This window comes from Dipodomys merriami, unplaced genomic scaffold, assembly GCF_024711535.1.
Source record: "Dipodomys merriami isolate MVZ:Mamm:240054 unplaced genomic scaffold, mDipMer1.0.p SCAF_44, whole genome shotgun sequence".
In the NCBI taxonomy this organism is placed as follows: Eukaryota; Metazoa; Chordata; class Mammalia; order Rodentia; family Heteromyidae; genus Dipodomys; species Dipodomys merriami.
In genome coordinates this window covers 3892939-4012028 of record NW_027206002.1, presented here as the reverse complement: position 1 = coordinate 4012028, position 119090 = coordinate 3892939, and the positions used below count along the sequence as shown (strand labels likewise).

General features: G+C 46.4%; 5 protein-coding genes and 2 long non-coding RNA genes across 17 annotated transcripts in view; 3 read left to right on the top strand and 4 right to left on the bottom strand.

The window, feature by feature from the left end:
• Positions 1 to 5000: 5000 nt before the first annotated feature.
• LOC138807949 (uncharacterized) lies at positions 5001 to 12512 on the bottom strand. Of its 3 annotated transcripts, none has more exons than XR_011366352.1 (3): positions 12370 to 12512; positions 9777 to 9947; positions 5001 to 5709 (listed from the first exon to the last, which is right to left on the bottom strand). It is a non-coding gene; the product is annotated as an uncharacterized lncRNA (long non-coding RNA). The 3 variants fall into 3 exon arrangements; XR_011366351.1 differs by lacking the exon at positions 12370 to 12512 and adding an exon at positions 10609 to 10790; XR_011366353.1 differs by lacking the exon at positions 12370 to 12512 and adding an exon at positions 10249 to 10343.
• Mgat4b (alpha-1,3-mannosyl-glycoprotein 4-beta-N-acetylglucosaminyltransferase B) lies at positions 6658 to 16710 on the top strand. Of its 2 annotated transcripts, none has more exons than XM_069993831.1 (15): positions 6658 to 6915; positions 11816 to 12001; positions 12088 to 12228; positions 12320 to 12453; positions 12872 to 12918; positions 13263 to 13376; positions 13504 to 13579; positions 13675 to 13789; positions 14012 to 14142; positions 14318 to 14422; positions 14529 to 14722; positions 15679 to 15757; positions 15839 to 15926; positions 16016 to 16128; positions 16217 to 16710. In XM_069993831.1, the coding sequence occupies exons 1-15, from the start codon at positions 6819 to 6821 to the stop codon at positions 16238 to 16240; spliced, it is 1644 nt and encodes a 547-aa protein (XP_069849932.1). In that variant the 5' UTR covers positions 6658 to 6818; the 3' UTR covers positions 16241 to 16710. The 2 variants fall into 2 exon arrangements, with proteins under 2 accessions (XP_069849932.1, XP_069849931.1); XM_069993830.1 differs by having other exon boundaries at positions 6664 to 6915; positions 14315 to 14422.
• Positions 16711 to 18675: 1965 nt separating this feature from the next.
• Positions 18676 to 20762, bottom strand: Ltc4s (leukotriene C4 synthase). The gene is made up of 5 exons (XM_069994015.1): positions 20589 to 20762; positions 19465 to 19564; positions 19285 to 19355; positions 19109 to 19190; positions 18676 to 18930 (listed from the first exon to the last, which is right to left on the bottom strand). The coding sequence occupies exons 1-5, from the start codon at positions 20644 to 20646 to the stop codon at positions 18789 to 18791; spliced, it is 453 nt and encodes a 150-aa protein (XP_069850116.1). The 5' UTR covers positions 20647 to 20762; the 3' UTR covers positions 18676 to 18788.
• Positions 20763 to 32472: 11710 nt separating this feature from the next.
• On the bottom strand, positions 32473 to 70347 carry Maml1 (mastermind like transcriptional coactivator 1). Its single transcript, XM_069993827.1, has 5 exons — positions 69732 to 70347; positions 41937 to 43352; positions 39474 to 39716; positions 37882 to 37978; positions 32473 to 35733 (listed from the first exon to the last, which is right to left on the bottom strand). The coding sequence occupies exons 1-5, from the start codon at positions 70050 to 70052 to the stop codon at positions 34754 to 34756; spliced, it is 3057 nt and encodes a 1018-aa protein (XP_069849928.1). The 5' UTR covers positions 70053 to 70347; the 3' UTR covers positions 32473 to 34753.
• Positions 70348 to 71378: 1031 nt separating this feature from the next.
• Positions 71379 to 72719, top strand: LOC138807947 (uncharacterized). Its single transcript, XR_011366350.1, has 2 exons — positions 71379 to 71545; positions 71856 to 72719. It is a non-coding gene; the product is annotated as an uncharacterized lncRNA (long non-coding RNA).
• On the bottom strand, positions 72426 to 106400 carry Canx (calnexin). 2 transcript variants are annotated; one of them, XM_069993828.1, is made up of 15 exons: positions 106220 to 106400; positions 90357 to 90533; positions 88808 to 88881; positions 88232 to 88290; positions 87446 to 87587; positions 86718 to 86799; positions 85748 to 85940; positions 84248 to 84437; positions 81598 to 81711; positions 81104 to 81260; positions 78312 to 78527; positions 77384 to 77503; positions 76251 to 76377; positions 75987 to 76066; positions 72426 to 73809 (listed from the first exon to the last, which is right to left on the bottom strand). In XM_069993828.1, exons 2-15 carry the CDS (start codon positions 90528 to 90530, stop codon positions 73756 to 73758), a joined length of 1782 nt encoding a protein of 593 aa, XP_069849929.1. In that variant the 5' UTR covers positions 90531 to 90533; positions 106220 to 106400; the 3' UTR covers positions 72426 to 73755. The 2 variants fall into 2 exon arrangements, with proteins under 2 accessions (XP_069849929.1, XP_069849930.1); XM_069993829.1 differs by lacking the exon at positions 106220 to 106400 and adding an exon at positions 104747 to 104765.
• Positions 106401 to 118796: 12396 nt separating this feature from the next.
• Cby3 (chibby family member 3) overlaps positions 118797 to 119090 on the top strand; it is a 2807-nt gene continuing 2513 nt past the window's right edge. For 5 of the 7 annotated variants that reach the window (XR_011366348.1, XR_011366349.1, XM_069993824.1 and 2 more), the window contains exon 1: positions 118814 to 118997. The gene's annotated coding sequence lies outside the window, so the exon portion shown is untranslated. Of the gene's footprint in view, positions 118998 to 119090 lie in introns of all 7 variants that reach the window. The other 2 variants (XM_069993822.1, XM_069993825.1) reach the window with 2 other exon arrangements.

The following is a 119090-nucleotide window of genomic DNA, read 5'->3' as shown; positions in this document are numbered from 1 at the left end:
TAACAGAAGAAGTGACCCAAAGTGACCTTGTATTAAACCAGTTGTTTTTCCGAGTCTCCCCATTTCACCCGGTAAGGAAATAACAGTTGGTTCATTGTTTTCTTTCTTCAGCTCTCCCTTCTTATCTACCAAACCAATCCCTTTTGTTCCTTGCGTATTTTTTCATTTTATAGGATGAAATAATGTCTGACTCTGGAATGACAAATGAAACCCATCAAGATCTTTTTTTTTTGGTCAGTGGTGTGGCTTGAACTCTGGGCCTGGGCGCTGTCCCTCAGCTCTTCAGCTCAAGGCTAGGGCTCTATCACTTGAACCACAGCGCCACTTCTGGTTTTCTGGTGGTTCATTGGAGATAAGAGTCTCACAGACTTTCCTGCCTGGGCTGGCTTTGAACAGTGATCCTCAGCCTCCTGAGTAACTAGGATTATAGGCATGAGGCACCAGTGCCCGGCCCCATCAAGCCCATCAAGATCTTTAAACTAGATTTGTTATAATTTTGGATTTCTCTCGCTCTTTGGTTTTGGTGGTAATTGGGGTTTGAACTTAGGGCCTCACACTCATCTTGCTTGCTCATGGCTGAGACTATACCTCTAGCCTATTTGTGGGTTAATAGAAGATAGAGTCTCACTTTTCTACTAAGGATTGGCTTTGGACTTTAATATTCCAGGTCCAGGCCTCCAGAGTAGCTAGAATTACAGGCATGAGCCACCAGAACCCAATGTAATTTGGTCTTTGACATATAGAACATGTGTCCCAGATCACATAACCTTGGTGCTATGGAATAGGATGGCATAGACTCCTCCTTGGATAAATACTCACAAGAAAATGCTCCTCTCCTTGGACTAGGCCACAACTTACCATTAAGGGGAGGGTGAAGTAGGCCTATGATTTCAGCTTGACCACACAGATTACTGTAGCTCCTTGGATCTGTCAGGATGCAGGGTCTGTCAGGATACTCAGGCTGGCCAGTGAAACATCTTCTTGGGTCCCCTGTTAGAAGAAGTCTGCGAGGCTGGGAAAGTGGCTCAGTGGTAGAGTGCTTGCCTAGCATGCATGAAGCCCTGGGTTCAAATCCTCAGTACCATATAAACAGAAAAAGCCAGAAGTGGCACTGTGGCTCAAGTGGTAGAGTGTTAGACTTGAGCAAGAGAAGCTCAGGGACAGTGCCCAGGCCCTGAGTTTAAGCCCCAGGACTGGAGGGGGAAAAAAAAAAAAAAAAGCCTGCAAGACGGGCAGAAACAGCCCGTGAAATCTGGATCTCAGCCCCTGAGCTTTGGGATCTCTGCAGGCCTGGTATTCGGAGGAGGCCCCATTTAAGGTGATGTGGCAGTCAAAGAAATAAGCAAGGTCCAGGTGGAAGGAGGAAGGGAGTCAAGACTGGGAAATAGGCCAGATGGAAAAATGATACGAAAACTGAGGGCTCAAGCGGTTCCCACGCACAAGAGAGCCAATCAACAGGTTCCACAAAACAGGGAACAGCCAATCACAGCTTATGTAAGCACAGTCATAACCCTGTGCCTATGCCTGGCTAGCTGCCCGCAAGTACCCTAATAAACCTTTGTTTCTCCTGTTCTGTCTTGGTAAATTCTTTTGCCAGCCCTTGATCTCATCTCCAAATAGCCACAACAAAATGTTAGGGCATAAGACCCTGCTCCAGGATGCTTGATGGGGCTGCCAGCATAATAATTGCCTGTGACCAAATCCTCTCACACCACTAGCAAGCTCCTGTTGCTTGTACTTCCTGATAATAATAACAACAGTAATAACACTCATCGAGCATTTCTTTTATGCCAGGAAGCATTCTGAATATTTTATAAGTATTAATTCAGCTACTCCCTTGGGGGAAGACCATGTGATTTGTTCTGGACAAGGCACTGGCAGAGAAAAGCCACAAACCAAGTATGAAACCAGGTTTTTAGGCCCAAAGTGCTAAGAGTCTAGCCACTCGCCCCATATGCCCAGTGCCACATGGTGAAGGACAGAGAAAGGGCTTTATTACCTCTGTCCTTGAAGAATTTTCTGAGAAGTTACCACTTTACCACTGGAATGGAATCTGAACAAGTTGCCTCTGAGTGGTCTCCTGAATTTTGGCTTTCCTTTAAGATGATCAGAAGGCATTGGGAATTAGAGGCTCATGGACCTTCCTGCCTAGGCTAGCTTGGAAGCACTCCTGAGTAGCTAGGACTTCAGGAGTAAGCCAATGATGCCTGGATTCCTTTTGCTATAAACACCATCCCTGGCTGCCCTCCAGTCCTTGTATTATCTTTGCTCTCAAAGTAGGGAAAAGTCCAAATCCCTCAATCACTAAGCTCTGTGGACACCATTTTTTTCTTTTTTTGGGGGGTGATGTGAGTCCTGGGGCTTGAACTCCTCAGGGCTTGGGCGCTGTCCCTGAGCTTGCTTTTGCAAGTGCTTTACCATTTGAGCCACAGCTCCACTTTCAGCTCTTTGATGGTTAACCGGAGATAAGGGTCTCAGCAACATTCTTGCCAAGGTAGGACTTTAAATGCAATCTTCAGATCTCAGCTTCCTTAGTAGGTAGGGTTACAGAAACAAGCCACAGGTGCCCAGTAGGGTGTTTAACAGATCTTTTGCATATGTTGACCTACTGGCTGTCTACTCTGACATCCCCCCCCCCCCCAGGCTTCTCTCTCTATCTTCTGCTCTTTCAGGCATGGTAATCTTCCCCTATTAAAAATACTGATACTTCTGGGAAGGCGGCTCAGTGGTAGAGTGCTTGGTTTGCATGCATGAGGCCCTGAGTTCGATTCCTTAGCACCACGTAAGCAGAAAAAAGCTGGAATTCATTCTGTGGCTCAAATGGTAGAGCGCTAGCCTTGAGCTGAAGAGCTGAGGGACAGCGCCCAGGCCCAGAACTCAGGCCCCACGACCGACAAAATTAATTAAATTAAAAAAAAATATTGATTGCAGGGCACAGGTGGCTCATGCACATAATCCTAGCTACTCAGGAGGCTGAGATCTGAGGATTGCTGTTCAAAGACAGCCCTGGCAGGAAAGTCCAAGCCATTATTATCTCCATTTAACCACCAAAAATCTGAAAATGGAGCTGAGTCTCAAGCAATAGAGCACTAGCCTTGGGCAGAAAGGCTCAGGGACAGCCCTGAGTTCAAGCCCTCAGACTAGCAAAAGAAAAACAAAAAAAGACCTGAGAGGACCTTGCCTTCCTACTGTTGGGCAAAGTTGCCAGGCTCTGGCAAGGCTGACCAGATCAAACAAAGCAACTGTTTGCACTTGCCTGTGTCTGGGGTGGATATCCAGAACCCTAATAATGAAGAATAGGAAACACCTAACAAAATAGCTGGGGGACATGAAGATTTAGGGCAGGGCTTCCACACTTCCACTTTATTATCTATACCCTTCAGCCATTGCAGGAGGTGAACAGTCCCTGTTTAAAACAATCCATGCTCAAGCACAGGTGGCTCACGCCTGTACGCCTAGCTACTCAGGAGGCTGAGATCTGAGGATTTTGGTTTGATGTCATTCGGGGCAGGAAAGTCCTTGAGATTCTATCTCCAGATGACCAGCAAAAAGCCATAAATGAAACTGTAACTCAGGTGGTATAATGTCAGGCTTGAGCAAAAAATCTAAAAGTACAGCACCTAGCCCTGAGTTCAAGCTCCAGGACTTACATTAAAAAAAAAAAAATTGTGGGCTGGGAATGTGGCTTAGTGATGGAGTGCTTGCCTAGCATGCGTGAAGCCCTGGTTTTGATTTCTCAGTACCACATACACAGAAAAGGCTGGAAGTGGCGCTGTGGCTCAAGTGGTAGAGTGCTAGCCTTGAGCAAAAGAAACTGAGAGACAGTGCCTAGGACCTGAGTTCAACCCCCATGACTGGCAAAAAAAAAAAAAAAAGTGTTTTGTTGGTTTCAGCATTTGAACGTAGTATCTTGAGCTTACTGAGTTGGTATCCTATCATTTGAATCACCCCTTCAGCCAACCTTTTTGCTGGTAATTTTGGAAATGGAGTCTAGAAGACTTTTCTGCTCCAGCTAGTTTTGAACTGTGATCCTTCAGACCTCGGCCTCCTGAGTAACTAGGATTACATCATGAGTCAATAATGCAAGACTGCTTTTTTTTCTTTTTCTCCCAAGTGGTGGTGGTATAGCCTTGGGGGGGGGGAGTCAAGTAAGAGTGTGAGACTCTAGGTTGAGCTCCATACTGGCATTCACGAGAGGCGGGGGGCGGGGGGACACCTCTCAAGACTGTCTCAGGAAATCTTCAGGAAGACAAAGTTGGTTGAAGGCTACCTGGTGATCTCAGCACGAAAGGGCATTTTCACTGTGTGGAATGCAGGAACAAAGAAAAGCCCACAGCCTGGGTTTTGGAGAGAAAGCAGGGCTTTTCTGTGCCCATTGGGCTCTGTATTCCCAGAGCTGAACCCTCAGGTGAAGGCGTGCCAGGGGACCAGAGTGACAAGCAGATCCGGGAAATGCCCCCAGGGAGTTTGGGTGGCAGTCAGACCCAGCTTAATTAATTACTGCAAGGGCACAGAGAGCAGCGGAAAACGGGCAGGAATCCAGGTGGCTGCTGCCCGCCCTGTTTCAAAGGGAGAAGGCTGGTGTAGGGTTCAGCTAAAGGCAGCCCACTGCTGGGACATCCCATGATCCTCTCTCTCACAGAGGCAGGGACATCAAGGCAGAAGCCTGGCCCACTCTCCAGCTGTCCTCATACCTGCTCCCTCTGCCCAAAGGTACCATGGGATGGGGACCAAACTTAATCACTGATAACGTATATCCTTTATTTTCATTAATAATGGTAAGTTTTCCTTAAATCAACTCACTTCTTTTTTCCATTTTTGTCAGTGTGTGGCTTGTACTCGGGGCTCAGGCTCTGTCCCTGAGCTTTTCTGCTCAAGGCTAGAACTCTGCCACTTTGAGCCACAGCCACACTTCCAGTTTTCTGGTGATTAGTTGCCTGGGCTGGGTTTGAACCGTGATCCTCAGATCTCAGCTTCCTGAGTAGCTAGGATTACAGGTGTCAGCCACCAGCCCCTGGCTCAACTCACTATTACACTGAAATACAAACAGACTTTTTTTTTGGTCATTAATGGGTCTTGAACTCTGGGCCTGGGCGCTGTCCCTCAGCCAGCTCTTCAGCTCAAGGCTAGTACTCTACCACTTGAGCCACAGCGCCACTTCTGGTTTTCTGATGGGTTATTGGAGGTAAGAGTCTCACAGACTGTCCTGCCTGGGCTGGCTTTGAGTTGTGATCCTCAGATCTCAGCCTCCTAGTAGCTAGGATTACAGGCTTCACACCACCAGCGCCCAGCACTTTTTTTTTTTATAAACACTTTTGTGTGTGTGTGTGTGTGTGTGTGTGTGTGTGTGTGTGCGTGTGTGCCAGGAATCAAACCCAAGGCCTCCTGCATGTGAGGAGAGGCTCTTACTGCTGAGCTACATCCCAAGTGTCGATACACATTTAAAAAAGAAAAGACTTTATATAACAACCGCAATGAAAAACCGTTATCTTTTACCACAAATAGAAGACGCCTGGAGGAGGCTCCAACAAAGCCTCTAGATCATAAAATTAATTAGCAAGTAGAGAGCAGTTACTTGAGAAGTGTGGACTGGAGCTCAGGCCTGCAACCTGGGCACCGGGATCCCTCCTCCCCCCCTTCTTCTGATATGTGTCTCTCCACAGAGTCTTCAGATTGCTTGCTCCCTGCGTCCTGGCTCCAGGGCTGGGCCTGGGAAGGGAAGAACAGCACTTTCACTCCCAGATTGAACCTCCCTCGTAGATCTCCCCCCTGAGGGTCCCAGAACTATTACTTCTTTTTTTTTTTTCCTTAGCCAATGCTACCAGATTAAGAAATGACAGTGGAGGGCGGAAGCGAGGAAGGGGTCCGGGCTGTGTTCGCTCAGATGTGGTGTATTTGTCTTCCTTCCTGGTCTGGGCAGAGGCTGGGGAGGTGCGGGGGAGGGGGGGGTTAAAGCAAATAATTCCGAGGGGTGGGTGGCGGGGCCTGGGCTCCCTCGACCACCCCGGCTGCCTCGGTGAACTGCGGGCCCACGCCTGGCCCCCCGCACCGCACCCCACCTCACCTACACCCCGAGGCCCCGGGGTCCCGGGTCAGCGGGACAGTGGTGCCCGGGGCCGTCCGGGGGGGGGGGGCTCCCGGGACCCCGGGAAACACCACCAGCTCCAGCCATTCCCGACCCCTCCCTAACCCCCCTCACACCGGGGGGGAAAGGGCCTAGCCCCCCCCTACCAAAAATAGACTTGAGGTGGGTGTGTGGGACGTTCATCCCGGGATGCTGCGGGAAAGGGATTGGGGTGCGGGGATGGGGGGAGGATAATGGAGGGGGGATGTCGCCATCCCGAGTCCGCCCTCCGGGGCTCCCGGACGCTGCTCCCCTCCCGACCCCCTCCCCCCTGCCCCCCCTGCTCCCCTGGCGGCGGCGGCGGCGGGTGACGCGGCCCCTTTAAATGCGGGCCGCCCCGCCCTTCGCCGTCGACTCCGCGGCGGCCCCGGATCCAGGCCGGGCCGCGGCTCCCGCCGCCCAGCCCAGCCCCGTCCCGCGCCGGCCCCGCCGCCCAGCCCAGGCCGCCGGCGCCCCGCGCTCGGGAGGCCCAGGCAGCGCGCGACCCCCCCGCCCCCCCCCCCGCCCCGAGCCCGGCCCCCGCCCCGCCCGGGCCTCGGGGGCTCCCCCCCACCCCAGCTCCCGTGCTCGCTCCGGGGCCGGGGCTCCCCCCCCCGCTCCGCTCCCGCCGCCGTCCCGGCCCCCCGCGCCCCGGCCCCGGCGCCCCGGGCCATGCGGCCTCGGCCCCGCCGGCGCCCGCCGCGCACCGGGGGAGATGAGGCTCCGCCACGGCACCTTCCTGACGCTGCTGCTCTTCTGCCTCTGCGCCTTCCTCTCGCTCTCCTGGTACGCGGCGCTCAGCGGCCAGAAAGGTGAGCCCCCCCCCCGGGACCCCGCGCCCCGGACCCCGCGCCCGCCCCGCACCTGCGCGCACCTGGCCGTCGGGGGGGGGGGAGGCCCAGCCCCGGTGCGGGCGGCGGCCGGAAGCGGCGCCCCGGCCCCGGCCGCCCTCCCCGCCCCTCCCAGCCTCGCCCCCACTTGTTTGCTGCTGCAATCACGACATTCTCGCCACGGGGCCCAGCCTGGCCAAGGAAGGGCTCCCCCCCACCCCCCCACCCCCATTAGACGCCCATGCCCTCCCCCCCCCCAGCGTGGTGTTTCCCTCCCTCCTCCCCGGGACACCTAGCCCCATGCCAGGGCGGTCGCTGCTCCCCCTGGCAAGTTGATGATCTATGGAGTTCCCACCCAGGGGCCAGAGACACAAGGTCACCGAGCTGGCTGGGAGGAGGGGTCCCGGGGAGCCAGCCCCCCCCCACACACACCCCGGGACAGGGGTGGCAACAGTGTTCTTGAGGTAGTAGGTGTCCCCCGCCCTCTCCCCAAACATCCAGGCACTGTCCCTCCACCCTCTAGCCCACATCCAGCCATGCCATCTGGCGCCCTCCATCCCGCCCCAAGCCCAGGGCCCCGGCTGCAGCTGCCTACGGTTCCCTGGGGCCCAGCAGCCCTGCTCCATGGCACCCGGTCCCAGGACTCCTCCCTTACCGGGAAGCCTTCTGGCTTGGCTTCTGGCCTGCTCTGAGGCAGTTTGCAGATGGGGGGGGGACCCCCAGGAGCAGCTAGCCCAGCTGGACCCTCAACCGATCACTTACTCTGTGCCACACTAGCGCAAGCTTAGGCATTAGCATGCCTTTGAACTTGACAGGCACGCTTGGGAGCCGACAGGGGCTAGACCCTAGCACTGTCTGAGGTTGGTTGCTTGGTAGAGATTGGGGTTGTTTGGGCCCAGCGAGGAGGCCTGTGTGCACCCAGCCTGACCTCAGGAGGCACCGGGGGAAAGCTGCTGCTTCCTTCCGGCCTCCTGGTCTTCCTGCAGGATGGGGCTGAGGCTGACTGGGCCACTGCCTCCCCTCCTGCCTGCCTCCTACTTCCCTGTTCTGTGGTGAACTAGATGAAGCTGGGGAAGGAGAAATGGCAGGGGAGATGGAGCAACTGCCCCCCTCCAGGAGCCTGCCAGCCCACCCTAGCCCCGACTCCAGCACTTGCCCTGTTTGGGTGAAGGCTTGGGTTGGCCTTAGCGTTCAGGGTCAGGAACATAAGGTAGAGCTTCTGAGGAGAGATTCCCCTATGTCCTGGTCAAGAGGGCAGAGGCTGTACAGGTAGGAGCGGGGCCATGAAAGCAGACAGCTTGGAGGACATGTTTGAAGACCTGTGACTTGTTCCCCTAATTGTGCTTAGGGTGATCAGCCCTTGCACCCCATCCTCAGGCCATAGCAGTCCCTATACACCTCCTCACGTCGGCCCTGGCTGTCAGGGACTGAGGTGTAGAGCACAGACATACATCCAGGCATCTGTGGGAGTAGAGAGGGTAGTGGCGTGGGACTTGCTCTGTGGGAGTCCAGCAAGCCTAAGTCTTTGCAGGCCTTAAGAGCAGGCAGAAGCCGGGCGCTGGTGGCTCACGCCTGTAATCCTAGCTACTCAGGAGGCTGAGATCTGAGGATCGCGGTTCAAAGCCAGCCCGGGCAGGAAAGACCATGAGACTCCTATCTCCAATAAACCACCAGAAAACCGGAAGTGGCGCTGTAGCTCAAGTGGTAGAGCGCTCGCCTTGAGCTGAAGAGCTGAGGGACAGCGCCCAGGCCTGGAGTTCAAGCCCCATGACGGACAAAAAAAAAAAAAAAGAGCAGGCAGAGGGCTGGAAAGGTAGCTCAGTGGTAGAGTGCTTGCCTTGCATGCATGAGGCCCTGGGTTCGATTCCTCAGCACCACATAAGCAGAAAAAGCTGGAAGTGGTGCTGTGGCTCAAGTGGTAGAGCACTAGCTTTGAGCTGAAGAGCTGAGGGACAGTGCCCAGGCCCAGAGTTCAGGCACCATGACTGGCAAAAAAAAAAAAAAAAGAGCAGGCAGAAATCTCTAGGCTGTTCCATGACCCCTTCTCAAAGAGTAACTCTGTAGTGACCCTGTGGTAGAGCTGGTCTCTGCTAATCTGAGACCATGACTTAGAGAAAAAGCAAAGGAACATGAATAGGCGCAGAAAGGAGGAAGTGATGAGGAAGCCAGACAGGAAGAGGACAGCAGGAACAGGGGCATCCTGGAAGCCAGACTCCAGCCCAGAAAGGATTCAGATCCAGGAAGAGAGTTAGAGGCCCAGTTTCATTCCCAGACTTGGCCAGATTTGTGAGGCAGCTAGTTCTGTGGGGCTCAGCTGCAGCCCTCAGCCAGGCTGCTCTGGACCCATCCTTAGAGGAGGCCAACCCTCAGCACGTAGGGCTGGTGGATGACCTGGAGCCATGGAAACCTGTTACTATCCTGGACTCTTCCTCCCCTCCGAGGTTCACAGCACACCTATGGCTGGGCCTGACACCTGCCTGTGCCTTTCGGACATGTTTCCCCTTCTCCAAGGACAGGATTGGTTCTGGGATCTGTCAGCCAAGAGGGAAATGGGTGGACAGTTGGGCTGTGTGGGCCTCAGGGCATCCTGATGCTTTCCAGGGGAGCAGTGTGAAAGCCTCCAGGCTTTACTGCTGCCCGTAGGGTACCAACAGAGAGGTCCCAGGGCCACAGCCACAGCTGCAGCCCTTCCCTGGGGCCAGCTCCACCTGCCCCTCTGCACTAGGAAGGTGTGGATGAGAGCCCCCAGGAGGCTCTGCCCTGCCAGCTCCCCACCCTAGACACTGAAGTCTACCCAGGTCTTGCCCAGCTCACCCACTGGAGTTGCCTTCCGGCTCACTCACCACACAGCTGGCAAAGGTTGTAGGCGTGTGGTATAGAGGCCAGAAGAGAGCTTGAGTTTCTGGCTGAGATGGTTCAGGACAGAATGGACTCCCAGAGTAGATGAGGGTCAGGCTTGAGATAGGTGGGCAGCAGCGGCAGGCAGGGCATAGCTGGAAAGCTGGAGCCAGCTCCTGAAGGACAGAACAATGGCAGCAGGGTTGGTGTGGGCAGGGACCAGAAGATCAAGGCAGGAGTCAGAATTGTGTGCCCCCCCACTTCCAGGGGCTTCTTTGGATGGGGCCAGGGGCATGGGGCTGCCCAGAGGTTTGGTGTTGCTAGACACAGGAGGCCTGGCGTTGGGCAGGGACTTAGCATCCAGACTGAGGGAGCTCCCTGTCTTGCCCAGAAGCTTGGAACTTCCTCCTGGGGTCTCTGAGGATCTGGCACCCCCAGACCTCTTCTCTATCTGCTACTACCACGAAGAGCACATACCCGGTGCTGCCAGCTCCGGGCTGCACAGCAGTGCTGGGGTAGCCGCTCGGTGTTCAAGGGGTCAGGTTTCCCGGGGAACCTGGCCCCAGAGTCCAGCGCAGAGCCTCATAGATGGGTAACCGGACTCCCTGCTCCTTCCCCTTGTGGGCTGTCCTGGAGTTCCTTATGGCGGGGGGGGGGGGGGGGGGGGGGGGGGGGGGGGGGCGGGGCTTTAGCCTGAGTGAGTCTAAGATTGGGGGTAGGCCACTAGGGTAAGGGGTGCCTGGGGAGCATCGGCTGCTGACTGCCCTTGCTCCCAGCCTTCTCCAACTCCTCCTGCCTGCCCTTCATTCTTCTCATCCCTGCTGTTCAAGTACCAACCTTTGGTGTACAGGGCTGTGGGGGGCTCTGAACCCCTCAGAGGTCAGGCAATGGAAAGGCTGAGTGAGGTGGGAGAGTTCTGGAAGGCTTCCTAGGCTCCTGGTGCTGCCTGCACTTTTATGAAGCCCCAAGACAAAAGCGGAGAGAGGCAGGAGAAACAGCGTGTACTGAAGCTCAGACTTGAGACAAGGAAGGGGAGGTGTAGGTAATGGCAAATAAAGAGGCCAAAAGCCACACTAACAAAGGCCTGGAGCGCGCGGGCTGGCAGGCGCGGCTGGCACTTGGCCACAAAGATGTTGTTTATCATTCTGGTTCACTAGTCCCTACCCAGACCAGTGGGGCCAGGTGCTTGAGAATCCCAGGGGTGGCTCCACCTGGGCAGCTGCCAGCCCAGGGTGCAGCTGGAGGTTCTCAGGGATGGCACACAGCTCCTCCAAGGTGGCCCAGGCCCAGCATAAGCCTCATACAACACAGGCCATTCATTCAGAGCTCTTCCCTGGTCTGCTGATAGGTTGAGTAACTCCTGGGCTAGTTTCTCAACTTCATCTGCTTATCTGAGGGCAGGGGTGGGGTGAGGGAGGGTGGGGTGGGAGCCCAAACCCCCACAGCTCCCCCCTCTCCCTCCCCACACCTCCACACACTCCAGGACCGGTGGGAGAGCGAGATAATCCAGCGCAGAGTGAGCAATCAGCCCTACTCTGAGGGTGGTAGTGAGTCCAGAGCACCCACTCGAGACGCGGGTGTGGGCTGTGAAGACCCGATCTTCGAAGACAGGGGGTGACAGGAGGGAGAGGGCCGGCCGGGGCTCAGAACGACCTCCTAAGGGAGGGAAGGGCGCCGTGGGTGGAGGGCTCCGGGGGAGGAGGGGGCTGCGGCGGGCAGAGCCAGCGCACAGGATGCCCGGCGACTGGAACTTGAAAATGACCTTGCCATCTTCCCACCTCAGAGGAGAGGGAGACAGAACCGAGGGGGGTGGGTGGGATCTGTAACCCCCTGATGAGGGCTTTTCCTCCCCAAGCTTGAGCATCTGGAACCCTGATGGGTCCCCACGTAGCTCGTGCGTGGCGGGCGCGGGAACAGATGGAGAGGGGCCGCCGCCCAGATGGGCGCTCATCTGCGCGCGCTGGCTCAGCCCCAGGGACCGGAGGTGTGCTCGCGGCCGCCCCCTGGTGACGGCCCGCTCTCCCTCCCACCATCCCCCCCGCAGGCGACGTGGTGGACATTTACCAGCGCGAGTTTCTGGCGCTGCGGGACCGGCTGCACGCGGCTGAGCAGGAGAGCCTCAAGCGCTCCAAGGAGCTCAACCTGGTGCTGGACGAGATCAAGAGGGCCGTGTCGGAGAGACAGGCGCTGCGGGACGGGGAGGGCAACCGCACGTGGGGCCGCCTCACCGGTGAGCTGCGGGGGGAGGGGCTGATGGAGGGGGGGGCTGATGGAGGGGGCGCCGCTGACCCACCGATCCCTCCCCTCTCCCCGCAGACGACCCCCGGCTGAAGCCGTGGAACGTCTCCCACCGGCACGTGCTGCACCTGCCCACCGTCTTCCACCACCTGCCGCACCTGCTGGCCAAGGAGAGCAGCCTGCAGCCGGCGGTGCGCGTGGGCCAGGGCCGCACCGGAGGTAGGGGCGGGGCGGCGCGGGGTGGGGAGGGCGCGAGGAGGGCGGGGGGGGGGCCTCACCCGCTCCCCCCCCCCCCGCGCCCGCCCCGCAGTGTCCGTGGTGATGGGCATCCCGAGCGTGCGGCGGGAGGTGCACTCCTACCTGACGGACACGCTGCACTCGCTCATCTCCGAGCTCAACCCGCAGGAGAAGGAGGACTCGGTCATCGTGGTGCTGATCGCCGAGGCAAGCGGTCCAAGGGCGCGCGCGCGCGCGCGCGGGGACAGGGCAGGCCCCTAGCACGGAGTAACCCGACGCAGAAAGAAAAAGAAAACAGGCAGCACAGCCTCCTGGGGGGCGGGGGGAGAGAAGGGAACCAATCAGAAGTGCAATCCTCAGTTTCCTGTTTCATTCACAAATTTATCAAGAGCGAATTAAAAAAAAGAGCCATTAGCGCCCCCTCGTGGAGACGCCGCTTACCGGGTCCCACTCACCCCCGCCCTCTACTGGGACCCCAAAGAGCCGGTACCCACCCAGCCTCTGGGTCCCGCGGGAGGCTTACTCCCTCCTCATGTGGGGACATCTGAAGCCTGCACCCCACCCTGTTCCAGGCCACTTGGGGGTGGGCAGTTGGGCTAAGAGAAAGTGCTTGGTCTTCCCGCAGACTGACCCACAGTACACGTCGGCAGTAACAGAGAACATCAAGGCCTTGTGAGTACTGGCATCCAGAAAGAGCTGGTGGAAGGAGGGCTCTTGGGGTGTTGGGCAGACTCTTGGGGTGTTGGGCAGACAGGGACTTGCCACCTCCCAGGATGGCTCCTTTCCTCAGTGGGAGGAAGAGGTTTGGTGTGTAGAGCCGTCCAGGCTCTTCTGGAGGCCTAGGTTGTCGGTGGACCTGCTTTGTGTGTGTGTGTGTGTGTGTGTGTGTGTGGAAGGGTGTCTGCTTGGTGAGCCTCTAGAAAGGGGTAGAGCGGGTCTGGTTGGCGTGGGGCCTTTCTTTAGATCCTGGAGGCTTCAGCTGCAAGTAAGCCTCCCTGCCTCTTCTCCCCTCCAAGGTTCCCCACGGAGATCCATTCTGGACTCCTAGAGGTCATCTCCCCTTCCCCCCATTTCTACCCTGACTTCTCCCGCCTCCGAGAGTCCTTTGGGGACCCCAAGGAGAGAGTCAGGTATGTGCATCTCCAACAGTCTGCCCACCTGTGCTGAGAAGCCATTCCGCCCCCCTCCCCAGGGTGGTGGCACATCCCAACCACTTGGAGGGTCACAGCTCCTGAAGCCCCCGCCCCTGGCCTACAGGTGGAGGACCAAACAGAACCTCGATTACTGCTTCCTCATGATGTATGCGCAGTCCAAAGGCATCTACTACGTGCAGGTCAGCCCTAAGGCTCTGCTCTGCCTCTGCCTGCCCTGGCTGGACCTGAGTAAGAGACCCACACTGAGTTCCTCTCCCTCTCCCCGACTCCTCAGCTGGAGGACGACATCGTAGCCAAGCCCAACTACCTGAGCACCATGAAGAACTTTGCACTGCAGCAGCCCTCGGAGGACTGGATGATCCTGGAGTTCTCCCAGCTGGGCTTCATTGGTAGGCACCCCTACCTGTGCTCAACTTAGTCCCACCCACACCTGCCCCCTTGGCTGCCATGCTGCCATGCCTACCCCGCCCTGACCCTCTGAGTGGGGTGTGTGTACTCTGTCTGTCCCCTGGGAGTTTGCTAAGGGGTCCTTTCCCATGGCCCCTCAGGGATTATGAGGAAGCAAGTGCTGTCCACTCAGCAACACCCCCCCTTTCCATTCCCACCCCAAGGGAAGATGTTCAAATCGCTGGACCTGAGCCTGATTGTGGAGTTCATCCTCATGTTCTATCGGGACAAGCCCATTGACTGGCTCCTGGACCACATTCTGTGGGTGAAGGTCTGCAACCCCGAGAAGGATGCGGTAAGCAGGGGCCACAGGGGGGCAGGTTCTCTCGGATGCCAGCCTGGCTCATGCCCTTTCTCCACGTGTCGGATCAGAAGGCCCAGCAGAGGCCCCTGCATGTCCCCAGCTGAGGCTCTGTTCTTGGGGGCTGGGCTGAGCTGAAGCCTAAGGTGTCGTCCCTGCTTCACAGAAGCATTGTGACCGGCAGAAAGCCAACCTTCGGATCCGCTTCAAGCCGTCCCTCTTCCAGCATGTGGGCACGCACTCCTCACTGGCAGGCAAGATCCAGAAACTGAAGGTGGGGTGCATCACATGCTCCCAGGGCATCATTTTGGCTGAGCCCAGCTGGGGTGGAACCAAAGAATGGGGTTCATGCTCTGCTCCGCTGTTCCTCCACTGCCCAGGACAAGGACTTTGGGAAGCAAGCCTTGCGGAAGGAGCACGTGAACCCACCAGCCGAGGTGAGCACGAGCCTCAAGACGTACCAGCATTTCACCCTGGAGAAGGCCTATCTGCGGGAGGACTTCTTCTGGGCCTTCACCCCTGCCGCGGGCGACTTCATCCGCTTCCGCTTCTTCCAGCCACTGCGCCTTGAGCGGTCAGTGCTCTGTTGGGGAGGAGGCAGGGTGAAGACCAGGGTACACACCTTGGCACCGATAGATGGACCCGCAGGTTCCCCCTCCCTGACCACCAGGAAATTCTGTAGCTTTACCATTTTCTAAACCCACCATGCCTTAGTTTCCTGACTTGAAAAGGTGGGCTCAAACCTGGCGCTAGGGACTGGGAATGTGGTGTAGTGGTAGAGTGCTTGCCTAGCATGCATGAAACCCTGGGTTCCATTCCTCAGTACTACATACACAAAAAAGCCAGATGTGGCGCAGTGGCTCAAGTGGTAGAGTGCTAGCCTTGAGAGAAAGAAGCTCAGGAACAGTGCCCAGGCCCTGAATTCAAGCCCCAGAACTGTCAAAAAAGAAAAAAAGAAACCCCCAAAACCAAAACAAAACAAAAACCTGGCACTAGTGGCTTGTGCCTGTAATCCTAGCTAGCTAGGAGGCTGAGATCTGAGGATTATGGTTTGCAGCCAGATCAGGCAGGAAAGTCCATGAGACTTTTGTTGGATATCTCCAATTAACCAACACAACACTGGAAATGGAGCTGTGGCTCAAGTGGTAGAGTGCCAGCATTGAGCAAAACAAGCTAAGGGATAGTGCCCAGGTGCCCAGTATTGGAACGTGTGTGTGCACATGCTGGCACACGCACACATACGCACTCACACAAAATAACTCCCAATAGTACCTTTCTACCCTGTAAAGACTGCCAGGCACTTCCGAGGGACTCAGTGATGTTGGTCCCCATTGGTCCAGCTCAAGGCCCTGGTTTGCCTTGCACAGTACATCTGCTGGCCATGATGGTTTCAGACAAGCGGCGCCCAGCCCAGCCCCCTGGGGCTCACTCTGTGCCCGGGGCCCAGGCCTGGTCTTTTCTCTGCTGGGCCCTGGGCACTGCTCCCCACTCTTGGTGCAGCCGCTCACCAGCCTTCTCGGTGCTCTGCAGGTTCTTCTTCCGCAGCGGGAACATAGAACACCCAGAGGACAAGCTCTTCAACACGTCTGTGGAGGTGCTGCCCTTTGATGTGAGTGTGGCGGGGTGTGGGGTGCTCTGAGGCCTCCCTTCTCCTGGCCACCTGCTCCACCCTCTTGATTTTTGCCCCCAGAACCCTCAGTCAGAAAAGGAGGCCCTACAGGAGGGCCGCTCGGCCACGCTGCGGTACCCACGGAGCCCTGATGGTTACCTCCAGATAGGTGAGCGGGGAGCCAGGCTAGGCTGAGCCACCCAGGCCGTTTGGGCTTGGTGTCTGTTTTGCCAGCTGAACACCTTTCCCATCTCGCAGGCTCCTTCTACAAGGGGGTAGCAGAAGGCGAGGTGGACCCGGCCTTTGGTCCCCTGGAAGCACTGCGCCTCTCCATCCAGACTGACTCCCCGGTGTGGGTCATTCTGAGCGAGGTGAGGCCGGGCAGGGTGCAGGAAGCAGTGAGTGGGTCCCCGGGTGGGCAGGGCCCTCCTGCACTGACCCTGCGCCTGATTCTTCCAGATCTTCCTGAAAAAGGCCGACTAAGAAGAGGGCTTCCGAGGGTGCTGTGTGGCCAGCTCTTCCGAAGCCCATGTGGCCGACGATGCCGTCGCTGCTGGCCGAGGGCCAGGCGCGTCCCCCGGTCTGGAGGGCTGTGCTCACTGCCGAGCTCGGGCAGGCCTGGGGTCCGCCGCTGGCCCGGAGGCCCCAGGAGCTGGTGCTGCCCCTGCCCGCCGGGCCGCGGCAGGAGGCAGGCGGTTCCCACACTGTGCCTGAGGGCGGGTCCACTGCCGCCCGAACCCCAACCAACCCGTTCGCACCCCAGCCGGCTGGCTTGAGCCAGGCCGTTTTAGAAGAGCTTTTTCTTGGGCGCCCGCAGTCTCTGGCGCGAACACTGGAATGCATATACTACTTTATGTGCTGTGTTTTTTATTCTTGGATACATTTGATTTTTTTTCACGTAAGTCCACATATACTTCTATAAGAGCGTGACTTGTAATAAAGGGTTAATGAAGTATTGTGGTTCAAATGTCAGTGTTTGGACATCTAAACAGGTACTTCCTGGGCTGCTACTTCTGCGCATGCTCTATCCCCAAGAGGTCTCTAAACCGAAGGTGGTAGGGTGGAGAGGCCCCAGTGCTGGGGAAATCCTACTTGGTCCCAGTTGGGCAGTGATCATGACCTTGACCTCTATCGGCCATGCCAAGGACACAGTGGTTTCTCTGTGTGTGCACCAGCAGTCCCAGAACAGCGCAGTACACCCTCACCCCTTCATTGTAGGAGGGAGCCAGTTACCCACTCAGTCATTCAAGGGTCAGTAACTCGGAATCCAGATCTAGGTGCCCAAAGTTGTTCTCAACCTATAGAAATCCTCTCCCTGAGTACGCCCCTTCTCTATCATGGGCTGGCATCAACCTACTCCAACTGCCTTTGGGGACAGCCTTCCCTTCATCCACAAATCAAAGGTATTCTCAAAAACCTTGTCTCTCCCTCACTCCCCCTCATGGTTGTTCTCAAGGCCCTGCTCATCTCTCCTCCCTGGTTTAAAGACACCTAATATGGCCATCTTCCTTAAAACAAGCCATCTCCACTCATCCCAGGGCCTTTGCACACATCCTTGTTCTCGCGTGGAAAGCTTTGTCCTTTTGTTAACTAGACTAAGTCTATTTTGGAGATATTTTGTCTGGGCCCCTCAAAGGACCTTTACTATGAGAACCTATATTTGATTACATTCCTGACTATGCCCACTGCTCTTCCAGCCCTATAGGGGTGCCCCAGACACCTGTGTGCTATATATGTATATATATATATATGTACTTATATATATATATACACACACATACATACATATATAGTCATTATATATTATATATTACATTATGTCTTTTGACTGTACATCACATGCTGTGAGTATCCAGGAAGGAGCCAAGAAGGTCAAGGTTATGTGAATGGAGTCTACCTTAGACTTTCCATGGTACCTGTGGTGTTGTATGAAAATGAACAGTCTCCAGTATGCAGACTGGGTGGACATCTATATTTTTTCTTCCTTTTTTTTTTTTGTTGGTCGTGGAGCTTGAACTCTGGGCCTGGGTGCTGTCCCTCAGCTCTCCAGCTCAAGGTGAATGCTCTACCACTTGAGCCATAGCTCCACTTCTGGTTTTCTGGTGGTTCATTAAAGATAACAGTCTCATGGACTTTCCTTCCTGGGCTGGCTTTGAACCACGATCCTCAGATCTCAATGTCCTGAGTAGCTAGGATGACACTTGTGAGCCACCGGTGCCTGGCTATTTTGTGTGTGTGTGTGTGTGAGGTGTTCTTGGTATGTGGCCTAAGCTAATTTTGAGCTTAACAATCCTCTAGAGTCCTAGAGTTGAAGATGTGCACTACTTTGCTAACCTACCTGTACCGTTGTTGATAGTGGCAACCGAGTGCTGACCCAAATAAGGGTGCTGAGTTCATTTGGGGAGAGACTGACCAGCTCCAGTTGTGAAGGAGGGTAGTGATGTGAGAGCAAGGGGTCAGAACTGATCTGAGGGGCTGGGAAGGTGCCTTGCATGCAGGAGGCCCTGGGTTCGATTCCTCAGCACCACATAAGCAAAAAAAAAGCCGGAAGTGGTGCTGTGGCTCAAGTGGCAGAGTGCTAGCCTTGAGCTGAAGAGCTGAGGGACAGCGCCCAGGCCCAGAGTTCAGGCCCCACAACTGGCAAAAAAAAAAAAAAAGAACTGATCTGACAGTGGACTAGAGTAGCCCGAGATCAGGAGATGGGAGTCCTGAGAGGAGGGGGACAGCTGAGCTCAAGAGAGAGGGAGGGGTGTTAGTCAATCCTGGGAATGACTGGGGGTCGGGGGGCGGTCCTGCGGGGCCAGAGGTCAGACCCCGCCCCCTCGAGGCCCCGCCCACGGCGGCCTCCGTGGGGAGACGGGCCCCTCCAACCCACCTAGGCCGCGCTGCGCAATCCCCTCCGACCCACAGAACGAGGCCAGGGTCAGTCGCGGGAACTTTAATTTGAGACGGTGATGCGGACGGAGGTGGGTACCCTTCCTTTGTGCTCCCGTTCTTCTCGGCTTCGCCAGCCGGGCGGCCTCCGTGTATCTCAGGCTATCGGCCACAGCTCCCAGAGTCGTGTGAGGAGCGCAGCACGCAGCGCCACGGGGAGGAAATGGACCAGCAGGCCCAGCGCAGCCATCGCCACGAGCAGCCAGAGCGCGCGCGCGCTTGCGTACAGCGGGGCCAACCTGCCGGTGCTCCGAGGTGGGCGGAGTCAGTCTGTGGCTCCGCCCCCCAGGACACACCCCCCTTTGAGCTAGACCCGCCCTCCCTAGCCAACCACTGGGGACCCCGGCCACGGGAGCCCCGCCCACGAGCGAGCCTTCCCCAGCCTCATTTGGCGGGGAATCTCGCGCAGGTTCTCACCTGAGCTGCGGTGAGCGCGCGTAGCCCTGGAAGTAGCGGAGACGCATGAACAGGTAGACCAGACCGCACAGGGCCGCAGCGCCTGCAGAAGAGCAGGCCGGGCAGGGCAGGGTGAGCACCATGGTCTGGGGACGCGACGAGGCCCAGTGCTTGCGCCCCGGTCCTGTCCCCCAGACCTTCATGGAAGAAGATGCCGGCGACCCAGAGCATGGCGAGGAACAGCGGGAAGTACTCGCTGCAGTTCACCCTGCGATGGAGGCAGGCGGGGTCCGATGAGGGCTGATCCTTGGATCCTGACCGGGCCCTGTCCCCTCGCACCCCCCCTCCCCGCTCCGCACCCTCCCGCCGCGCCTCACTGGGCTCGAAAGACACGTTCAAACTCCGGGGGGCCGGTGGTGAGGGGCGGAGACACGTGGAAGGCCCGGCGCGCAGAGATCACCTGCAGAGAGAAGTAGGCTGGGGGGGGGGGTGGCGGGGAGAGGCAGAGATGTGGAGTCAGGTGTAGATCCTCTGCCGGGATCATCCTCCCATCCGGCCCCTTCACTTCTCCACGTGGAAAGCCTCTCCTCTGCCTCCAGAGAGCGGGAGGGAGTTACTTGCTTCGCTGTGCCCCAGTTAAGTATGGGGGAGGGTGATGCATAACACAGGTTGGAGGGAGCCACCACAGGGGACTTTGTTCCTAAACCATTTGACTTGCAAAACACAGGCAAATGGCTAGCTCCCACTCTAAGCATGGACATCATTCTTTTAGTCCCTGGGTAGGTAGTGAGTGCCACAGAGGCAGAATTGGTTGAAGGCAGCATTCACCCTGTAGCTACCGAAATCCGTGGAGCCATGCTTGCTGGGGCAGCTTGGAAGGTCGATAGCCAGCCCCGCCTAGCCCCTGCCAGCCTGCTCAACCCTTTGCAAGCTCCCTCCCCAGGCTGTGCCTTCTCCTTGCCCCACACACTGGAGCAATGGAATTTTTGGCCATGGGATTGGTTCTTTACAGCCCACCAAGAAAGGCACCTCTTTGAGGTCTAGGGGACAAAGGTCCCCACTCTGCTCAGATCCACAGGCTCCCAATGTGACTTTGAAAGCAGAGCCAGGGAATAGAGTTCCCCACCAGGATCAGCTGTCCCACCATTGTTCATCCCCAAAGCTCCGGGTGCCAGGTCAGACAGCTCCACATATCTGCTACCACACTTAGGTCCTAGAGAGCCCGGGCCCCTCCTCCAAGCTTCTTAGGCTGGCCACGTAGCCACCAGTCCCCAGCCCCAAGGCAGGTAACTGGCAAAATTGCCTAGAGTTTCCACCACTTACGGGTTTCCTCTTCACCACCCCAGGAAAGTTTGTATCTGAGTTGGGATTCAGGCCCTTTGTTAGCGAAGTCTCCAGGGGCCCTGGAAGAGCTCGAACCTTGGTGCTGGGAGCCTGGGCTGAAGGCTCCAGGCTTTGCTAGCACTTCCCCAGGGCACCTCCCAGACAGGAGCCAGCCTACCTTGTAGCAGGACTCCCAGGAGGGTGACAGCAGCCAGGAGAGCCACCTCGTCCTTCATGTTGCAGGCAGTGGCAGGGCTAGCTGCAAACTTCTTATCAGCCTGTCTGTTGCTCAGAGGCCAGTTAAGGAGAGGAAGAGCCTCAGTGCTCCCCACCCTTCTCAGTGAAAGGGGTGTGGGTGTGTGTGTCTATGCTCAAGAGGCAGGGAGCCCAGCCAAACGGGGAGGGCGGAAACCAGGGCTGAGGACAGCCTGGCCACTTCCCCAGGTTGTTCTAGTTTTGTGCCACAGAGCCAAAGCTAGCAGCCAGACCCTTCTTTGGCGTGATTCCAGCTACCATGTCCTCCTAGTGTCTGCCAGGCCCTGCACCCCTCAGGTAGCCTTCAAGACTTCCCGCTCATCCAAGATCTTCTCAGCCCTGACTCCCTCACCCCACTTATCTGTTCCTCTGCTCCCAGCCAGGGCCATTCAGTAACCCAGCTCTCTACTTGCTTCCTCCAGGCAACCTGGGCCTCACTAGGCTGAGGCTCCTGGGCTCCATGCACAAAGTCCATACAGGGGGTACCTGTCCCAAGGCTTGGCTGGTAGGGTGTGTCATCCCATATGAGATGACTGAAGCCATCTCTCTTATTTCTGCTTCCCTTTCACAATCCTTCTCACTTAGGCACGATGGTCTGGACAGGTCCCTCCCAGGCCTGGAATTTGGCCACATGAGACCAAACTGTGAGCCAAGTCTGACTTGAGATGGAAAGCTGCAGTTCTGGAAAGTTCATTAGCAGTTTGGGGAAAGGAAGCTTTAGAGTAGGAGGGTGACTTACTAAGGCACCCGAGCACTGGATTATGGATCCCACCTTGCCTTGCACACTCCCCTGAGCCATTAAGCCTTTCTGGTTTTGTGAACTAGTTCTTCTCCTTTGGGCCCCCGCTGGTTTGAGGTGGGTTTGGTTAGCCAGTGGTGGCAAAGTCCAGGCAGGGGGCAGTGGAGGCCATCAGCAAGCGTACACATGCTGTGGGACAGGACAAAACAACTGCTACTTCACTAGGTCCTGGGCCACCAGGATGCCCTGTTCCCCTACTCTGCCAGGTCACATTAGGCAGAGTTGTAAGCCCCTCGGGAGTTCTACTCTGACCACGCAGCAAGCCTCCTTTCTTGTTGCCCCAAGCCCACCTTCCAGCTCCAGAGCTTTGCCTTTTGTTCTTTGTTGTCCCCAGGAAAGCAGATGATCCACAGCTAGGGATCCATGTAAGTTCCTCAAGTACAGAGGCTAGTCCTCATGCCCATCTGAACTGCCATTAGCAATTGTACTCAGTGGTAGAGGAAAGACAGAGAATCCAGGACACACATAGGATGCCAGAGAGCCATGTTGGCCCCATGAGGCACCAGCAGGATGTGTCGAACCATGTGGTTGGTTGTAGAATGACCAGTAGGATACAATGAATGAATCTGGTTGCTCTTCTGTGGGCCTGCAGGCACATCTGGGCATCTGGACAAGTCTGGGCCTCCTCCCAACAAGCTCTCATGTCCTCCCAGGCCTCTTATCCTCCCATCTAAGTTTACTCCCTCTGCTCTGGTGACAGGAAGTTGAGGCCTGACATCAGCAGCTTGTGAGGAAGTCCCTGGGCAGATGACCAAGACTAGATCCTGGTCTCTGCCCCTGGATCCCTCCCTAGGCCCTATCAGGGCTAAGACATGCTCAGGCTGGCAGAAGGGCCAGCCCCAAGTCCTCCAGACCACTCTCCTCTCACCTTCCATCCTCCTGTCCAGCCCTAGAACATCACAGGTGGAAATGACAGATCCTGCAGTACAAGTCTTTAGTTTTTTGAGCACTTATGTAGCCTGAGGAAACTTTCTGGATACTGAGCTCAGGGACCTCTGGGAAATGAACAAAAATCACAATGTAAGTAGCAGTACATAAACCTCCAGCCTTAAAACATATATATTATACACATAAGTATTCACACATAAAAGCACTGATCCTCACACATTACGGACGTGAGCCATCAGTGTCTAACTTACATTTTCATAGTAAGAGGAAGGTGAGCTGGGCGCTGGTGTCTCCAGCCTGTAATCCTAGATACTCAGGAGGCTGAGATCTCAGGATCAAGGTTTGAAGCCAGCCCAGGCAGGAAAGTCTGTGAGACCTTTATTTTTTCTTTTTGGTCGGTCATGGGGCTTGAACTCTGGACCTGGACACTGTCCCTGAGCTCTTCACCTCAGGGCTAGCACTCTACCACTTGAGCCCCAACACCACTTCCAGCTTTCTGGTGGTTAATTGGAGATAAGAGTCTCACAGACTTTCCTGCCTGGGCTGGCTTTGAACTGCAATCCTCAGATCTCAGCCTCCTGAGTAGCTAGAATTATAGGCAAGTGCCACCAGTGCCTGGCTGTGAGACTCTTATCTACAATTAACCACAAACAACAACAACAACAACAACAAAAAAAAAAAAACAGAAGTCAAGCTGAGGTCAAGTGGTAGAGTGCTAGCCTTGAACACAAAAGCTCAGAGACAGCACCCAGGTCGAGTTCAAGGCCCAGGCCCAGTAAAAAATAAAAACTAAATAAAAATATGACTCTAGTATAATTGTGCAAACCAGGAGATTAGTACTTGCCCAATGTCATTAAGCCATTGTATATATCTTATTTAAGTTTCAACATGTATGTATCCCACTGAAGCAGTACAAAGACTCTAAGAGGCAGCTTTAAGAGTGCCATGCACAAAAGACCACATATTGTATAATTCCACTTGTAAGAAATGGCAAGAGAACACAAAGCTATAATAGAGAACTTATCAGTGATCACCTTGGGCTGGGGACGTAACGCAGCTTATTGGGGCAATGAGGAGGTTTTAAAAGTGGCTTGTGTGGGTGTTTTCACAGTTTGGTAAATTTACTGAAAATTACTAAATTATATACTTAAATTGGGCAAATTTCATGGTCTACAAATTATACTTCACTAAAACTTTTTTTTTTTAAAGAAAAGGACAAAAAGGGAGGGGAAAAAGAGTACAAAGAATGTTTGTACACCTTTCATCCATCTCCAAATGCCACCGTTTCTTTTCTTTCATTCGGGTTGTGTTGAGGGCCAAATCTAGGGTCTCCTGCTCTTGCTAGGTAAGGGCTCTCTACCACTCAGCTACATTTCCAGTCCCCACATCTTATATAACAATAATACAATGATCAAAGCCAGTAAATTCACATTGATACAAGATTGTTAACCAATCTAGGGATAATTAGTTTCTCAGCACAGTAACAAAGTACTTGAGGCAGGATTAATTCATTGAGAAAATAGATTTATTTAGCACAGTTTTTTTGTGTGTGTATGTAAGTGTGTGTGTGTGTAAGTGTGCGTGTACGCTGGTACTCAGGGTCTTGTACTCTCACTGATCTTTTTTTCGCTCAGGTCTGACATTCTACCACTTGAACGAAGCCTCCAGTTTGGCACTGTTGATGAATGGAAGAAAAAAAAAATCTTTCAGACTTTTCTGCCCTGGCTGGCTTTAAATACAACCCTTAGATCTCAGCCTCCTGACTTGCAAAGATTATAGGAGTGAGTCACCAGCTCCTAGCTAGCTCACAGTCTGGGAGGCTGGCACTACACCAGCTGCAGAGCAGGAGCACATGTGTATGTCTGCATGTGTGACCTCTACTTTTCCTTGTAAAGCCACCAATCATTAGCCTCCATACTAATGGGAAAATCTAATCAGTCATTTTCCAAAGCCCCCACCTCTAGACACCATAATGCCTTAATCAGACAAAGCTTAATCTGGTAATTAAGTTTCTACCCTCTTAAGTTAACACCATTAACATAGACTTTAGGGATCAGCCATGCATAAGGTTGGGTGTGCGGGACAAAGTATATTCAAACCATAGCATAGCTCTTATTCAAATTTCCATAATTTTTCCATGGTGTCTCTTTTTTGGTCCAGGAGCTGCCTTTGTATTTAGCTGTCATGTATCCTTAATCTATTCTGAAGACAGCTTAGTTTGTCTTTATCTTTCAAAATTTTTACATGGTTTTTGTTTTTGTTGTCAGTCATGGGCCTTGGCGCTGTCCTTGAGTTTTTTCTACTCAAGGTTAATGCTCTACCACTTTGAACCACAATGCCACTTGCAGTTTTCTGGTGGTTAATTGGAGATAAAGAGTCTCATGGACTTTTCTGCCCATGGCTTCAAACCTCTATCCTTAGATCTCAGCTTTCTGAGTAGTTATGATTACAGGAGTGCCTGGCTTATTTACTATTTTTATTTCTATTAGTATTGTATGTTGAAATCATTGTTTTTGTAAAATATTAAAACAACTTTCTATTCCTGGCACAACTGCTACTTGGTCATGGTATACAATCCTTTGCATGTCAGCAGATTGGGTTTGCTAATCCTTACTAGGATTTTTTTTTCCTTCTTATATTATAGCCCAGCTGGCCTTAAACTTGAGATCTTCTGCCTCAGCCTCCCCTGTGATAGGATTGCATGCATTTACTACCACACTCCATTCATTATTACATTAGTTAACTTTTTTTTTTTTTTGGGGTCTGGTCGTGGGGCCTGAACTCTGGGCCTGGGCACTGTCCCTTCTGGCTTTTTTCTTTTTTTTGCTTATGTGGTGCTGAGGAATCGAACCCAGGGCCTCGAGCATGCAAGGCAAGCGCTCTACCACTGAGCCACCTTCCCAGCCCTCTTTTTTTTTTTTTTTTTTAACATTTTTCTTTAAGGCAAATTTCACCTCACCACCACTAAGATAAAGCCAGTATTATTTGCCATAGATAAAAAAAAACAGTAGAATTAAATCCTGGCTATTTTTATTCATTGTGGAATTAAAGTAATAATTTCATTTCATTGTTACAGTTCTTGTTAAAGTACAGAAGGGTAGGGGCTAGGAAGGTGGCTCAGTGGTAGAGCGCTTGCCTTGCATGCATGAGGCCTTGGGTTCGATTCCTCAGCACCACATAAGCAAAAAGAAAAAAGCGGAAGTGGCGCTGTGGCTCAAGTGGTAGAGTGCTAGCCTTGAGCTGAAGAGCTGAGGGACAGCGCCCAGGCCCAGAGTTCAGGCCCACGACTGGACCCCCCCCAAAAAAAAAAAAATACAGAAGGGCCAATTCATGCTTCAATAAGTAATGGGACTGTCAGGCATCAGTAGGACTGTCCTCGTGTCTATAATACCAGCTACTCAGGAGATGATCTGAGGATCTGAGGTGATCTGAAGATCACCAGCTCACACAGGAAAGTACTTAAGACTCTTGTCATCTAACTAACCACCAAAAAAACAGAAGTGGATGTGTGGCTCAAGTAGCATGCTAGTCTTTAACAAAAAAGGCTCAAGGACAGCTGGGCGCTGGTGGCTCACGCCTGTAATCCTAGCTACTCAGGAGGCTGAGATCTGAGGATCACGGTTCAAAGCCAGCCCAGGCAGGAGAGACCGTGAGACTCCTATCTCCAATAAACCACCAGAAAACCGGAAGTGGCGCTGTAGCTCAAGTGGTAGAGCGCTCACCTTGAGCTGAAGAGCTGAGGGACAGCACCCAGGCCCAGAGTTCAAGCCCCACGACTGACAAAAAAAAAAAGGCTCAAGGACAGAGCCCAGGCCATGAGTTCAAGCTCTAGGAGTGTGTGTGTGTGTGTGTGTGTGTGTGTGTGTGTGTGTGTGTGTGTGTGTGTGTGTGTGTGTGTGTGTGTGTGTGTGTGTGTGTGTGTGTGTGTGTGTGTGTGTGTGCGCGCGCGCGCGTGTAATGGGATAGAAGGTGTAGCTCAGTGATAGACCACTTGCTTAGCATGCTTGAGACTTTGGTTTGAAACCTAGTACCTGGAGGAAAAAAGGAGGGAAGGAGGGAGGCTGGCTGGCTGAAAGATTTATTGAGACACCAACTATATAAATATTCATGCATTCAGAGTAATCAATACTTCACTGCCAGGTCTGAGGGGTTGCTAAAGGGTTCATTCTTTTTTTTGGGGGGGTCCGGTAGTGGGGCCTGAACTCTGGGCCTGGGCACTGTCCCTCAGCTCTTCAGCTCAAGGCTAGCGCTCTACCACTTGAGCCACAGCGCCACTTCCGCTTTTTTCTTTTTGCTTATATGGTGCTGAGGAATTGAACCCAGGGCCTCATATATGCAAGGCAATGAGCCACCTTCCCAGCCTTAAAGGTGTAAATTCTGGGGCTCTGTTTTGCAGCTGAGGATCAGAGATGGAAAGTTTGTGCCTAAGGTGACAGAGAATGGAACCCATGGTCCAGGGTCTTCCCTGAGTTGGGGCTGGGTCTGCCAAGTTTGAGGATGTGTACATTTGGCATTTTACAAGTTGTTTGGCATGTTTTATGAGTGAGGCATAGGCCAGCTGTGGTAGTAGTGTGGTGGTGGTGGTGATTCACCTCCTCCTCCTCCTCTTCTTTCTCCTTTTGCTTTTTTTATCCCTTTCCTCTGACCTTCAGCTGTTCCTTCAAAGATACAGACATGCATGCGCATGTGGGCACGTGCATATGCGCACGTGCACATACACACTGCTTTTCTGAATCATTTGAGAATAGTTTATGAGAAAAATGCCCTTTTACTCAGCACTACTTTGGTGGTATGTATTTCCTAAAAATGACATTTTCTTCTATAGCTACAATATAATGATCAAAAATCACCAAATAACATTAAGGGAATACTATAACCAACAGACCTTAATAAAATACTGCTAACTGGCACAAGGAATTCTACGACTATGTCATGAATTCCACTGTCAAGGTTTTTTTTTTTTTTTTTATAGTTTTGTTAGTTCTGGGTTTGAACTTTGGGCCTGGGTGCTGTCCCTGAGCTCTTCAGCTCAAGGCTAGTGCTCTACCATTTGAGCCACAGCTCAACTTCCAGTTTTCTGTGGTTTACTTAAGAGTCTCACAGACTTTCATGCCTGGACTGGCTTTGGACTGTGATCCTCAGATCTTAGCCTTCTGAGTAGCTAGGATTACAGGCATGAGCCACTGGTGTCCAGCTCAAGTTTTGTTTGTTATTCCTTTGCTTACTTTGTCATCCTTGGAAACAAACCCAGGGACATGCATGTGCTGTGCACATGCTCTACTACTGACCAATTATCAAGCATCTTTGAGTTAACAGATCTCTCTTGCCTGTCAGGCTGTCATTTTGCAGATGTCACCAGACATGGCTGTCTGAGATTTCTGCTGGATAGTAACTGATTTACATACTGCAGCATGAGTGATGCTGGGTTCTTTGAGGTGAACTATCTCAGGAAACACCCAATGCTAATCTAGCCCATACTGATGGTGGGAACTATGAGTTAAGGTAGCACTGGATGTTTGTGTCACTGTAAAGTGGGTACTGCAAAAATTTAGCTCAGGAGATGCCTAAGCCACAGGTCAGGGCCAGCATTGTATTTGGAGCTTTAAGGCCTTTGTTTTAGTTACTGTCTAGAAAAAGCTCAAGACTAAGAAAATAATTTACTATATATTCTAGACATGTCAGCCCTAACTCCTGCCTCCAGTGACAGTGGAGCTAAAAGTTTAAGGGAATGGATAAGCTAATTACCCCGATTTGATTATTACACAATGTATACATCAATCAAAGCATCACATTGTACCACCTGAGTGCAAACAAGAGTGTATCACCCCAAATGGGCTACTGTGACATACAATTTTCCATTAAAAACACATGAAACAGTAGGTGCAAGAAACTTTTTGTAACCTTCATTCTGCTTTAAGGCAGAAGGTGAAATTCCCTCATGGAAGATATGCCTGTCCTTAGTAGCAAAGATGGAAAGTTGAAATGGAGGGGATTCTGTAGAAATAAACCCTCCCTCCCTCCCTTCCTTTCCTTCCTTCCTTCTTTCCCTTCCTTCCTCCCTCCCTTCCTTTCTTCCTTTCCTTCCTTTCCTTCCCTCCATTCCCCCCACCCCCTTTGCCAGTCCTGGGGCTTGAACTCAGGGCCTGGGCACTGTCCCTGAGCTTTTTGCTCAAGGCACACACTCTACTACTTGAGCCACAATGCCACTTCTGGCCTTTTCTGTTTGTGGTACCGAGAAATCTAACCCAGGGCTTCATGTGTGCTAGGCAAGCACTCTTATCACTCAGCTACATTCACAGTCTAAACCTTGTCTTTCTAGTCACTTCTTTACCCAATTAAGTACCTGCCAGGTGCCTTGACCTTATCACATTTTACAACTTGTATTCTTTGCACATATCAGGACAAAAGTGATTTACTCACTGCTTCTTAGAGCACTCATTTCCTCATGAGAGGCATGAATTCATAGTACAACAGATATAAAAACAATAATGGAGGGGCTGGGAAGGTGGCTCAGTGGTAGAGTGCTTGCCTTGTATGCATGAGGCCCTGGGTGCGATTCCTCAGCACCATATAAACAGAAAAAGCCAGAAGTGGTGTTATGGCTCAACTGGTAGAGTGCTAGCCTTGAGCTGAAGAGCTGAGGGACAGTGGCCAGGCCCAGAGAGTTCAGGTCCTCTAAGCAAGAAAAAAAAAAAAGGAAGAAGATTTAACTATGTTGTAGGTATCATGTAGCTCACTGGCTACATTTAGATGTTTTCACCTGACCTCATCGTGGTTTTTTTGTTTTTGTTTTTGTTGGTCCTGGGGCTTGAACTCAGGGCCTGGGCACCATCCTCAAGCTTTTGTGCTCAAAGCCAGCGCTCTCCAAGTCTTGAGCCACAGTGCCATTTTTAGAAATGAGTATCACAGACTTTCCTGCCAAGGCTGGCTTTGAACCTTGATCCTCAGATCTCAGTCTTCTTAGTAGCTAGGATTACAGATGTGAGCCATTGATGAGTTTTAAGTTTCACGCTGAGTCTGTAGTTTCATGAGTAATCAGATTCTTTTCTGTAACACGAGACAGAGCCTAGAAGCATGCAGTCATTTTCAAATTTAAGAGCTACTTATGACATATACAACGTAGTTAGATTTCCTAACTTTAAAAGAATAAAAATCCAGCTATCCTTCCCTAAACCTGGTAAAGTCTGCTTTTCCAAAGAAAAAGTCTTCTTCATTGACTTCATGCAGCAGCAAGCTAACAGCTGTCTGAGTCAGGGGAACTGGTTTCTCTGCTTTGGGCTGCAATCTGTGTGGTCAGTTCTTGCTCATTGTGGTCTATGGTGCTGAATTCTGATTGGCTCACGTTTTGGAGCCCTTCCCCCTCCGCAAACAGCAGCTGCTGTATTTGTTTCTGAGGCATACAGGACCTCATTTTTCCTAACCTAGGTCGCCCTCTCCTAGACTGCATTCCAGGAAGCTGATGCAGCCTTGACTCCAAAAGCTCTATCTTGGCCCCACTGGTTTTCACCTTGGGTGGGAGCTGAAGTTCCTCTTCTCAACATCCACAAGTCTCCAGGTAGTAACAAGATGCCATAGCTCAGCTTACTGCTACCATTCAGTGAGCAAATCCTCTTTAAAGTGTGATTATAGCTAGTAAGAAAAGCAGCTTGAAGACAGGAGGAGAAAGGTCCAATAGGGGACATTTACCGCGTCTCACTGTGCTTGTGCTGGGCAGAGGTGTATTAGAATATGCTTCAGTGAACTTCAGCCATGGGTCTTGGACCAAGCTTGCCAGCAGCTACCTGTCAGCCTCTTCCAATAGGTTTATAGCCACATTGCTAGCTCAGGCCAAACTCTTATGGATAATGCTGCTAACAATGGACTCCACTCCCCACCCCTGAGCTTGTCTCTACTTACCACGGGCATCTCCTGAGGGGCAGGCTAGTAAGCCTTACCTAGGCTGGCAAACGGTCTCCAACAGTACAGGCTGTCACTACAGGTTGCTGATCTCACAGGTGCCTGAAAGGGGCAAAGGACAATGTAATACCATTTGCTTGTATGTGCGCGCACATGTGCATGCTCACACCTGTACAGGGACTTAAAACTCAAAACCTGGGCACTCTGCTTTATTTTTGCTTAAGGCTGGCCCTCTACCACTTGAGCCACAGCTCCACCTCTGGCTTTCTGTTGGTTAACTGGAGATAAGAGTCTTAGGGGCTTTCCTGCCCTAGCTGGTTTGGAACCTCCATTTTTTTAAAAAATTGTGAATATACCGTACAGAGGGGTTACAATTACATGGGTAATGAGTACATTTCTTATTTCATTTTTTTCTTTAAGTTGGAGGGTTTGAACTCTGGACCTGGGTGCTGTCCCCGAGCTTTTCAGCTCAAGGCTAGTGCTCTAGCCACAGTGCCACTTCCGGTTTATAGATTAGTCTCATGGAGTTTCCTGCCTGGCTGGCTTTGAACCATGATCCTCAGATCTCAGCCTCCTGAGTAGCTAGGATTATAGGCATGAGACTCTTACAGGCTTGTGAGACTCTTAATCTCCAATTGACCACCAGAAAACCAGAAGTGGCACAGTGGCTCAAGTGGTAGAGCACTCACCTTAAGCTGAAGAGCTGAGGGACAGCGGCCAGGCCGAGAGTTCAAGCCCCACTACAGATTAAAAAATAAAATAAAATTTAACATGTGGAGACTGGTGTAGTGCTCTGTACTATAATCCCGATACTCATGAGATGGAGGCAACTGGAGTGCCATGAGTTGGGGGCTGACCAGGGCTGAGGAGTAAGACCTAGTATCAAACCAACCAACCACAATTAAATGTGGGGTGAGCATCTGCTCACTCTGCCTTCTCAGCATCCTATCGGGTCCCTTTGATAGCATTCATCCTCTCCTTTTGGGAGCACTCCCTTTCCTAGTCCATGTGGCCTCATACTTTGCTGGACCCTCTTCCTTCAGAGCTTGGCTGGAGGATGCCTTTCCAGTATCCCAGCCTCAGTTAAATGTCACCTTCTTAGAGACCTGCCTAACCACCAATGTCCAAAGTGGTCAGTGGCCCCAGCATCCTCTCTATTACCCTGCTTTACTTTCTTCCTGATACTTACCTCTCCCAGACTATCTTGGTGGACTGTATGTGAAGTCTTCTTTGATGGAGACTGCAAGTTCTGTGGACCAGGATGGCCTCTGGAGATGCCACGCCCTTGGACTTCCTCTACCAGGGACTGTGCCTGGCTACAGGTGTTCCAGGAGCAGCTACTCAATCAGGTATCCCTTAAGAAGCCCTTTCCATTGCCTTGTGAGCTGGTGGCCTATCTTACACACACACACACACACACACACACACACACACACACACACACACACACACACACACACACACACACACACACACACACACACACACACACACACACACACACACACACACACACACACACACACACACACACACACACTCTTGCTTCTCCTAAGGTCCTGTTGCTTAAAACCTTAGAAATGGCTGTGGGGAGACAATTGTTACGGCTATTATTATTAGTCAGCTTTCTTTTCAACTGGATTATAACTTAAGTGTCCTAACAAAACCACTATTGTTACGGCTATTATTATTAGTCAGCTTTCTTTTCAACTGGATTATAACTTAAGTGTCCTAACAAAACCACTATTACAAGTCAGGGTATTTGAAACCTCCATATATATCCCTTCCTTTCTTTTTGAGATACTGGGCTTAGAACTTAGAGCCTTACACTTGCTAGATATCATCTGCCACTTGAGACATTCCCTTAATCCCTTTCGCTTCAGTTACTTTTCTGGTAGTCTCATATCCAGGTTTCTTTGAGCAACCAAAGTATTGGTTTAATAGCTGTATTACAGAACAAATACTGCTGAGCTTTCAACCAAACTAAGTATAGTAAGAAAGCAAAGTTAGGACTGGGTCTGTGGCTCAAGTGGTGAAGCACTTGCCTAGCAAGTTATATAGGTCCTGAGTTCAAACCTCAGTGTTATAGTGTGAGAGGGATGGGATGGGGAGGGGGGGAGAAAGCTAAGTTAAATCATAACAGAAAATTAATGGCTATCAAATCTTCCTTGCTGTCCCATCCATCATGGAAAGTCAAATACAAAGGCAGTTTCCATACTAGCAAAATATTTTTATTATTTTTATACTGATAAAACAATGAAAGTAAAGATTTCTTTTTGGTATATACCATAGTTAAGGGAAATAGAAGAATAAGGGGATTAATAGGATTTTTAAAATGTACTTTTGATGACCATAAAAAGTTAACAATACCACTGTTTGCCATAAAACATTATAGCTCCCCCCAAAACACATATATAAAGGATCATAGTTTTAAAATCTATAAAAGTAAAAAATATACAGTTGGAAGCTCTAACGCTTATTCCATCTTCAATATAAAATTGTAAACATTTATTTACACAAAGCACATGTGTATAACAAAAGTCCGAGCACCCTTTTCTTCTGAGTCCTGGCTCCAGGAAGACGGGGATGTGCACGGAAATGTCTCCTCCCGACTCCCCAAAGCTAGATTCATAAATAAAGCAGTGGGCAGCTCTGTGGGGAGACCCCAAGAATCACATTTTATTGCTATGACACTGCAGCAAGTGAGAAGCCCACTGTTTGTGTAGCCTGGGGCCTAAGGCAGAGTGCTGGGGTTGGCCAAGTGCCGTGCGGACAGAGGCAGGAGGCGGGCAGCAGCTGGGGGAGTCTAGGAGAGGAATGGAGATCCACAACCAGCCTTCAGCCCTATTTTTGGTTGAAAATCTGCTGAAGTCACTCTCTTTCCCTTCAGATCGGGGAATTTTCTAAGAGTGGAGCCTTCACTGGCTTTATAATCTGCCCCCTTCTCTGAGAGCTAAGTGGAGTATCTTGGGAAGGTTGGGAGGGGGTGCAAGGGAAATGGCTATTCGAGAGACTCTGAGGACCTGAGTGCCCTCAGTGAAAAAGGCACTACTGGCGCAAACTAATTGACAGTGGGTGTCCCATCCTTCCATCTTCTCCAAGTGACTCAGCCTGGTCACATGAGTATTTTCCATGGCTCAATTCTACTATGCCTTGAATGTTCTATCTTGATACTCCAGGGAGATACAGATGGGGTTGTGGTTTCTGCATGCAAGCCACTCTTCAGCAAACTCCTTTCCCTCCACCATCCTGCATTCAGGGTCTCTCCCTGCACTCACCATCTTGCTTCTCATTCAGGCAAGTGCTCTCTTTCTTGTTCTCCACAAAGAAGCCACACTCCATAATCTATTTTGTGGGTTCTCAGCTCAGTCAAGTCCATTAACTAATATACCTTCAAAGAGAATCCACTTGAGTTTTTAGAAAGGATGCGTTAGTGTTATAAAACAATCTTTTAAAAGTGCAAGTCATCTGAGGAGGGAGTGGCAGAAGCTGGCAAAGTGGAATTCCTTCTCTTGGGCTGGCCTGCAGCCTTCTTCTCCTAAACCTTTTCAATACTAGGGTTCCCTAAGGAATTTTAACGACTCTTTGCCTCCTCCAATGTAGTAAATCACGGCTTCCCATTTTGGCTGGGGGGGGATGAAAGAGAGGTCATGGGATGGGGTAGAGGAAAGCCATCTGTGCAGAACAGAACAATGAACATGCTCCTACCATGTTAAGTACAAGGCGTCAGACAACGCACAACATGTTGAGGACTGGACCCCAGAAACTCTCTCTTCGGCATCTGGCCTGGTACAGGGCCTGTGGTTCTCAAGAGTGAGCGAGAAGGACAACACTCCTAGGTGATCATCAGATACGTTCTCACGGCATCCTGCTCCTTTTTGGCATCTGCAGTCACAGCCTGTGCTTAGTTAGGGAATGATTTCCCAGCAACCCCCCTCCCCTGAAAGCTGACAGAGAGGGAAAAAAAGGGCTCTAAATCAAAAGGAAAGCCTAGGTCCAATGCCACATAAACAGTATAAACCACCACCTAGCCTAATCTGTTTTAAAACCTTTCTTTAAAAAAAAAATTAAAATCTCTTTTATGCTACAAATTGCAAGTCATTCTATTTAAAGTTTCAGTAAAAAACTTATCTCCAACACAAGGCCAGTGGAGAAACCTTAATGTCAACACAATGGCACAGACTTTCCTAAGCCTGACACTATGGAGTTGCACTGCTGCTACTGTTCGTTTTTGGTCATCGGGGTAGGAAGCCACTTGAAATCCTATCCTGCTCTCCTCTCCCAGCACCAGGCAGTGATGCCAGCAGATGGCTGGGGCCAGCCTGATGGACCATAACTGCTAGCCTGGGAGCCCTGCAGATCCTGACTGGAGCTGAGCCTCAGCTGAGCCTCATGCTTGCTAGCTCCCTGGGCTATGAGCTTTTGGTCCAAAGTAGTTGCTCCTTCTTGAATCTGAGAACAAAAATATAGGATATGTGAACACTAAAAATACCACAAATCCTCCATTACTGAGACCCTAGAAAGTCGTCCAAGTCATTCATCCACTCCTCGGAAGTCCTGTTCTTTAGCAGGGAGTCGATCAGGTCAGTGTGTCCAGCCACACTTGAGAGCCCACTGCTGCCCGGTTGTCCGCTGTAGGCAAAGGGCAGCTCCTGGCCAGCGGTCCGCACAGGGTAGGCCTGGGCGCAGTGCAGTCCGGTCCGGCCGCTCATCTGGGAGGTGGGGCTCTGGCTGAAAGCCCCTAGCTCAGCCCCTGCTGGGCTCAAGCCAGGCAAGCCCTGCTGGGGGGCTGCCTGGGGAGGTGCAGGTGCAGGGGCACTGGTCCTCTGGTGTGTGCTCACTGTGGGCAGCATGGACCCTGCTGCAGCTGCTGAGCTCATGGGGGCCAGGGGCCTGCTGGGCATTGCCTGGGAGAACTGTGAACTGGACATTTTCAGGTGGGCCTGCTGCATGTGGAAACTGGAGGCTGCAGTGAAAGGGCTTACATTGCTGTTCCCTGGGGTCTGGCCGCTCAGGTTTGGTATTCCCTGGTGTTGCCATGAGGCATTCTGGCCTCCCATGGCTGCTGACACCCTTGGGACCTGTGGCTTAGTTAAACCAGAGGTCAGGGTCCCCTTAGTGTGCTGCTGGGTGAGGCTAGAGCTCCCCAGAGAATTCTGTCCATAAGCAGCTGGTACTGAGGTGTTCTGACCCACGCTCGTCTGCCGTGGAATGTGGGCATGTCCATTGGTGGCCTGTGGAGGGGGCTGGGCAACTAACTGTGTTATGCCAGAAGCCATGCCATAGAGGCTGCTCTGAGGCATGTTCTGGGTGCCAGTGAACTGGGCTACACCCCGGTCCTGCTGGCCTGAGTTGGAGGGGAGGGAGGAAACAGAAGCATGTCCAGGGCCCATTGGCATCAGACTCCCAGGCTGAGGGAACACTCGAGGGCAGCTGGAGTTGGATGGACCCAAGTTGTTCATGCCAGGCACAGCAGCAGAGGATCCTAGAAGACAAAAGACTCTGTCAGTCAAGCTGGTATTCCTTGACTGCCACTGTGGAAGCACTTCTGATATGAGCTGCTGCCCATCTGCCTGAGGCAAGGAAACATCTTAATATCAGACCTCTGAGGATAATGGTAAACTGCCTAGATGAAAGCCCCAGAGCAGGAGGGGCAGAAAGTCTCTCATAGATGGTAATAGAAGCCAGACTCAAAACAGTGACAGGATTTAGAAAGCGGACTGACTCTCCAGGGAGGGAAAGCCAGTCAGCTTGTCCAATTACCTTTCAGATACCCAGCTAAAGTTTTGTTCAGTGGCGACCTATCCTGGGTACTGGGGGTTTCAGTGTGGAGCCATGCCTGAATCTGCCTTTGGGAAGCAAAGGCACCACAGGGTATGAGGAGCAGGCTGCAGAAATGCAGGAGCCTGAAGACTAGGTGACGAGGAAAATTTGGGGAAGATTTCAGAGAGAAGGGAACAAATACTCTGCGGCTTAAAAGTATATTTAGTCTGGGCTGGGAATGTGGCTTAGTGGTAGTGCTTGTCTAGCACACAGGAAGCCCTGGGTTTGATTCCTTAGTACCACTTTATAAACAGAAAAAGCAGGAAGTGATGCTGTGGCTCAAGTGGTAGACAGAAAAAGCAGGAAGTGATGCTGTGGCTCAGGTGGTAGAGTGCTAACCTTGAGTGAAAGAAGCTCAGGGACAGTGCCCAGGCCCTGAGTTCAAATCCTAGGACTGGCAAAAAAAAAAAGTGTATTGAGGGCCAGGTACCAATGGCTCATGCCTATAACCCTAGCTACTCAGGAGGTTGAGATCTGAGGAGCTCAGGTCCAAGCCAGCCCTGGCAAAAAGTCCCTGAGATTTTCATCTCCAGTTAATCAGAAAAAAGGAGCAAAGTAATAGTGTGAGGACCTGAGTTCAAGCCCCAGTACTCAGGAGATAGACTGAATCATCAAGATCTGAACCAGCCTAGGCAGAAAAGTCTGTGAGAGTCCATTTCCAAAATAAACAGCAAAAAGACAAAGGTATGTCTCATGGTACTGTGTCAACAGTGAGCAAGAAAGTGGAGTGAAGCCGGGCGCTGGTGGCTCACGCCTGTAATCCTAGCTACTCAGGAGGCTGAGATCTGAGGATCGCGGTTCAAAGCCAGCCCGGGCAGGAGAGACCGTGAGACTCCTATCTCAAATAAACCACCAGAAAACCGGAAGTGGCGCTGTAGCTCAAGTGGTAGAGCGCTCGCCTTGAGCTGAAGAGCTGAAGGACAGCGCCCAGGCCCAGAGTTCAAGCCCCACGACCGACAAAAAAAAAAAAAGAAAGTGGAGTGAGCTCCAGGCTCCAAATTCAAGAGGCTGGCTAGGCTGAGTGTGGGAAAGATAAAAATGCTGAGGAAGCTGAGGAAGCACTGGTGACTCATGCTTGTAATCCAAGTTACTCAGGAGGCTGAGATCTGAGGATCAAGGTTCAAAGCCAGCTACAGCAGACAAATCTGAGAGACTCTTCTCTCTAATCAACCAGCAAAAAGCCAAAAGTGGAGTTGAGGCCTAAGTAGCAGAGTAGTAGCCTTGACTGAAAAAGCTAAGCAAGAGCATGAGGTCCTGCATTCAAACCCCAGTTACCAGCATATGCACACATACACAGATATACACACACAAAAGACTGTCCTTCAACCAGAAATTATTCTGTTTCAAAAGATAGTAAGGCCAGGGACCCAGCAAAAGCATGCCTAGCAGTCTGCCTTTGGGAACCTTTTTTCTTTGCCGGTCTTGGGCACTGTCCCTGAGCCTCTCTATGCTCGAGACAAGCACTCTACCACCTGAGCCACAGTGCCAGAAGCCACTGAGTTTATTGGAAATAAGAGTCTCACAGACTTTCCTGCCTGGGCTGGTTTTGAATCATGATCCTCAGATCTTCCTAAGTAGCTAGGATTGCAGGTGTGAGCCACCAGTGCTCACACCTCAGAAGAATCCTCTTCTGATATCACAGGGAAACTAAAAATCTAGGCTCCTTGAACGGACCATTCATTTTGCACCCACTGCAGAGCTAGAAACTCAATTAGCACTGTACAGATCAACAGGGAGCTGAAATGGACTGACTGGTATAGGTCTAGTCCCTGTCCACCATTCCCCCTAGCCCACTCCACTCCAGCCTTACCTGTGAACTGTCCAACCTGTTGTGGGAAGGTGCTTTGTGTTGGGTCTTGGTACTGGGGGGGTGGTCGGGTCAGATGACGCTGAAACTGCTGCTTCTCCTAGAAAATGCCAAGAACAACACAGAATAATAAAACTCATATAAGAAGAAAGGCAAAAACAAATGAGCAGCGGGGGAGGGAGAGAGAAAGAAAAATGAGGGAGGGGGTAACAAGTTAGACAAGAAATGTACTCATTACCTTACTTATGTAACTGTAACCCCTCTGTACATCATCTTGACAATAAAATTTAAAACAACAACAGCAACAACAACAAAAAAAACGAGCAGTCAGGAGCTGGCGGCTCACATCTGTAATTCTAGCTATTCAGAAAGCTGAGCTCTGAAGATTTTGGTTCAAAGCCAGCCTAGGCAAGAAAGAGCATGAAAAGTATTATCTCTAATTAACCACCAAAACAGCAGGAAATACAGCTGTAGATCAAGTGGTAAGAGTGCTAACTTTGAACCTTTACAAAAGCTCAGGGACAGCACCCAACCCCCAAATGAGCAGAGTTAGGTGAGAGAAAAGTAGATCCAAGTATGTTATTCACAGACAGGCTCCTTCTTGTGTGCCTGTGCCTGTGCATGTGTGTGTGCCTGTGTGCGTGTGTGCGTGCCTGTGTGTGTGTGCGTGTAAACAACAACCTTTGGTTTGAGTAGTGAAAATGTCCTAAAATAGATTATGCTAATGGCTACATAACTCTGAATGTGTTAAAACCCATTGAATTGTACAGTTTAAGTAAATGAAGGATACGCTGTATAAGTGACACCCTATAAAAAAGCACGTTTGGTTTTTTTTGGTCGGTCATAGGGCTTGAACTCTGGGCCTGGGCAATATCCCTCAGCTCTTCAACTCAAGGCAAGTGCTCTACCACTTGGGCCACAGAGCCACTTCTGGTTTTCTGGTGGTTTATTAGAGAAAAGGGTCTCATGGCCTTTCCTGCTCTGGCTGGCTGTGAACCCCAATACTCAGATCTCAGCCTCCTGAGTAGCTAGGATTACAGGCATGAGCCACCAGCACCCAGCTAGTTTTGTTGTTGTTGTTGTTGTTTTAAGGTAGAATTAAAGCAGTAATCCCCACCAAACAAATTCACTCTTGGGAGCTGGGTCCCAAGTCTCAAAAAGGCATAATTTAAAATCCTGCCAACTCTCAGTACTGTACCTGGTACCCAGGTAAAGAGACCGTGAATCCCGATCCTATAACCCCAGCACCACAGGGATGGACATGTTCTTCACCCTTCACCTCTTGCTTCTATCAGACTTTCCATTCACAATGAAGCTGAGCTGCACAGTGACTAACAAAGTTCAGTGCTTTGCAAGCTGCTAACCAGAAAGATGGGAAAAGGTCCCTTATACAGACAGTTTTAGTCAGAGATTCTGCCTTTACTAATGCTCAGTGACATGGGTGACTTCCAACATAAGCCACTTCTGAGAAATGCCATACTACTGAAAAGGAGACTTGAAAGGACAAAGGACTATGGCAGCAGGCATGCAAACATGTTAGTGCAAATACACAGGCACAAGTGGAGCCTGTGTGGTCTTTCCAGGTTTCTCATCACCTGCTCTGCCAGAAGGTGCTGCTGCCTCTGCAGGAATTGCTGCTGCTGCTGCAGATGCTTCTGCTGTTGCTCCCTCTGTTTCTGCTGGTCCAAGAGCAATTGATGTTGCTTCATTACAGCCACCTGCTGCTGGTTGCTGAGATATGGGGAATTGCTATGAGTGCTGGCCACAGACACAGCAGGTGGCTGGGTCCCCACACTGGTGGCTTGGGCTGGCCCTGAGACGCTGGGAGGATTCTGCTCCTGTCAACACAGATAAAACCATGCCGTGAAGTGGGAGAGCTGCCAGGTGACCTTCACCCAGTGAGTGCCTTCTTCAAGGTTCTTTTGTAATGGTGAATCTCTACTTCCCTGACCTCCCATAGCTATCTAGTGGGCTGAGTGGAAACTAAAACTACTCAACAAACAACCTGATAGTGTTAGCTTGCTCTGTATGGTTCACCAGCATTACAGATGTGATTTTACACTAAGCCAACTTAAGCAAGATAAATAAAAACCTGTTGTTGAAATGTTTGACTGCAGAAAGGGATCTGGTGGATGGAAATGCCACATGCTGACGGTGTGCATCTGGCCTTTGGGCTGTCTCCAAACAGCCTGAAATTATATGTACAGAGTACCAGCATTGTTCTGGAAACAGACTCACTTTTGTCATGTTTGTGTTAAAAAAAAATCTATCTATCTATCTATCTATCTATCTATCTATCTATCTATCTATCTATCTATCTATCTATCTATCTATCTATCCATCTATCCATCTATCTATAGATATATCTAAGGGGTTGTGGTTCATGCCTATAATCTGAGCTACTAAGGAGCTGAGATCTCAGGATGGATGTTTAAAGCTAGCCCAGGATGATAAAACTGTTAAGGCTCTTATTTCCAATTAATAACCAAAAAGCCGGAAGTGGAGGTGTGGCTCAAGTGTTAGACTACCAGTCATGAAAGAAAAAGCCAAGTATGAGTGAGAGGCCCAGCGTTTGAGCCCCAGAATCAGCATCAAAGCAACAACAAAAACCAAACCAACTATGTATCAATGAGAACTGTATCAGATACATGGGCTACCACAATATGATGCCAACATCATTATTTACAATTAGAAAAACTGAGAAAACAAGAAAAAGGACAAAAAGCAATTTTATGTAAACAAGTTCAACTTTTTGAGCTCCTTTGTGGTTCTTATTTGAGTATGTAATTTTAGATCAACTGCAACATTGTAATGTCCACCACTGTGGAAGATGCAGAGCTCTGGGGAGCCTCTGTAAAGTACAAAGTACTTGGACACCACTGAAGTTAGCACCATGCCGCTCTGTGGTCTATAGGTCATGTTTAATGGTATCTATTGGGTTTGTTTGTTTGTTTTTTGCCTGCTTCTGTTTTTTTTTTTTTTTTTTGGGGGGGGGGTCAGTCTTAGGGCTTGAACTCAGAGCCTGGGCACTGTCCCTGGGCACTTTTGCTCAAGGCTAGCACTCTACCACTTTGAGCCACATCTCCACTTCTGGTTTTCTAGTGGCTAGTTGGAGATAAGGGTCTCGTGGACTTTTCCTGCCTGAGCTGGCTTTGAACCAAGATTCTTAGATCTCAGCCTCTTAAGAAGTTTGGATTACAAGCATGAGCCAGGAGGATTTCTTTTCTTTTTTGAGACAATATCTTATTATAATACCCCAGGTTGGTCTCCACCTTAAAATCCTCCTGCCTTAGTCTCCTGAGTAGCTTGGACTTCGGTGGATACTACCCACATGGCTCAAAGATTGAACACAGATCTGAAAGGTGACTCCCCCCCAAAGCCTCTAAAAACCACCTAAAATGTGTGTATTACCTCCAAAGCACGGCTACAAATGAGCTTAACTACGTGACACGACAGGGACATTGGACTAAATGAGATGATTTTGCAAATGTTTGTGTAGTTAAAAATCAAGTTATGAGGCTGGGAATGTGGCTCAAGTGGTAGAGGGCTAGCCTTGAGCAAAAGCACAAGGACAGTGCCCAGGCCCTGAGTTCAAGGCCCAGCACTGGCAAAAAAAAAAAAAAAAAGAAAGAAAAAGAAAAAGAAAAAAGAAATAAGAAAGAAAAAGAAAAAAAAATCAAGTTATATTAGAGAATTTTATTTATTTTGTTTTTGGTCAGTCGTGGGGCCTGAACTCTGGGCCTGGACTCTGTCCCTTAGCTCTTCAGCTCAAGGCTAGCGCTCTACCACTTGAGCCACAGTACCACTTCTGGCTTTTTCCTGCTTATGTGGTGCTGAGGAATTGAACCCAGGGCCTCATGCATGTGAGGCAAGCATTCTACCACTGAGTCAACTTCCCAGCCCTCATGTACTGAAAACAGTAACTAGTGTACTTTGCATTTTTATTCCCATAGAATTCAAAGGCTGGCAGCAGCTGCTTCTTCCTTACTTGAGCCCAATGTAGCACATTACCTCATTGGTACCTGCAACAGAGAATAGCAAAGATGCCAGGCACTTACCTGGCCAGGTGGAACCAGTGAGCGGAAGGGCATGTTTCCTGGCTTTGGTTTCATCAGAAACAAGGGGTTCTGCTCATTATTCAGATGAGGCAGCTGCTGGGGAAGATAGGCCATCAAGGCTGGCTTGTTCTGGCCAGACCCTGGGCCACTTTGCCCACAGTCTGCTTTGTAATGAGAAAGGGGTTTTGTATTGCCGTAGTCCAGCACTGACCCTTGATTATTCACGGCATTCTGATTCAAGCTGTTCGGGGACTGGTGACTCAGTAGGTTCACATGGCTGGGCTGGAGGTAGGGGGCTCCAGGCCGAGGGGAACTCTTGGTCACACTAGACATCATGATCAGTTTGGAGTTGGAGAAGTCTTGCTTATAGCCAGGAGGACTAGAAGACTTCTCCATGGGATAAGGGACATCTAAAGGATTGTGGGAGGGTCCTGCCTGCTGCCATGTGGACATCTGGCCTGGGGCGGGGGCCGGGGCAGCTTGCTGTGGGTTCTGGAGCATTTGTTCACGCTTCTGCTTGGCAGCAATCTGCTGGAGCTGGTGGGCAGAAGAAAGCTCTGAGGTTCCTCCAGGGCCCTGGCTAGGCAACACCACACTTGGGAGGGCTCTTTGTGAATTCTGGGCCTGGGCTGATGCCAGCATCAGGTTGGAACCAGGACTGTCTGCCCCAGGCTGACCAGAGTTGTGAAACAGGGACTGAGAGCCCCCAATGGTGGAAGAGTCTGTGCTCACAGGGGCAGATGAAGGTGCCAGAAAGGTCTGTCCTGCAGACCCGGCCCTTACTTGTGGCGAGCCTAACTGTTCTTGCTCAAAAGCTGCTGGAGAGAATTCTGTCTTAATATTAATGTCCTGGACCAATGGGGGTTGTATGGCAGAGCCAGAAGGTTCAGGATCCTTCTTCTCCTCGAAGTCCTCAGTAAACAGGTCCTTCATGTCCTCGTCAGGCACTGACCTGTTCAATTCCTCAATGAGTTCCTTCCACTCCTGCTCATTAAGATTGAGGTCAGGCATGAGGTTGCTCTGCGATATGGACCCCCCTGCCCCGGTAATCATGCATGGCAGGTCATCGACAGGTTCTTGCTTTAGTTCTTTATTCAGGTTCAGAGGAAATGACTCGCTGGGGTTGCTGCCTCCATTCAAATGGAGGCTTGAGTCTGCCAGACACTTTTTGTTGATGGAGTCCAGCCCCAGGGAGTGCTTCCCACTGGATTGCAGGACATCTCCCCCGGAAGGCTTGTCAGGCTGACCAAGGGGTGAGGCTGGAGGTAGTCCATTAGCAGACACAGGGACACCCAGAGGTGCTTCCCTGCGGGTCTTCTTATGTCCAGGAAAGAGGTCTCCATAGCCATTTTGTTGATCGCCATTCTGAGGGGAGGCAGCACTGTCAAGATTCCTCTTCACTGTATCATGAAGATGCTGGAAAAGATGGAAAAAACAGACTTAGGTATACAAGATCATGTCTTGGGCTCCTCTGCTCCCAACAAGACTTAGACTAGGGGTCTACCGCCTTGCAATGCTCTCCTGTGGGTGTACTACCCTCACTTCTGGGACCCCACACCACCTCATTTCCACTTATGACACTGATTCTCCAGGCCTATGCCTGGTTAGTCAAAAACTTGACATTTCAGAGCTCAGTGGTGAGCTTTTGCAGCCCTCTCTTTTCGCAGGATACAGCTTGATGCTGCCGAGGCCACTTAGTTTTGAGCGTCTTCCCAGTAACAGATCTAAAGAAAAACCAGAGGATACATCTATAATTTTGCAGATATGTCTTTGTAACCATCTCAGCCAAGTGCCAGTGACTCACACCTGTAATTCCTAGCTACTCAGGAGGCTGAGATCTGAGGACCGTAGTTCAAAGCCAGCCTGGCAGGAACATCCTGGAGACACTTACCTCCAATAGCCACAAGAAAACTGGAAGTGGTGCTGTGGCTCAAGTGGTAGAGAGCTAGCCTTGAGGTGAAGACAAGGACAGCGCTCAGGCTCAGAGTTCAAGCCCCGCAATCCCCCTTCCTCCTCCCAAAAAAGTCTTTAAGGGCTGTGGGGAATATAGAGACTCTTCATTGGCTTCTAGTCTCCTAGAGCTTGGGGCAAACCAAAAATAATAAGGCAAATGCCCTATGCAAGCGGTATAGTAATAGAAAGCTGTGAGCTCAGGGCAGGAATTACACAAGGGAAAATGGCAGTAGGATGGAAAGGAGAAAGGTAATATCTATACATACTTCCCCAGCTGACAGGATATGACTCCACCACTGTCCACAGAAGGTGCCTCCACTCAGTCCCCTTCTAACGTTTACTTTTATTACATTTTGTTTCCCATTCTCGTTTACCCTCTCTCCTTCCCACCAACTCTAAACATCTGTGGTGTGGTATTAAAAATGTTCCAGCCTAGTGTAATGGCATACAGCAAGCTGAGACTGGAGGATTGTGAGATCTAGGAAAGCCTGGGCTACAGAGTGAAATTGTCTCAATAAAAAACAATTGATAAAAATAAGAATAGTGCTGGGAAGGTGGCTCAGTGGTAGAGCGCTTGCCTTGCATGCATGAGGCCCTTGGTATGATTCCTCAGCACTACATAAGCAGAAAAAGCTGGAAGTGGTGCTGTGGCTCAAGTGGTAGAGCCAGCCCTAACCTTGAGCTGAAGAGCTGGGGGACAGCGTCCAGGCCCAGAGTTCAGGCCCCACAACTAACAAAATAAATAAATAAATAAAATAAAAATAAAGGAGCTAGGCACTGGAAGCTTACTCCAGTAATCTTATGTATTCAGGAGGCTGAGATAAGAGGATTAGTTTGAAGCAAGCTTAAGCAACTAAGTCCACTAAGAATCTAATTTTCAATTAATCAGCAAAAAGCAGACAGTACCTGTATGGCTCAAGTGGTAGGATGTCATCCTTGAGGAGAAAAAAAACAAGAAAAGCTTGAGGCCCTGAATTCAAGCTCTAGTATTAGCATACAGGGGGGGAAAAAGTTCTAAATAAAAACTTCTAATTATTATCTCTAAACAGATTTCAGAGGAGTTGGAGGTGACATGTGGCAATCTGTGCATTGTGTCCTCTGGCTACATAAGAGGGAAAAAGCTTTAATAACCCACAGTAGCCCTGGAGGCTGAGTACAGGTGCTCTCCTGCCCCAGGTCTGCCCATGGCAGACATCTTTGTCCAAATTGTAATACTCTCTTTACTTTTGCCAACCATATCACATTTTCTTATTTCTTAACTATAAAAGCTGACTGTACAGAGCTTTAAAAATCCCAGCCAAGCCTTTCTTTAAATCCATATATGGGTGCCTAAGTTGGCCTTAGGAATGCCTGACCAAAGGAACTGTAGGGCAGAGGTAAGCAACACAGTCCTTGCATTCAATTTAAGAACCTGGATGTCTGCTTTGCTGTCAAGCAGGTTTTTCGGCTCCCTACTGCCACCTAGGGTCAGGAGAGAGAAGGAATCATGCCCCTAAAGCATGTTTTCATAAAACCCATGCCGTTTTTTTAGAGAATGTAAATTCATCCCCATTTAATAGATCAGAGAAAATAAAAATAAGTTGCGGGGCTGGCAAGATGGCTCAGTGGTGGAGCGCTTGCCTTGCATGCATGAGGCCCTGGGTTCGATTCCTCAGCACCATATAAACAAAAAGAAAAAAGCCGGAAGTGGCGCTGTGGCTCAAGTGGTAGAGTGCTAGCCTTGAGCTGAAGAGCTGAGGGACAGTGCCCAGACCCAGAGTTCAGGCCCCATGACCGGACCCCCCCCCAAAAAAAGTTGCTAATATTTCTTAACACAGGATCGCATTACATGTAGCCAAGGCTGTCCAGGCTGTCCTCAAATTCTTTTTTTTTTTTTTTGGGGGGGGTCTAGTTGTGGGGCCTGAACTCTGGGCCTGGGCGCTGTCCCTCAGCTCTTCAGCTCAAGACTAGCGCTCTACCACTTGAGCCACAGTACCACTTCTGGCTTTTTTTCTTTTTGCTTATGTGGTGCTGAGGAATCGAACCCAGGGTCTCAGGCATGCAAGGCAAACGCTCTACCACTGAGCCACCTTCCCAGCCCCTGTCCTCAAATTCTTGATCCTCCTATCTTAGTCCTGTGTTAGGGTTACAGATGTGAACTGCCACACTGGGCTATAATATTTCTCTTAGTCCACAGAGCCAGGTCTGAGCTGGTCTGTAAACACAAGAGCTGTTTTCCATTTTCCTAAGGGGGAAGATGGAAACTTCAGGGGTCAAGGCATTTGATGAGTCAGCTGGCTGTCCCAGATTAGAAACAGAATCCCTCTTTGCCCTAACAATTATAAAACCTACCACTCCCTCTTTCAATAGCCACATGAAAACAGCTGCAAAGAGTTCCAAAGGAACAACTCAGTTTTGCAATACTGGTTGCTTTTAGCCAAAGGAAACACTGGACCTCACTCTCAACTCCACACAAAATTTCGCTGGAATGGTGTAGGCGGGATGGGGAGTGTGGAGTGTATGGAGGGTGGAATGTGGTAGTCCTGGCAGATCTGTAAGCCTTGGACATTACACGAGTCACTGGTATGTGCAGGGCATGTAGGGGAAAGCAAAGTTGAGTTAATCTTGGAGCCTAATCTCCAGGCATTCATAATGGAAATGGCAAAACAGCCAGGCACTGATGGCTCATGCTTACTTACAATCTCAACTACTCAGGAGGCTGAGATCTGAGATTGCAGTCTGAAACCCGTCTGGGCAGGAAAGTCCATGAGACTTTTATCTCCAAAAAACCACCAAAAAGCTGAAAGTGGAGTTATGGCTCAAATGGTAGAGTGCTAGCCTTGAGCAAAAAAAGATCAGAGAGGGCACACAGGCCTCAAACTCAAGCCCCAGCGCACATGCGTCTCTCTCTCTCTCTCTCTCACACACACACACACACACACACGCACGCATGCACACACACACGCACACACTCCATTCTTAGTTTATTCACATTTGGATTCAATACACTATATCTGATTGATACATTCTTAAGACTCTTTGCACAGTTCTCTTATGCTCTCCTTTTCCCCTTTTGCCACTTATTTGACTGATTAGTCATATGTCCTGCAGAATTTCTTGCTCTCACAAGCAAACTGATTACATCTCCATATCCTTTACCAGTTTTTTTTTTTTTTAACCCCAAACACTTCTTGTACACTGGTAGTAAGGCTTGATCCCTGAGGTTTGAAGGCAGACACAAACACTAGGTGTGGGGGGTTTTGTTTGTGTTCTAGTATGGGAGTTTCAACTCAAGGCCTAGCACTTGCTAAGCAAACACTCTACCACTTGAACATTTTTCACAAAGTTCCCAATGACTGTGAGGTGAATGGATTTCAGGATGGGTGTTTATAGGCAGGGTGACAAAGTAGAAAACTGCTCAAATAGTTTTTGGGTTTTTTTTCGGTCAGTCGTGGGGCCAGAACTCTGAGCTGTCCCTCAGCTCTTCAGCTCAAGGCTAGTGCTCTACCACTTGAGCCATAGCACCATTTCCGGCTTTTCCTGCTTATGTGGTGCTGAGCAATCGAACCCAGGACCCTCATGCATGCAAGGGAAGCACTCTACCACCTACCCAGCCCTCAGTTTTTAAGAGAGATGAAGACCCCAGTGTGGGAATGCAAAAGAGAGAGGTTTTAGAGTTTGGTAGAAGAAAATTCACCAGATACATTTATCTTAGGGATGAAGAAAGGCTATTCTATCTAGTTTGAATGCATGGGTAAGACAGGAAATAAAAGGAAGGGTTTTTTGTTTTTTTTTTTTGGTCGGCCGTGGGGCTTGAACTCTGGGCCTGGGCGCTGTCCCTCAGCTCTTCAGCTCAAGGCGAGCGCTCTACCACTTGAGCTACAGCGCCACTTCCGGTTTTCTGGTGGTTTATTGGAGATAGGAGTCTCACAGTCTTTCCTGCCCGGGCTGGCTTTGAACCGCGATCCTCAGATCTCAGCCTCCTGAGTAGCTAGGATTACAGGCATGAGCCACCAGCGCCCAGCCAGGAAGGGTTTTCTTATAGGTGGTAGGGGTCTGAGTTCTACTTCAGCCATGAAGAAATGACTGTGAGACATCCAGGTCATGTCTAAAAGGCAGTGAGTAATCCTGAGTCGGAGCTCTGTGGAAAGACACCATTAGGAAGGAATGAGCTGGAACCATGAATAGCAGATCTGATCACTCAGAAAGGTAGAATCCAGCCAGGGGGCAAGTGAAGAACCCATGATAAAAACAGAGCACAAGGCAGACTGATGATTTAATGGATCAAAAAGGTCCAGAAAAGTAACTACTGAACATTTTCCGTGGGTCTGGCAATTAAAGGATCACTGATGACACTACCCTAAGCAATGTTACTCAGCAGAGTTACATTTCAGCGTAAATTCTCTTGACCCGAGAAGTGCCTGGAAGGTGAGTCCATAGAGACAATATGAGTGGATCATTCTTTTTTTTTTTTTTTTCCAATTTTGGGGCTTGAACTCAGGGCCTGGGCAATGCCCCTGAGCTTCTTCTTTTTTTTTTGGTCAGCTGTGGGGCTTGAACTCTGGGCCTGGGCGCTGTCCCTCAGCTCTTCAGCTCAAGGTGAGCGCTCTACCACTTGAGCTACAGCGCCACTTCCGGTTTTCTGGTGGTTTATTGGAGATAGGGTCTCACGGTCTCTCCTGCCCGGGCTGGCTTTGAACTGTGATCCTCAGATCTCAGCCTCCTGAGTAGCTAGGATTACAGGCGTGAGCCACCAGCGCCCAGCCCCTGAGCTTCTTTTTGCTCAAGGTTAGCACTCTACCACTTGAGCCACAGCGCCACTTCCAGCCTTTTCTTATGTAGTAGTAAGGAATAGAATCCAGGGCTTCAAGCTAGGCAAGCATTCTACCATTAAGCCACATTCCCAGCCCCTGGATCATTCTTTCCTAAGTTTAGTTTAAACAGGAGACAAAGAAGACAAACACATTAGTGTTTGCCTAGGTCTGGAGGGAAGTGAAAGGGCTGATGGGTGACAGCTATAGGACATGGGATTTCTTTCTGAGATGATGAAAATGTTCTGCAATTGAATGTACCACAACTCTGAATGTACTAAACTCCACACCTAGCAATGTTCTTCTTTCCTTCTTTTAGAGCTTCATCAAAGATGGGTCTCTACTTTGTCATATTTATCAAGGTAACCTCCTGATTCTTAAATATAAACAACATTTTTCAAACTGCATTTCCTTGACTTCCCAGAGACTCTAGACTCTGATGACCACCCTTCTCCTCCATGTTTTGTTCCCTTTGTGCCCAGACAGCCACTCTAAACTTGTTCTGCCTCAAAGACTACTCTGTGCAGGCCCATTTTGAAGCCTTCCCTTTGAATGATAATGCATGAAAATAGAATCTTCATCTTTTTCAATCATGTCATCTCGCCAGATAACGCTACCAATATGCAATGTCTGGGCTGGGAATGTGGCTTAGTGGTAGAGTGCTTGCCTAGCATGCTTGAAGCCCTGGGTTCAATTCCTCAGTACCACATAAACAGAAAAAGCTGGAAGTGGCATTGTGGCTCAAGTGGTAGAGTGTTAGCCTTGAGCAAAAGAAGCTCAGGGACAGTGCCAGGCCCTGAGTTCAAGCCTCAGGACTAGGAAAAAAAAAAAAAAATATATATATATATATATTTATATATGCATGCAAGGTCTCAGCTACAACCTGAAAACCAGGCATAGAGCAGACATCCAAATAGCTAAGTCTTTTCTTTGTGGCACTGGGATGGAACCCAAGTACTTATGTCATCCTAGGGCCTTATACATACTGAGCACACACTGTACCACTGAATTTCATCGCTAGCCTGGGTACTCACGTATTTTTACTGAGTGAATATTTCTCCCTTGTTGTGCTCTGCCCTCTCTCTTCTGCTCTAGACTTATAATTTCCATTGTAAACTGGAAATCTCCATGTGGTTATGAGATAGAATACACACACCACACTGAGTTCTCGGCTTCCCCCTCTAAATCCAGCCTTTGCTCTCTTTGTCCTCTTGGATGATACTACCTTCCAAGTATCTCTCCAGTGAGGAACTCCATATCACCTCCATTATGGATCAATTCCTCATTATATATATTTAAATAAATACATAAATATTCATAAACACACATATGTGGAGGGTCGGTCATGCAGTCTGAACTGAGGGCCTAGGCTTTTGTTGCTCAAGGCTTGTGTTCTACCACTTTGAGCCACAGATCCATTTCCGGTTTTCTGGGGTAAATGGAGATAATAGTCTCATAGACTTTTCTGCCCCTGCTAGCTTGAAACCATAATCGTCAGATCTCAGCCACCTGACTAGTTAGGATTACAGGTGTGAGCCAACAGCACCCAGCCCTCATTATATTTTTTACCTAAATTACTGAAAAAACTTCATGTTGATTTATATTTCTATATAAACTCACTTTTTATGATGCCATCAGCATGCTTACTAGAAAACACACATCGGAGTCATTTTAAGCTCATTTCCCCATCATTGCAGATAAAGTTCAAATTCTTTGGGTACAGAAAAGACTGGTCTGATCCTGAAGAAATTCTCAATTTAAACCCCTGACATTCCCTTGAGGCCCTAACCTAGATTGAACTTTTAAGACAGAATATACCTAAGCCACATGTCTTCTACTAATCTGTTTGGATTTAGCTTAAATTTCATGTTTGTCATATTTTTCTCCAACCGGCCAACTTTCTTCTCTATCTCCAGTGCTCTAACAATAGTCTGACCATAATACTTACATTTCACTTTCACAGCAAGACTGTGTCACACTGTAAATATTCAATGACTTCTCTACATCTCTCCCATCTACAGAGGACAAGAGCCCTGTCCTTTTTAATCCCCAGCACCAATTATAATATTCAACAAGTTAGGGGATGGGAAGGTGGCTCAGTGGTAGAGTGCTTGCCTTGCATGCATGAAGCCCTGGGTGCAATTCCTCAGCACCACATAAGCAGGAAAAGCCGGAAGTGGCGCTATGGCTAAAGTGGTAGAGCCCTAGCCTTGAGCTGAAGAGCTGAGGAACAGCTCCCAGGCCCAGAGTTCAGGCCCCATGACTGACAAAAAAAAAACAAAACAAAACAAAAATATTCAACAAGTTACAAGTACCTAGGATTGAATGTTCAAAGAATGAATTCTCCCTGAGTTCTCTATCATTCTCTCTCTTTTGTCGGTTGTGGGGCTTGAACTGGGCCTGGGCACTGTCTCTGAGCCCTTCAGCTCAAGGCTAGGGCTCTACCACTTGAGCCACAGCGCCACTTCCGGTTTTCTGGTGGTTTATTGGAAACAGGCGTGTCACAGACTTTCCTTGCCCGGGCTGGCTTTGAACCGTGATCCTCAGATCTAGGCCTGCTGAGTAGCTAGGATTACAGGCATGAGCCACCAGCGCTCAGCCATCATTCTCTCTTCATGGCCTGTTTCTAGTCATCAAACTGAACTACTTTCAAAATTACTTTCACTAATACTTGTCTTGCTATTTCACAAATTCTCTCTCCCCTATTCCATCCTCCACCCAGTAGGAGCTAGAATCCTAGCTCATTTAATTGAACTGCCATAACAATCTATGAGCCCTCTTACATTCTTGTAACTGTAAAGTGACAGGGAGATATGAATTCCACAGATGAGATGGCACATCAATAAGTACCTAATAAGGGGCTGGGAAGGTGGCTCAGTGGTAGAGTGCTTGCCTTGCATGCATGAGGCCCTGGGTTTGATTCCTCAGCACCACATAAGCAAAAAGAAAAAACCCGGAAGTGGCGCTGTGGCTCAAGTGGTAGAGCGCTAGCCTTGAGCTGAAGAGCTGAGGGACAGCGCCCAGGCCCAGAGTTCAGGCCCCATGACCGGACCCAAAAAAAAAAAAAAAAAAAAAAAGTACCTAATAAAATGTTAAATCTCAATATTGTACAAACTTGCTTATTACTGAATAGCCATCTAGCAGAAATGACAGCCACAACTGTGAGCCAGGTATTCAGCTTTAAATTTCTAGCAGTTAACCAGGTGTGGTGGCACATGCCAGTAATCTTAGTTGCTCACAAGGCAAAGGCAAGAGGATCTCAGATTTGAGGCCAGCCCAGGCGATGTCCGATCTTAAAAACAAGGCTAAACAAAAGGACTGGGGATGTACTGTGTTTGCCTAGCAAGCATTTGGGGTTTGTTTTCCCCCCTTCCTTTTTTTGGTGACAGAGCTGGGGCTTAAACTCCAAGCCTCTCTCTTTTGCTCAGCTTTTTCACTCTTAGTTAACATTCTACCATTTGACGCATGCTTCTATTTCTGGTATTCGGCTGGTTAATTGGAAATGTCTCCCATATTTGTCTGCCCAAGCTGGCTTTGAACCTTGATTCACAAGACTCCTGAGTAGGCAGGAGTTTATGTGTGAATCATCCCAGGTAGATAAGCAGCTTTGGCAAAGGCCTGTGTGGGAGAGGCTCTGATATCTGCCATCATCAAGGACCCAGTGTGTTTGGAGCAGAGTACAAGAGTAGGAGCATGAAGAAATGGTCCCATATGTTAAATCGGTAGTAGGGGTAGGTGGGCCTGGCTGTGTGGTCCTTGGATGATGAGAGGAGAAAACTTGCACAGGGGTCCTTGCAGAGGAAGATAATCATTAGGAGGGGTAGGGCTAATAGGGAGATAAACCAGAAGGGAGCAACCTAGATTAAAGAAATGATGGCTCAGGCTGGGGTGGTAGCAGCTGTTTCCGGTGTGGTGAAGGTAGAGTGTTTGCGGTCTGAAGGTGGGAGAGCTATGGGACTGGCCTCAGCATATCTCAGTTGTGACCACAGAGTTGGCAGTGCAGAGTTGGCAGGTGGCAGCAGAGAGATAAGGCTCATCTGTATCACTGTAGAAGGTGGTGTGTGTGTGTGGGGGGTGAAGAATGGAACTGAGTAGAGAAATGGTTTTGCCAAGAGCAAATGGGCTTTGTGAGCATCACACAGCACTTGACAGCAGAGAACATGCAGTCTCCATTGTGAAGCCATCCTCAGTTTCCAAACATGACAGTAATGTGCCACTGGCTCTCCCTAGTGTCCACAGATTTTTGTGCTACCCTTCAGTTAGTAAAACATAAAACATAGCACATTAATATCCTGTCTCTGTACCTGTCTTCACTAGCTTTGAACATAGGGGTGCTTCCTCTTTCTCCTCTCTCTATCCAACTCCCTAAATTAGACTTAAATAATAATTGTTCAGAGCTGGGAATGTGGCTTAGTGGTAGAGTGCTTGCCTAGCATGCACGAAGCCCTGGGTTTGATTCCTCAGTACCACATACACAGAAAAAGCCAGAAGTGGTGCTGTGGTTCATGGTTGGTAGAGTGCTAGCCTTGACTAAAAGCAGCTCAGGGACATTGCCCAGACTCCGAGTTCAAGCCCCAGGACTGGGGGAAAAAAATCATTGTTTAGTACCAGACTTCTGTTTTTGGGTTGAAACTAGTCAATTAGCCAAAGGTGAAAAAACTTCTTGGTTGGTCAGGTCTTCTGGCAAAAGCTCACACCTAATTAACGGAGGTAATTAGAACATTAAAATAATAGACAAACATTTAAAAGAACGTTCCTAAGACAGTAAGAATGACCACTTATTAAGAACCCTTTCTATGGTAAGCCAGAACAATCCTGCATAATCTTTTTTTTTTGGGGGGGGGGTCCGATCGTGGGGCCTGAACTCTGGGCCTGGGCGCTGTCCCTCAGCTCTTCAGTTCAAGGCTAACGCTCTACCACTTGAGCCACAGCGCCACTTCCGGCTTTTTTCTTTTTGCTTATGTGGTGCTGAGGAATCGAACCCAGGGCCTCATGCATGCAGGGCAAGCGCTCTACCACTGAGCCACCTCCCCAGCCCCAACCCTGCATAATCTTATTATTTTACAGGAATAAAAACTACCTTGTAGCTGGGAGCCAGTGGCTCATGCCTGTAATCCTAGCTACTCAGGAGGCTGAGATCTGAGGATTGAGGTTCAAAGCCAGCCTGGGCAGGAAAGTCCGTGAGACTCATCTCCAATAAAAACCACTAGAAAACCGGAAGTGGCTTAAGTGGTAGAGGGCTTGCCTTGAACTGAAGAGCACAAGGACAGCTCCCAAGCCCAGAGTTCAAGCTCCATGACCGATGGGGGTGGGGAAGGGGAGATGGGGGAGGGAACTACCTTGTGCTAATAAGCATGGTGGCTCACACCTGTAATTCTCAGGAGGCTGAAATCTGAGGATCACAGTTCAAAGCCAGCCCAGGCAGGAAAGTCTGTGAGACTCTTATCTCCAATTAGCCACCAGAAAACTGGAAATGGCACTGTGGCTCAAAGTGGTAAGAGTGCTCGCCTTGAGCTGAAGAGCTCAGTGACAGTGCCCAGGCCCTGAGTTCAAACCCTATGACCACCACCAACAGCAAAAAAACAAAAGAAACAAACAAAAACCTTCCCTTTTAGCCTAAGCCCTGAGTTCAAGACCCATGACTGAAAAGGAAAACAAAAACAAAAAACCACCTTCTAGAATATAGAATGAACAAGAGCTGAGAGGAAGAGAATTAGAGCTAACTGTAGCTCAGAAGCAATGTCAAAGTCTGTGTAGTCTTTGTATGCATGTGCGGTATGAACATGGAAATAACAGCTTAACTGTTGAAGGCACAAGAAGAGAACACTTGAGGGGTGTGAGCTGAGACACTTACTTGCAGCCTCATAGCTCCCAGGGGATAGCTCACTGCTTGCCATGCTGAAGATTGGTAATATACACAGTAAGTACTCTTTTACTTTCACGTTTTTTTTTGGGGGGGGGGGGAGGGGTTGAACTCATACCCTGAACTTGCTAGGCAGTATATCTACCACTTAAGCCACGTCCTCAGTCCTTTTGTCTTCCCTATTTTTTTTGGGGGGGGTCCGGTTGTGGGGCCTGAACTCTGGGCCTGGGCGCTGTCCCTCAGCTCTTCAGCTCAAGGCTAGTGCTCTACCACTTGAGCCACAGCGCCACTTCCAGCTTTTTTTTCTTTTTGCTTATGTGGTACTGAGGAATTGAACGCAGGGCCTCAGGCATGAAGCGCTCTACCACTGAGCCACCTTCCCAGCCCTGTGTCTTCCCTATTTTTTGAATAGGGTCTCACATGTATGCCCAGGCTGGCCTGGACCACGACCCTATTTATGCTTACCAAATAACTTTTGGATGATAGGCATGTGCTATTGTGTCTTACATCATTGAGATGGTCTTGCATTTAGCCTCAGGCTTGCTTCCAACAGATAATCCTGATATTTGTCTATGAGTAGGTAAGATCACAGGCACAAGCCATCTGCACCCAGCCACATAATGACTCATGAAGCCTTCATGACTGGGCTTAAAAACCCAACTTAAAAAATGGATTCTAGGCTAGGAAGGTGTCTCAGTGGTAGAGTGCTTGCCTAGCATGCATAAAGCCCTGTGTTTGATTCCTCATTACCACATACACAGAAAAAGCTAGAAGGTGCGCTATGGCTCAAGTGATACATTGCTAGCCTTAAGCAAAAGAAGCTCAGGGATAGTACCTAGACCCTGAGTTCAAGCCTCAGGCCTGGCAAGAAAGAAAAAAAAAAAAAAAAAGGATTCTAAGCCAGGTGTTGGTGGCTCATGCCTGCAATACCAGCTACTCAGGAGGCTGAGATCTGAGGATTGTGGTAAAAAAGGTAGACCAGGCAGGAAAGTCTGTAAGACTTGGGTATTTCCAATTAACTACCAGGAAACCAGAAGTGGAGTGGTGGCTTAAAGTGGTAGAGAACTAACCTTGAACAAAATAACTCAGGGACAGCGCTCAGGCCCTGTGTTGAGGCATCAGGACGAGCACAAAAACAAACAAAACCAAAAATGGATTCTAAACTTATTCTAATAAAAAAGTTAGGACAAGGCTGGGCCTAGTGGTACATGCCAGTAAGCCCAGCACTTGAAAGGCTGAAGTAGGAACAAGAAAGAGTTCAAGATTGAGCTAGGTGCCAGTGACTCATGCCAGTAATTGTAGCTACTCAGGAGGCAAACATCTGAGGATCGTGGTTCAAAGCCAGCCGGAGCAGAAAAGTCCATTGAGACTCCAATTAACCACCAGAAAATCAGCTGTGATTTAAGTGGTAGAGAGCTAGCCTTGAGCCCAAAAGTTCAGGGATAGCTTCCAAGCTGAAAGTTTGCCAGGACTGGCAAAAAAAATAATTCAAGATTGGCCTGGGCTGTATAGCAAGACCCTCATCTCAAAACAAAAATACAGAAAGGAGCTAGAGTAGCTCATGACTGTAATTCCAGCTACACTGGAGGGTGAGATGGAACAATCTTGGTTTGAGGTCAGTCCAGGGACTCCATCTCAACTCAGGTATTGCCCCTATCATCCCAGCTAGTGGAGGCTAAAATCCGGAGGACAGCATTTCCAAATAAACCAGAGGCAGAAAAGTCTGAGAGACTCCATCCCAGTGGTATCAACTGGGCATGATGGTGTACACCTGTCATCCCAGCTACACTGGGAAGCCTAAAAGAGGTAGATCATAGTCCAGGTGTGTACCTGGGCAGAAAGGAAGAGCCTATCTCAAAAACAACTAGAAAAAGAAACCATCTCTTGGCAGTTCAGCACACTTGCCTAACCAGTGCAAGGCCCCGAGTTAAAAACCTCAGTGCTGCAAAAATAAAAAGTGTAGAAAGGTCAATCTCTTGAGGTGAAATATGTTTAAGAGTATAAATGGATCAGTGTACTATGGTGAACTGAGACAAGTCTCCGAAGGGGCTGTCCTCAGCATCTTTGCAGATGTGGAGCCATGGATTAGCTCCAGACCCCACTTCAACTTCACAGATCCTCCGTAGCAGCCCTGGCAAAGGTCGCTGGTGACACCCACATGGGTAAATCCAACTTCTCAGCAACCCTTCTTAGCCTGAGGGCTCTTCTGACCAGAGCCGGGTAAAAGAAATCCCCAAATCAGAAACTTAAAAAAAAAAAGATTACATCTATTAGTTGTACAATGGGGGGGAGGGTCTTGTGTTATGTTCATCCATGCATAGTATACCCTCTGTCAAGCTCACCCTATCACTGTCCCTATTTATCTTCCTCATTTTTTTAAATTTTTTATTGTGAAAATACTGTACAGAGGGGTTACAATTAGATGGGCAAGATAATGAGTACATTTCTTATCAAGCATTGTCGCCTCCTCCTTTGTTTCCCCTTCCCATCCCTTCCCAACCTCCCCCCTTCCTCATTTTCTTAAAGCAATCTCAACAGGCTCTGTTTGACCCTCCTGTTATTTTTTTTGTGTATATTAATTATATCAATGGGTCTCCTCATGGTATTTCATAATACATATAATCAAAGTAACTCCCTCTTACTGTTCTTTTCCTGTCCCCTTACCTGTTCATTGTTTAAGAACTTTCTATTGGGGCTGGGAAGGTGGCTGAGTGGTAGAGTATGTATGAGGCCCTGGGTTCGATTCCTCAGTACCACAAGAACTTTCTTTTGTTTAAGAGCTTTCAGAGATAATCTTTTTATTGTCAGTTGTGGGGCCTGAACTTGGTGCCTGGTTGCTGTCCCTAAGCTCTTTTGCTCAAGGCTTGTGTTCTACCTCTGTCAGCCGCAGTGCCATTTCCAGTTTTCTAGTAGTTAATTGGAGAAAAAAGTCTCACGGGGGTTGGGGATTTAGTTCAGTGGAAGAACACTTGGCTGGTAAGTGCAAGGCCCTGAGTTTGGTCCTCAGCTCTGGAGAGAAAAAAAAGTTTCATGGACTTTTCTGCCAAGTCTGGCTTTGCACAGTGATCCTCAGATCTCAGCCACCTGAGTAGCTAGGATTATAGGTATAACTGACCAGCACTAGGCTTCTGTGAGAGTCTTCATGCCATTTCCATAAAAAAATACAATGTATTTAGGTATTATTCATCCTGTATCAGTCTCTCCCCTTCCTCCTCTACCCAACACTTCCCAGAGTTACAATCAGATTCTATTTATGTCTATGTCTGTATATGTATGTGTATGTCTTCAAAGTCTAGCTTTTGCAAATGAGTGAAAATGTGGTATTTTGGTTTTTTGGACCTGGCTCAACATGGCAGCTCCAACACCATTCACTTTCCGGCAAATAACATAATTTCATATTTAAGATTGAGTAACATTCCATGCCATATATGTACCACATTTTCTTTATCCACTCATCTGTTATTGGGTGGGTACCTTGGCTGATTCCATCATTTAAGTATTATGAACAACGCTGCAATAAATGGGATCCTTTGGTTATAAGCCCAAGAGTGATACAGCGGGGTTATAAGATAGATGAACTTTTACTTACTTTTTTGGTGCTAGTCCTGGGGCTTGAACTCAGGGCCTGGGCACTGTCCCTGAGCTTCTTTTACTCAAGGATAGCACTTTATCACTTGAACCACAGCACCAACTCTGGCTTTTTTTTTTGATAGTTTATTGGAGATAAGAGTCTCATGGATCTTCCTGCCCTGGCTGTCTTCTAACCATCATCCTCATTTCTCAGCCTCCTGAGTGCTAGGATTATAGATATGAGCCGCCAATGTCCAGGAGGAATCTCCACACTAATTTCCAAAATGGCTACACTACTTTACATTTTCATCAACAATATATAAAGGATCCTCTTGCATCCTTACCAGTATTTATTACTTTTTTTTTTTTTAAGTGCCAATTCTGGGTCTTGTGCTCAGGCCTGGGTACTACTGTCTATTAGCTTTCTTGCTCAAGGCTGAGATCTAGTACTTGAGCCACAGCTTCAAGTCCAGCTTTTGGGTAATATATTGAAGATAATAGTCTCATGGACTTTCCTGCCCAGGCTGATTTGAACCTTAATCATCAGGTCTCGGCCTCCGGAGCCATTGGCACCCAGCTGTTTTTTTGTTTGTTTTTTGGTCAGTCATGGGGCTTGAACTCTGGGCTTGGGTACTGTCCCTGCACTCTTCAGCTCAAGGCGAATGCTCTACTGCTTGAGCCACAGAGCCACTTCTGGCTTTTTAGCGATTTATTGAAGAGTCTCATGGACTTTCATACCCAGGCTGACTTTGAACCACAATCCTCAGATCTCAGCCTTCTGAGTAGCCAGGATTAAAGGCATGAGCCACGGCCGCCTGGCTATTCTTTTGAGCTCTGTATATTCTAGATATATAGCTGGCAAAGATTTTTTTTTCCCAGTCTGTGGGTTTTCTCTTGACTCTATTTTTTTGTTTTTTGTGTTTTTTTTTTTGCTATAAGGAAACTTTTTTTTTTTGGGGGGGGGGCCAGTTCTGGGGCTTCAACTTGGGGCCTGGCCACTGTTCCTGAGCTTTTGCTCAAGGCCAGTGCTCTACCACTTGAGCCACAGCACCACTTCTGGTTTCTTCTGAATAGTTTACTGGAAATAAGAGTCTCAAGGATTTTCCTGCCCAAGTTGGCTTGGAACCAAGATCCTCAGATCTCAGTCTCCTGAGTAGCTAGGATTACAGGCATGAGCCACTGGCACCTGCCTTGAACCTGCATTTTTATTTTTAACAAGGTCTCCAGGTGACTCACATGCATGCTGTCTAGAGAAGCACTTCTTAGAAGCCCTGCCTCCCTTCTTCACCTTCTCCTGGAAATACTGTATCCTGTGGATTAACTAACTACTTTCCTTTATTGCTATACTACCTTCACATTATCTATCCCCAAACTACACAGTGTCTAGTTTTGAACATGGAATATAAGTACACACTAGGCATGGAAGGAGAAGGCAGCCTGTCCCAGCTGGATGGAGGATTTGGAGGAAGTGAGCAGACTATCTCTAGGTTGGGGCTGATTTTCACCTGTCTTGGAGTTTAGAAGGCCTGTTCTGGAGAAATCATGCACAAGGTCTTTTAGAGTCTTTCTTCAGAAATGTAATTCATGTAGCTAGACACCTAGCAGGACTGAGATATGGACCAAGTACTGAACATACAGACGAAATCTGGTCAGAGAGAGAGCACTGCTCTGTACCTTCTGTTTCTACATCACCATGGCCTACTCTAACTATAAGAAGAAAGCTAAAGAAATGTGAAGTTGTGTGTCCTCAGAAAGCCAGAAAAGACCATCTTCAGCACTTGGTTAAGAAAAGCCAGGGGCTAGGAAGGTGGCTCAGTGGTAGAGTGCTTGTCTTGGATGCATGAGGCCCCGGGGTTCGATTCCTCAGCACCACATATGCAGAAAAAGCCGCAAGTGGCGCTGTGGCTCAAGTGGTAGAGCACTAGCCTTGAGCTGAAGAGCTGAGGGACAGCACCCAGGCCCAGAGTTCAGGCCCCACAACGGGCAAAAAAAAAAGAAAAAGAAAAAGAAAAGCCAGGTACCACTTGGTCTTAGGTCAAAGGATCAATCCCAGGCCATGGAAGTAGGGGTCTTGATAATGGCAGTCTACCTCTTGGGTTGTACTTTTGAGTAGAACTGTCAAGCTAGGATCACTTTTTCTTCCCACTGTGGGATTCCTTCTGCATTGTGTCCTCATCCTTGATTTCGTTTTTCAAATTGATAGAATACATTTTCAAGTGTTTTCTTTGAGAAGGGATATATAAGTTAAATTTTAAACATTTAATATCTAAAAAAGACTAATATTCATTCTTGAATTGCTCATCTAAATATAAAATTGTAGGTTGTTAATAATTTTCCTTAGAATTTTTATTTATTTATTTACTTATTTATGTATTTTTTTATTTTTATTTTTGGGTCCGGTCATGGGCCTGAACTCTGGGCCTGAGCACTGTCCCTCAGCTCTTCAGCTCAAGGCTAGTGCTCTACCAGTTGAGCCACAGTGCCATTTCCGGCTTTTCTTTTATTCTGCTTATGTGGTGAGGAATCGAACCCAAAGGCCTCATGCATGCAAGGCAAGCGCTCTACCACTGAGCCACCTTTCCAGCCCAGAATTTTTTTTTTTTGAGGGGGGGGGTTCTAGTCTTAGAGGTTCAGAGTGTTTCAAAATTATTTAGTCCAGGGCTGGGAATGTGGCTTAGTGGTAGCCTAGCATGCATGAAGTCCTGGGTTCTATTCCTCAGTACCAAATCAACAGAAAAAGCCAAAAGTGGCACTGTGGCTCAAGTGGTAGAGTGCTAGCCTTGAGCAAAAGAAGCTCAGGCACAGTGCCCAAGCCCTGAGTTTAAGCCCCAGGACTGGCAAAAAACAAAAAACAACAACAATAAAAAGTTATTTAGTCCACTTAATATCAATTACATGAAAGGCTTTTCATGATCTTTCTAGTTCTATCTTCAGCTCTGGGCACTTGAGATGACAAATTCAAAGACCTAGTCACTATCATAATCTTCTGTTTTTGCTCAGTTCTTCAAAAGAAGCAGTCTTCTTAGATCTTTTTCTTTTTTTTGTCAGTCATGGAGCTTGAACTCTGGGCCTGGGTGCTGTCCCTGCGCTCTTCAGCTCAAGGCTAGTGCTCTACCGCTTAAGTCACAGCGCCACTTCTGGTTTTCTAGTGGTTTATTGGAGATAAGAGTCTCACAGACTTTCCTGCCCTGGCTGGCTTTGAACCACGATCCTTAGATCTCAGTCTCCTGAGCAGCTAGGATTACAGGTGGGAGCCACCGGCGCCCGGCTAGAGCTCATGTTCTTATACATATCAGCATATTAAAAAACTGAAATATCCTAAATAAAGAAAACTATCTACATTTGTTTAGTCCAGTATTTCCCAAATGTTTCACTTTAGAATTTTTGTTTTCTGGCACTAGGGATTGAAGTCAAGAGCTCAAGCTTGCTAGACAAGCATTATGTCACTTTTGCTTTTAGTTTTCAGCTGGAATCTCATACATGTTTTGCTCATGCAGGATCCTTCTCTCTCTACTTCCTGAGTAGCTGGACCCACAGGTATGAACTACCACCATACCAGACTTGTTTTTCCGATATAAATTCTCATTAAATTTTACCCAAGCTGGCCTTTAAAAGGATTCAAGATGTGTATCACCATGAGAGAATTTTTTAAATAGCCAATGAAATTAGTATTTTATGGTACCCTTTCTTTTTTTGGAGGGGTAGCTGAATAAATCTTAATACTATCTCAACAGGTCTTTAAAGTTTTCCAAACTTCACTTAAAAGACATCCCTTTGCCAATATTCCCATAGGCTTTGCAATGACTCATTCACCATCTCTTCCTATTAGGCCGTGTAATGCCTACCCTAACAGACTGCTTCAAGAGGAATTCAATGTTAACTACTTGAAATATGAACAACCAACTGATATATGAAAATGAAGAAAGAGGAGTAGGCAATTTCTGGGTGGGCTTTGGATGGCTAGACTAGGGAACATACTGGGAAGAAATATAAGATTTGATTGAAGGTCAGGCATGGGTAGCTCACACCTATAATTCTAGCTATTCAGGAGGTTGAGGTCTGAGGAGATTCAAAGCCAGCCCAAGCAGGAAAGTCAGTGAGTCACTTATCCCCAATTAACTGCCAAAAACCCAGAAGCGGAGCGGTGGCTCAAGTGGTAGGTAGAGTGCTAGTCTTGAGCAAAAAGGCTCAGTGTCAGTGCCCAGGCCCTGAGTTCAAGACCAAGGACTGTCACACACACAAAAAAATTGGTTGGAAAAATGAAGCCCATTTTGAACCTGTAAAAAATATAAACAGAAATGTCTATAATAGTCTGGATCTTATTGGACTAAAGATCTGGCAAATCTTACAGGTAAAAGATTAAGTCATGAAGAATCAATAACATGGGGCTGGGAAAGTGGCTTAGTGGTAGAGTATTTGCCTAGCATGCATGAAGCCCTGGGTTCAATTAGTACCACATTAACAGAAAAAGGCAGAAGTGGTGCTGTGGCTCAAGTGATAGAGTGCTAGCCTTAAGCAAAAGAAGCTCAGGGATAGTGTCTAGACCCTGAGTTCAAGCCCCAGGACTGGAAAAAAAAAATTGATGACATTACCCAGGGAGGAAAATATTGAGAGTGGAAAAAGTAGAAGTAATTTTCCAGGGAGCATTTATACTTTTTTTGTGTGTGTGTGAAAATACTGTACAGAGGGGTTACAATTACATGGGCAAGATAATGAGTACATTTCTTATCAAGCATTGTAGCCTCCTCCTTTGTTTCCCCTTCCCTATAGTTTTTTTTTTTTTTAAATTGAATAGGTGATTGCGGGGAGGGGGTTTACAGTTACATAAGTAAGGCAATAAGTAATTTGTTTTTAATCATAGGTACTCCATCCCTCATTATCTCCCACTTACCCCTCTCTACTCCCCACCCCCCCAAATCTTTAAATATGTAAAGACCAGCGGGGTGTGGAAGTGCATGTTTATAATCTCAAAACTCAGAAAGCTGAGGTAGGAGGATTTCAAATTCAATGCCAACAAGGACACACACACACACACCACCACTACCACCACCACCACCACCAAAAACTATACAAAGAACATTTCTCTTCTATACTGGGGTTTGAACTCAAGGCTTGGAAGGCAGGCACTTTTACTTCTGAGATACACCTCCAGCCCTTTTTTGATCTTTTACGATCTCACTTCCTGCACAGGCCGGGGTCTGAGCCTCCATCTGCCTTCCAGGCTTGAGGCCCTGCACCCAGTTCTAAGTTGAGAAGGAGTCTTGCAAACTTTTCTGTGAGGGCTGGTTTCCAATCTTCTGAACTGTGTGAATCACTGGCACTCAGCTCGAAGAACATTGTTTAAATTAAAACACAAGGAATCCCCTTTGACTACATTCCTGTCGTCCCAATATCAAGCTATCCAGTTCGTCCGTCAACTCCTGTGACCACTGCCTGTGGGAGTTACTCAAAATCCATCTTCTCCTCTCCGACTTCCATGACTGCCAGAAACCCTAGCCTTCACATCTCTAGTGAGCTCAGACGACTAATTACAAAAGCCATGATTGCATCTACTCTTGCTCAGCTCACACCAACCCCAGACATTCTCCACATAGCATCAGAATGATCTTTAAAAACATATGTCAGGCTCTGGTGACACATGCCTGTAATCACAGCTATTCAGGAAGATCTGGGTTCAAGGTCAGACAAACAAAAGTTAATAAGAACCTATCTCAAAAACAAGCTTGGTATGGTGGCCCATGTCTGTGATCCTAGCTGTTCAGGAGGCAGAGGATACTGAGGCTAGCTTGAGCAAAAGCCAGAGATCCTATCTGCTAGGGCCTCTCTGAAAAACAACTAAAGCCAAAGGACTGAGGGATGACTCAAGTAGTAGAGTGAGGCCTGAGTTCAATCCCAGGCCAGGACCACCAAAAAGACCATGTAAGTTATATCACATCAGGTTTCTGCTTCAAGTCCTGCCTGCTACTGCTTCCCACTGCACTTGGACTTGATTTGGTCCTTGTTTACCAACCTTTTTTTTTTTTTTTTTTTTGCCGGTCATGGGGCCTGAACTCTGGGTCTGGGCGCTGTCCCTCAGCTCTTCAGCTCAAGGCTAGCGTTCTACCACTGGAGCCACAGCGCCACTTCCGGCTTTTTCTGCTTATGTGGTGTTGAGGAATCGAACCCAGGGCCTCATGCTTGCAAGGCATGCACTCTACCACTGAGCCACCTTCCCAGCCCCGTTTACCAACTTTTCATTCCAGTTGCCTGCCTGTCATGCTGCTCTAGACACAATGACCTGCTTTTCGTTCTTCCTGAAAGTTCAGAAGGCTCCTGCCTTAGACTTTCTATGTTGACAGGTTTTTTGTTTTTGTTTTGTTGGTCATGGGATTTGAACTCTGGGCCTGGGTGCTGTCCCTGAGCTCTTCAGCTCAAGTCTAGTCCTCTGCCACTTGAGCCACAGCACCACTTCTGGTTTTCTGGAGGTTAACTGGAGAAAAGAGTCTCACGGACGTTCCAGCCTGGGCTGGTTTTGAACCATGACCCTCAGATCCCAGCCTCCTCCGTAGCTAGGATTAACAGGTGTGAACCACCAGTGTCCAGCTATGTTAGTGGTTTTCACTGGAATGTTGTTTAATGAGACTTCTGGCTGACTGATGCAAGTCTTTCTTATACTTTTGGCCCAGAGTAAGACACAGCGTTTTAAGGCAAACTGCCCAATCACTTGGTATCATATATCCATCAAGCTCTAGTTCTTGCTTAACACTTATCATAATATAATTTTTTTGGTGGCACTAGGAATGGAACCAAAGTCCTTGTACATACTAGACAAGCATTTTATTGATGAATTGCATACCCAGCTCACTTTTTTTTTTTTAAACTTTGAAGGTAGAATCTAAATAAGTGCTAAAGATCTTCCTGCCTCTGCCTCCGAAGCAGCTGAGGCTATAGGTCTGTACCACCATATCCAACTAATTAGTGATCCTCTTTCTTCGTGACAACAGAGTTTTATTCTGTTTTGTTCACTGCTATATCCCTAGTGCCAAGCTTACAATGGGTACTCAAAGATTTTTTTGCATAAATTAATAAGGACGTCAGAAGGAGACAAGGGAGAAAAAAAAAACCCAGAAAGCTGGAAAGAAAATCAGAAGAGAGCAGAAGCTAAGAAAAGAGTCATATAAAAGAGGAAGTCAAGAAGAATGATGACTAAGCATGATGAAACCATTGAATTTGGCAATTCCATCCTTGATGTCCTCTAAGGGGCAATTATAGAAGAGTAGAAGATGTGAAAGAGAGATTATGGGATAATAGGTAAATGAGAAGTTCAGGTGGAAAGGGCAAAAGGAAAACTGTAATACTATTTTTTTTTGCAGTCATAGGACTTGAACTCAGGGCCTGAGCACTATCCCTGAGCTTCTTTTGCTCAAGGCTAGCACTCTACCACGTGAGCCACAAGCCACTTCCAGCTTTTTTTCTGTGGCACTGAGGAATCAAACCCAGGGCTTTAATAAATGTTAGGAAAGCACTCTACCTCTAAGCTACATTCCTAGCCCTGGAAACTATTCTGCAGTGAGAAAACAAAAGAAAACACAGTTTATTCATTTCACTTATGTGATGTACACACGTTTCTTAACTCTTACACGGTACACACTAGTGTAGTTGGGATAGAGCTAAGAAGTATAAGTCTTCATGTAACACAGAGGAAAAACAAAGTAGAGAAGGAAGAGGAAGGGAAAGAAGAGGGAAGAACAATATAAATGTTAAGGCAAATGGAGCACAATAGAGGCTCATGCCTGTAATCCTAGCTGCTCAGGAGGCTGCTATCTGAGGATCAAAGTTTGGAAACCAGCCCAGGCAGGAAAGTCCATGAGACTCTTATCTCTAATTAGCCACCAAAAAGCTGGAAGTAGAGGTATGGCTCAAGTAGTAGAATGCCAGCCTAGAGTGGAAAAAGTTAAGTGAGACTCCAAGGCCCTGAATTCAAGCCCCAGAACACACCTGAGTGTGCGTGTGTGTGTGTGTGTGTGTGTGTGTGTGCACACACCAAGTTTAAAGAAAATTACATAAACCTAAAATAAAACAGGGAGAGCAGCATCATGGAAGGTTGTCAAATTCGTCAACTGTTATACCACTTAGGAATAAGTTTCTAGCTCAACGCAAAAGTCTAACAATGGTTGATAAAGATAATGTCCAAGCTATTTGAAAAGAATATCTTCATTTTAAGAACTGAATATTTGCCGGGCGCTGGTGGCTCCCTGCTCAGCACTCTATCACTAAGCCACATGCCACATTCCCAGCCCTACCAAGAAACTCTTATCTCCAAAAAGCTACTCCAAAATAAGGCCAGAAAGTTGAGCTGTGGCTCAAGCAGTAGAGTGCTAGTCTTGGGCAAAAGAAACTCACAGGGCTTAGTGGCTTAGAATACTTGCCTAGCATGCATGAAGCCCTGGGTTCGATTCCACAGTACCACATAAACAGAAAAAGCCAGAAGTGATGCTGTGGCTCAAGTGGTAGAGCGCTAGCCTTGAGCACAGAGAGACTAAGGGACAGTGCCCAGGCCCTGAGTTCGACTGGCAAAAATAAAAACAAAAACAACACAGCCTGGGCAGGAAAGTTGAGACTCTTATCTCCAATAAACTACTCAGAAAAAGCCAGGGCTGGGGATGTGGCTTACCAATAGAGTGCTTGTCTAGCATACATGAAACCCTGGATTTGATTCCTCAGTACCACATAAACAGAAAAAACGGGACATGGTATTGTGGCTCACATGCTAGAGTATTAGCCTTGAACACAAAGAGGCCCAGAGACAGCACCCCAGGACTGGCCAAAAAAAAAAGGAAGGGGAGGCAGGGGAAGAGAGAAGGAGGAAGAGGGGGAAGGGAGGGGAAGGAGGAAGGGAAAAGAAAAAGCCAGAAGTGGCGCTATGGCTCAAGTGGTAGTGCACTAGCCTTGAGCACAGAGGCCCAGGGACAGCGAACAGGCCCTGAGTTCAAGCCACAGGACTGGCCAAAAAATAAAGTTTGCTGATTAGGGAACTCTAGCTATGCAACCACTGCCTAAGAGAACTGTAGCACACTTGAAAACAGAATTGTCAAAAGTAAAAATGACTAGAGATGCCTCTTTCGATCCCTCTATGCAAAGTTCTGTTCTCCAAGTCAAAATCCTACTCAGCCAAGGACTTTCTCCCACTCTAAGAAGTCACTAAAATGGAAAACAGCACTGTTTTCTTAGTGATAATTATTTTCTGAACCCTATTCCCAAGCTCAGCTAGAATCATTTGGAGCTTGAGTGAAAAGGATCCCTCCTCCCAGAAAAGACATTATTAATCACTATCAAGTTGAAATTCATGCGACCCCTCTGGTCACAATTCAAGGTGATATTAACTCAGCATGGCACATTATGATCGTTAGCAAGTTCTAACATACTTAGAATTAATTTATCTTCAAAAATTGAATGTGCACCTGATTTCTCTCTAGAGATTCAAAACATGAACCAAAAAAAATCCTATAGGTTCTAAATTCTTAGTCTATTTTTAAAAAAATTAGTGGAGTGCTGGTGGCTCTTGTCTGTAATCCTAGATTCTCAGAGGCTGAGATCTGATAATTGCTGTTTGAAGCCAGCCTCCAGCCCAGGCAGGAAAGTTCATGACACTCTTATTTCCAATTAACCACTAAAAAGCCAAAAAGTAGAGCTGTGGACCAAGTGCTAGCCTTGAGCATGAAAACTCAGGGACAGTGCTCAGGCCCTGAGTTCAAGCCCCAGAACTGGCACAAAAACAAACAAAAAGTACTAGTAATGGTGGCTTCTGCAGTTAAGTAATTTTGGATAGATTACTGGGTTAAGCACCAGCAAGGTTGATATTAATCATTCACACCAAGCACTGAGGGCCTAAGGCAAGACCTCTCTGCCTCCAAGAGCTTGGTAAGATGCAATGTAACTGAAATGATATATGCCTATGTGCAACCAATAAACAGCATGGGCAATATGTGTCATAACTATTTTGACATAGGAGATTCTGATTTTTTTCTCAGAAATTATGTGCAAAGCAGAGGAGATGAGCTAGTATGGATGGGATGGCAGGATTCAGAAAGATGTTGAGAAAGAACTTGCAGGTGGTCCTCAGCTTGTTAAGTAATTTCTTATCTATACTCATTTCTTTTGGACAATACAAGAATCCTTCTAAGAAGCCTAAAATTACCCCCACTAACAGACAAGAAAAGAGGTGACAAGACTAGCCCAAGAAAAATGAAGATGACGGGGCTGGGAAGGTAGCTCAGTGGTAGAGCACTTGCCTTGCATGCATGAGGCCTTGGGTTCGATTCCTCAGCACCACATAAGAAAAAAGAAAAAAGCCGGAAGTGGCTCTGTGGCTCAAGTGGTAGAGCGCTAGCCTTGAGCTGAAGAGCTGAGGGACAGTGCCCAGACCCAGAGTTCAGGCCCTACGACCAGACCCCCCCCCAAAAAAAAATGAAGATGAGAAGACATGACAAGTTTATACAAAAAGCAATAAAACTGGGTTTGAGCCCCAGTATTCTGTGCTCAAGTCCAGCAGCTGACACCAGCATGAGAAAGATGAGAACAATTCAATCAGAGGAGCTGATCTTTGGGGGGCATGGAAAGATAGGTCAGGTCAGACTGGTCCCAAAATCCAAGCCAAAGAGATAAACTTCATTCCTTTAAGTGATAAATGGCTCTACCATTTGGAAAGCCTACGGTCTAGAGGGAAGGACTTCACTAACAGCCAAGGTAAGAGACAATAAAGGCATGGATTACAAATACACTGAACAAATTGAAGTAATAACATTTTCTCTGAAACGTTACCAAGAATGCTGGACTCAGAAAACATCACCTCCTCCCCGCTCATACTCAAAATCTGTCTCCCTTTTATAATCAGGCTTAAGAAGGAACAACTTCTAAGCAACCAGTAATATCTACTAAAAACCACTAAAACGTACCAACGACTATCTAAAAATCATCAGAGATTTTTAACCAGGCCTCTTAAGTTAACATTGGAATCGTCGACAATAATACCGCAGCAATCTCAAATTCACAAATTTCAAACAAGGAATAACTATGTGTAACTCCAGAGAGCAGCCCTGTGGGTTTTACCAAGGTTTTCAAAGACTTCGATTTTCTACTCCAGCAGTTTGATATTGTCCATTGAAGGCCGACTTATTTTCATGTTACAGCCCAGACTCCACTTACAGCACAAGACTTAGCAAAGAGCGAGGATCCAATCAACATTTGCAGAATAAATGAGGTCAGGCCTACGGGGCGAGAACTCTTCTACACCACAGGCGAAAGGGACTCTGCTTGATCCCCAAATAAACGTTCTTAACATTTCAGGACGAAGTCTAGAAGGAAATCCTCCGGCCTCCTGGCCTTCCCAGTCCCGGGCCTCATGCAAAGTCCTCCTGAGTCCTGCTTTCCCCCCCCAAGGAAGGCCACAGTGCCATTTCCCGAGGATGACAACCGCTTCAGCACCCTGCCAGATTAGCTCTCCTCCCCCCCCCAACCCCGGAGCCCGGAGCCCGACCCAAGAGTTGGGGACGCGCGGGGAAGTTAGCCAGAGGCCCGCACCGCATCCGGGAGCGATTCTGGGAGAAGAGGCAGCGGCGATAAAGTGCCTTCCCTACTCACCGCGACCGGGCGGCCGTGCTCGGGGCCGTCGGCTGCGTCGAGCCGCGGGGCCGGGGCGGGCGCCGGGGCCGGGGCCGGGGCGGCGGCGGGCGGCTGCCGGTGCTTGCCGGCGCGCTTCGCCTTGGCCTGGATGCAGCGCTGGTGCAGGGCGAAGGTGTGCTGGCGCTCGAGCTCCAGGCGTTCGGGCGACACGGCCTCGTAGCGGGCCTCACAGGTGCTGTGGTGGCGCCGGCACAGCTCGATGCGCCGGCGGAGGCGCTCCATGACCGCGCTGTGCCGCGGCAGCGCGAACTCCGCCATGGGGCAGGTGGGCAGCACCATGGGCCGCGGGGCTGCACGGGCCGGGCCCGGGCCTCTCCGGGCCGGCTGGCACTGTGGGCTCCGCTTCCCCCGGCGGTCTCGGTCCGCCTCACGGCCGCGCCATGCTCCCGCGGGCTGCGGAGCAGGCTGGCACGCGGCGGCCTATCTTGCCCCCGCTCCGCTCTGCCCGACTTCGGGCGGGCGCTCACTGCCCACCTCAGGCCTCGGCCTGTCGCCTCCGTCTCGGCCCCATTGTTTTCCGTGCCGCCGCCGCCGCCATCTTAAAATTGTTTTCAGGGCTCTCGGAAGAGGGCGGGGCCTGCGCCGACGAGCTCCTGCGTTACGGAAAACGGACAAGGGCCGCGACCAATCAGACAAGGAAGAGGCCGCCACCCGCGGGCGTGGGCACGAGCACGTAAGGGGAAGGCTTGGGCTCCTGAGCGGTATTTAAAAGGAACTCTCAAGTGAGGGGCGAAGGGAAGCCCCGGGGCGGGCCTCCGCCTCGCGGACCGAGCGGTGACTGACAGGAGCCTGTCCAAGAGGCGACAGAGGGCTTCTAAACGCCGCCCCCTGAAGGCAGGCCCTTCCGGGTCCCCGAGGAATGCGGGGTGAACCGACAAGTACGGTGCTAACTGGCCAGAACCAGATGCCCGCCTGGCAGGACGGGACTTCACATTTTCCATCGACTGTTTTTTGATCTGGGCTTTAGCAAACTCAGAGCGGGCACACGGTTTTTCCAGCCGTTTCTCCTTGACCTCATTCCTTACATCCAGCCCCATAATTGGTCAGGATTGTTCACAAGTGAGCCAGAGGTTTCCTCCCGGCACCCTTGTGAATCACTGGGACCGACCATTTCCGCCTATTTTATGTTGAGTCGGAACCAGTCTCACTACCAAAAAAAGCAAGGAAAAAAACCTCGACGTGAGAGTGTGGACTGGAGTCCAGCTTGGCTACAGCGCTTCCACGGGGAGCACGACCTCCAGCTTCACTCAACACCATCCAACCAAACACACAGGTCTACAGTGATGTTACTTAGTAGGCAGAGTGGCAGAGAAGGGAAACCGAAATAGTTAAATGCTGTTAACTATAAGAACGAGACTATGTGGGATCCACAGCCCTAAGTGCTTAACACTTAGGTGCTTAGGAGGTTCCCACTGGAAGAGGCCACCAGCACCCCAAACGTGTTATCACATTTCTAAAGACTTTCTTTTTTAAATCAGGGGGAAAAAAAACCCAGAGCCAAATGTTTTTTATATACACAGTAGAAAAATACAAATTCTGAACTCTAAATTCTAATTCTAGAGTATTAGCAACTCTAATAAAAAGACCATTACCCCACTATAGAAACAAAACAGATCTCATCGAAGGTTACCACGAAGTTCAGTCAAAAGCAAGACACTTAACACAGCTTTAATGTAACACCATTCAATAATGTGACAACTTGAGAAAAGTGAAGAAAACTAGTAAGAACACTGAAGGAACAGATCTGATTGTGTGTGGGCATGTTAAAACAGGTAGATAACCAGCATGTAAATATCCAAATATAAGAAATATTTTATTTTGAGGTGTTCGGTGGGGAGGTCAAACTCAAGAGTATTGAACATGTTAGGCAGGCACTCTGCCACTGAGCTACATTCCCAGCCCTGTGCTTTTTTCAAGAGCTAAATCTACTGGCCATTTATTTAGTGTCAAGACACTTTAACCAGGAAGCTAACCTTACACAAAACTAAAGAGCCGAGGTGTTTTTGTGTTCTTTCATAAAATTTTGCTAAATAAACTCAGAAAGGCAATAAACACTAACAATTCAACCCTGTCTTTTCACAGTTCAGCTGGGAAATAGACATGGAATATGTCAATGGACAATGAAGAAGGCAATGACTGGAAATGCAATGATACCCACATATTTGCTTCAAGGAGAAACCTGCAGTCATATTTTCAGTTCTTGCTAAGTAACTCTTTATTTGCACTCCATACATTTGGGAAAGTCAGCTACATAGCTAAGGTCACTATGACCACAAAACAACAATGAAAAGGATAAAGCACTGAACAGCAGCAGCAAGAAAAATGTATCCCATCCTCAAAAGAATTTAATCAAACCAGTATTTTTTTAAAGATAAAATAAATGGATAGTCTTCATCCTTTACTTCCTCTCTAATGTCTCCCTAATATAAACACTGGAGAGTGTTTATATATTCAGTGCAAGAACAGTATCTTCGGTATTTCGAAACCTTCTGAACAAAGAATATAATGGAAACAATGTTTCTGAATACATTTCAGTGTGGTATAATAAAATTACACCATAGTGATGGTGAGAAGCTCTAATAGCACCCATCTGCATTCCACATAAAAAAAAAACCCTCCTAAAATCTTTTGAAAAAAATCCTTCAAGCCATATTAAAAAAAAAAATTGAAAAGGACTCCTTTATTGTGTAAATTTAAGACATGGCTGTTACATGAATTGCGAATGAACTTAAAATATTCTACAAAAATCAGGTAATTCATGCTATTTGTCACTCCTCCCATAAATACTTTTATTCTATGTTCAATTACAGTCAATTCTGAATTGGCCCACGTCTGGATTAGACTTTTAAAGTCTTTACACAGAGTAAAGGAAATGGATAAGAATGGAAGTTTGTGTTCTATCCTGTACTTTGACCCTGGAAAGGTGTGGGTCTGCTTAAAAAGAAACATACACTTAATCACAATAAAGCTTAACACTATGCAGAGCTTTATAATAATTTTCAGCAACGGACTGCAAGCTGCGCTGTGAAGAAAATGCATAGCAGAGAGAGAGCTGGGGCAGGGAAAATAGGTAAGGAAAACAGTGTCAACACAGTGGAACAAGTGGTGAAGCATCTTCCCTGGAGCCCACCTGCCCTGCCAGTGTTTCTTTAAAAAGCCAGCATTCTAGGAGGCCAGGGACCAGAGACTCCGTTGTGTGAAATAGGAATGCCCAGGTGCTGCTTTAAATCACCACTTCCATCAACTGAAAAGCTGACTGGGAACCAAGCAGTTCCAAGGGCAAGAGAACACACAAACCTTATGATCTAACCAACATCCAAGTGAAAGCTGTGTGTGTGTGTGTGTGTGTTATAGGTCTACTTTTAATACAACTTAAACAAAATCTTTATATATAAATTTGGACTTCTATCTAATCTCAATATTCTTGGAGGAATTGAGTAATAGAAGCAAGAAAAACAAGATTATAACCACAAAGGACTGTACTTAGACATGATTACCAATTTCAAGGGCCACAGATACTTGAATGTTTTGTAATATCAAACCTAAAAAAAAAAAACAAACCTGTTAGATTAGAAAAACTGTAATTCATCCCCCTAGCTTTTCTAAATGTTGGTGTTATTTCTGCATGGACAGATTAATAAATTAAGCCAAGATTTTAGACTGGCAAAACTTCTATCATTCTATTTTAAAGAAAGATGTTTAAAAACAAAACAAAAAATACAAGTTAGTTGCTTCATGTTACATTTCACAACCATTATGTTAAATGTTTTCTTTCTACAGAAACAGGGTCCTTTATGTCACAACTGCAATATTTACTGCTAGATGTTTAAAATCACACAGGCTAGCGCTCAGCTGGAACCTGCTGATGGTGTCATCTTGAGGTTTTCTGAGTTTCAACCTAAGGTTGCCAGGCCCTCTCCTAGGACCACACTTGCAGGGGAGGGGAGGGAGAGGAATTCACAGATAAGTTCTTAAGATTGTTTCACTCTCGTCTTGGCTTTCTGTTTCTTGGTGATCTGTTCAAAACTTCATCTTCCTATCAATTGAAAAGAAAATAAATTCACTGTAATTAACAAATTTTTAAAAACTCAAATTTCCACAACTAACCAAATTGAATAATTCATTTGAAGCAAAAGAAACAAGAAAATGAACAAAACCAGTTTATGGCACAGAGGTATACATTTTTGTATACATTCAAATTGTCTTTGTTTTCCAAAACCATGTTACTTTTTTTTTTTTTTTTTTTGGTTGGTTGTGGGGCTTGAACTCTGGGCTTGGGCGTTGCCCTGCCCTCTTCAGCTCAAGGTGAGTGAGTGCTCTACCACATGAGCCACAGCGCCACTTCCGATTTTCTCAGTGGCTTATTGGAGATAAGAGTCTCATGGACTTTCCTGCCCGGGCTGGCTTTGAACCGTGACCCTCACATCTCAGCGTTCTGAGTAGTTAGGATTACAGGTGTGAGTCACTGGCGCTGGGCTAACCATGTACTTTTCTCAGGCAACCCCATAAAAATTTTCCTGAAAATGGATCAAGCAATCTGGTTACATTTGTTACTTGCTTAATCCTACCTAAGAAAGTACTAGACTACGGTAATGTTGGCTCCAGTCTAAGAATGAAAAAGCGTTCTTCAAAAGAAAACTGGAGACAATCCAAGTAAAGTAAAATCCTAATGGTCTTCGTCTGGGCCTAGACGTTGTCCCTCAGCATTTCAGCTCAAAGCCAGTGCTCTACCACTTGAGCCCCCAGTGCTCTTTCTATGCTATCATAAACTAAATTATTGTAACTTACTATTTGAAAAGGCTGACTTTATTTAATCCTACAAGCAACTTTTTTAAAAAAATTAGCTGAAGCAGTTTTGAGATATAGTCTAACCATCAGGAACTGCATTTCTACTTCATATTGTAACACACACACACACCCTACTTCATATTGACACACACACACACACACACACACACACACACACACACACACACACACACACACACACACACACACACACACACACACACACACACACACACACACACACACACACACACACACACACACACACACACACACACACACACACACACACACACACACACCCTACCTGCCAGGCACCAGTGGCTCATGGCTGTAATCCTAGCTATTCCAGAGGGTGAGATCTGAGGATCTCAGTTCAAAGCCAGGCCAGGAAGGAAAGTCCATGAGACTCTCTTATCTCCAATAAACCAACAGAAAACTGAAGTGGCACTGTGGCTCAAGTGGTAAAGTGTTCAACTTAAGCTCACCTAGAACTCAGGTACAGAGCCCAGGCCCAGAATTCACCCACCACCAACATCAACAACAACAAAAAAAAGCGGGGGGGGGGGGGGAGGTGTGTGTGTGTGTAACGCGCCTGGGAAAGTGGCTCAGTGGTAGAGCTCTTGTGCCTTGCATGCATGAGGCCCTGGGTTTGTTTTGATTCCTCAGCACCACATAAGCAAAAAGAAAAAAAGCCGCAAGTGGCTCTGTGGCTCAAGTGGTAGAGTGCTAATTTTGAGCTGAAGAGCTGAGGGACAGCTCCCAGGCACAGAGTTCAGGCTCCACAACCAGACCCCCCCCAAAACAAAGCAAAACAAAACAAAGCCAGGTGCCAGTGGATCACGCCTGTAATCCTGGCTACTCAGGAGGCTGAGATCTGAGGATCGAGGTTCAAAGGCAGCCCAAGCAGGAAAGTCTGTGAGACTTTTATCTCCAATAAAAACCTGTAGAAAACTGGAAGTGGTGCTGTGGCTCAAGTGGTAGAGGGCTCGCCTTGAGCTGAAGAGCACAGGGACAGCACTCATGCCCAGAGTTCAAGCCCCACGACCGACCAAAACCACCCCCCCCAAAAAAAAACACAAAAAACTATCTTTAGAAAGTATCTACTATTTTTCCCCTGCAGCTTCTGCATATTCTTTTCTACACACACACACACACGCACACGCACACACACGAAAAATCTTTTGAGGTTCAGATGTAGCTGGAAATTATCAAATTGTCGACATTCAAAATCCCATTTTAACAAATATTTTACTGCCACAGCCATTGTAAATTTTCCTATTCCCCTTACTTGAAATACAAAAGCATTCTAACTTTTTACAATTTTATTTTTGTCCAAGACAGGGTACTAGAACTCTGTGTCTGACATTCACTTTTACTCATTGGCTGGTTTCTACCACCTGAACCACACCACCCAACTTTTACCTCTGCTTTAGGTTTTCTATCTTCCTCCTCTTGACTGACAGTGCCACCATCCTCTTCAGCATCACTTTTTTGTTTCTCTTCTAAAAACAAACAAACAAAATATATATATATATATATGAATAAGTAAAACCTTAAATTTGGTAACTAAGACAATTAGCATTGTCTAAAATATTCTCTACTATAACTTATAAACCTGCTTATCAGGGTTTAAAACAATATCTCGGTTTCTTCATTTAAAGGAGATTTTGGGAAACTACTTCTTACCAAGCTTCTCTTCACCTTCCTCATCTTCATCCCCTTTGTCCTTTTCCTCTTCCTTCTCTTCTTCTTCCTCCTTGACATCTGGTTGAGGAGCATCTGTCTTCTTATACTCCATAGCATTGGACTGCTTCTGAAATAGTCCCCATAATTTCATAATTACTAAATGCTCAATGGGAAAAGTTCTGTATCAGGCTGCTAAAGGAGTAGATTTAAAGACATGAAAAAGATGTATCCCCCCGCCTGAGTTAGTGTGTGGTCCAAGACAGAAGAAACAGGAAGAACCAAGGGTTGGACAAGAAAGTACAGGTCTCACTTATAAGGCTGACTCAGGCAGATATATAGAACAGTGGTAGGGATAAGGCTAAAAGCAGAACTAAGTCTAGGAACAAAGTCTATGAATGCAGGGTGAGGGATAACCATCAGTATCAGTAGAGAGCATGCAACAAGGACTGAATAACAAAATGTTACAGTGAGGTCATGGAGCCCATACAGGTATTGTTTGAAGAGGTGGAGAATGATGAGAGGGCAATGAGTGAGAAACAAAGTAGAACTACACAAATAGGCCAATGAAAAAAATCTGGTTTGTACATAGATGGCTGATTTTGTAACTAATTGGTTGCTCTTCTTCTTCTTTTTTTTTGTTTTGTCGGTCGTGGGGCTTGAACTCTGGGCCTGGGCACTTTCCCTCAGCTCTTCAGCTCAAGGCCAGTGCTCTACTGCTTAAGCCACAGCACCACTTCCGGTTTTCTAGTGGTTTATTAGAGATAAGAGTCTCACGGAGTTTTCTGCCTGGGCTGGCTTTGAGCTGTGATCCTCAGGTCTCAGCCTCCTGAGTAGCTACGGTTACAGGCATGAGCCACCAGTGCCTGGCTTGTTGCTCTTCTTAAAAAAGAAAACGCTGATACCACATATTAATGGAGAGAAATAAATAATAATGGCAACTGAGGGGCTATAAATTCTCTTCCAGTCTGCCACAAAAAAATGGCCATCAGGTAGGAGTGAATGTTTCAGAATTCAACAGTAAATGTGGCTCAGTCATGACTACAGAGCTGCTGAGAAAAACGTTAAGTGATATATCTATCTGAATTATATTTAACATCAAAACAATTCCTCCCAATTTCAAAACACATCCCTACCTTTCCAGAGCAGCAGAAGAGGATGACAAGAAACACCGGCAGAGCCACAGTTAAAATGTAGACCACCCAGAGCCACGGGCGCTCCTCAGCTGCCTCCAGCATCTGCCCCACTACACCTGGCTGCAAAACAAGGCAGAAAGCACTGTCTTCTAACATCAAATGCAAACTACATTATTTATCCCTCTGTTCAGTTACAGCAGTGCCACTACCTAGGTTGCTCCTTTCTCAAAGGGTTCAAAGCTAAGTAGGGTTTTTTGTTGTTTTTTAATTTTAAAAAGTTTTTTTTTTTTGGTTGGTCTTGGGCTTGAACTCTGGGCCTGGGCGCTGTCCTTGAGCTCTTCAGCTCTATCGCTGGAGCCACTTCCTTAAGTAGTTTCTTTGTTTTTGGATGCCTATCCTCGGGAAAGAACTCAGGTCCTGGGCACTCTGTCTGAGCTTCTGAGCTCAAAACTAGTGTTCTACCACCACTTGAGTCACAGCTCTACTTCTGACTTTTTGGTGGATGACTGGAGGCAAGAATCCCACAGATGTTTCTATCCTGGCTGGCTTAGAACTGAGATCTCAAATCTCAGCCTCTTGAGTAGCCAGGATTAAAGGCATAAACCACTCACCAGTGCTGGCAAGAAATGGTGGCTTATAGTATCTCAGGCATCACAATTAAATTCTTCAGTCACAAGAACAGTTGTCTAAAAATTCTACACATGAATAAACTATGAATAAACATTTTTAGAGTGTGCTAAAATGTGTTCCAAATGGCAATTAAGTCATACACACCCTGCACATAACACAGGAGAGACTCTAAAGCTACTTAGTGATAATAAAATGAGATCCACAGTTATACTTTAGGTAATGTTATTTCCCAAAAAGAGAAAACCACAATGACAGCATTGACAAACTACTTCCATTACCTCTAATAACAAATACAAACCTCAGCAGCTCCATCCGCAGCTTTCTTCAGACCCCATCCATCATTAGCCCAGTCATCAACTACTCTTCGATCACCACTGATGATAAAGTTGTCAAAAAAAATGTCAGAAGTCATGGACCACAGCTCCAAACCAATAGCACTAAAAGGAGTCATTCTGAAAGGTTCTAGATCTTCAAAGAAATCTGGATTTGGTATTTTTCTGGGTTTCCATATTCCCTAAAAAAAAAGTTTCAAAAAATTATTTCAGGTAAGGAACGCAAAAAAACTGACTGCATCAAGGAGGACAAACACTAACTTTGTAAAAATTAAGTGAACAGCAGGAAAAAAGCAAATGACAGCAATGTGTTATTGATACTGGGTTGTGAATTCAGCAGTTCTGTTTGTTTTGATAGCACTATACCAGCTTTTTGCTGGTTAGAGACAGTCTTACAAACTTTTCTGCTCAGGATGGTTTCAAACTATAATTCTCCACCTTACAGATTTAACCGTAACCACTCTACATACATCACCTTGACAATAAAATTAAAAAAATAAAAACTACAATCCTTCTGATCTCAGTTTCTTCAGTAGTTTAGGATTACAAAGTATCTAGCCAATTACAACTGGCTGTTACTGCTAGTGAAGGTTTGTAGTTGTTGTTTTGCAGGCATAAGAGACTTGAATTCAGGGCTTGGTCACTGTCTCTGAGCTTTTTCACTCAAGGCTAGCACTCTTACCAGTTTGAGCCACAGCACCACTTCTGGTTTTCTGGTAGTTAATCCGGAGATAAAAGTCTCACTGTTTCCTGCTGAAGGCCAGCTTTGAACTGTGATCCTCAGATCTCAGCCTCCTGAGTATCTACAGATGTGAGCCACTGCAGACTGACTCACATCTATAGATACTGTAGATTGTTTTGTTTTTGGTCGGTCGTGAGGCTTGAACTCTGGGCCTGGGTACTGTCCCTGAGCTCTTCAGCTCAAGGTGAGCGCTCTACCGATTCACTTTTTTTTTTTTTTGGTTGTGGGGCCTGAACTCTGGGCCTGGGTGCTGTCCCCCAGCTCTTCTGCTATAGACCAGTGCTCTACCACTTGAGCCCCACTTTCAGCTTTTTCTGTTTATGTGGTGCTGAGGAATTGAACCCAGGGCCTCATGCATGCAAGGCAAACACTCTATGACTGAGCCATCTTCCCAGCGCCAGGCTCATTGTTTTAAACATTTCTGATATCCATGACCCTTGTTCAAAACTAACACCTCAAGTCATCTACCAGTGGCTCATGCCTATAATCCTATAATCCCTGATCTCCATCTACCAAAAAAGCCAGAAGTGAAGCTTTGGCTCCAGTGGTAGAGCCTTGAGCTTCAAAGAAGCCCAGGGGCAGTGCCAGGCTGTGTTCAAGCCACAGGACCAGCACCAAAACAAAACAAACAAAGAAAAACACCAAAAAACCCAATACCTCACTCTGGCCCATTACAAAAACCTCTGATTACATCAACTGCTTTTTGGGAGTTGGAGTATTAAGTCAGTAAAGACTTGGTGGCAATTTAAACTAAAATGCAGTCTTCAACTAGTGTTCACTTCTAAGTAACCATCTAAAAATACTACAAACCCCTAAACATGTAAAAGGATGCTTCATTAAGTAGCCACCAAAAGAATGACTAAATGGTAATTTTTAATTTTTTTTTTGGGTCCGGTTGTGGGGCCTAAACTCTGGGCCTGGGCGTTGTCCCTCAGCTCTTCAGCTCAAGGCTAGTGCTCTACCACTTGAGCCACAGCGCCACTTCCAGCTTTTTTCTTTTTGTTTATGTGGTGCTTAGGATTCAAACCCAGGGCCTCAGGCATGCAAGGCAAGCATTCTACCACTGAGCCACCTTCCCAGCCCCTAATTTTTTTTTTTAAATTTTTAATTTTTTGCTAGTCCTGGGGCTTGAACTTGAGGCCTGGGCCTTGTTCCTGAGCTTCTTTTGCTCAAGGCTAGCGCTCTACCACTTGAGCCACAGTGCTCCTTCTGGCTTTTCTGTTTATGTGGTACTGAGGAATTGAACCCAGGGCTTCATGCATGCTAGGCAAGTACTCTACCACTAAGCCACATTCTTAGCCCCAAGAGCCTGTCTTTTTATAGATGAAGTTACTGAGCCAAGCAATTTTCTAACCTGTTACCACACTAATTCCTATCAGTCCTCTATGTCACAAAGATGGACAAACGATATCAGGATCCTGTGGCTAAAGCACCTCTGCTATATCAATCACATTAGGTATGCAAATCACAGGTTCTTCATTCTCTTGAAAAGAGTACATTTCCTTGTAAAGGTTAAAATGTGTTTGTGACTTTAACTATAAGTATCACTATTTCACAATACTGTGAAAGATGTGAAATTTATGTAATCACCTAATCTCACTTTAAAAAAAAAGAAGTGAGAGAAGGGATGGGTTAGGAGCATGGGTGGCAATGTTGTCAGACACCTTGTATTCATATACTGTTTTGCAGAATGGGAACTTCTTTGTACAACTACTTAAAAATAATAATAAATCATTAAAAAAAAGAAAAGAGCACATTTAACAAAAAGAAAATAAAGGCCACTCAGAAGAGTGAGCACTGGGACCTGGAAACCAATTATCCCTGTTTGTTTTAAGCAGACATAATAAGCAACTATGAATGTTTTTTTCTCTTTACCAACAGTTAACCTACAAAACTAAGTTGTCTCTCAACATATGAAGTTTATGTCCTACTTAATCATGAAAAGCACTTCAGATAAAACTCCTAGATGGACAAACATTAATAATAAAATCAACTCAATAATCAAAAAGTACAAACCTGGTAATTAGGATTGTCAATCATGGGAGGTTTCCATTTGCCCTTATAATTGGGGTTGTCAATCATAGGCCGCTGCCAGACACCACACCCAGGAGCTGACTCACATTTAGGATTGGCAATCTGTGGAGCCTCCCACTCTCCATCCATATCCTCATCCCTGTAGAGATGTAATATAAACAACAAATTACCAATGGGTTCTGGGATGAAGAACTATGAACATCCGGCCAACCCAGCATTCCCAGGAGATCCTGGTGGAATGCGCTGTACTACAGAATACCATCTTCTTTCTCATTCAACAGAATGGCCTTTTTTAACAGATACATTTCAAAAAATGATAAAATACAATTACATTTATAGACCTCTCTCCTTAAGTTTGGGCATTTTGGCTGTATTTAACCAAAATTTAATTTAAAACAAAAAAGAAAAACAGGTAATTTAGAATCTTAACTCCAAAAAGAAAATAGGTAATTTAGAGTCTTAACTCCAATTCTTACCAATCCTCTGGCTTCTCTGCATCTGGATCAGGTATATATTCGAGCTCATAATCTAACCAGCCATCAGGTTTTGTGGCCTCCTCATCTGGAATCTTAGCAGGAGCATCTTCATCCCTTATACATAAGGAAAGCACCAATTATGACAATACTGGCCAGAGAAGCAGAATATAGTGCCTTTTTATTCTTTTTAAGTAATTCATTTACTTGTGAGAAACTGGTCATTCTTTTTTTTTTTTGGGTCCAGTTGTGGGCCTGGGTGCTGTCCCTCAGCTCTTCAGCTCAAGGCTAGCACTCTACTACTTGAGCCACAGCGCCACTTCCAGCTTTTTTTTTCTGCTTATGTGGTGCTGAGGAATCGAACCCAGGGCCTCATGCATAAAAGACAAGAGCTCTACTAATAAGCCACCTTCCCAGCCTGAAAAACTGGTCATTCTTAACCTTCAAATGAAAGTTAATATTTAAAGCTAACATTTACCTGACAATATTTAATTTTGACAATTACTAATCCAAACAAAGCCACATTCAATCAAGTTTCTACACATTTGGCACAAAACTAATTGGAGTGTGTGTGTGTGTGCGCGTGTGCGTGTGTGTGCACACGCGCGCACTTTGGGGCTTGCAGGACACTGAATCTGAGCTTTTTTGCTCAAGGCTAGCATTCTACCCCTTGAGCCACAGCACCAGATCCAGCTTTTTCATGTTTAGCTGGAGATAAGAAACCTTCCTCAGGGCTGGGAAGGTGGCTCAGTGGTAGAGCGCTTGCCTTGCATGCATGAGGCCCTGGGTTTGATTCCTCAGCACCACATAAGCAAAAAGAAAAAAGCCGAAGTGGCGCTGTGGCTCAAGTGGTAGAGTGCTAGCCTTGAGCTGAAGAGCTGAGGGACAGTGCCCAGGCCCAGAGTTCAGGCCCCATAACCGGACCCAAAAAGAAACCTTCTTCACCAAATTTCCTGCCCAGCTTACTTTGAACCATGATTCACAGATTTCTGCCTCCTGAATAGTTAGGATTACAGAGTAGTTAGGATTATAGGCCTGAGGCACCAGCTCCTGGTTTAACATCTTTTTAATTTATTTAGTCGATCATGGGGCTTGAACTCTGGGCCTTGGTGCTGTTCCTCAGCTCTTCAGCTTAAGGTGAGCGCTCTACTGCTTGAGCCACAGTGGCACTTCTGGTTTTCTGGTGGTTAATTGTAGACAAGAAGTGTCATGGACTTTGCTGCCAATTTAATACTTCTAGAAAGTATTTGTAAATTATCTATCTAACAAAGTCATATTATTCAGAATAAAGAACTCTTACAACTCAATAATAAAATTGACAATTAGAGACTTAAGTTATTAAGCATTATTAATAATCCCAACCAAAAGAGGGCAACAACCTAAAACCTTGCTCATCAACTACAGAATATAGTATTATCTATGTTACAAGATAATCAACCTTTGAAAGAAATGTATTTTTTACATGTTTCCAAATGTTCAACTTCAAGCCGGGAGCCAGTGGCTCACGCCTGTAATCCTAGCCACTCAGGAGATCTGAGTGTCACGGTTCAAAGCCAGACTGGGCAGGAAAGTCCGTGAGACTATTATCTCCAATAAACCACTAGAAAACCAGAAGTGACACTGTGGCTCAAGCGGTAGAGCGCTAACCTTGAGTTAAAGAACACAGGGACAGCACCCAGGCCCAGAGTTCAAGCCCAATGACCAAAAAAAAAAAAAAAAAAAAAAAAAAAAAAAAAAAGTTCAACTTCAGAAACATTTATGCTGACTAAAAGAAGCCATATTCAAAAAAATCATATATCATACTACTCTGTTTACATGAAATGCCCACAGGACCTAATCTGGGCAGGAAAGTCCAGGACTCTTAATTTTTTATGTGGTACTGATGAATCAACCCCAGGGCCTCATGCATTTCAGGCAAGCACTCTACCACTAAGCCATGTTCCCAGCCCCAACCAAAGATGCTTTTTTTTTGTCAGTCTTGGGGCCTGAACTCTGGGCCTGGGTGCTATCCCTCAGCTCTTCAGTTCAAGGGTAGCACTCCACCACTTGAGCCACAGTGCCACTTCCAGCCTTTTCTGCTTATGTGGTACTGAGGAATCGAACCCAGAGCCTCATGCATGCAAGGCAAGCATTCTACCACTGAGCCACCTTCCCAGCGCCTCTGCCTGAGATGCTTATCTCCCATTAACAACAAAAGCTTGAAGTGGAACTGTGGCTCAAGATGTAGGTAGAGTACTAGGCTTGAGGAAAAAAAAAAAAAAAAAAAAAGCTAAGTGAGAGCATCAGGCCCTGAGTTTGAGCCCCGGGACTGATACGCATGCTTGCGTGCACGCGCACAAAGGTAAAATTGAAGTGTGCTGATAACAAACTACCATCATTTTTAAATTCTGTGGTTTATAAAATGGCATGAGAAAATGTAGATAACCACTACTGGTCCCCTTTTCAACTACAGATAATAATTTCTGTTTTCTCTTTAATACTAAAACAGATTTCTCTCTTCTGTTTTCTTTTTTATTATCACACTTGATGTTCACTGTGGGTTATTTAATCAGATCTTATACTACCAACATTTGGCTACATCAACAGGTGTGAGTAGCCCTGTGAATGTAAGTAAAGGTTCTTTTACACTCAAGGATGGGTCCCCAAGACTCACCAGTCATCTGGCTTGACAGCATCTGGATCCGGTATTTTAGGTCTTTCATCCCAGTCCTCAGGCTTCCGGTCTTCTGGATCCTCAATTTCACGTGAAGGATTTACAGCAGGAGTCATGTCATTTAGCAGATTTCCACTGTTTACAACGGACTGGTCAACTAATATTTCAAAAGTATTATCTGGATTCAAGACTGGAAAAAGGTTAGATGCAATTCAAGTTAGTTAACCACTCATTTCCATACTCCTTTCACACTACAACATTAAAATGTGGAAATGTGACATTTGCCAGGCATCAGTGGCCAAGCCTGAAACCCTATTCAGAGTTGAAATTAACTGTCCAGGTACTGAAGCATTCAAAGTCAGTTCAACTGCTGGGCCCTGGTGGGTCATGCCTGTAATCCTAGCTACTACAGGATTCAAGAACAGTGGTTCAAAGCCAGCCCAAGCAGGACAGTGGATGACTCTATTCTCCAATTACCTATCAGAAAACCGGAAATAGTGTGGTAGCTCAAAGTGGTAGAGCGCTAGCCTTGAGCAAAAAGAGCTCAGGGATAGCACCTAGACAACAACAACAAAAAAAGTCAGTTCAACTAATAATTTTGAAAAACTATACATCTAACTCTACTATATATCCTATTATTTCATTTTATCAACAAGAATCTAAACAAGGGCAGGAATGAAGAAGTATCAGTGAATTAACTCTTAATAGGACATAAAAGCATGTTTCTGTTTTTTGTGGTGCTGGAGGGTTGAACCCATGTTCTTGTGCTAGGGAAGCACTCTTACCATTGAACTCTACTTTCACCATTGAACTATACTTTCAGACTCAAAAGTATATTGTGGTTTTTTTTTGTTGTTGTTGTTGTTTTTGCCAGTCCTGGGTCTTGAACTCAGGGCCTGGACTTTTTGCACAAGGCTAGGCTAACTCTACCACTTGAGTCACTGCACTACTTCAGGTATTTTTTGGTGGTTTTGAGGAACTGAACCCAGGGTACCCAGGACTTCATGTATGCTAGGCAAGCACTCTATTACTAAGCCACATTCCTAGCCTCCCAAGAGTATGTTCTTCAAATGGTATCAAACAGCCGGGTGGTGCTGGTGGCTCACAGCTATAATCCTAGCTACTTCAGGAAGCTGAGATCTGAGGATCATGGTTGAAAGCCATCCTGGGAGACTTATTATTTCCAATTAACCATCTAAAAAGCTTAAGTAGAGTTGTGGGCCAAGTGGTAGACCACTAGACTTGAGCAAAAAAGCTCAGGGTCACAGCTTAGGCCTTGAGTTCAAGCCCCAGGACTGGCATTTACTCATGAGCACACACATGCACACATGCACACAGAGTCCTCGCTCAACAATAGAAGAGAAACTTCTTTTTAGTGCTGACCAATAAAGAAGTTCATTCTACCACAAAGATACAAGATTTCTTGCAGGCTCCAGTATTCTCCAGGCATCTTTTGAAAACCTCATGTCTTTAAAAACCCAAACTAATGTTTTTTCTTACTTAATGTGTAAAGATGTGTTTTCTTATCAGTAAAATAGGTCTTCAGATCTGCATCTGGCCTTTTAGCGTGCTTTTCTTCATATACACCTGTCTTGGGGTTTTTGTGGCGAAAGATGAAGTGCAATTTATAGTCTTCTCCACATTTATCTGGACCAAACATAATCGTATAGGGGGTCTTGTCATGGAATTGATCCTTCAGAAACAAAGATGAATAATTTTAAGTAAATCTTACCAGTGTTCTAAAGCAACCTTTCATAAGTATGTTTTCTCTTACAAAATTCCAAATAAATTAGTTATACACTTATAAGTTGGCTACTGTATAAATTTCAGGCACCAATGAAAAGAAATAATTAGCAATCATTAGAAAACAATATATTTAAGTACTTAAGAAAAGAAGTTAATGCATGTATTTTTCAAAAAAGTAAAATTAAGTTTGCTAAAACTAAAACACAAATCAGAAACCAGTGAGAATCAAAGTGTTGCTGGTAACTTTTAATGTGACATTTCAAATAAAAAGCACATTAATGTCAAAATTAATATTTTAAATACTCTAAGAGATAAAAATTAACAGAGAGGAGGCTTTTTCTTTTTTTCCTTTATTTTCTTGTTTTATAATATCTTCTTCCCTTTCTTTTTTTTTTTTTTTTTTTTTTGTTTTTTTTTTTTTGGTCGGTCGTGGGGCTTGAACTCTGGGCTTGGGCGTTGTCCCTCCGCTCTTCAGCTCAAGGCGAGCGCTCTACCACTTGAGCTACAGCGCCACTTCCGGTTTTCTGGTGGTTTATTGGAGATAGGAGTCTCACGGTATCTCCTGCCGGGGCTGGCTTTGAACCGCGATCCTCAGATCTCAGCCTCCTGAGTAGCTAGGATTACAGGCGTGAGCCACCAGCGCCCGGCTTCTTCTTCCCTTTCTAAGATTTAATTTTTTTAAAATATTTGTGCAAGGCCAGTCACACAACAAACAGGTACCTACCAGGTTGAGTTCTGGTGTTTTGGAAAGTAGTTTCACATAGGCACCACCACATTCTATTCCATTTTGGAAATTAACCTCATACCTAATTTGAGAGAGAAAAGCAAAACACCTCATGGCATTCTGAAAGATTAGATCTTATAATTTCTTTACCCCACCCTAGTTAAAGGTTTTATCACAAGCCATATGATTGTATTTAGAAAAGATTCCATTATCTACTGTTTTTTGTATATCTACTAAATCCCACAAAAATAACTAAGAAAAATAAAACTAAACCTTAAAGCAGATTCCCAATAAGCTTTTGCAAAATTCAGATGTTCCTTTACTATGAAAGAAATAACTAGTTTGTTTCAAAAACAATCAGAAAAATAATCTCAGGATTCTAAATTTATTAGAATAGTGTGTGTGTTTGTGTGTATATATTCTCTAATTTTTCAACAGTTTTCTGATGTCCTCTTAAATTACCCTTTCTATATATTTTTTTTTTTGGGGGGGGGGGGGTCCGGTTGTGGGGCTTAACCTCTGGGCCTGGGAGCTATCCCTCAGCTCTTCAGCTCAAGGCTAGCGCTCTACCACTTGAGCCACAGCCCCACTTCCAGCTTTTTTTTTCTGTTTATGTGGTGCTGAGGAATCGAACCCAGGGCCTCGTGCATGCTAGGCAAGCACTCTACCACTGAGCCAACTTCCCAGCCCCCTTTCTATAGTTTTTAACAAACAAGCATTTCACTTACTGAACTATGAGAGGCTTGGTATCAAATAGGAAGGGCTTGTTCAATTTAGCAGAGATGGCATGATGCTTGGCCCGAGACATCAATACAAGTCCTTTATCGCCTGGAAGCTTTGTTTCCTTCATTTCATCTACCTCCCACTTTCCTACAAAACAGAAAAAAAAAAAAAGCTCTCCACTTCTTAACTATACCTTTGAAGGTTTTTTAAATGGCAACCAACTAAACTCTGTGTTATATAAGTCTATTGTACTGATAATTTTTTTTTTGGGGGGGGGGTCCAATCGTGGGGCCTGAACTCTGGGCCTGGGACGCTGTCCCTCAGCTCTTCAGCTCAAGACATCGCTCTACCTCTTGAGCCACAGTGCCACTTCTGGCTTTTTTCTTTTTGCTTATGTGGTGCTGAGGAACCGAACCCAGGGCCTCATGCATTCAAGGCAAGCACTCTACCACTGAGCCACCTTCCCAGCCCCTGTACTGATAAATTTTTAACATACTTCATTATTCCATGACAGCTGGGCTATTAATACAAAGTATACAAATATTTATCAAACAGTAGGATATCCAACATATTCATTATACCAATGCCTTGAAAATAACTTCCTCTAATATACAGCATCACAGGTGATTACTTATATAAGTCTGATCCTATCACATAGGTCTACTTCTATCACATAAGACAATATACAAAGATGTTGCAATTCCCAAGGAGTACTTTTTGAAACTAGCTAGTCTTAAGAGATGCCATGGAGATCCATCACTTCCATCTGCTAGACAAAATGAAATTCTCACCATCATATTTGGCAATTTCATCATCAGTGTCATCTTTCTTGGCTTTGGATAAAATCCACCTGTAATTAAAGATAAACCTCCAAATTAAAGATTCAAATGACAGTTGATCAAGTGAAGGGAAACAATATATACATATATGAATCATCTATCCTCCTCCTGATAGCCTACTTAACCTTTGTCATTATATGTCTGTCATACATTAGTGATAATGCATTGTGTTCAGTTTACAAACCAAGAAAAAAAAGGGTACCAAAGTTATGAGTCTCATGGACTTTCCTGCCCAAACTGGCTTTGAAACGTGAGCCTCAGATGTCACTCAAAGTCCTAAATAGCTAAGATTACAGGATTGAGCCACAGGATTAAGCTCATTGGACTATTTTTTAAGGCTCAAGACAAAATTTTCCAAACAACAAAATCTAGGGTAGAGGAAGAGGGAAAAGAATGGGAGCAATACGAATGACCAGTTCCAAAAGTCTATATTCCCAAAGAGACATACAGATTAGATAGATAAAAGGCTATGGTCCAAAACAAATGATGCCCACCTTTTATGATTTTTCTACCTAGGAAAACACTTACCCTGACAGAGAGCCTCTATCAAAAGAATCAGCAAAATAAACTTCTCCTGTTGGAACTGGAGCTTTGTAGGTGACCTATGTTAAATACAGAAGTGAATTAGGAATTGAAATTTTAGCTAAACCTAAAGGTTCACAAGGGATTAAGGTTCACAAATGCTGTAATCCCAGCACTTCAGAGGCTAAACTCGAGAATCACAAATTACATACAGGTTACACTACATAGCAAGACCATGCCTCAAATTTTTTTTTTCCAGCCAGGCACTGGTGGCTCATCCCTGTAATCCTAGCCACTCAGCAGGCTAAGATATGAGTTTTACAGCTCAAAACCAGCCAAGGCAAGAAAGTCTGTGAGCCTCTTTTTTTTTTTTTTTTTTTTTTGTCAGTCGTGGGGCTTGAACTCTGGGCTTAGGCACTTGAGCTACAACTTCATTTCTGGCTTTTTGCTGATTAGAGATAAGTCTCTCCAGATTTGTCTGCCCAGACTGGGCAGACTGATTCTCAGCCTCCTGAACAACTAGGATTACAGGCATGTAGCACTACCACTGGCACCCAGCTACCAGCAACAGTCTTTTCTCAATAGAATTAATTTTCCTGGCTTGTTTTAAATTGCCATGAAACTTTCATAGCTACCCCTTGAAAAATAAAATTTTTCTTTTCGTTTTTCTTTTTGGTCGGTTGTGGGGCTTGAATTCGGCCTGGGTGCTGTCGCTGCACTCTTCAGCTCAAGGCGAGTGCTCTACCACTTGAGGCACAGTGCCACGTCCGGTTTTCTAGTGGTTTATTGGAGATCAGAGTCTCTCGGCTTTTCCTGCCAGGGCTGGCTTTGAACCATGGTCCTCAGATCTGAGCCTCCTGAGTAACTAGGATTATAGGCGTGAGCCATGGGTGTCCAGTAATTTTTTCTTTTTTAATCAGTTGTTGGGCTTGAAATCAGGGCCTGGGCGCTCTCCCTGAGCTCTTTTGCTCAAGGCTAGTGCTCTACCACTGAGCCAGAGGACCACTTCTAATTTTCTAGTGGTTAATTGTAGTTTCCTGCCTGGACTGGACTTGAACTGCAATCCGCAGATATCAGCCTCCTGAGTAGCTAGGATTGAATTTAATCCATATGGACCTCTGGCAATATAGAACAAAGCAAACATCAGTTTTGTTATCTTAACAAACTTTGCTTTTCCTTTGAAAAGATCCAAATTCATTCTATGTTTAATTTTACTTATTTTTGTCGGTCGTGGGGCCTGAACTCGGGGCCTGAGTGCATCCCTCAGCTCTTCAGCTCAAGACCAGCACTCTACCACTTGAACCACAGCACCACTTCCAGCCTTTTCTGCTTATGTGGTGCTGAGGAATTGAACCCAGGGCCTCAGGTGTGCAAGGTAAGCACTCTACCACTAAGCCACCTTCCCAGCCCTTTTAATTTTTTTTTTTTTAATTTTAGTAATGTAGCTCAAACTCAAGAGCTTTGAACATACTAGCACTCTACCACTGAACTACATATCCTCAACCCCTATGTTCATATTTACCATGAGGGAATAGATTCAAAAACCAATTCAAACCTTTGGAGATGGAGGAGTGCTGGTATCTGGTTTCGATTTTGAATCTTCTACCTCTTCAATGACATCATCAAGATCATCCTCAATATCAATCATATCGTCATCATGTCCATCATGAGCCTGAATAATGGCAGTTCCAAGGACCAGTAACATACACAGCAACCATCTCCCTTCCATGATCTACATATAAAAAGAATAAGATAAACTAAATGTGCTGCCTCTTATTTTAAATTTCAGAAAGACTATTAATCCTTCCCACCTTCATGTTTAAAATTAAAGCTTTCAAATCAAAGAGGTAAAAGAAACCTTAAGTATTCATTCTATAGTTAAGGAACATGAAGTCAAAGGGATTAAGGAACATTACAATGAAATAACAGAGATGAGCCAGGGGCCTGTGGCTCACGCCTGTAATCCTAGATACTCAGGAGGCTGAGATCTAAGGATCATGGTTAGAAACCAGTCCAGACAGAAAAGTCCTTGTGAGAATCTTATCTCCAATTAAATCACTCAAAAACCAGAAGTAGTGCTGTGGCTCAAAGTGGTTGAGTGCTAGCCTTCAGCAAAGGAGCTGAGACACTACCCAGGCCCTGAATTCAAGTCTACAACCCACCAAAAAAAAAAAAAAAAAAAGGAAGAAATAACAGAGATAACTTAATGATTTATATGGACACTGCTGTTGTTCAAAAATCAAGCATGGACATATTTTCAAATTAGTGTATAAGGATTCCACAATACAAATATAAAACCAAGGACTAGCCACTTATCTCTAATCTTCTAAGCAACTAAATCCCTTGTGCAGGGGCTGAGAATGTGGCTTAGTGGTAGAGCGCTTGCCTACCACACATGAAGCCCTGAATTCAATTCCTCACTAACACATAAACAGAAAAACTGGAAGTAGTGATGTGGCTCAAGTGGTGGAGCACCAGCCTTGATCAAAAGAAGCACAGGGACAGTGCCCAGGACCTGAGTTCAAGCCCCAGCAAATGATCCTATATCCGGATTCTACATTTGTTACTTAAAATCTTTTTTCTTTTTATTGATCCTGGGGCTTGAACTCAGCCTCTTTAGCACTCTACCATTTAAGCCACAGCACCACTTTCAGCATTTTCTGCTTATGTGGTACTCAGGAATCGAACCCAGAAGATCATGCATGCTACAAGCACTCTACCACTAAGCGACATTCTCAGCCCACTCTAAATCCTTTCAATGGAAGTTGATGTAAAAAATCTACATTCTTTAGCTAGCATTCACAACCATTTCCTTCAAGAATCCTCCACTCGCCCCAGTCAACACTACCTCCCTCATGCACACTAAAGCATATAATTCATTTTCTCCTTCTGTTCATTGAATGTAAAACATATACACGCATGTGTACGTGTGCACACATGAGCACACACACACACAAACTAAAATCACCCTGAAACACACAAGTACTGTTTTCCAGTTAAGTTTTTCTTTCTGACAAATGGTGGATTCTGCTCATCTTTCTGACCAACAGCTACAATTACTTTTGCCCACTGGTTTGTTTTCTCTCAGACCATGGTTTCTTCCCTTGATCTATAATCAGTACAAAAGCCCATGGTTTCAGCTAAAAATCACAACAGTAAACACACTGTTCCAAGAGTGAAGTTTGAAAGGTTAGTCAAATGTTGACAGGGATGTGGAGAAGTTGGAATTCTTATGCACTGTGAAAAGGATTGTAAAATGGTACAACTGCTACGGAAAAGCAGCTGCCATATGTTCCAGCAACCTCATTTCTGCATTTGTAGCCAAAATAACTCAAACAGGATCTCACAGAGATGTTTGTACACCCCTGTTCTTAGCAGCACTATAACTAAGTAGTGGAAGCAACCCAAATGTCCATCAAAAAATGGATGAATGGAAAAAGAAAATGAGGCACTTCACATACAATGGAATACTATTCAGCCTTAAAAGGAAATCCCGTCACATGCTAGCACATGGGTGAATCTTGAAAGGTTAAGCTAAGTAAAATAAACCAGTTACAGAAAGACAAATAGTCCATAACTTCAAGTATACAAGGAATCTAGGTATTTCCCCCTTATTTTATTATTTTTAGCTTTCTAGTTGAGACAAGGTCTTACTATTAGCAAGTTCCAAAGGAATCCTATAGCTACTGACCCAAGGAAGCATTGATTCTGGTTTACAAATAATCTATTGTGCTGCTTTCCAGTTTATAAAAGCATTTTCATATGCACTATTTCTTGGGAACCTTCTAGGAGTAACTTATTTTCTTTTATACTTTGAATTAAGACTTAGTGAAATTACCTACCCCCCCCCCTTTTTTTTTGGTCAGTCATCGGGATTGAACTCTGGGCCTGGGCACTGTCTCTGAGCTCTTTAGCTCAAGGCTAGCGCTCTACCACATAAGCCACACAGGGCCACTTCCAGTTTTCTGGTGGTTTATTGGGAGATAAGAGTCTCAAGAACTTTCCAGCCTGGGCTGGCTTTGAACCGATCCTCAGATCTCAGCCTCTAGAGTAGCTAGGATTACAGGCACGAGCCTGTAATTAATGTACTCTTGATGATCTGAAGATTGCATATTCCTAACTTCTATTACACCAGACAGTATGCTACCACATACTTATGAAGAGGTCAGAGGCAGAGGATAGTAACCCTTCTCAGGAAAGAGCAGCAAAGGGAGTGATCCAGAACAGAGATCTTTTGGAAGGTTTATTGAGAAGCCTGGCCCAGGTTAGGGACCAAGAAATAGTAAGGGGAATGGGATCAACATGGGAAAAGCTTAAAAAAGAAAAGAGTTCTCAAACAGCAGGCAATCTGTTTTATTGAGAACAAGGTAGAGTCTCCAGCAAATCCAGGGAATATACTTCTCTCCCACTACCAGTTCCCCTACACCCAGTTATAGGACCTGTATTTTAGACAAAAGAGGCACCTGGGTGCTCATCTACTGTTTGTATTATCTAGACATTGTGAAGGATGCTGGGAAACCCTTATCACCCAACTGTGACAAGTCAGTCCTCAATGTTTGGCTTTATGTATGCTGTTTTATCTACCTTAATTTGCCAATATGCCCCCAAAAAGTTAGTCTAGTCTAGTCCTAAAAGCCACTATTCATCTGCTTTAAATTCTCCAAATATTATTCAAAACTATTCAAGATAACATATGTAAGGTAACCTTAATTCTCTACTTCAGTAATAAAAATGTGACACTACCAAGAACCAGCCACTCATATCCCAGTTCTCCTACTCATATACTTCCTATATCAAATGTGACCCAATAGGATATCCCGGTTGGTACATAAAAAGAATGTCATCTTGGGATATGAATGTGGCTGGGAATGTAGAGTGCTTGTCTAGCATGAATTAAGTCCTGAGTACCACATAAACAGAAAAAGCCAGAAGTGGTGCTGTGGCTCAACTGGTAAAGTGCTAGCCTTGAGCAAAAGAAGCTCAGGGACAATGCCCAGGCCCTGAGTTCAAGCTCCAGGACTGGCAAAAAAAATTTTAAAAAAATGGATGTCATCTTACAATACTTTCAAGATAAGACAGGAAAATACTTAGGTGGTCTTGGGTTTGATATTGTTTTTTGTACATCAAAAACATAGTACCTCAAAGAAAGAAACATTAAGTTTCTACCTTGTAAAACCACCAAAGACAATCACAAACTGGCAGAAGGTAACTGCAAAACATACATCTGATGGACTGGTTTTAACGTATATAAAAAAACTCACTGAACAATAAGAGAAACCAATTTAAAACAACAAAAAAATTACAGCTCACTGCTAGAATACCATGTGCTTAGCACTAAAGGCCATGGCTTGCTGGGCACAGTTGCTCATGCCCATAACCCTAGCTACTCAGAAGGATCTGAGGACTGCAGTTTGAAGCCAGCCCAGGGCAAGAAAGTCAGTGAGACTCTTACCTCCAGTTAACTACTCCAAAAACAGAAGTGGAGCTGGGCTCAAGTAGCAGAGCACTAGCTCTGAGCAAAAAACTCAGGGACAGCCCTGAATTCAGGCCCCACAACTGACTACCCCCCCCCAAAAAAAAGCCATGAACTAGCACTGCTACTAAATAATCTGTAGGCAACCAAAATGTCCTTCAACAGATAAGGGAATAAACAGACTATAACATATCCAATACTATTGAATATTGAACAATTGAGATATCTGCTCAAACCACCAAACAAAACAAAATGAGAGAAGCTAAAATGCATATTCCTAGCTAGGTGCTAGTGGCTCATGCCTGTAATCCTAAACTACTCAGAAGACTAAGATATGAGAATCTCAGTTTGAATCCAGACCAAGCAGCAAAATCTATGAGACTCCTATCTCTAACTGCCACAAAAGCCCAGAAGTAGAGCTGTAGCTCAAAACTCAAAATTGGTAGAGTGCTAGCCTTGAGCACAAAAGCTCAGGGACAGTACCCAGGCCCTGAGTTCAAGCCCCGGGATTGGAAGAAAGGAAAAAAAAAGCATATTGCTAACAATAAGACAGTCTGAAAAAGTGGTATCAAAACTGGCTCATTAATTTTAATAAATATACCATAGTAATGTTATTACTATTTTTGACAGTATAAATTAGACATAGGACATATTGGGAACCCTTTGTACTCTGCAAATTTTCTGTTAACCTATAGTAGTTTCAAACAATAAAAAGGCCAGCCTATAATCCTAGCTACTTGGGAAATGGACATGGGGGCTGGGAGGAAAATCACAGTTTGAGGCCATCCCAGGAAAAAGTTTTCAAGACTCCATCTGAACAAATGGCTGGCAGTGGTACCATGCACCTGTTATCCCAGCTTCCTAGGGAAGCACAATGGCTGCAAGCAGTGGTACACACCTGTCATCCCTAGTAACACAGTAAAGCACAAGTAGAGGAAGTGAAGCCCAGGCAGTCCAGGGAATAAAGCAAGAGTCAGAAATAAGCAATGAAAAAAGAAGCGATAGCCATAGCTCAAATGGATAAATGCTTGCCTATTAGACCCTGAGCTCAACAGCCAGGATTGAGAGGTGTGTCAGAGGCAGAGGACAGGAAACTCGCTTGGGAAAGAGCAGCAAAAATAATTAAAATAGAGCTGGGGACGTGGCTTAGTGGTAGAGTGCATGCCTAGTATTCATGAAGCCCTGGGTTCAATTCCTCAGTACCACATAAACAGAAAAAGCTGGAAGTGGCGCTGTGGCTCAAGTGGTAGAGTGTGTTTGCCTTGAGCAAAAGAAGCACAGGGACAGTGCCCAGGCCCTGAGTCTAAGCCTCAGGACTGGCAAAAAAAAAAAAAAAAAAAAAGGATTAAAATAAAAAGTTAAACTAGGAAAAAGAAAAAAGCCGGAAGTGGCGCTGTGGCTCAAGTGGTAGAGTGCTAGGCTTGAGCTGAAGAGCTGAGGGACAGTGCCCAAGCCCAGAGTTCAGGCCCCACGACCAGACCCCCCCCACAAAAAAAAAGTTAAAGTAGGGCTGGAACAGTGGGTGGTTTAGTGGTAGAGTGCTTGTCTAGCATGCATGAAGCCCTGGGTTCAATTGCTTAGTACTACATAAACAGAAAAGGCCTGAAGTGACGCTTTGGCTCAGGTGTAGAGTGCTAGCCTTGAGCAAATGAAGTTCAGGGACAGTGCCCAGGCCCTGAGTTCAAGCCCCAGGACTGCCCCTCCACCCCTGCCAAAAAAAAAAAAGTTAAACTATCATGCTTCCTTTGCCCTAAATAATTCTAGAACTGAAAAACCATGTAGTAGTCTGTCTCTCTCTTGCATTCTTTCTCTCTCTCTCTCTCTCTCTCTCTCTCTCTCTCTCTCTCTCTCTCTCTCTCTCTCTGTCAGCCCTGGGGCTTGAACTCAGGGCCTGTCTCTGAGCTTCTTTTGCTCAAGACTACCACTTGAGCCACAGCACCACTTCTGGTTTTTTCTGTTTATGCAGTACTGAGGAATTGAACCCAAGGCTTCATGCATGCTAGGCAAGCGCTCTACCACTAAGCCACCTTCCCAGCCTTCTCTCTTCTTTTTCAGGAAAAATTATAGTCCAAACCTTGCCTAAATGAGTCAAGGTTGCCGACTGCCCAGTGTACCTTTCTTGCTAATTCTATACTTTTGTCTTAAAGACACAGAATATCTTTTTTACAATGTTCATGTTTTCAAGAAATCACCTTAAAACCCTCATATTTTTCCTATATGCCTACAATTCTTTTGTACTTCACAGTTTGTGCACACTTCTAACATATCTGAATGCCAGTTTTATAACGTCCCTGTTTTTTTGTCAGTCGTGGGGCTTGAACTCTGGGCCTGGGCGCTGTCCCTCAGCTCTTCAACTTAAGGCTAGCGCTCTACCACTTGAGCCACAGAGCCTCTTCCAGCTTTTCCTGTGGTGCTGAGGAATTGAACCCAGGGCCTCATGTAGGCAAGGCAAGCACTCTACTACTGAGCCACCTTCCCAGCCCTTGTTTTTCTATCGCCACTTTCTCTTGGAACACTTCAATTACTATTTTTCATTTTGCTTTGCTTTTCTACTTTTGCGGTGCTGAAGATGAAGCCAAGGCTTTATGCATGCCTGCTAGGCAAGTGCTCTCCCACTGAACTTACACGCAGCCCTAGCCTCATTTACACCTGCTCCCCTTTAAGAGCAACAACTGCCCCCCCCATGCATCAAGATCCCCATTGAAAGTATGCACCTTTTTTCCATGTAAGTTTGTTCCTTCTAACTCTCTGCAGCAGAATCCCTTGGAACTAGGATGAATGTATGCAAGCACATCAGGGGGCTATAAAACTCATGACTAGGCTACCAAAATTACAAGTGCTACACACTCAGCTGTCTCATTTGTGTTCATTTAAAATTTCTATCTTGGGCTGGGAAGGTGGCTCAGTGGTAGAGCCCTTGCCTTGCATGCCTGAGGCCCTGGGTTCGATTCCTCAGCACCACATACGCAAAAGAAAGAAAGAAAGAAAAAGAAAGAAGAAAAAAAAAAGAAGAAAGCCGGAAGTGGTGCTGTGGCTCAAGTGGTAGAGCGCTAGCCTTGAGCTGAAGAGCTGAAGGACAGCACCCAGGCCCAGAGTTCAGGCCCCATGACCGGACCCCCCCTCAAAAAAATAATAATAATAAAATAAAATTTCTATCTTGTGAAATTATAAATTACTACAGGCATGGAACTTCAGAAGAGACAGCAATTAAAAAAAATCAAACCAACATAAAAATTTAATACGATTCTGAAGTGAACAACTTCTCTATAGCCTTGATATACACATATATTTTATGTGGTATGGTTTTGACTTATTCATGTCTTAATGTGAGCCACCAGCACCCGGCTTTAGTCTTTTTTTTTTTTTGCTCAAAGCTAGCAGTTGGGCCAGAGCTCCATGTACAACTTTTTGGTGGTTAATTGAGATAAGAGTCTCACAGATTTTCTTGCCCAGGCTGCCTTTGAATCATAATCCTCAGATCTTATTATCCTCCAGAATCTGATCTTAAGTAGTTTTACCTAGACAAGATGGTCCTAAGTCTAGAAATAAAAAAAAATATACATACATTGAAGGTAATCTTAATTATTTTATGCTTGTGGTTACCAAAATTACAAGTGTAACACAACTACAATACAAAAGTTTACGAATAACCTGTAATGATAGTTCTAACCGAGATATTTTTAGTTAATAACAAGAAACTCACATTACTATCATTTGTCTATCTCACTTGCAAAAATGCACACAAGCTGGTATTGCTTAAGACTCATGGTAATATTGTCCTATAAAAACATGCCAAATTGGGCTGGGAAGATGGCTCAGTGGTAGAGCGCTTGCCTTGCATGCCCTGGGTTTGATTCCCCAGCACCACATAAGCACAAAGGAAAAAAGCCGGAAATGGCGGTGGCTCAAGTGGTAGAGCACTAGCCTTGAGCTGAAGAGCTGAGGGACAGTGCCCAGGCCCAGAGTTCAGGCCCATGACCGGACCCCCCCCCCAAAAAAAATAAATAAATAAAAACATGCCAAACAATGCCACAAAAGATGAAATCCAAAAATTAATTACTGTCATAAAATTTCTTAGAACTATCAAACATAAAAACTGATAAAGGGCCAGGTGCTAGTGGCTCACGCTTATAATCCTAGCTACTCAGGAGGCCTAGATCTAAGGATTGTGGTTCAAAGCCAGCTCCAGGCAACACAGCCCTTGAAACTCTTATTTCCAATTAACCACCAGAAAATCGAAAGTGGCGCTGTGGCTCACGTAGTACAGTGCTTGCCTTGTGCTGAAGAGCTCAGGGACAGTACCCAGGCCCAGAGTTCAAGCCTCACAACTGACAAAAAAAAAAAAAAAACAAAAACAAAAAAACTGATAAAAGGGCTGGGAATCTGGAAACAAACAAACAGCAAAAAAAAAAAAAAAAAAACTGATAAAAGGTCTGGGAATGTGGCTTAGTGGTAGAGTGCTTGTCTAGCATGCATGAAACCCTGGGATCAATTCCTCAGTAACATATAAACAGAAAAAGCCAGAAGTAGCACTGTGGCTCAAATGGTAGAGTGCTAGTCCTGAGAAAAAGATGCTCAGGGACAGTGCCCAGACCTGAGTTCAAGCACCAGGATTGGCAAAAAAAAATCTAAATCAGATTGTATAAATTCAAGTACTACTTCTGGCATTATAGTTCTATCACCTATGGGAAGCTGAGTGGTGGGTGGTACCAGAGACCTCTGCACTATTTTGCCACTTTTAATTTTTTTTCTTTGTTTTTCTTTTTTGGTGCCAATCCTGGAGCCATAGCTCTTTTCTGGCTTTCCTGGTAGTTAACTGGAGATGAGACTCATGGATTTTCCTGCCAGGGATGGCTTCGAAACTTGATCTGCAGCTATCAGCCTCCTTGAGTAGCTAGGATTACAGAAACAAGCCACTAGTGCCCAGCCTAATCCACCTCTTAACTTCTAGAAATGTCAATTATCTTGGATTCTAGAAATGTTCATTTTTTTTAAGCAGTAAGGATCAAAAACAAGACTTTATACATGTTAAATAACAAGTGGTCTATTGCTGAGCTGTAAACCCAGGTCTTGAGTCGTCTTTCCTTTTTTTTTTTTTTTTTTTGTGAGTCATGAGGCTTGAACTCTGGGCCTGGCACTGTCCCTGAACTCTTCAGCTCCAGGCTAGCACTCTACCACTTAAGCCAGAGCGCCACTTCTGGTTTTCTGGCCATTAACTGGAGATAAAGACTTTTGGATAAAGTCTTTCCTTTTTGGATACTTTCCTGTCCAGGCTGGCTTTGAACCATGATCCCCAGATCTCAGCCTCCTAAATAACTAGGATTCCAATTTCTCCCACTCCTGTAAGGCCTTGGTTAGCTTGATTCCTCTAAGGTTTCCTTTTTTTATTTTATAGATGGACTACTTACTATTAGTTCAACAGTTTACTCAAACACAATTTATATAATCAAGTGAGAACTGCTCTGATGTTGGGATAGATCCCAAGACCTAGCACATGCTTAACAAGCACTTTACCACTGAACAACACATCCAGCCCAGATGACTAACTTATAAATTCTCATATTTAACCCAACGATCTAATCTGCATGGATATAACATGTTGAACTACTTTACATAACAAGAAAAACTTACTTTTGGGGCTGGGAAGGTGGCTCAGTGGTAGAGAGCTTGCCTTGCATGCCTGAGACCCTGGGTTCGATTCCTCAGCACCACATAAGCAAAAAGAAAAAAGCTGGAAGTGGTGCTATGGCTCAAGTGGTAGAGCACTAGCCTTGAGCTGAAGAGCTGAGGGACAGCGACCAGGCCTAGAGTTCAGGCCCCATGACTGGACCCCCCCCTCCAAAAAAAAACTTACTTTCCTCAAACCTCATTTCATGATTTCTCCTTTGGAAAACTCAATGTAGAGCTGTCAATTTTTTTCCTATCTACCACCAATTACTTCTATGAATTCTAAATTTAAAAGACAGACTGTACTTTTTTACTAATAATACACACAAGACTTTCAATAATTATAAATATATCCCCTCTTTCTATTGTAATGCTAGACATCAAAACCAAGGTTTTAAACAAGCTAAGCCTGCCGGGCGCTGGTGGCTCACGCCTGTAATCCTAGCTACTCAGGAGGCTGAGATCTGAGGATCGCGGTTCAAAGCCAGCCCGGGCAGGAGAGACCGTGAGACTCCTATCTCCAATAAACCACCAGAAAACCGGAAGTGGCGCTGTAGCTCAAGTGGTAGAGCGCTCGCCTTGAGCTGAAGAGCTGAGGGACAGCGCCCAGGCCCAGAGTTCAAGCCCCACGACCGACAAAAAAAAAAAAAAAAAAAAAAAAAAAACAAGCTAAGCAAGTTCAGTACTTCTGAGCTTCAACTCTAACCCTAAATAATCTATTTTTCTTGTTTTGTTTGTTTCGACAGGGAATCACTATGTAACCCAGGTTGGAGTTAGAATTCAAAATCCTCATGCCTGATCATCCTGAGTGTTAGAAGTATAAAGTGGGGCTGGGAAGGTGGCTCAGTGGTAGAGCGCTTGCCTTGCATGCCTGAGGCCCTGGGTTCGATTCCTCAGCACCACATAAGCAAAAAGAAAAAAGCCGGAAGTGGCGCTGTGGCTCAAGTGGTAGAGCGCTAGCCTTGAGCTGAAGAGCTGAGGGACAGCGCCCAGGCCCAGAGTTCAGGCTCCACGACCGGACCCAAAAAAAAAAAAAAAAAAAAAAAGTATAAAGTTCAGGCCCAACTAGTCTAGTTATTTATTATTTGGACCTTGTTGCTTGCCAAGCAGGTGCTCTGCTCTTACTTCTGAGTGATAGCTCCAGGCCTGATTTTTGTTGGATTTTAAAATAAGAGAGAATCCACTTATGTTACGCTTCAATATAGCTAGGATAACAAAAGCACAAGGTTCTCATGAACTTCTCTCCCTTGATTGGCCTCAAACCCAATACCCCCAGTCTTAGCTTCCCAAGTAGTTAGGATTAGAGGTATGGGCCTCTGACACCCAAATATTGTTTTTAACAGAAGCAAATATACTCTGAAAAGTAGTTCAGAAAATCCAGACAACTATTTAGATAAACTTTAGAAATTGGTAAACACTAAAGAATTATGATGTGACAAAACTCAAAGGCATACTGGGAATGTGGCTATGTGGTAGAGTGCTTGCCTAGCATACACAAAGCCCTGAGTTCATTCCTCAGTACCACAGAAGCAGAAAAAGCCGGAAGGAGGGTGCTGTGGCTCAAGTGGTAGAGCACCAGTAGCCTTGAGCAAAAGAAATTCAGGGACAGAGCCCAGACCCTGAGTTCAAGTCCCAAGACCAGCAAAAAACAAAAAACAAAACAAACAAAAAAAAAAAACTCTCAAAGGCAAAACTTTATATAACCCCAATAAGGGTCTGCTCACACATAAATAGGGGCTCCTCAAGGTATTTTCAAGTAAGGCCTTTTTATCTCTGAAGTAGACTGGAAAATCCTTTCTCTTCTTAGATTGCTGAGTTTATCATCAAAGGGTGATTATTTTCTGTGCCTAATGAGATCATCATGTAGTTATATCCTTTATTAATGTAACTTACTTTTTTTGTTTTTTTTGGTCAGTCCTGGGGCTTGAACTCGGCCTGAGTGTTATCCCTCAGCTCTGCTACAGTGCCACTTCTGTAACTTACATTTTTTAAAATGCAGAACCATCCTTGGATTCCAGGAATAAATTCCACTTAATCATAGTTATTGTTTCTCAGTGTTTTGGCTATGATTATTGAACCACAATTCCTCTTTCTAATATCATAAACTTTAAAGGAATTAAACATTTCTTGCCTTAAGAGATAAATCTTAGAATGAAAACTTACAAGCTAGTTGCCCACAGATAATTCTACTAAGCACTTAGGAAAGAAGCAACAAACCTTCACAAACTACTGGAAAAATCGACAGAGGAAGAGGGTGATTTTTTTTTATCTGAACCTATAAGGTAGAATTAGCTCAATAACAAGAGCAAAACTACAATTAATGAAAACAGCTAGGCACTGGCATGTGCAGGTCCTAGCTACTTAGGAAGTTGACATTGGGAATTGTGGTTCAAAACCAGCCCAGGCAGGAAAGTACATGAGACTTAGCTTCCAATTAACTACCAGAATGAAACAGAAATGGAGAGGTAGCTCAAAGTAGTAGAGAGCTTTGAATATAAAAGCTCAGGAACAGTGCCCAGACCTCAAGTTCAAATCCCAGACTGGCATAAAAAGGAAAAAGAAAACCATAGACTTGATTCTGAAAGTTGGTTAACATTTTTTAAGAAAAAAAATTTTAATTGTTTTTTGTAATAAGTTTTTTATTGTGAAAAATACAGAGGGGATACAATTACATGAGCAAGGTAATAAGTCTATTTCTTATCAAGCATTGTTGCCTCCTTTGTTTTTCCCCTACCATCCCTTCCCTCCTATCTCCACAACTACACTCCCCCCCTTTAATTTTTATTATAAAGGTGATGTTACAGAGAAGCTAATTATTGTTCTTTTTTTTCTGAGTATACATATATATATATATATGTATAGATATAAACAACTTAAAACATAGTGTCTGCTGTGTGAATGGCTCATGCCTATAACCTATAAACATTATAATTAATTTCTCCAGGCTGGGATGTATCTCAGTGGCAAAGTGCTTTCCTAGCAGGTGCAACATTCCAAGTTCAATGCCCACAACCACAATAATAATAATAATAATAATAATAATAATAATAATAATAATAATAATAATAATACTGTTTTCCTATTAAGTTTAAGATGTGACTATTCTAAGGTGGGGGTGTGGCTCAAATGGTAGAGCAAGAATGAGGCAGAGTTCAAACCTAGTACTACAAATAGAAAACAATGTGAATACTCAAAATACTGAAGATTCTCTAAATTCCTTTTTAAAAATAATTTTGAGGGCTGGGAATACAGCTTAGTGGTAGAGTCTGGCCTAGCAAACATGAGTTCCTGGGTTCAATTCCTCAGTACCACATACACAGAAAAAGCCAGAAGTGGCACTGTGGCTCAAGTGGTAGAGTGCTAGTGCTAGCAAAAGCAGCTCAGGGACAGTGCCCAGGCCCTGCGTCCAAGCCCCAGGCCTGGCAAAATAATAATTATTATTATTACTACTTTTTATTTTACAGTTCAGTTAAGCTTAACACTTGTTGCCATAACAAAGCATTCAAGATTCAAGCAGCACTTTCCCAACAAGGGGTGTGTGTGTGTGTGTGTGTGTGTGTGTGTGTGTGTGTGTGTGTGTGTGTGTGTGTGTGTGTGTGTGTGTGTGTGTGTGTGTGTGTGTGTGTGTGTGTGTGTGTGTGTGTGTGTGTGTGTGTGTGTGTGTGTGTGTGTGTGTGTGTGTGTGTGTGTGTGTGTGTGTGTGTGTGTGTGTGTGTGTGTGTTCCAGGCAGGAAAAGAAGTTTATTTATCGCACTGCTGCCCCTGCCCTGCAAGGTGGAGAGGTGTAGCTGAAAAGAAAAGGAAGGGCTCCCAACAAGTCTTATACAAAGTTGTACAGGTTATCACTATGCTTGGGGACTTACTTGTAGTGTGCTAGTCCTGGGGCTTGAATTCAGGTCCTGTATGCTGTCCCTAAGGTTTTTGTTTTGTTTTTAAGGCCAGCACTCTACTACTTAAGCCACAGTTCCAATTCTGTCTCTTTTTTTTTGGTGGTTAGTTGGGAGATAACAATCTCAAAGACTTTCTTGCCCTGGCTGGCTTTGAACCATGATCCTCAGATCTCAGTTTCCTGAGTAGCTAGGATTACAGGCATGAGCCACTAGTTTTCAGCTAGCACTTTTATTTCCCAAGTTACTCTGAACCACCAATTGTATTTTCCCAGCTCATTACACTCTTCAAAGCAGTTTCATATTCACCACCTTATCTGCCCCTCCCAATTCTCCCTAAAGGTGAAGCAAATGGAGACTTTCGCTTTTTTTTTTGGTTGTGGGGCCTGAACTCTGGGCCTGGGCCCTGTCCCTCAGCTCAAGGCTAGCACTCTACCACTTGAGCCACAGCACCACTTTCAGCTTTTTCTGTTTATGTGGTGCTGAGGAATCGAACCAAGCAAGGGCCTCATGCATGCAAGGCAAGCATTCTGCCACTGAGCCACCTTCCCAGCCCCTTTCACTCCCTTTTTAAAGACATTGAGAACCATCTAGTCCACTTATAAACTAGTTAACCAGTAGTGGGCTTATAATTACAGTCCCAGAAACCTGCATCCATGCTTACCAATTCCCAGAAGCTATCTTGCAGGGCAAAATGAACTCTGTATTAAAAGGATGCATCAGGGTCATTGCCAAAACCGGCAAACAACTCCTGTCAAAATATCAAACCTATGGTCCTTGGAAGATAATGAACTAAGTGAACTGTTTAGTTAAGATAGTAAGAACACTGACACCCACTTTCAGACTGGTCAGAGAACTTCTGTTATATGACTTTCACTGCAATACACAGTGAACTGGAGCCTTCTCTTGATCCATTACCTGCCTTGTTTGTGCAACCTGGATGGTGCAAAGGAGAACTTCCACACACGATCTTTTACTTCTGCTGTGAGATTAATGAAAGCAAATTTACAACAGGGAATTCTACTAATGACCCTTAAAGTTGCTGGAAGAAGATGGATATTAAGACACAGAAAGATTTTAAAGTCAATACAAATTTTCCTTTGTAAAAAAGTATTAAGAAAACACAAAATCCAGAACCTTCCATTTCCTAAACTAGAAGTAAAAAGACTTAACTGTGGTTCACCTTTGTCCTCTGAAGCTTTTAATATTCGGCTCAGTTTAACTTCCCACAACTACCAATCACAGAGTCATGCCCAGCAGTTCATACACAATAAAGTCCAGTTCCTTCTTCCATCATAAATGTAATTTCAGGCCTGGAATACAGGACTTAACTAACTCAAGGGCTAAGGTATCAGTGCTGTGGACCAAAGCATTCAGACCACAATAATTCTGGGCAATTATTACCTATCTAGCATTTACTTTAGGTATCAGACTCTTTTATTTTACACATCTCAACATTTTAATCCTTAAAAGTATACCAAGTATCATTACATCTACTATCTATGCACAAAAGGTGAGAAAATGGCCCAAGTTAACATAGCAACCAAAGGGTAGATGAAACACTTGAACCCGGGCCTTCATCTTCACCATCCAAACTGCCTAGCAGCCCATTATAATCCCAATGTGACCATTAGACTACCTGCATGACCTTGGGCCAGGCATTTCATACCTCTAGGCCTCAGTTTCCTTCACGGTTATAAGTGAGGTACATTAGACAAGCTTTTGGTCGTTTTCTTGCTTTTGAAGATCCGGAGAATCTCCGACTGGATTATTACCTACCCCCAACACACACATCGGGTGCTACAATTGAAGTTTTCCAAGCAATGAATGTTCTAGTACATTCTCCTTATAGTAGAGGGTGTTAGGGTCCAGTTTCCGTTTCGAGGGGCTTAGTTTTCAAGCTCTGTATCTGGAAAGCTAATCCTATATATATAAGGTAATCTGTTGGTTCGATTCACCATTCCCTACTACTGGGGATCCCCACTAGGCCCGATCCCCGCTCCACATCCCCAAAGGGTTAATTCAGCCCACCTCAGGGTGGCCCGGGCGGCCAGTCCCAGGCCTAAGAAGCCCGAAGAGCGAAGCCACAAGAACGTGTTCGCGTCCTCGGAGGTCAAGGGAGGCCCCAGGACACCTGCCACGCCTCCCGACCCCGGCGGCGCGGCCTGGGCCGGGCTCCCCAAGCCAAGCTGCCCGAATTCCGCCTCTCCCATCACCGCAGGCGCGTCGGCCTGGGCCCGAGCCTCGGAAAAGCCAGCGCCACCCCCGAAGACCCCGACCACGCCCGACCCCCTCGGCCGCCGTGAGGCGTTCGCACGCCCTCCCCCACCCCACCCCCCACCGCCGCGGTCCTCACAGGCCCGAGCACCCGTGCGAAACCTCCCACCTCACCTCAGGCTAACCGGAGACCACAGGCGGTGTCCGCGCTCCTTCCACCCGCACACCTGGCCGCGCGCTGCAGAGGAGACAGAGGCGGAGGCGGCCCGACCGTCACGTGCCGCAGATCCAAAAGGCCTCGGCTACCGCCGCCGCGCGAGCGAGCCCCACCGCACGAAGCCCAGCCCTGCGTCCGCCCCTCTCTCCTGAGTAGATACGACTGGCGCCAAGTCCCGCCCACCTGCGTAGGACCCGAGATTCGGTTGGCCGGTGAGGCTATCGCTCTATATACCTTCCCATACGCCCCCTAGGGCTATTCTTCGTGGAGCGTGGGGATTGGTCGAGAGTGAGGCAGGAAGTGGCTGTTGGTTGGGCTGAAGGCAAGGTGGGGAGGGACGCAATCGGGTGGGCGCGCGCGTCCGGGGGCGGGGCGGGGCAGGGCGGGGTGGGCTCGCCCGCGTTCTCGCTCCTAGTTCCCCCGTTGCCTCAGTGGGCGCCTCGCCCAGCGCCGCGAGCCCCCCCCGCTTCCGTGCCGATCCAGATGTGTGAAGCTGGCCCTGGCTTCTGCTGCCCCTCGCTGGATGGTTGCGCCAGGCCGATTATCAGCGAGGGTCGTGTACTAGAGCGCGGGCCCCGGGTGGGTCCCTGAAGGATCCCCGCCGTGCTCGGCTGGGACTGCGCCAGCGCTTTGAAAGCAGGCGCCATCCTTCCTGCAGAGTCACGGCTCTGGCCCCGAAGCCTGCAGCCTCTTCTCTGCCTCACGTAAAACTCGAGCTAGAAAGGGATGACCTCAGGTTTGACTTCAGTAAGATTGGACGTGCCCTGCTGACAGGGCTGAGAGAAAAGAACGAGGCGGAGGGACGATTCACCGTCGTGCCACCATTTTTTATAACCGTTGTCAATTTACTGAAAACCGCAGAGAAGGGAAGTGGCCCAGGGTCTGGACGTCCGAGTCTCCCCGCCATTTGTGACTCAGAGCTTTGCATGCTAGAGAAAGACTGGAATTAGTGGGTGTAGTGTCTACGACTACAGCCAGCTACCTCTCTTCTTGCCTGCCACTTGGAAGGAGAAAAAGGGGGTAAAGAAAGGTTTGATGTTTTGAGTTTAGTGACCTCCAACTACACCAGAAGAGTCTTTGCTTTCCTTATCTCCATTTTTCTAGGAAAGTGAAAATGCAAAGAAGAACACAAAGCCAGTTCTAGTTGCAGTTACTCAGGAGGCCGAGGTAGACAAATTTTTATTTTATTTTTGCCAGTCCTGGGGCTTGAACTCAGGGCCTGGGTGCTGTCCCTCAGCTTTTGTGCTCAAGGCTCGTGCTTTACCATGTTGTCTCAGCTCCACTTCTGATTTTCTGGTGGTTAATTGGAGCCAAGCATCCTTCCCCCGGTGGGCGGGCTTCCCACCACCACCCTCAGATCTCAGCCTCCTGAATAGCTAGGATTACAAGTGTGAGCTGCCAGCGCTCAGTATCTTTGGGTTCTTTAACATCTCAATATACTTAAAAGTTAGTTTCAGTGGATTTTGTTCCTTATAACCAAAAACAGCACCCAACTGAAAAGCAAAGAAGCCAGGGAAAATTTCATAGTAAAGCTAATATGCTAATAAAGTTTTTTTTTTGTTTTGTTTTGTGTGTTGTTTTTTTTTTTTTTGTCAGTCATGGGGGTTTGAACTCTGGGCCTGGGTATTTTTTGCTCAAGGCTAGCACTCTACAACTTGAACCACAGTTCCACTTCGAGCTTTTTTAGTGGTTTAGTGGAGGTAAGAGTCTTCACAGACTTTTTCTGCCAGTACTGGCTTCAAACTGGGATCCTCAAATCTCAGTCTTCTGCACCTAGGATTACAAATGTGATCCACCAGAACCTGGCCCAACACACTTTGCACCTGGTTGTTCCCAAACACACCCATTTTACATGTGCTGTTCCCTTCTTTCATCTAAAGAAGCCATCCTCCAACTCTCTACTCTCCTTTTGCCTCCTATTCTAGATGGATTTAGTTCTTCCCTCACATCCCCACTAAATTCTCTTCAGTTCTGCCATCTTTTAGCATTCAGATTTGCTGGAGTAACTTGCTCATATACTCTTCCTTTATGTACATTTAAAGTTTTTTAATTGGAACAAGTGACTTCCAGAACTATATTTTTTTGTCTGTTGAGGGACTTGAACTCAGGCTTGTGCCATCCTAAACTGGGAATTACAATGGAGGCTGTACTTTCCTTTCAGGGCTACCTGACCCTCATGTTTATAATCCTAGCTACTCAAGAGGCTGAGATCTGCAGACTGAGGTTCAAAGTCAGACCAGGCAGGAAAGTCCAGGAGGCTTTTATCTCCAATAAACCACCAGAAAACCAGAAATGGCTCTATGGCTCAAGTGGTAGCATGGTAGCCTTGAGCTGAAGAGCTGAGGGACAATGCCCAGGCCCAGAGTTCAGGCCCCATGACCAACCAAAAAAAGAAAAAAGGTGATGTACAGAGGAGTTACAGTTACATAAGTCAGGTAATGTACACCTTTCTTTCCTTTCTTTTTGTTGTTGTTGTTGGTGGTGGTGGTGGTGGTGGACCTGGGCACTGTCCCTTAGCTCTTCAGCTCAAGGGTAGCACTCTACCATTTGAGCTACAGCACCACTTCTGGCTTTTTCTTCTTATGTGGTGCTGAGGAATCGAACCCAGGGCCTCATGCATTCAAGGCAAGCACTCTACCACTAAACCACCTTCCCAGCCCTTTTTTTTTTCCTTTTGTTAGTCTTGGGTTTTCTGGTGGTTTACTAGAGAGAAAGAGTCTCCCAGACTTTCCTGTCCAGGCTGGCTTTGAACTGTGATCCTCAGATATAAGCCTCCTGAGTAGCTAGGATTATAGGCGTGAGCCACCAGCACCAAGCTGGACACATTTTTTTTTTTTTTTTTTGCCGGTCATGGGGCCTGAACTCTGGGTCTGGGCGCTGTCCCTCAGCTCTTCAGCTCAAGGCTAGCGCTCTACCACTGGAGCCACAGCGCCACTTCCAGCTTTTTCTGTTTATGTGGTGCTGAGGAATCTAACCCAGGGCCTCATGCTTGCAAGGCATGCACTCTACCGGTGAGCTATCTTCCCAGCCCCTGGACACATTTCTTTTTGGACAATGTTACTCCTTCACTTCTCCCCATTTTTCCCGTCTGGAAGTCCTTTTTTAAAATGTATTTTATTCATTTTAAAGTCGCAAACACCTTTTAATCTTTTTTTTTAAGACTTTATTTATTTATTTGGGTCCAGTCATGGGACCTGAACTCTGGGCCTGGGCGCTGTCCCTTAGCTCTTCAGCTCAAGGCTAGCGCTCTATCACTTGAGCCACAGTGCCACTTCTGGCTTTTTTTCTTTTTGCTTATGTGGTGCTGAGGAATCAAACCCAGGGCCTCATGCATGCAAAGCAAGCGCTCTACCACTGAGCCACCTTCCCAGCCCCACTTCACAATGACAGTCATCATCTGAATCTACATTGCTTATGAATTCTATGACCTTTCACAATTAAACAAGTCTTTTACAAGTTGGGTGATATGTACATTTCTTACCTTTTGCTTAGTATCAGCTGTTCCCTCTTTCTCTCTCATTCCCTCTCTCCCATCACTGCAACTGGGCTTTTCTCTGTACTTGAGACTAATGTGTTTGAGGAAAGTTTGAGTTCTGGAGTTCAGGAATGGAATACATTCAAATGTATTAAGCAATCTATCCATGTTGTGCTGTTGAGTGCCATAACTGAACTAAGTCAGAAACATAGTCATGCATGTCTTTCTATAATGTCAGAATTTATTGAGCAGCAGTAAATTCAGAGTAGCAGTGACAATTTTGCTGGTGTTAATTCACAAAGTTCTACTAATTTCACTCAGTCCTAAGCCTATTAGCAAATTGGTTTTTATTCTAATCTTAATAATATTAACTCATATCACACATTTCACTTCATAATGACTTACAGGAGAATGGCTAATGAAAGGTTAAAGTTGCTCTAGGGCTCAAAGGTGCCTTGCTGAAGGCAAGTACAGAGCAGATACAAATGAAAAGAGCATCACTGCAGGTGGTTAGATATTAACCCAGTCCCAGAGCCCGTGATGGCAACTGCGCAGAGTTCTCTAGGGATAAGAGTTGGTTTCAGGCTTAATTTCTGGGCCTGGGCCAGGCAATTGCAATTTAGGTGGGTCATCTCCAGCACGGAGACCCAGCTGAGCTGCAGCCCTAGGGACAGAATTCTGTTGTTACCTGTTGATCCATGAGGCCTGCACATGATAGTTCATGGTGTCACCCTACCCCAGAGTGTTAGGTGCCCCTCCTTTTATGTGATTAAGGTAAGGGGCCTGGCATCCCTGGTATAGTGTGTTGGATAAACTCGTAGGCCTTGTTTTTCTGATATGATTTTAGTTTGAATTCAGGGCTTTGCACTTGGTAACACTCTACCACTTGAGTCATGGCATTTTTTTTTTTTTAAATTATTGTTGGTTGTGGGGCCTGAACTCTGGGCCTGGGCACTGTCCCTCAGCTCTTCAGCTCAAGGCTAGTGCTCTACCACTTGAGCCACAGTGCCACTTCCGGCTTTTTCTGCTTATGTGGCGCTGAGGGATCAAACCCAGAGCTTCATGCATGCAAGGTAAGCACTCTACCACTGAGCCACCTTCCCAGCCCCTGATGGCATGTTTTTTACTAGTTGTTTTTTAGATAGAGTCTCACAAACTTCCCTGCTGAAACTGGCCTTGAACTTGGATACTCTGCTCTCAGTATTTAGGATTACATGTATGTTATCTGCACCCAACCTAGGATGCTTTTGATAAGCCCATGTGCCCACAAATTCCTGATTTTATTTGATAAGTTCACAGGTGTTACTCTTTTTTTTTTTTTTTTTTTTTTTTTGGTCGGTCGTGGGGCTTGAACTCTGGGCCTGGGCGCTGTCCCTCAGCTCTTCAGCTCAAGGCGAGCGCTCTACCACTTGAGCTACAGCGCCACTTCCGGTTTTCTGGTGGTTTATTGGAGATAGGAGTCTCACGGTCTCTCCTGCCCGGGCTGGCTTTGAACCGCGATCCTCAGATCTCAGCCTCCTGAGTAGCTAGGATTACAGGCGTGAGCCACCAGCGCCCGGCTTAGGTGTTACTCTTTTATCCAACTTTATCACTCTGCGTCACAGTTTGTGGTAGACAGATGGTGAGGCTGTTAAGCTTGCGCAAACAAGTAAGACATAGAGCGATCGTGCCTCAGTATTTGTGCTTCCAATTACACCAAAAAGCCAGAACTGATGGTGTGGCTCAAGTTTGCATTTCAAGGCCAGACTGGGCAGGAAAGTTCCCTAGACTCTACCTCCAAAATAACCGGCAAAAAGCAGGGCTGCAAGCCTGGTGCTGGTGGCTCACAGATGTAATCTTAACTACACAGGAGTCTGAGATCTGAGGATCAAGGTTCAAAGCAAGCCCAGGCAGGAAAGTCTATGATACTCATTTCCAATTAGATACCAAAAAACCAGAAGTGGAGCTGTGGTTCAAGCATGAGAGTGCTAGCCTTGAGCAAAGGAGCTCAGGGACAGTGCCCAGGCCTTCAGTTCAAGCCCTAGGACTGGCACATTCTGAAGTTTTTAGGTATAAAGTCCTGCAGTGCACATAAATGGTTCAGAAATAAGGCAAAATAGGATATAATGCTGACAGCAGGGAATCTGGATCATGTACATATAGGCATTCTTTCTTCATTTTTAAGAGAATAGCTTTTTAAAGGCTTCAACAGAATAACAAGCTCAAAAGAAAAGCAGACTTTCACAATTCAAGAAAACTCTCCAGACCTTATTTTGAAATCAAAAGCCCAGAACACAATTCTGTTTTGTACAGATTGCCTCAGGCTGTCATGAAATGAAAACAGGCCCCTGTATAAAAAGAAATTTTGTGAGATAAACCAAGCATTCACCACACCACACAAGTGTGTGTAGACATAAATCTACCATAAATTCACTCATTTACAGCTCTCCTGTAATATAGCTCCATAATAAATTTATAAGCATATATAAAGTAAACTCCCAGCTAGATGCTGGTGGCTCACACGCATAATCCTACTCAGTAGGCTGAGATCTGAGGATCATGGTTCAAAGCCAGCCCAGGTAGGAAACTCCATTAAGAATTATATCTCCAACAAACCCCTCAAAAAAGCCAGAAATGAGCTGGGCACTGGTGGCTCACACCTGTAATCCTAGCTATTCAGGAGGCTGAGATCTAAGGATCATGGTTCAAAACCAGCCTGAGCAGGAAAGAGTGTGAGATTCTTATCTCCAATAAACCACTCAGAAAACTGGAAATGGTGCTGTGGCTTAAGTGCTAGAGCACTAGCTTTGAGCTGAAGAGCTGAGCCCAAGTCCAGCTGAAGAGTGCAGGTCCAGAGTTCAAGCCCCATAACAACAACAACAAAAGCCAGAAGTAGTACTGTAGCTCAAGTGCTAGAGCACTCACCTTGAGCAAAAAGAAACTCAGGGCCCCAAGCCCAAAGTTCAAACCCCAGGGCCAGCAAAAAATAAATTAAATTTTAAAAAATCCTAGTGGGCTAGGAAGGTGGCTCAGTGTTAAGAGTGCTTGCCTTGCATGTATGAGGCCCTGGGTTCGATTCCTCAGCACCACATAAACAGAAAAAGCCCAAAGTGGGGCTGTGGCACAAAGTGGTAGAGCACTAGCCTTGAGCTGAAGAACTGAGGGACAGTGCCCAGAGTTCAGGCCCCACAACTGAAGGAAAAAAAAAAATCCTAGCTCTAATTACATGCCTATCAGACAATCTTTTTGTTTTTGTTTTTTGGTTGGTTGTGGGGCTGGAACTCTGGGCCTGAGCGCTGCCCCTGCACTCTTCAGCTCAAGGCGAGCGCTCTACCACTTCAGCCACAGAGCCACTTCTGGTTTTTGAGTGGTTTATTGGAGATAAGAGTCTCATGGACTTTCTTGCCTGGGCTAGCTTTGAACCCCAATCCTCAGATCTCAGCCTCCTGGTAGCTAGGATTATAAGCATAAGCCACCAGCGCCCGGCTTCAGACAATCTTTGAAGGGTCCCTAGCATCCAATTGTTAAGAGAACGCTGAACAGCAAACATGAGTGTTTATTTGTGGAAAATTCATATGAAAATACAAAAAGGTCTAGAAGGTCAAAGCAAATCTTTATATTTTTCCAAGATTTACTACAAGATACCAAAACTTACTTTATGCTGCAATAACAGGAAATCATGGCACTGGTACAAGAATAAAGAAGTCAGGTATGATGGTGCACAGCTATAATCCCAGCACTCTGGAAGCTGAGGAAGGAGGATTTGAGGTCAGGCCTAGACTATGCTACACAGTGAGACCCTGTGGCAAGATACCAGCAAAATATACAAAGCAAAACTTAACAAAAGAATAAAGAGACTGGGCTGGGAAGGTGGTTCAGTGGTAGAGCGCTTGCCTTGCATGCATGAGGTCCTGCGTTCGATTCCTCAGCACCACATAAGCAGAAAAAAAAAAGCCGGAAGTGGCACTGTGGCTCAAGTGGTAGGGCACTAGCCTTGAGCTGAAGTGCCCAGGCCCAGAGTTCAGGTCCCACGACCAGACCAAATAAATAAATAAATAAAGAGACCAAGGGAGAAAGATCATCACATCTGGCATGTTTGTGTGAACCTACAGTGCAGCTACGGGGGGGGGGGGGGGGGGGGAGGCAGCAGGAGCAGCGAATGAGTCTAGAGGTTCAGGCCTAATCTGGAAAATAAAGAGACCCCCTATCTCAAAAGGGAGAAAGAGCAAAGTTGTGTTTCCTGGCTGTCATGAGGAAAGCAGCCTCCTATAACTCAGGCTCCTCCCACTACCATGACAGTCTGCCTCAACACAGACCCAAAGCAATGGATCCAGCTGACACTAGACTGGACTGAAGCATGTCAAGCTGATCTGGCTAATGTTGGCCAAACTAGTCTTGAGGTTAAGATCCTCCTGCCTTTACCTCCTGAGTACCTGGGATTACAGGTGTGTGAAATGCAATTCCTACACCACATGTTGAGCAACTGGTATTTAACATGGAGCTCAGCACTTATCCCCTTATGTGTCCTTCATAGCATCTGTGAGAGCAGAGTGAAGCAAGCAACTGGACTATGAGTTGTACTATGGAGAAGGCACCAATAGTCAGTGAGGAACTGAGGCACTCAGATCAACTCACAAAACCTGAACTAAGAAATAGACTAGGGCTGGGAAGGTGGCTCAGTGGTAGAGCGCTTGCCTTGCATGCATGAGGCCCTGGGTTCGATTCCTCAGCACCACATAAGCAAAAAGAAAAAAGCCGGAAGTGGCGCTGTGGCTCAAGTGGTAGAGCGCTAGCCTTGAGCTGAAGAACTGAGGGACAGCACCCAGGCCCAGAGTTCAGGCCCCACAACCGGACCCCCCCCCCCAAAAAAAAAAAAGAAAGAAAAAAATAGAGAACTAGATCCTTCTCAGTCAGGCTTGAGATGAGGCCATATCACCACTACCATCATCACTGCAGCCTGCAAAAGACACAGCGCCAGGGTTGGGAAGGTGGCTCAGTGGTAGAGTGCTTGCCTTGTATGCTTGAGGCCCTGGGTTTAATTCCTCAGCACCACATATGCAGAAAAAGCCGGAAGTGGTGCTGTGGCTCAAGTGGTAGAGTGTTAGCCTTGAGCTAAAGAGCTGAGGGACAGCGCCCAGACTGAGAGTTCAACACCCACAACCAACAACAACAAAAACGACACAGCTCTAAAGGACCCACAAGGCACATCTTGATTCCTGATCACAGAAAGTGGGAGATAATAAATGCGTCTCTATATCATAGGTAGACTAAAAAGAGAGAGATATACAGACAGAGACAGAGAGAGAGCAAGAACACAGAAGAACCACATATACAGCTACAAGATGAATAAGAAATTTTTTCTTTTTGTCAGTCCTGGGGCTTGAACTTTGGGCCTGTACACTGTCCTTGAGATCCTTTTCAGTCAAGGCTAGCACTCTACCAGTTGAGCCACAGTACCATTTCCAGCTTTTTCTGTGATTAATTGAAGATAAGAGTCTCATGGACTTTCCTGCCCAGGCTGGCTTTGAACCACGATCCTCAGATCTCAGCATCCTGAGTAGCTACAGTTACAGGTGTGAGCCATTGGCACCTGGCAAACTTTTTTTTTGTGTGTCGGTTATGGGGCTTGAACTCGGCCTGGAAGCTGTCCCTGAGCAATTCAGATCAAGGTGAGCACTCTACCTCTTGAGCCTCAGCGCCACTTCCAGTTTTCTGATGGTTAACTGGAGATAAGTGTCTGCTTTTAACTGTGTTCCTCAGATCTCAGCCTCCTGAGTAGATAGGATTACAGGTGTGAGGCACCCTTGCCCCGCCTGGCATTTTCTATAAATAGTGTTAAGTCATGCAGAAAAAGGAAACTCATACAAGAAACCCTCTCCATGAATAAAAATTAACTAAAAAATGGAGCACAGACCTAAAAGTAAGCTAACACTGTATATTTTCTAGAAAAACACAGAAGATCCTAATAACCTTAGTTTTGGTAGAGTTCTCAAATATGACACAACAGCATCAAGTATGAAAGAAAAAAAATGACAAATTAGATGGTATCAATTCTTTTTAAGTCAACAAACTTTGCTGGGTGCTGGTGGCTCATGCCTGTAATCCTAGCTACTCAGGAGGCTGAGATCTGAGGATCGCAGTTCAAAGCCAACCTGGGCAGGAAAGTCTGTGAAACTCTTATCTCCAATAAACCACCAGAAAACCGCAAGTGGCACTGTAGCTCAAGTGGTAGAGCACTAGCCTTGAGCTGAAAAGCTGAGGGACAGTGCTTAGGACCAGAGTTCAAGCCGCAAAAATGACCAAAAAAAAAAAAAAAAAAAGATTACAAACTTTTACTCTAAAAGACAAGTCACAGCCTGAGAGGAAGTATTTGCAAAATACATCTGTCAAAACACTGAAAACCGCCGGGCGCTGGTGGCTCACGCCTGTAATCCTAGCTACTCAGGAGGCTGAGATCTGAGGATCGCGGAGCAAAGCCAGCCCGGGCAGGAGAGACCGTGAGACTCCTATCTCCAATAAACCACCAGAAAACCGGAAGTGGCGCTGTAGCTCAAGTGGTAGAGCGCTCACCTTGAGCTGAAGAGCTGAGGGACAGTGCCCAGGCCCAGAGTTCAAGCCCCACGACCGACAAAAAAACAAAACAAAACACTGAAAACCTTCAATGCAATTTAATGATCAATTTTTTTTTAATGGGCAAAAGACTTGAAACAACCACTTTCTCTAGGTGGATAACAAACACAATAAAAAAATGTTCATCATAGCTGTTTGAGAAATGCAAATTAAAGCCAGATTTAGGCATGCAAGGCAGTGGCTCAAAAAGGTTCTACCATACCAAGTATTGGCTAGGATGCAGAGGAACAGAAACTTTCACTGTTGTAGAGGATGCAGTACAACCAGTTTGGAGAAAGGTTGGGCAGTTTCATAAAAAGATAAACATACTCCTGCCCTATGACCCAGACATTCCACTCCCAGGAATTAATTCAAGAGAAATGAAAGCATACATCCAAGCTAGGCATGGTGGTGTACACCTGTAATCCCAGTGAAGCTAAGGCTAAAGGATCTCACATTTAAGGCCAGTCTGGGCTACATAGGAAAATAAGAGACCCAACTCAAAAGAAAACAAAACAAAAACAAAAAAGGCATACATCTACTCAAAGACTTGTACAGACTTGTCCTTAGCTGCTTAGTTGTTGATCTGTAGTTTATCCCAGGGCCTCAGGCATGCAAGGCAAGCGCTCTACCACTGAGCCACCTTCCCAGCATTGATTTGTAGTTTATCTTGAACTGGAAACCCAAATTCTCATCAGCAGGAAAACTGAAAACAAACTGTGTAAATGCGCAACATTTCAAATTATGCTGCAAGAAACCAAAGTCACTTGGCCAAACAGTACATAGTGAATAATTCAACTTGTCTAAAATTGCTGAAAATACAACTGATTGCAAATATAGGAACTTTTGAGATAATGGATATCTTCATTCTGATATTGGTAGTGGAGGTTATGTCACATAACAAATCAAAGCCTAGGGGCTGGGGCTTTAGCCCAGTGGAAGGGCGCCCGCCCGGCGTGCGCAAGGCCCTGGTTCCAGTCCTGGGGAAAAAAAAAAATCAAAGCCTATCAATGCATACATTATGAATGGATGTGGTTTACTGTATCAATTATATCTCAATTAACACTTATAGTCCCAGCTACTCAGTTGGCTGACAGGCCAACCCCTTCAGCCCAGGAGTTCAAGGCCAGACGCAGGGAGTACACACTGAAGACAAAAGAAAATTTATTAAGGAAAAAAATTCCCAGAAGGTGGCGCTGTCACCTCCTATGTGGTCTCTTGGGCCTTGGGAGCTAGCTCCTCTGGAATTGGGTCAGGCCTTGCAGAAGGGTAAATTAACTAGAAAGCCCTGGGAAGAGGCCCCTGAGGTCAGAAATGACGAGGAGAGGTGATGGCAGTTAGGACTGACTTCACTTCCTTCCACCATCCCCAAACATGACACTTATCCTTCCATGTACTGCTGCTTTCTGCTTCTAGACACCAGATCTTCCACAGGCTGGAGTCTCATTTAATGAACATGAAGTGCCTTTTCTGACTACCTTGGCTAAATTAATTCCTACCTCTCACCCTGTCCTGAAGTCACTTGCTGTATTTTTTTCTGCTTTATTTTCTTCACTGCATGTACCACAATTAGAAGCCATTTGGTAACTTTCTTGTTTTTTTTTTTTTTTTTTTTTTTGCTGGTCATAGGGCTTGAACTCTGGGCTTGGGCGCTGTCCCTCAGCTTTTCAGCTCAAGGCTAGCACTCTACCACTTGAGCCACAGCACCACTGCCAGTTTTTTCTGCTTATGTGGTGCTGAGGAATTGAACCCAGGGCCTCATGCATGCAAGACAAGCACTCTACCACTGAGCCACCTTCCCAGCCCCTTTCTTGTATTTTATTTTATTTTTGGGTAGGTTGTGGGGCTTGAACTCTGGGCCTGAGCGCTGTCCCTCAGCTCTACAGCTCAAGGCTAGCGATCTACCACTTGAGCCACAGCACCACTTCTAGCTTTTTGCTGGTTAACTGGAGGCAAGAATCTCATGGAATTTCCTGTCTGAGCTGGCTTCAAACTGCGATCCTCAGATCTCAGCTTGCTGAGTCATTAGGATTACAGGCGTGAGCCACTGGTGTCCTGCTTCCCAGGCTCAGTCTTCAGAGCAATCTCGACTTGCAAGAATTCACCATTCTTCAGACCAGCATCAATCCAGTCTGAGGACAGTATTCCCAGGGTCTAACTGCCTTCCACTAGATGGAAGAGTATGTACTTTACATGTACAGGTCCTGGATTCAATTCCAGCACCAAAAAAAAAAAAAAAGTTCTCACTACCAAAACGAGCCCTGAACCTCCTCTAATACACAGGACACAAATAAGTGCTGAATAAATTCACGACTTGAAGGCAAGGGTGAGCCGAGGGTCCATGTTTTTAACCACTGAGCTGTCAACGCCTCTTCTATCTTGGGGAGGCCTGGGGTTGGGCTGGAGGCATTGTGAGTCATAGCTAGTACACAGTTGCTGAGTGGTTCAGAGATGTGGTCAAACCTGGGACAGCAGCTTGGCACCCCAACCCATCTTCCAGGTGAGGCACACAAGCTGCAGATGTTGGGGAATGGTTCTCTGGGCCTTGCTGGATGAGGATTCCAGAGATGGGAATCCAGTTCCCTCAACTAGATGGGGTGCCTGGGAGGGTACTATCCAGCCTCTGCCCAGCTGTGAGGAGTATGTGTTGAATTAAGGAAGGCGCAGTGGAGGTAACCCTGCCCATTATTTCTCTTTTCTATTTCTCTTTTCCCCTCCATGGACAATAGAAGCAGCTCCTATTCTCATACAATAGAAACAGCCCT

Coding starts and splice junctions, on each gene's coding strand:
- Ltc4s (XM_069994015.1), bottom strand. CDS start 20,646: ATGAAGGACGAGGTGGCTCTCCTGGCTGCTGTCACCCTCCTGGGAGTC. Junction 19,565..20,588: donor CCTGGGAGTCCTGCTACAAG/GTAGGCTGGCTC, acceptor CCCCCCCCCCAG/CCTACTTCTCTCTGCAGGTG. Junction 19,191..19,284: donor CGGCATCTTCTTCCATGAAG/GTCTGGGGGACA, acceptor GCTCTTCTGCAG/GCGCTGCGGCCCTGTGCGGT.
- Canx (XM_069993828.1), bottom strand. CDS start 90,530: ATGGAAGGGAGATGGTTGCTGTGTATGTTACTGGTCCTTGGAACTGCC. Junction 85,941..86,717: donor AAACACCAGAACTCAACCTG/GTAGGTACCTGT, acceptor TTGTTTCTGAAG/GATCAATTCCATGACAAGAC. Junction 76,378..77,383: donor TCTTCTGCTGCTCTGGAAAG/GTAGGGATGTGT, acceptor GGACTATTTCAG/AAGCAGTCCAATGCTATGGA.
- Mgat4b (XM_069993830.1), top strand. CDS start 6,819: ATGAGGCTCCGCCACGGCACCTTCCTGACGCTGCTGCTCTTCTGCCTC. Junction 6,916..11,815: donor GGCGCTCAGCGGCCAGAAAG/GTGAGCCCCCCC, acceptor TCCCCCCCGCAG/GCGACGTGGTGGACATTTAC. Junction 12,454..12,871: donor TCGTGGTGCTGATCGCCGAG/GCAAGCGGTCCA, acceptor GTCTTCCCGCAG/ACTGACCCACAGTACACGTC.
- Maml1 (XM_069993827.1), bottom strand. CDS start 70,052: ATGGTGCTGCCCACCTGCCCCATGGCGGAGTTCGCGCTGCCGCGGCAC. Junction 43,353..69,731: donor AGCACGGCCGCCCGGTCGCG/GTGAGTAGGGAA, acceptor CATCTTTTCCAG/CATCTTCATGATACAGTGAA. Junction 39,717..41,936: donor CACTGGTTCCACCTGGCCAG/GTAAGTGCCTGG, acceptor CTGTGTTGACAG/GAGCAGAATCCTCCCAGCGT.